The 118557-nt window shown below is 51.2% G+C and overlaps 7 protein-coding genes and 2 long non-coding RNA genes across 35 annotated transcripts; 4 read left to right on the forward strand and 5 right to left on the reverse strand.

The window, feature by feature from the left end:
- Positions 1-9857: 9857 nt before the first annotated feature.
- On the reverse strand, positions 9858-36627 carry LOC105417218 (cytoplasmic dynein 1 intermediate chain 1). Of its 9 annotated transcripts, none has more exons than XM_029844727.1 (19): positions 36308-36625; positions 35522-35642; positions 35287-35401; positions 34722-34809; positions 34597-34602; positions 34024-34065; positions 33212-33271; positions 32945-33060; positions 23014-23109; positions 21907-22078; positions 21284-21383; positions 21089-21214; positions 16633-16779; positions 15896-16009; positions 15673-15806; positions 15449-15593; positions 13024-13164; positions 11429-11554; positions 9858-10536 (listed from the first exon to the last, which is right to left on the reverse strand). In XM_029844727.1, the coding sequence occupies exons 2-19, from the start codon at positions 35627-35629 to the stop codon at positions 10426-10428; spliced, it is 1947 nt and encodes a 648-aa protein (XP_029700587.1). In that variant the 5' UTR covers positions 35630-35642; positions 36308-36625; the 3' UTR covers positions 9858-10425. The 9 variants fall into 9 exon arrangements, with proteins under 9 accessions (XP_029700587.1, XP_029700585.1, XP_029700584.1 ...); XM_029844725.1 differs by having other exon boundaries at positions 23014-23106; positions 35510-35642; XM_029844724.1 differs by having other exon boundaries at positions 35510-35642.
- Positions 36628-37248: 621 nt separating this feature from the next.
- On the forward strand, positions 37249-42065 carry pdk4 (pyruvate dehydrogenase kinase, isozyme 4). Of its 2 annotated transcripts, XM_029844734.1 has the most exons (12): positions 37249-37747; positions 38077-38218; positions 39112-39183; positions 39425-39609; positions 39742-39831; positions 39951-40028; positions 40108-40184; positions 40257-40355; positions 40425-40538; positions 40713-40826; positions 40897-41074; positions 41117-42065. In XM_029844734.1, exons 1-11 carry the CDS (start codon positions 37630-37632, stop codon positions 41038-41040), a joined length of 1233 nt encoding a protein of 410 aa, XP_029700594.1. In that variant the 5' UTR covers positions 37249-37629; the 3' UTR covers positions 41041-41074; positions 41117-42065. The 2 variants fall into 2 exon arrangements, with proteins under 2 accessions (XP_029700594.1, XP_003969368.1); XM_003969319.3 differs by having other exon boundaries at positions 37250-37747; positions 40897-42065.
- Positions 41372-44362, reverse strand: asb4 (ankyrin repeat and SOCS box containing 4). The gene is given in 7 exon segments (XM_003969318.3): positions 41372-42535; positions 42647-42760; positions 42830-43077; positions 43137-43379; positions 43456-43498; positions 43500-43756; positions 43991-44362. Coding segments are annotated over 7 exon segments (1419 nt in total). The 5' UTR covers positions 44316-44362; the 3' UTR covers positions 41372-42346.
- Positions 44363-45080: 718 nt separating this feature from the next.
- On the reverse strand, positions 45081-69459 carry ppp1r9a (protein phosphatase 1, regulatory subunit 9A). 8 transcript variants are annotated; one of them, XM_029844721.1, is made up of 21 exons: positions 69326-69459; positions 63757-65219; positions 57561-57693; positions 57112-57232; positions 55650-55754; positions 53820-53955; positions 52186-52338; positions 50919-50972; positions 50604-50833; positions 49947-50043; positions 49498-49615; positions 49196-49275; positions 48787-48850; positions 48647-48698; positions 48413-48463; positions 48289-48340; positions 48163-48207; positions 47318-47419; positions 47041-47064; positions 46649-46831; positions 45081-46569 (listed from the first exon to the last, which is right to left on the reverse strand). In XM_029844721.1, the coding sequence occupies exons 2-21, from the start codon at positions 65080-65082 to the stop codon at positions 46393-46395; spliced, it is 3303 nt and encodes a 1100-aa protein (XP_029700581.1). In that variant the 5' UTR covers positions 65083-65219; positions 69326-69459; the 3' UTR covers positions 45081-46392. The 8 variants fall into 8 exon arrangements, with proteins under 8 accessions (XP_029700581.1, XP_029700582.1, XP_011607794.2 ...); XM_029844722.1 differs by lacking the exon at positions 69326-69459 and adding an exon at positions 66269-66897 and having other exon boundaries at positions 52186-52335; XM_011609492.2 differs by lacking the exon at positions 69326-69459 and adding an exon at positions 66395-66895.
- Positions 67913-76284, forward strand: sgce (sarcoglycan, epsilon). 7 transcript variants are annotated; one of them, XR_003890195.1, is made up of 13 exons: positions 67913-68120; positions 68971-69069; positions 71110-71232; positions 71379-71536; positions 71721-71793; positions 71910-72108; positions 73397-73559; positions 73868-74082; positions 74406-74432; positions 74981-75169; positions 75503-75546; positions 75689-75875; positions 75956-76284. XR_003890195.1 is itself a non-coding variant. In XM_029844733.1 (13 exons), exons 1-13 carry the CDS (start codon positions 68084-68086, stop codon positions 76004-76006), a joined length of 1416 nt encoding a protein of 471 aa, XP_029700593.1. In that variant the 5' UTR covers positions 67913-68083; the 3' UTR covers positions 76007-76284. The 7 variants fall into 7 exon arrangements, 5 of the variants coding, with proteins under 5 accessions (XP_029700593.1, XP_011607789.2, XP_011607792.2 ...); XM_029844733.1 differs by having other exon boundaries at positions 75838-75875; XR_003890196.1 differs by having other exon boundaries at positions 67915-68120; positions 75503-75643; positions 75838-75875.
- Positions 76285-76331: 47 nt separating this feature from the next.
- On the reverse strand, positions 76332-83035 carry casd1 (CAS1 domain containing 1). Its single transcript, XM_011609485.2, has 18 exons — positions 82718-83035; positions 81714-81810; positions 81310-81430; positions 81037-81081; positions 80900-80962; positions 80737-80781; positions 80540-80663; positions 80240-80454; positions 79731-80150; positions 79569-79658; positions 79372-79491; positions 79143-79299; positions 78994-79073; positions 78781-78882; positions 78569-78709; positions 78171-78248; positions 77995-78087; positions 76332-77926 (listed from the first exon to the last, which is right to left on the reverse strand). Exons 1-18 carry the CDS (start codon positions 82848-82850, stop codon positions 77657-77659), a joined length of 2394 nt encoding a protein of 797 aa, XP_011607787.2. The 5' UTR covers positions 82851-83035; the 3' UTR covers positions 76332-77656.
- Positions 83036-84068: 1033 nt separating this feature from the next.
- Positions 84069-97876, reverse strand: col1a2 (collagen, type I, alpha 2). Of its 4 annotated transcripts, XM_011609483.2 has the most exons (50): positions 97537-97876; positions 96034-96038; positions 95076-95102; positions 94750-94833; positions 94416-94472; positions 94282-94326; positions 94136-94189; positions 93997-94050; positions 93859-93912; positions 93707-93760; positions 93583-93636; positions 93420-93464; positions 93233-93331; positions 93086-93139; positions 92897-92995; positions 92652-92696; positions 92353-92451; positions 92149-92202; positions 91950-92057; positions 91823-91876; positions 91636-91734; positions 91435-91488; positions 91248-91346; positions 91116-91169; positions 90979-91032; positions 90787-90840; positions 90663-90716; positions 90529-90573; positions 90339-90437; positions 90113-90220; positions 89965-90018; positions 89814-89867; positions 89180-89233; positions 89023-89076; positions 88794-88901; positions 88656-88709; positions 88397-88450; positions 88130-88291; positions 87908-88015; positions 87683-87790; positions 87510-87563; positions 87326-87433; positions 87182-87235; positions 86983-87090; positions 86799-86852; positions 86567-86674; positions 86194-86437; positions 85894-86078; positions 85558-85800; positions 84069-85465 (listed from the first exon to the last, which is right to left on the reverse strand). In XM_011609483.2, exons 1-50 carry the CDS (start codon positions 97604-97606, stop codon positions 85319-85321), a joined length of 4050 nt encoding a protein of 1349 aa, XP_011607785.1. In that variant the 5' UTR covers positions 97607-97876; the 3' UTR covers positions 84069-85318. The 4 variants fall into 4 exon arrangements, with proteins under 4 accessions (XP_011607785.1, XP_029700595.1, XP_029700596.1 ...); XM_029844735.1 differs by lacking the exon at positions 90339-90437; XM_029844736.1 differs by lacking the exon at positions 88130-88291.
- LOC115251676 (uncharacterized) lies at positions 95903-99853 on the forward strand. Its single transcript, XR_003890197.1, has 3 exons — positions 95903-95998; positions 96714-96835; positions 99630-99853. It is a non-coding gene; the product is annotated as an uncharacterized lncRNA (long non-coding RNA).
- A 601-nt stretch (positions 99854-100454) lies between these two features.
- On the forward strand, positions 100455-102108 carry LOC115251812 (uncharacterized). 2 transcript variants are annotated; one of them, XR_003890350.1, is made up of 4 exons: positions 100455-100564; positions 100645-100756; positions 101608-101733; positions 102004-102108. It is a non-coding gene; the product is annotated as an uncharacterized lncRNA (long non-coding RNA). The 2 variants fall into 2 exon arrangements; XR_003890349.1 differs by having other exon boundaries at positions 100466-100564; positions 100636-100756.
- The last annotated feature ends 16449 nt before the right edge of the window (positions 102109-118557 follow it).

A 118557-nucleotide genomic window follows, 5' to 3' on the forward strand; every position in this document is an offset into this window, starting at 1 on the left:
CAAGGGTACCAGCTCAAGCAGACTGACTGAGGATTTGGCAGGTCCCTGGATTTTATTCTGCATTTCCAGTTTCGGCCAGTTTGAATGACTCCAAACGCGTCAGGTGGAAGGAATCGTTTCACCCTGGCAGCTTTTCCTTCTCACATGCTCTTTCTAGAAGGTGTCGTCCCACCAGGTTGGGTGGCTGCGTTAATTACGCCTCCAAACAAGTCATTTGTTGGTGTTGTGATGCCGGCGAGCGCGGCGGCCTCTTACCGAGGCAGCGATGGAAGCCTGCAGACGCAGATCGGATGTAAAAAAGATGGTTTTTCCCCCCAGAAGGAGCCAGCCTTCGTCAGTCCTGCTCATTTTCAAAAGTTCATGGCAAAGTTCAGCCCCGAAAACTGTCCAAGTAACATCCCGTCACTTAATCCTGAAGAGCGTTCCGTGAGAGGAAAGACCGCCCCGACCGCCCTCTGACATGTGATTGATACCACAAACAAAGTCCCAAATCCAGAGAGCCTCCTTTGGAGACCTAACTTCAATTTGCGAATAACGTGTAAGTGCAAGACCAATTTGTAATAATAAATAAGAGGAAGGAGAATGAAGGGACATCCAGGCGGAGGAGTGGAGCTTTTTTCCTCATGGCGGAGCTGCCTAGCAGCTTCCAGCAGCACAATGGAGACTTGGCTAAGCTGTGCTGGAGCAAAGGGGCCCAGCACTGCACAGACGCCAGTCCCACCACAATGAGCCACTTTAGGCCCTTGTGGTCTGGCCTCGGGGGCTGGCCGCCAGCTAACTGGAGCTCTCCTCCATCTCTGGCTGTTTCTCTTCCATTTCCTCATTTCTCTCTCTCTCTCTCTCTCTCTCTGTGTTGTGTGCCTCTCTCTGTCTCTGCCGCCGTTTCCCTTTTCTCCGTTAGCGTTATTAAGTTTGAAAATGACGGTAAAACAGGCGGAAAGAGCTCGCCATGCAGCGCGGGGCTGTCGGGGAGGAGGGGCGTTCGCCCTGAGAGCCAGGCTTTTTGTGAGCGGCTCCCATCCTCCTGCGAGGAGTCGGGAGGCCGCCGCCCCCGCCGCCCCCGCGACAGGTACCTCAGGTGACTGGGGAGCGAGGTTAATGTTACTGACGCTGCTCTTGGCGACTAAACGTCTTCTGTTCTCATCGATCGTGTGACAGGAGACGAGCGACGCCGCTTTCTTGGAACCTGACAATCTCGTTGGTAACGGATGCCATTACCAACGTTAAACCCCCCCCCCTTTACTGCAACCTGCCACTAGAGGGCAGGCAGACACGTTACATGCTACATGTTTGCCAGCGAACTTGTCTTCACCCTCATCAGATCAGGGCTGATCACCGTGTAATCATGTGAAATCACACCTTTCATCCGGCACCACTTCGCTCTTTGGGCCCGACCTGTTGACCAACAGGTTTGCTTTTGGTTTGGTGGGGGGGGGTTGATAGTCATGCCCCATTGGCCCCCTGCATACCTTAATCCCCCCCCCACCCCACCCACCTTCCTGTTTCTGTGCCTACCTGCCCCCCTCCCTGTGGCGCCCTCATAAGAAAAGGGCGAGAGAGCCAGAGGACAATGGCCCCTCTATAGTGATGGTCGCTGCCTTGCTTTAAGGCCAGACCCCCCCCCCAACCCCCGTCCCTCTGTCCTGTCCCTCTCTCCTCCCTGTGCCATGGGAAAACCCATGAAAGGTGGATTCTTTTGTACCTGTGAGTGATCAGAAGACAGAGGGTGAAGGTTGGGGGGGGTAAAGGGCGGTTCCTGAACCTTGTGTTTGGCCTCAGACTCCCCACTGTTCCTCTGGTCCTCCCCCCTCCCCCCTTCCTTCATTCCTCCCTTCTCTTCCTCCTTCTATCCCAGGGGAGACAGCTTAATAAGGAGGTTCTGGTCCGCCGTCCCTTCTGGGTCTCTCTCTAATTAACGCCGTTGCCCTGGGTTGGGTTTTTTTTTGTGTCCACCTGACAGGCTGAAGACGCTTCCTGACGTTATCCCTGCTGACTTCCCACTTCTTGACTGTTGTCTTTTGGAACCGACCTCAATGACTTCATTTCCTGGTTTGGAGGGATTTGTTGTGATCTTTCCTGTTTCCTGGAATCAGGTCACAGGAAACGAGAATTAATCAGATCGCGCAGATAAAGATTTGAACCTTTGTAATCCGATTACATACTGTATCCTCGTTAAGGTAAAGTTCTGGTGAGGCGCCGAGTCATCGGGATCGCCGCTAAAGATGAGCGGCCAATTGGACCGATCAGAATCCAGTCAAATAAACATCTAATTCCAGCTTGGCAGGTTCTGCCGTGACGTTTCCCCATAAACTCGGGGAAAAAAACCCAAAGTCCAGCCAAAAGCCAGCGCCGAGTCCTCCCCCGGGGGTGAAGACGGAAAGAGCGGCCGCTCTTTTATGCTATTGCGTTCATCATCTTGTTTTTTAGGGGTCGCCGTGTTTGTGCGTTCGGGGTAGAAACACGGCGACGGTCCGGCAGCCACCTGTGGCATAAAACAGAGCCAGAACAAAGAAAGAGATAAGGAGGAGGAGCAGTTAGTGGGACAAGAAGAAGAAAGAAAGGAGAAAATCACGGGTTGGACGGAGGGCGGCGCGGCTTCACCTCCGCTGACCCGTCTCCCAGTCATTACCGTCAGACAGGGGACTTTTCACGGGAGGACAATGAGCGTCGCACGCGAGGCCACATAGTTTTGGGCCTGTGTCACGCCGCAGTCATGTCGCGCTCCTGCCGTGCACGCTCATGCAAACACAGACGTGGACGCACAGACGCGCACGTATGGGCTTCAAAGGTGCACGCATTCCAGGACCTGACGCGTGTGAGTCAGAGGCCTCAGAGACTGAGGTTAGCGCGTCTGTCTTATTGGGGTCACGTTGAAAGAGCGGCTGCCTGGAAGAGTGTGTGTGGGGGGGGGGGCATGAGTTTGATTGACAGCTCTGGGATCTCAAATGGAAGCTGGGATGCTTGAATTTCCCTGGGAAAGACAAAAGGCCATCGGGAATGGAACGTAGCACGTCAATGCTAGCTAATATCGCCTCTTTAGCTTCCTGGCTTGTACACATAGATTGTAACTATAAGCAATTTTAATGACATCATTCGTAACTCAACAGCAAACGACAGCAGGTGCTGCCCCCTACAGGTGTGGAGGTAGTATTGTATCCTAATGCATTTTTCGGTTTCTAAATGTGCGTGTGTGTTTTAAGTGTGTATGGCTACAGGCCTGTTTCTGTGTGTGTGTGTGTGTGTGTGTGTGTGTGTGCCTGCTGGCTGGGGAGGGGGCCACGCTTCATTCTGTTTATTTTTATCCAGCTCTGGGTTGTAATTGAGGTTTGTGTAAACTTTTGGTTGGTGTGTTTTATACAGCATCCATTTCTTCCTATTCTGGGAAGCAGTTTCTCTCTCTTCATCCCCCCCCAACACACACACGCACGCACAAACACACACACACACACACAAACAAACTCTTACCCGCACTCCACATCAGTCGATTTCATTAGTGACGTTTGAATATTGTATGGTTGGATGCATCCTAGTAGGAAGCCACATTGTGTGTGTGTGTGTGTGTTTTGCCTTCTTCATCTCACTATTTTCTAATGATAGGTCTTTCGCCACAGCTACTGGGTGTGGCACCCAAGAAAGCCATAAAGCTCACAGCGAGCCACCGTGTGTGTCTGTGTGTGTGTGTGTGTGTGCACCCTCGTGTGTGCACGTTCACACAGACACAAAACACGCAGAGATTTTCCTCTACTCTTCACACACACGGGGCATTTTAAAGCTGTCTGAGGACAGGGGTCAGCGTCAGGGGTCACACTTTCCTGATGGATCATGTGAAATCCAAAGTAGAGCCGCGTGCACACATGCACGGGTGCGTGCACGTGTGACAGCCAGGAGATCACGCAGGTGGACATAAACACACACATGCGCACGAGAAGGAAGGCTGACATCGTTACCTGCACCCCTCCCATTATAGGTTTGATCGCTGAGCTGTCACAGTCTCCCAGCTTACACACACACACACACACACACACACACACACACACACAGCATATGAAAGAAAGGCTTTCACTCAGGCCTCGTTTGATGCCGATGGCTAATGCAAAGTTTTTCAGGATCCACAACTCATTACCGCTCCAGAGAGCAACGCTGACCCGACGGGATTTGGCCACAGGAACACGCTTCCCGAATGTTTCAGCACGCCACATTTGCTGCGACTTTAATGCTTCCAGGGGGTTCTATTTTGGTTCCGAGGAGCGAAGCAACAACAGAAGCTCTAATGTGCTGGAGAGATGTTTGGCTCTGGCCGAAAGTTTCCTTTTTACTTTTTTAATGCCGCAAATAAATGGAGTGAGAGGCAGAAGCACAACAGAGGTGCGGGTGGTGTGTGTGTCTGTGTGTCTGTGTGTGTGTGTTGGGTGGGGGGGGGGGGGGGGGGGGGCGTGGACAGATGGGTTTTTCCTCTTTTCCGCTGTGAGCCGTCGTGACAGCTCCTTTCATGCTGGCCGAGGCCCCCAGTGTTAGTGCTGGCACTGCAGCCCGCCACTTTATCACACACACACACACACACACAGACGCGCATCACGTTTATATCATTTCGGCAGTGCAACAGTGTCGGCGCTCTGAGCTTAAATAAAGCCACCTCTTCTTCCCCGGATCAGCGGCGTGACGCTCCGGCGCAGCTTTGCCAGCTTCGAACCGTTATTTTGCACGGACGCCGCGCCCCATTGAGCGAGCTGGCGAGATGCTTATCCTGAAGTTCCCGGACTGTTTTAGGGTCTGCGCTGAGGAAAAAAAAAAAAAAAAAAAGAAGTGCTGACTGTGTCGCTGCAGACGGGGGTGGTTGGGGTGGGGGGGGGGTGTTTGCATGGCTCCATTATTCAGGCCTAATTTAGAGAGGTGGAACAGGCCGACCTGCACGTGCACGTGCAGCACGGCGGCGCTGACGCTCAGTGGAAAGTGCGATTGTTATTTATGAATAGCAGCTGATGTTTTGAGTGGGTGCAAATCGGCCGTTCGGCCATAAGCGAGCGGTTGTGGGGGAGCGGGGCCGCGCGGGGGTGCGGGCTCCTCCGGCCCCGCATCCAGGAGCTGTCATCCGCGCTCAAGGCGCCGCTCCTCCGAGGATCACCTTGCCTTGTAATTAGCTAGGGAATCGTGAGAGAGCCGCCGACGCTGCCACGCCATAATCACAACCTCTCCGGCCCCGGCCCCGGCCCCGGCCTCCGCCTTGGCCCCGCGCCCCTCTTGTTTTGACTGCTCCCCTCTTTTTGGCTATCCTCTCTCATTAGCTCTTAGATCTTGTCAGGGACAGCGAGGAGGTTTTTGTTTTTACCGAAGGAATCTGGCGTCAGGTGCCCAAACAGGGTCTGGACTAATCCCGAGTGTACCAACACCACCTTCTTCCCCTCCTTGTACAAACTCATTAGCATCCAATCATCAGCGAACGAGGCCCAGCCGTTGCTGTATTAGCCAGCCAGCAATTAGCACGGTCACATCCATAAAACAAGTCATAAAGAAGCTCCAGCTCCAGCCCAGCAGCTATTTTAGCCTCTTGTTCAGCCTCCCAGGGAAGCTGTTGCTTGCTGTACATCATCTCAGAAGTAGCCGCGCACACCTTCAATGGAGCTATTATAATCTCGCTCTCTCCTCCTTCCTGTTCTCCTGCTGCAGCGGCCCAAAATAAGGGACTTTTAGCCCTTAAATGCGGCCCGGCTCTTTCCCGAAAGGCGAGAGGCGACGCGCACAATCCTCCATTCATGGAGACTTGAATTAGGAAGTGGGGAAACAAGGAGCGAAACAACAACAAACAGATCGAGCCGTTTTCAAGACACAAATAGCACCATGGCAACCGATTGCTGTCTAATTGCAGTGTGCCGCTCCTTTTGCTTGTAGCGACAGTAACCACTGGCAACCGTAGCGCGAGCGAGACGGTATCAAAGGAGAGGGGAGAGATCGTTTTAGACAGCAGAACAGGAAGAAAATTAAAGAAATCCGTCACTGTGGGAACACGCTTCACTTCCAAGAAAGGTTAGAAAAAACGCCGTAATGGTTTCTGACTAGACACGCTCGGAGGTTTGTCTTCCCACAACCAGCCGGACCAGTTGGGACTCGCCGCGGCGTCACAAGTACAGGTTTGGGATCCGCACGCTCTCCTGCAGCGCAGCTCGTTCTGCCGCGTCAGCGCCCCCCACCTGCGCAGGTGAAGGTCCGTCATCGCTTCGCTCGGGTTCTGTGGCGTCCAGCCTCACTCTCGCCGTGGGCCGACGCCACGAGGAAGCTGCCTGAAAGAGACCGGAGCTCCTCACGTCCAGATTATATCAGATTTTTGTACAAATTCCATGGAACACACACACACACACACACACACACGAGCAGTGTATCCACTGGTTCTAACGAGCAAAGCTAACATGTCATTTTTCTTTAAACTCTGGAGCAACTCTAAATATTATGGACCATTGTTCAAACCCACGTCTCCAGGGGCCGATCTCTTCAGGAACAAGAAAAGGCACAATTAATCCTTAAAGATGTATTCACCTTTAAAGCCGTAATTGGTATTTTTCAGACGTGTGGGGCAAAAATTACGGCGCTGCGTTTGATCATATTAGCGTGCTCTGATATCAGATTATAGATGCTAGCATGGAAACAGGGATGTTTTCAGCCTTTTAGCCGACGCTGCCGTGACCTTTAACCCCAGGTGCTGCCAGATTACAGCAGATTACAGCAGATCAACAAACGCCGGCGGCTGCGGAGCCTCGGCGAGGCCGTGGCGGAGGAAGATTAATTAAACGACATCAATAAGAGCCTGGCAGGAGTGATTCTGCTTCATCTGGGAGCGCAATCAAGTGTGGAAATGTCAATCTCATACCTGCGGTTGTCATCATTAGCAAGTCAGATGATCACCGTGGGTGAACTTTATTTTCAGGAAGTTTTCTCGGACATTTCTGATAGTCTGATGATCACTATGGGATGCTGTGTGTGTGTGTGTGTGTGTGTGTCCACGAGAGAACGCGTGAGAGGAGGCGGCGGCGTTGGCATTGATGGAGGGGCGGCGAGGAGAGGGGGCGAGCTGCAGCCTGCTAAGCCCAGACCGGCTGGCTCCGGAGGGGCTGCACCTAGGCACAGAGATGCCTTTGTCGGGGTAATTATCCTGACGCTCACCCTCTGCTGGTGGAGCTGTCTGCTTTTTAGGGCGGCTAGAACGCCAGCGCCACCATTCATGGCCCCGGGGGCGGGGGGGGGAGATGTTTCAGGAGTTCCCTGCAGAAGGTCGTGCCAGCTCGTCTCTGGTCAGGTGTCTGGAGGTCTTGGGTTTGGGTTATCCAGACACCGGTGAGGAACACAGGCGGGAACTCTATAGGTTTGATGATGCAGACGGGTTTATCGGGACTGTCAGGGAGAAACGGGGGGGGGGGGGGGGGGGGCAGATGGGAGCACCAACATCAGGGGTTTAAGGTTTAGTCCACAACTTCCTGATCCTCTCACTTTATACAGATTTTTCTAAAGACTAAAATCCTCCCAGTGCTGACCAAAACACCCTAAATAAACCAAAAAAGATCATAACAGTCTGTGATTGCAGGTCCTTTTCCAAGTTTTCTAAATTGCCATGACAACGAGGCTTCTGATTGGACGCTTCTACCCACCTTTTTGGTGCCACTGAGCCACCGTCCAGAGAAGGGACAGCCGCGTGACCCCCCCCCTCCAGCAGAGCTGAAACCATCCGCTTCGGTCCTGAACGGATCCCAGACCTTCAGACCTGCAGGACGGGCAACAGAAGCGGCTCAGAGCGGCGGCGGGCGGCCTCCGACCGCAGGCTCCGCGGCGGTAGCTGCTAATTGGTGATTGGGGTCTGAGGTCTTGGAAGCACCTCAGATCTCAGCCAAAAGTGCCGCCGAGGGAAGTTCCCAGTCCAAATAATAACGCGCACGAGCGGCCGTGCGTCCCTGCAAGAGGACACAAGAGCGACTCGGGCTTATATTTACATTTTTGAGTGAATATTTTCATGAAACACTAACTGGAAGTCGATATGTTTGATGCAAAAAGCAGACGCAGGGGTAGAAAATCCCAGCTCCTGCCACCCTCCTCCTCCATTTTCTTGTCTGGTTTCACCACAGGACTCGCAGCCACTGCCCACAGACTCCAGGCCTCATGATCCCTGGATTATTTTCATTACTTTGACACATTTATCATCCTCCTCTGACGTATTTTTATCGGCATTTTATGGTCGGCTCAGGAAATTGAATTAAACGCTCGGTTAGCGGGCCATCGCAGGACTCCGGTTGTGAGAGGAACGCGGCTGCGCATCTCACACCAGATCAGACGCGGAGTTCTGGCGGAACCTCCAGGTTCTGCCGTGACCGGAAGTCTCCACATAAGACGGAAACATTTGGAACTTTCCTGTTTTCCTTTTGGGCCCCATCGGGGAGACGTTAGCGGAACATGCTAGTTGCTAAGATCTCGTTCGAAGGCATCGCAGACACTTCTTGTTTTTCTCAGACCTTCTAATATTTTGATTCGACGGTGTAATTTCTTCCTCTCCTCGTCTCTCCTCGGCTCGGCGCAGGTGGTCAGTCGCCGCCGGGCGCCGGTCTTCCACCTCGCCGCTGAGTTGATTAGGCTCGCTGAATAGCTCGTTTGGCCGCTACAAAAACCAAGAAGTCAGAGTAAATCATGGAGAGGGCAGTTGATGGTAATGACCGAGCCATCGATGATTGAGTCCATTCACGGCTGAAGTGGCTGCAGAGGGGGTCGCCGGCGCCGTCACCAGGGCGCAGTGTGCGCCGCTCTCATTACTGTCCATTGTCTGGCTCCTTTCTGACGGCTGTAAAGGAAGTGGAAGAGAGAGGAAAAGGAGAAAAAAGGTAAAGATTAAATAATGGCCTTGCTGGTGGTATGGATTGGTTGATGGTGGAGTGATAGGAACCGGACCCTGGACGTGTGTGTGTGTGTGTGTGTGTGTGTGTGTGTGGACCACACTTGTGTCAAGATGGTCGAGGTCCATGATGATGATGCTAAAAGGAACAAAGAACCCCAGAAGCCTCTCCATCTCCAAATCATCTCATTTGTTTGGGGCTCCTTCTTTACACACACACACACACACACACACACTCTCTCAAATCAAGCTAATGTGCCCATTTCACTAGGAGAACATGCAAACCCCACACGCTAACCTGGAGCCTTATTGCTATGACAACCGCGCTATTCCATTGTCGCTTGGCTTCCATTTGGAGGTAGAAACAAATACTTCCTCTTTTTTATCCCGGTTCTGGTCACAGGGAGATGCAGCCTGGCCTCTTCCCTCTGTTAAAAGCAGCAGAATGAACTTTTGGAGACACACAGTAGCTCCTCCTGATGCATTGGGGGGGGGAGTCGAGTCATTTCTATTTATTTATGACATTTTTTTGGCATCGGGAAATGAAAAACAGGTGAAGACGGTCCGGGACGAGCCGCAGAGGAGAGCAGACGGCTCCGGTTTATTAGCGACGCCCCTCAGGAACAATTCATTTTGTCTAAAGTTGTATAAAAACAGCCCTGGCAAGGAAATCAAAACGCTGCTTCTAATGAACAGATGTGCTCCACATGTGTCTCATGTGAACCAAAGACAGAACCGAGCGCACATCTGTGCTTCCAGAGGCTCGACACGTCCTCCCGATGCTTCCTGTCAGTTAGAGTTGGGTGAGATTATTAGATTATTATCAGAATCCGATCAGACGGTGCAGAAATCGAAGTCTCCTGTCAACAGAAAGGGGGCGCTGTTGCGCTGACGTCGCCATTAAATCTGACATTAATTCTGATTGTGTTGATTTAATGTTCCAGATTGACTCTTTTGACATGGTGCATAGAATCAGACACAGCGAGGCGGGTCGTTAATAATCCTCTGATATGGTTTAATAGCAAACACAGCAGGTTTAACAGTGACACTCGTTACAGCAGATAAAATCCAAACACGGCTTCTCTTCGGAACTAAAAGGTGGCCGAACTTTTATCAGATAATCCCGAAACAGTCAGCAGAGTGTCTCTAAAATACTCCAGGAATGTGTCGCATGCAAAAGAAGCACGACATAAAGTGAGATTTCAAACACGTGGGGAGTTTATGAAGCCTGCTGCTTCTTCTTCTGCTGCTTCTTCTGCTGCTGCTTCTTCTGCTGCTTCTTCTGCTGCTGCTTCTTCTTCTGCTGCTTCTTCTTCTTCTGCTGCTTCTTCTGCTGCTGCTTCTTCTTCTTCTTCATCACAGTAGTGCAAAGCATCATGACAGTAGACACACTCATAAGGCTCAAAGACGTCTTCAACACTGCAGGTTCACCAGTTTCACCACTTAAAACCACCAATAAATATAAAACAGCGGATTGGTGACGGAGACGGAGAAGCTTAAAGTGCGGCCTTGCTCGACCCGGCAGGAACGACACGTGATGGCCAAAGACCCGCGACCAGCTCCTACGGAGCCAGCTCCATAGGCCCCTCCTCCTCGCCGTCAGCCTGGTTGGCGCGGATCTCCATCAGGGTCCGGGCGAAGCGGCCCCAGTCGTCGGCGTGGGTCGCCGACAGCTGAAAGAAACGAGGCGCAGACGTCAGAGGAGGGAGACGCGTTCAGTCCTAATCCGAGCCTCAGACCTCCACGCTGTCATCTCTGAGCGCCACTGACCACCCAGGCTGCCTACAACTGTGCAGCATGTGTAGGAGCTAATTAAAGGCCTCCCGGGGGCCAGGCGGCCATTTTGAAGCCGCCATCCCTGCAGCCGCGGGGGGGGGGAGGCTCTGAAACACTTTTCCCCTGACGTATTTTGGGTAAAATAAAGCTTTTCTAACAATGGCTGCCATTTGTTTTCCAGTTTTAGCAACGAGGGGAGAGTTTCTGGTAACACACACACACACACACACACACACACACAGGCTCCTCCTGGGGTCATAAAACTGCTTCACTGATGACTCTTCGTTAGCATCCACCCTGCGCGGGGGCCACCGGCTCAGTCTAGCCTCTCTTCAACTTGCCACAAAACAAAAAAGATGTTAAATTTAGCGGCGCAGCTCGGTGAACCAGACCCGCGTGAGGCTCCTAACCAGAGCGCTCTGCACATGAGAGCGTGGAGGCATGAGAAGGACGGGCGGCTGTTATGTGGCGACGGCGGAGTCACGCGGAGGCCATTTTAGGAGAAGGGGGAGAGGATCAGATGCACCCAGGCCGAGCGGGGAGTTGAGCAAACATATGGGCTTAAAAGACCTGAACTGGTCGGCTGTGGTGGCTGCAGAGGTTTCACCACGAAAAAACACTCGATTCCCTGAACCGAGGACGCTTTAAACGCCGCTGGCGGCTGCTGGTGGATGTGAGCGATTCAAGCACGTCCCCTATCTACTCACAGCTGTGTTAGCGTTAGCGTTAGCGCTCTACCTTCTTTAGCTTAACGACAGGAAGTCCTCCTGTGCTGATGGTCAGTCATACCTCTCCTGTGTCGTAGATCCACACGCGTCCTTCCGAGTCCCCCACAGCTACTTCTTTACCCGCGGAAGACCAGCGGACCCTGTTGAGGGCGGAGGCGCCCTCTACGGTCACACTGGCAGTCGGTACCTGGTGAGGAAACCAAATGAGACCTTTACGTGGACGCTTGCTTAACAAAGCTGTTTTAAGATGGGAACCTGAATTCCAGAGCGGCTACAGAATATTATGTGTTTTGGAAAGAACAAAACGCCGCGTGAGCCCCTAATGAGGCACATAAACCTTTATATAACCTCCAATATATCCATAAAACCCACAACACCTCCGATCCGCCGCCTGCAGGCCAGAGCTCAGTTTATTCCCGTTATAGATGTTTATGTTTGACCTTTTCTTTAAGGCGCTGAATGATGAATGGGAGGAGTTTTTGGCATTACTTAAAGACCGAGCCCATCTTATTAAATGTGAAACATATCACAACAGCGGCAGCACGCGATCCATGGCTCGCTATATATGCGTACAGATGCTAGCCACAACAGCGTTGATGCTGGCCAACAGCACCTTCAATGGCCTCGAGGCATCAGCAGCGCTTCCATAAACCGCTCCTGTCATGTGGCAGCACTGACTGACACGTGTTGCCGGGGGAGACGGAAGCCTTGGCATCGTTTCGCCTCACGCACGTTTAAAGCGAGCGCTAACCGCCGTGGGCCCGCCATTAGCCTGCTAGCTTCCGCCGCTGCTGCTGAGTTCTCGTGGTTAGCCGGTGCATCTGCGCACGCAAGAAATGAGAACCAGGCGCGCCGCTCTGCTCCGGTGGCGTTGTTACGACCGTGTTTTTAATTTGATGGCAACAATGGAAGTCTGTTGCCATGAGATCCAGCGCGTATGAGGGAATGTGGGTGCACGCGTTCGCTACATCCGTTTGTGTGCAAATGTTTCTCGTAAAGCTCATTGTTAGCTCAGTCTGGCTAATGAACAGGTCCTCTGTTGGTCAACAAAAAAACAGGGCTGCTGTCGTGGGAACCACGGGAGCGTTGTCTTCTGGGCAGTAGAAGAAAACCTACATTTCAAAGAGATTTTTAAGCCTATTTTCTTTAAAGAATGACGACCGTCTAATCAGTTATTTGTCCTCAGCTGGTCGTATTTTCATCTCCAGCATGGGGTACTCGTCTGCGGGTTGGGCTTCTTTGCTTGTGGTCTCCTGCACATCTGCGTGCTTCAGTGAGGGAGCAGAGTGGGAGGGGTCCTGAGGTTGCCTCAACTTTGGACAGAGGCTGCAGGAATGTTGGCCATGGGATGTCACCGTCTGATTTAAAGCAAGTGCTGTAGGGAAACGCCTGCTAAGGAGTCCTGAAATCTGTGCGTGCAGGAGCTGTGGAGCATTTGGTGGTGGTGGGTGGTGGGGGGGGGGGTTTATAGAAGGCTTTTAGTGTTTGGGTGTAGTTTGGTCTGTGCCCTGGCAACCAGCCCTGAAGGCAACCAAAACATCATCTGCTCACAAAAGACTGCACAACATTGCTTAGTTAGCCGCTAACCGCCGCTAGCTGCCGTCAGAGCTCTGTCCAGTTTCTGTTGGACAGGGGCGGCGGACAACAAGCCCCCACCTCGGTGTCGTTGTTGAGGTTCCAGAGGTCCAGGCGGCCCATGCCGTCCACGGCGGCAAACATGGCGGGATGCACGGGCGACCACATGACGTCATAGACATAGTCGGCGTTGTCCTCGAAGGAGTACAGAGGCTTGTTGTGCTGGGAGGAAGAGAAAGCAGAGGGAAAGAGAGCAGGAGACAAGCAGAGAAGGGAGTAAAAAGGACAGAAGGAAGGAGGGAAGGGAGAAAGGGAGCGAGCGAGCGTCAGACAGAGCGGCGCTGCCTCAGCCTTGGGGCCTGTCTGGCTGTGGAGCCTAATTAAAAAGCCTCGCACATTCACACAGCGCCATAAAACCGCTGGGAGAGATGAAAGGGACCCCCCCACAAGGTGTACTGTAACCTCAACACAACAGCTGTCCCGTGGCGAGACCACGGAGGACGAGGTGCAGGACAGCGGACGGAGAACCCGGAGAGGGCGGCGGATTCTGGCCAGAACGCCGGCGGTGGGCGGGGCTTCAAGCGCACCAGGATGTAAAGAACCAAACGCCCCTCCCACTATTGTGTTTCCCTTTTGTTGATTTGATCAGATCACAAACTGCACCGAGGGTCACGGCTGTGTGTGTGTGTGTGTGTGTGTGTGTGTGATGGGCTGTTAGGATTCCAGAGGTTTACAAACTGCATTCCTGACAGGTAGGGGAGGGGGGAGGGGGGGCGGGGGGCGGAGAGGAGACAGGTTGGCTGGAGGAGTAAAGCCAAGAATGCAGCCACCTCTCCTCTCTTTGTCTCTCTCTCCTCCTCTCGCGTCTCTTCTTTCCCTCCATCACCTTTGCTCTCTCGCTCCGCCGCTCCCAGACGGACGGACGGACGGACGGACGGACGGGCGGACAGAGGCGGGTGCGGACAAACAAACAGCCAATTTCGGGCCCTGATTGAAGCATTTTCGCAGCCGTCTGAGGTGACAGCAGAGGTCATGTGACTCCATCAGCGCCGCCATTCCTGGTTTTCTTCCTTCTCTCTGTTATTTTGTAAACTTTGATGGGGTTTTTTTTCTGACAAATGGACACAGACGAGAAATTGTGGCTGCTTAAGCGACTTTTTTCAGGCCGTTTCCGTGACTAAAGTGCTGTTTTACCGTCCTCTGGCGTCTACCTGTGCTGAACAAGGCTCAAAGATCATCTCCACATCAGCTTTAATCCCTCTGGCGCCTCACGTGAAGCGGCTGCTTGTTATTATTCCGTGTGTGCGGAGACGCCGGTGAACAAGATGCAGCTTGAACGCCAGCCACTAAAAACATCACAGCAAACTATAAACCTGTTTACAAAATGCTGGTGAATTCCAAAATCAAATCCCACCTAAATGATCATCATTTCCCTGCTCCCACCCTGGCTGCATCTGCATCACCAGACATCCTGGGCAGCCCAAACACACCAGAATTACTCTCTCTCTCTCACACACACACACACACACACACACACACACACACACACACACACACTTGTAGCAGACAAAATTCTTCCGTTTAACCGCGTTAGGTAGGGAAACTGGGAGGATTTTCTCCGTTGCTCCTTGGACGCCGGTTTTGGGTCAAGAGTGCAACGCGTGTGTAAGTTATGCACACTCACGCACCTTCTCCCAACTGTGGCGACGTCTTCACACGCCGAGTGTTTCCACTCACCGCAGTGTTTGCAACGCCGAGTGTGAAAACATCGGTGGGAGAGTGTGTGTGTGTGTGTGTGTGTGTGTGTGTGTGAGGGCAAACGAGTGTGTGAGGAGAATCCGCAGCGTGTGTGTGTGTGTGATACAACGGCCGGGCTGAAAGCAAACCCCAGGGGGATTCTGGGTAAGCAAACGAGCTTGCGGTGCATGTAAGGCAACTCAGGTACCACCCCCCCCCCCACACACACACACACACACACACACACACACATTCCTGTGGTGTTCCACAAAGGATAGGGAATTCCCAAATCCTAAAAAATAACACGTTCTTCTGATGAAAACCCACTGAAATGTCACAGGACCGCGCGCACACACACACACGCACACGCACACACACACACACACAGGCCTTCGCTGCCGTCACAGTGTGAAAGTGAAACTGGATCCTGCATAAACCCGAGGACATTATGCCGCATACATTATGGATGTTCTTCCTGATCAATAGAGCTCTTCATCGCTGCTCACCCTTCCACAGCCTGACCTGTCAATCAAAGTTAGCATCGTGCTTTTAAACATCAGCCCTGCTCACCTTCATGGCTGCAGCTGGAGCTTTTATACAACTTTATCCATTTATTCTCAGATTTCCTCCAACATATATTTAAATATATGTTGAAAGGCTGAAGGCTGCCTTCAATGTCCACCAAATGTAGCACCAAGACAGGCTGATGTTAGCTCTCCACAGACCCCCCCCCCCCCCCCCCCCACACACACACACACACACACATTACCTTTGTGCTCCAGAGTTTGACGGTCCAGTCAAAAGAAGACGTGATGAAGAGGTGGGAGAAGTCGACGGTGCCGACGGCGCCGTGGCAGCTGATGCCTGTCACGGGCCCCTGGTGGCCCTCGAACATCTCACAGATGCCTGCTTTGCTGAGAGGGGGGGGAGGGCGTGCACAGTTCAGGACTGCGCCATTCACCAACCATCAGCATCTTAATGGTGCTGGCCAACCTGCCGTGCCTGGACGCGGTGTAGACCGTCCCCTCCTCGCTGCCCACCACGTAGTTGTTGACGTCTCCTGTGGGGAACGCCATGCACGTCACAGCGACGGGCTTGGATTTGTTGTACACCAGCTCCATGGTCTCCTACGCGCACGTGGGAATGAGGGAGCCGCTCGCGTTAGCTTTTCCATGCACAGACACGGAGAGGAGACCAGAGACGGGAGCGCTCCCACCTGAGGCTGAGAGAGCATGTCCAGGCTCCAGGAGCACATCCTGCCATCCGTGGACACGGTGATCAGGTTGTTGGCGTTCTGGGTGCCCACCACGTTGACGCAGTAAACCGGGTGCTGCACACACACACACACACACGCACACACACACACACACACACACACACACACACACTATTATCTCACAATACAACTCTATTCTGACCACAGCGGTTCACTCTATTAGCTAACACGTTCACCCAAGTAACTATTGCGTAACACATGTTATGAGGATTGAACCGGGCCTGGGAATGCGTGACATCATCACCGTGCGAGGAGACACCCCACGTGCCTGCGTGCAGCCTCAGACGTGCACAGCGTGTGAAACGTTACGTCATTACTGTGCAGTAATTGATCTGCGCAGCAGGCGGCACAAAGGGGGCCTCTCAGCCCCGGTGAGGACCGGCCCGGTACTGGAGCCGATGCCCACAGGTGCGGGTCTGCAGGTCTCTGGTGGGTTCGGGACGAGGCCCCCGTTGCTGCGCTGCCATTGGGAGGAAACCAACAACCGGACGGACCGAAAACGCCGCGTTCCTGTCGTTTTCTCGGAGCGTTATTCCAACCGGATCAGCACCTTGGAGAGCACCGCCGTCATGACAACGACATCATGTGTTCAGAACCATGAAAAGGTGAACGTCACGGACGCTACAGCCCTTCCTTTGCCTCCCCCCTCCCTCCCCGAGGAAGGGGACTGGTCTTACTGTGTGTGCAGCAGCGGAGAGGGGAGTCCTCTGGACAGGAGTCCGGCGGTGGCTGCGGTTGTCCCACAGGACAATCTGTCCCGAGTAGGTGCCCCCCACCACCAGGTTAGGGTGAAACCTGGCAAATCCCACAGACACTACAGGAGACTGAGAAGAGAGGAAACAGAGTCATGCACAGCAAAAGTGAAACCAGGAAGGTCCGTTTATGAAGGAGAACGCTGGAAAACTGGGAAGAAGAGGGACCAGTGAAGACGGGAGAAGCGATGGGACAAAGCTTGGAATTGTTTCACGTTCCGATATCAAAACCCCGGCAGCCACCGGAGCGCTCACCGCAGCCTGCCTCATGACGAGCGCACCCGTGAACCCCCCCCCCTCCCCCTCCCTCCCAAACGCCGCCTTTATTGAGTTTCGGTTCCTCCTCGTCCCATATGGGCTCCACGCACGCATCGGATGGCCTCCGCTGGCCCAGAACCGAGGAGCCTTCGGCGTTCCGGAGTTATAACGTCTGAGAGCAGTTGTGAATTGTTGTGAACTGACAAATTCTTACAGCTTTTGTGTTGTTTCATTCAGTAAATGACGCTGGAAAAAAGGGAATCATCCATTAATTAGACAAAACACATTTAAGACCGGATCAGAAGCCGCATCCAAAGATTAGAAATGTATCTGTCAGTGCTGTTGCACCACCGGGAGCTAAAAAAAGCATCTTCAGATGAATTTACTGCACTTAAAATGTTGCAAAATACTCAATCGAAGTCATTTTCCAAACATTCCCTGTTATGAAATGCGTTTCTCTCCACCACAGCTCCATGTGCAACGCAGCCGACTGAAAAAGAGGCCTGGAAAACAAACCAGAGGGAAAGAAAACACAGCTCACGCCTCCTCCGCTCCCTCCGACTGGGGAGTTCTGGCCTCCAGACGGCTCCACCGTCGCCTCAGATGTCACGACTCAAAATAAACTCAACTTTGGCGGCGGAAAAAACGGCAGCTTGGAGCCGCCGGAGAGGAGAGGCACGCTCTGAAAAGGTTGTGGAAGAACGTGGGCTTGTTTGTTGCTGCAAGAGCCGGAACGTCAGGGAATAATCCCGACGTTCCTAAACGACCGAGGCAACGTTTCAAATGTGGGGGCTGCAGACGTGACCCTGCTCAGGCAACCTTTAGCTGCTACTATACGGGCGGAGGACCTTTCCTGGACACCCACGTCCACGTGTCACCCCCAGTAAATCCTTCTGTCCTACATGAATAATAAGATCCAAATCCAACAGACTCTTATATATTGTCCCATAGCAACGCTAGAAGATGCTAACTGTTGCTCGGGTTAGTTTTATCCAGCCAAAACATCCACTCGACTGTTACCCAGAGAGGAAAATGGAGATGAGAGAGGTCTTCTCACCTCCCTGCAGCTCCTCTTCATGTCACGTGCACGCGCTTGGTGCACGAGCCCCCCCCCGTCTGTTTCAACGCCAGCGCGACAGCTCCTGCTACATCTGCATCTCCGACGGGTTCGGTGCGAGCGGGTCAGGCACCTGTCGGGCCACCTCCGGTGGAAAGGATGCAGACGGGTCGGGCATGTTGTCCACAGTCGGGTTCTGTTTCCTACCTGGGGCAACGTCTGCTGTGCGTACGCGTAAAGTATCATCTACAGTATCTCAAACGAGGCTCATGAGGCTAAGTGCTTCTGGCAGGCCCCATTATATTAATGGGAAGTGTTCTGGAGAGGATAATACACACATGGGAGGCTGTGATGAAAGATGGCACCCAGCGAGGGATTAGACCGGCTCGTAGGAATGACGGAGAGAAAGAGCCGAGGAAAGGTGACGCTCCCTCCTTTGTTCCCTCCTCTTCTGTCTCGTCCTTTCCTCGGGCATTAAACTGTTGCTCTGTGGGGCTCGAACCACCATTGGAGACGAGGGGGGGGCATCCCAGACAATCCACCCTGCCACATCCATCCCCGCTCCCCCCTTTTCCGTCTCTCCCCCCCTCACGTGTTTCTGCTCCCCGTTATCAGCTCCAGATGAGTCCGTCTTCCTTCTCCACCGCCATCCGCTCCTCCTCTCCACCGCTCCTCTCCAGTCGCTCGGCCCCCGCCTCTGCTCGTTTATGACACCCCACAGATGTTGTCACTCTGTGGCTTCTGGCACGGCCAGAACTTCAGTTTCAATTTCGCCAGGCAGCCAGTTCTGATGGAGCGGAATCACCAAGAACTGACAACGAGGCCTTTCTCCGCCTCCCCCCGTCCCTTTACTGCGAATACTCCGAAAGTTCTGAGCGGACAGAACAAACCCCCGTAGATGCTGAACTTAACTCATCCTTCCAGGGTTCCTCTGGCGTGTTTTAACCCCCACATTCAAAACCACTGACAGCTGAAGTGAATAACAATGGCCACCTCAGGATCCTGGCATTGACGTGGGTGTCATTCGATACGCACAGCCAACTCACTGTTATTGTTAGCCAAAACGCACATTTTCGTGGCGGGACCTCTTTTCCCAATGGTGTCCCGGTCCTGTTTACTCCAGAATGGTCTCCTCCTCATGTCCTGGACGTTACCACACGCGGGAGTAAAAGATACATCATCACTTCGTCCAATCCTTTGATAAACGGGTGCTTTTCCCAAACAGTCCTGAGCTCTTTCTGGAGCCGGGAAGTCATGCAGTAGCAGGGAGTAGGCCTCAGGAACTAGCCTCAACCCCCCCCTCACCCCACCCTCCTCTCACTTTACCTTTTCGAAGTGTGAAGGGCCTGTGGGGTCCAACACGAGGCAGAGAGACATTAATAAAACACCGACTGATTCCAATTAGATGTGACAGGAACAGGGGCGGGGGCTGTCACAGGGAGGTGTGCGGTTTGGGAATTTCAACAAAGGTTTCGAGTCAAACGCGCTCTTTAATGTGGCGTGACTTTGCCCAGGCGAGGGGGAAGGGGGGGTGGGGGGGGGGTGTGAGGTTACAGCATTAGACACTAACTGGGACACGATGGGTCCGTGTCATGAGACCCAACTGGTGTCAGAAAGCTGCAGCGTTCTTAAATACAGATCAGTTTAATCATCATTTCAAATTCTGAGGACTTTTAACAAAAACGTGCACAACCAGAACAGGAATATAGTGTCGTGACCTCACCAGACGCCCCTCTGAAACACGAATCCTTCAATAAGCCAGAGCCGTATACAATAACGCTCCCGCTGACCCAGACCTCAACCACAAAACTCAGCCCTCCAATATCAACCCTGCACACGCTCTTTTGTATCCTCCACACACACACACACACCGCATTCTTCACACATGCACAAAGTGCAGCACTCCCGATCCATCCGCCAGATGAGAGCTGCTTCTGTGGGCAACAAAAATGGTTCAAGTGCAGATAAAAGGTCTGCGGGGGCCTGCAAACAGTAGCAGTCCGCCTCAACCCTCGCGTGAGCGTGTGTGCACGAGCCACGTGCACAGTAAATATGGGGAGGATGGGAGGCAGGGGGTAAAAGTGGAGGCAGGAAGGTGAGCCCAATAGGGACCCGGCCATGTGGTTTTGGGGGGTTAAACTACAGAACATGCCTGCACATTAAGGGCCGACTGATCTGCTGATAAGCAGAGTCACGGCCCTGTTTGTAAAAAGCCTCCACAAAGAGGGAAAAACTGCTCTCTTTCATCCAGATTAGCAGATAAAATCATCTCCTTTCTCTCCCTTCTGACTCTGTCTTCTACTGCCGAGGCAGCGACGGCACTTTAAAGTCCCTCTCATGTTCCGGGCTCTTTTTAAAAATGCTGGCGTTTGTCTTTGCTTTTCATGCTCGGACCAGACCATCACCCACATGAGGAGGGGCGTGATGCTTTCTCTCCTGCTGCCTTTATTTCATCAGATCTCACTTCATCCCATGGAAACGGCTCGATCAAAAAACCCAAATCTCATCTGCCACTGCAGAGACGCTCCCCACATTCATCCCCACACACCTATCACGCTTCTTCTTTCGATGACATGACTCCGTTTGCACGTTTGCATCCATCCCAGGAGGCAATTTTCCCCATTCTGAAACATGTAAGACTTTAATTCTCAGATAAACGGCGCTGATGATGAAAAGCTGCTGAATAATGAGATGTACCAGTTGATACTCCAATTACAGGTGTGCCCTACTAAGATGTAAGACACATCTAAAAAAAAAAAAAACAGTTATGCAGACATCACACGCAGCACCGGTGGGTGGGCTAACATGTGGCAGCGCTGGATTAGGAAGTGGTAGGCCACATCATATTACTAGCAGCACGTCCCATGGGGGCCGTGAAGCCCTCACACCCAATCCTACCACCCCCCCTTCTCTCCCCTCCTGCCATTTTCCCCAGTGTCATTTCTTATTAGCGTCACAACATTCATTCCCATCAAACGTTGCTTGCGTTTAAATGAGCCTCTGCTATAATCCACTCACAGGGGCGGGGGTCAACCTGCTGCTTTTGTGCGTTGATATATCAAATACCTGACAATGAAAGATGTACTCTGGTGTGGCCTTCTTGAACTTGATGTTCCACACAAGGGCGACGCCGTCCGGCTCGTGAGGCGCGTCTTCGTTATTGTTGTAGGAGGCAACCAGCAGCTCGGGGTACTGAGCAGGAAGAGAAGATCAGGAGACGGCGCAGGGGAACAGCTGGGAACATACCAGCGCGTGCCTCACCTGAGGGGACCAGTCCAGGCAGGTGATCACGCGATGCTTGGACCAGTGCTCGTCATAGAAGAGTCTGCACAAAGCCAGGCGGGACCCGGAGCCCAAGTCTCTGGAAAAAAAGAGACAAAGTTGACTTTGAGTTTGGCTCAGTGGTGTCTGACACGTTGCCAGTGGTCAAACATCTTCCTGTTCTCACTGTCGTGTCTCTGGCCAGATGTGGGCAGATGGTAACAAGTGACGTTTCAATGCGATTGACATTTTAACGTTTTTAACAGTCAAACAATGAGGGGCAGGCAGAGCTGCAATACACCCCCAAAGGAAGGAAAAAACTGTGGATGTGAGGCAGTGAACAGTGGTTTTCAGAGGCCACGTCGGTCAAAGTTGACATTAACTGGTCAAAGCAGCGTTGTTCCATAATAGCAGAGCGGTTTACAGAAGCAGATTTGAGCTTATGGCTCTTAAAAGTTGAAACAACACTGCCATGACCTTCATCTGGGGGAACCTTTTGGGCAGAAAGAGACTGTTTCTTCAGCAGGAAGTCGCAGAGGAGCGGCCTGGAGTGACTCTGCGGCTACGGATCTCAGCCGGAGACACGCAAGTAAACACGTGTGCCCCCCCCCCCCACCGCTGACCCCTCTTTGTCCTCCAGGTCGCGGCCGCCGTAATCAAAAAAGATGTCGCCGTCTTCGGCCAGCGCTCGCTCCACCACGCGGATGCTGCAGTCGAGGAAGCTCTGGAACTCCGAGGAGTGCAGGATCTGCTGCCTCTCCTCCTCCGTCAGCTCCCGCAGCGCCCCAAAGCATCCTGGGAATTAGAGCTCACAGATTAGAGGACAAACTGTTGAAACCTATCTGATACTTTATCAACTGTCAGGTGGTGTCGGATGTTTTGAAGATACTAATCAACGTCCCCCTGCCTCCCGTCCTCCCCATATTAAAACAGGTCGTTAGCGTCCCTGACGGCATGAACTCTTCCTCCATATGGGCCGGGTCGTTACTTCATCTCTCCATCCCAGAAGCTCAGCCAGGACATCATAAAGTACAAACGCTCTCTAATGCATCGTCTCATAAAGGAACTTCATAAACGGGGGAAAACAAAGCCGTGCGTGCACGCCTCCCTTTGAACGTAATGGTCGCGCCGCACGCCGTCCTGTTTTTGAAGTCACTGTCCCCAGAGCAGCCGTGCAATTTTACACACTCGAGCGTGCACGGAGGGGCACGTATCAACCTTTACCCTGCCTCTCCGCTTTGATCCCTTTGTGTTTCTTACGAGTCAGAGGAGACCCAGTGGATCCAGTGGGAGAGATCAAAAGGCCAGCCCGTCTAATGGGCCCGGAGACTGACGAGCGTGTGTCTAAACGCACGCGCGTGACGGCTTCTGTCCGTGCGTGCGTGCGTGCGTGCGTTTGGGTCACGTTGGGTGCACACGGGGCGAATGTGGACGGGTGTGTTGGTCACATTGTGCGGCTCAGACCTTCTCCTCATAATCACACACAAACATGCCCTTTCATTTGGCTTCTCTTTGAAGTGTGGTCAGGAGGGGTCAAGTGACAGGTTTTTAATCAACGCCGACCCCGACATGCCTGATGGCTGATATGATGACCCCCCCCCCCCGCCAACCCCTCCATCTGATATGGCTGCAGCCTGGATGTAGTGTCACACACAAGTGAGTGTGTTTGGCCAACGGCATGAAAGAAGTCAGGAGGAGAGTGACGAGCAGAGGGGGTCCAGGGGTCCTACCTTCCTTAGTCTCCCTGCTGTCCTCGTCATCCTGCTGCTCCGACTCCAGACCCGGCTTGACCTGCGCCATCTCCTCATCCTCCTCTTCCTCTTCTACTGAAAGGAAGAAAAAGGAAAAAAGAAAGAGCATGCATGCTAATCAGCAGCTGTTCTAATTTTCCTTGACCTCCTGGCATGCCCCCCCCCATTGCCCCCCCCCCCATAACCCCCCCTTTTCTAGAATAATCTCTCCCAGACTTCCAGCAACACACCTGATGATGTGAAATCAGGCCAAATGCTTTAGCTTTGAGCACAGACTCCTGTTTATCTAGCTTTTATAAACACAATAAAGGCTGGAGAATCTCCATTAGTGCCGTCTGTGTCTGTTAAGGCTGCAAGAAAACAGGAAACCAACTCGTGCACGTTTCCAAGCCGCCGCCGCCGCCGCTCACATGGGCGCCATGTGTGGAGCTCTGTGCGCGTAAACCGCACAAGGACGCGCGTGCGTGCGCGTGGGCTCACGCGTAAAAAGCAGGAAATGTCACAGTTGTGTGTGCTGGCCTCTCTTTCTCTCACCTTTGACCCCGGAGAAAACGGCGGCGGCGAGCGTGTGTAGTCGGGGGATTCCCTTCAATCAGGCGCAGCAATTATCTCCCTCTCTCCAGGATTCAGGCTGTGTGGACTGTTTGTTGGTGGGGGCAACTTTGAAGACATACTACCACTGTAGGCACCTGTTTGTCAGCCCCCCCCCCCCAACAACAGGCCCCCGCGGGCCCCAGGGCTCTGTGTTGGTAACCCTCGTCAACCTCTCCTCCCCTTTTCTGCTGCTCCCTCCCTCCACAAGAAACACAAGACTGAGAGTGCGGGGGGGGGGGGCTCTTAGAGGACCTCTTAACACCCTGACACCGTGATCAGACACCTGTGGTCTGCCAACACACACACACAATCTGTCTTTTCATTCCTTCTCAAACACACACACTCGGGGCCCGCGCCTGCTGTGCCAGGGGTGGCGAGGGGTTAACTGGCGCAGGGTCAAGCTGACAACAGTCGCTCAGTCCAGGGGGAGGAAGTGACTTCATCACGCTTTTAGATGTCTCTCTCTCTCTCACACACACACACACACACACACACACACACACACAGTAGTGTGTTTAACTCAGCAGGATTATGGCCTGGGGCCCCGTTAAAACCCCGCTCAAGGACCACTCTGACACCAGATGAACTGCCTATTTATCACTCCCGTGAGCTTCAGATGGACACGGCTGAACACGAGGCCCGTGTTGATACCAACACGCCGCGAACACGCCGCGGAACAACCCCGCCGCCATCACTAGTACGGGTCATTCATGTCAGCGTATTAACTGGGAATATTTGGAGCGGGAGCCGAACAAACAAAGCCGAACTGAACTTTAGTTTTCCCGATTATGAGCCGTTTCTTCCTGTGTCAGTCATATGTGGTGATGAGGATCCCTCCGAGTCGCTGGTCAACAGCCAACTAATACCACTGACCCACTTAAGTGGATCAGACGGGCGGGCTGCCAAGACTCCCTGGACCCAAAGAAAACAGAAAGACAGGAGAACACAGGCTTGTTCCAGGGTCTCACTTCTTCTCTGGCGTTGAGGTTCTGAATGTTTCGCTCTGAAGCTGTGGCCATCCAGCAGAATCTGACCTTCTAAACCACATTCCCAGCAGGAGAGGGCCTGCCACGCATGCCTGCTGGATTCTGTTCCGTTCTGTTTTCCCGACCTCATAAGACCGGTCCGGGGGTTGGAATGTGCGGCGGCGGGATGGGAGGGGCGTGAGCGGGGGGGAAAGAGACCACATTGTGGAGCGGTCAGAGACTGTCAGCCCCGGGGGCCACGGGATTCTGGAGCAGCGGCGGCGTGATTCATGGCCTCGCTGAGAGGAGACAGACCCAGTCCTGCGTGAAGATCCTGCAGACGCAGCTGCCAGCAGCCGCGGATCAACGTCTCAGAACCCAAAATATCTGAGACGGATCCTTTGAGCTTCACCGATATATCCCTGCCTCTTTTCTAAAGCACTGAAACACAATTTCTGGCCTAGACGATACTTAAAAGTGGTTAGAAAACCAAACGAGGAAGGCAAAACCGGGGCGCCGCGGCGCTTTGAAGCCAGGCAATCTCGAAAGTGTCAGCCAGCTCTCCTGTAAGTAGCTGCACACTTTCTGGTTTCCATTTTATTCCAGTCATGGGATGTTTTCTACCTGCCGCTTAATACCGCTCCTGACAGCAGGACAACAAGTTAACTGGGATCCTCCCCCTGGAGATGGATGGGGGGGTCCACCTTGATGGAACTCCGCTTGGGGGCCCCCGTTCTGGCCGGCGACACACCTGAGGTAATGATATCCTCGGTAGCCCAAAGCCAGCCGCGTCTGACTGCCTCAATCTTCCCCCGGCTGCTCACTCATGCTGACTGGACCCGGTCAATTCCCCACAGCCCAGCGGGTCCACGGTGTGGAGACGCGCAGAAATGTGGAAGAACCTGTTTGTGAATGCGACGCGTTTGATGCGTGCGTGCACCCCTGAAAACCAAAAATATAACTGGCAAAAAAAGAAAAGAAAAAAAAATAGGCCCCGGTGCTGAGCTCGGTGTTATTCCACGCAATATCCCGGGAACGCACAGATCCACACCAGAGCAACCGTTTCTCCTCCTGCCAAGTTTCCTTGTCAGTTTCATTACAAAACTACATTCAGTCGGCGCAAAAACCTCATGTTGGTTTCATCATTCCATTTAGTTTGGATTTATAGGCGAAATATTGGACAGATATTTCACGGACAGATGCTCTTGTCTTATGGAATTCAGGATGGCCGCCCCTCTGGTACACATTAGCGTCGGTCGGACCGTAGAAACAATACGATTATATCATGTTCCTGTCTAAAATGAGGCTGTCGCGAAAGCAAAAACTGTCTGCTGTAATTTCCCGGACGCCGCGCTGACGACTTCCAAGCTGCTCGTTGTGATCGGGCAACAGATCGGCCGCCAACAAAGCTGCATCTACTGTGTGCTATCATGGGAGGCTAACAGGAACAGCATGCTGGGAGCCGCGGCAGCCACTGGCTCTCATTTATCTGAACAAATAAGCATTTCCAAAAGCTTTTATGATGTGTTACACAAAGCCGCTGTGTTTTAACCACCACGGCCACCGATTTTATGCATCTAAAGAAAATAGGCTTTTTAATATCTACAGAATAAGAAGAAGCTAGTTGGAACCATTTTGCTACTTAATACTAACAGTGTCCAGTTTGGGATAATAACGGACTTTCAGAGGGGTGAAACAGTTCACGTGAGAGGAACCAAGAAGGAGAAATCGTACCCTTAATGAAGGCCGGTGCACTGCTGAGAGCTCCATTAGCTTAAACATTGTGTATCATTTCACCGCGGGGAGCTCCGAGTGTGCGACCGTGCACTGCCGGCGCATAAAAGATGCACACAGCCTTCTGATGCCCCGTCAGCTGGGACATAAAGCACAATGGCACGATGTGTCACGGCAATAATACGCTAGCATGTGTTCTGTTTGGTCGGGATCAAAGCGTTAGCTAACCTTTTATTCTGAACACAATCCACAGTGAGGGCTCGTGCGCCGCGTGCTCGGGACATTTGGCACAGTTATCAAAGAGAACTCTGTGTGTGCGTGTGTTTGTCAGAGGCAACTGGGGCGCTGCGCACACCCCAAGTTGGTTTTGTTTCAGCGATAGCGGATCGGATGATTTCTAGATGATCGGGACAAACTGGGGCTGAGGGAGACCCATATGCAGAGCCTTATTAGAGTAGGACCACACACGTGCACACCCTTCCGTGCAGCTACAGGGAACGCACCAGGTCTTAAGGTGAAGAGGTAGAAGTCACTTAACAACGCTGATAAATCTGATTAGCATAAACCCTCGGAGCAGAAGAAGCACCACTGATAACAAAACTGATGCCTTATAAATCCAAATATGGTTGGATTTGCCCCATTAAAGGAGAAAGATCCAGATTTCTGCCACATGGAACGAAGCGCTGGGAGTGACAGCCGTATTTTTCACGGCTTTCTGCAGGCCAACACATGAACCAGGAGGCAAACGTCCTGTTAAAATAGCGAGGAGACTAAGCCAAACCTTTTCTAACATTTCAGGGGACCTCTGTGAGCGGGTCTGGACAGAAAATTGCCGGGTAGGAGCCAGCCGCGCAGTAAAGTCAGACAGATCCTTTGCAGGCAGGTGAGAGGGCGGTTCAACCCCGCCGAAGAATCTCACTCAACTCTATATGGGCCAGACGGACTGAGGAGAAAAGTACACCAGTGTGAGTCCACGGTCGCAATTTCGCACGCCTAAACTGCCCGACAACTTCACTCAGCATTGTGAGATTGACTGAAAACGCATTTGCCCCATGCGGAGGGGCAACTCTTTATCAAGGTAGAACACCATTAAAAAAAAAAGCACAGAAAATAAATCACGCGTTAATCACCCGCGCATTACCTGCCTTAAATTCACCTCAGCTCTTTGTTTGTTTTATTGGGGAATATTTAAAAATTCCTCGCGGTTCATCAAGTCGTGATTACCACAGTGGGGGTAAAGGCTTCATACCCGCGTGGTGGCAACACGGCCTGATGTAAACGCGCCAAGCTCCAACCTGCAGGGGGAGGGAGCTCCCAGCCCTCGGTAACGGCCCCCGGTCAGGTCTTCCGGGGTCGACGGGTGGAAGATTGGCCGCCATCTCCTTCCCTCTCTTACCCTGCCCCCTTTCTCTCTGTCCCACCTCCCCCCCTCGCTTTCAAACAGTGCCACAAGGCTTGGCCCCGACCCAGACCGACATCTTTATACCGAGCCATCATGCCACACTATACCATGCTCTGAACCCGGCCGCAAGGCCCTGATTAAAACCCATGACTTCAAACTTTCCAAACTGTCAAAATCCAGGAAAGATGGAGAAAGAGAGAGAGAGAATGTGTGCACAGTATTCACTAAAAACTGGAGGGGGGGGGGGGGGTGTCAAGCACTCTGACTTAGTTTTGAGCAAACAGTTAATAAACGGATAAACTTTTATTATCATTAAAATTGGCTGGCACGATTAAAAAGATGCACGTATTCAATTAAGATAAACTGCCATTTAATTAAAGAGACTTCTATCTAATCTATCTAATGCCGAGAGACGGCATTGTTAAACCAATTCCAGTGCATATTTCATTTGGAATCCACTACGATCCTCCACAAAAATCCGCTCCCAGTTTTGGTCGCGGGATCCCTCGGGTCTATGTACCAAGAGTGCCCCCTGCCGGCGCCGAGCGGAACAGCACGCCAGCGCTTCCAAATCCAGAGTTTCCACAATGAAAATACAGAATATAGAAGTAATGCAACACAAAAAATGCATCTTATTCTGAAATGGATCCTGTCAACTCTGGCGAAGTGCCGAATTTTAATCAGAAACAAAATCGGGAGATGACAATTATTAGACTTGACGATTAATTAACAGCAATTCTTTAGGTTTAAAGCAGCCAAACAGCACCATGGGAGAAGGAAAAGTTTAGAAAGAGCTCAAACCAAGCGGGTCGGCGGTGCTACCCTCTCAAGTGCAGATCCCTGGAGAGGCAAAGTGATCTCGGAGTACGTGAGAGAGACCACCCAGGCGAACGTCCGGGACCCGCTGGGCTGTTACACGCTTATAAAAGAAAATGCAACAAGAGGGAAGGGGGGAGCGCACGTGTCAAAAAGTCAAGTTCGACAAAATGCAAGCGGAAAAGGAGAACGCGTGAAACAAGAAGGCAGGGGCCGAACTGGAGCCGTCTCCCATCCCAGCACTCATCAGATGGCAAAGGTTATTTGGGATGAGGTGAGAATGCTGGAAGGGGGGGGGGGGGGCACAGCAGAGGCTTCCAGCCTGGTCATGCTGGAGAAAATTGCAATCATCTGTGCTCACCCGGAGTGATTTATGCCCTGGGAAACGGCGTTTGTTGCTCTAATATCACTCGTTTTTCTGGGGGTTCGGTGTCTGTGGTCATTCTGACAGAAGCCGCTTCGGAATTCTGGCGCAGGACCAGGAGTGAAGATGATGACAGGGAAGAAGAGTGGAGGGAGAGAGAGGGGGGAGAGAGGGAGAGAGGGAGGGAGAGAGAGGGGGGAGAGAGGGGGAGAGAGAGGGAGAGAGGGAGAGCGAGGGGGGAGAGAGGGAGAGAGAGAGGGAGAGAGGGATGGGGAGAGAGAGGGGAGGGGGGGAGAGAGAGAGGGGGGAGAGAGAGGGAGAGAGAGGGGGAGAGAGGGAGAGAGGGATGGTGAGAGGGAGAGAGAGAGGGGGGAGAGAGGGGGAGAGATGGGGAGAGAGGAAGAGGGAGAGAGGGATGGGGGAGAGAGAGGGGAGGGGGGGAGAGAGAGAGGGGGGAGAGAGAGGGAGAGAGAGGGGGGAGAGAGAGAGGGGGGGAGAGAGAGGGAGAGAGAGGGGGGGAGAGATGGGGAGAGGGAGGGGGAGAGAGGGGAGAGATGGGGAGAGAGGGAGGGAGGGAGAGAGGGAGGGGGAGAAATGGGGAGAGGGGGGAGAGATGGGGAGAGAGGGGGGGGGAGAGAGCAGGTCGGCCGGTCACGTGTCTGCAGGGTCCAGGCGTGGGGGGTCGGGGGGGTGGGGGGGGGGGGCTTTTTGTGTGAACACGTGCATCTATCTGCATCTGCTGCCAAATGTTGATTCAGGAAACAAAAAAATGCTATTTTTATTTTCATTTCATTCACCATCCTCTGGGTACTCACTGTGGTGATTCTTTATTTGCTTTTGAGTCTCTCACACACACACACCAACACACACACACACACACACACACACACACACACACACACACAGTCTGCTGTAGCTGCCTGCCTGGCTGGAGGAACAATGTAAGAGACAAACACTTCCATATGTTCCGACACACACCCACACCCACGCACACACACACTAACCACTGAAAACACACACTCATGCAACCACATTCCTCCTTCCAAGGCCTTGAAGACGGCGCATCGATGAGACGCGATGGCGTGGAGACAAACATTGGCCCATAAAAACACAACTTGGTGGGGAAGAAAACCCCATTTGATGGCATCACTTGGGAAAGAGTCGGATTAGAAATTCCCAGATTTCTGTGGTCTCTCTGCAGGTTAAACTGGTCACCGTGTGTGTGTGTGTGTGTGTGTGTGTGTGTGTGTGTGTGTGTGTCAGCGAGGGCGATGTTTCCGGGCGCAGGTCGACAGGCTCCGCCCACTTTAGCAGCAGAAGCTTCGGACTAAAATAAAAAGGAAAATCTGCCCGTGTGTTGGTCTCTACGCTGGAATACTGCGCGTGTCCGTGAACACATTAACAAACGTTCCGGGATCTCTTTTCAGATCGGAGCTTGGAAACGAGGTTTCCCTGGCAATTACGGCCCATTAGCGCTCCGCCAAACGTCAAAAGAAAGCTCCTTATAGCAGTAAATATATTTAAGGAGCAAATGACCGACCAGAACACGCTCAAGCCGCCCAGAGCCGGAATACTAATGGGCCGGAAAATACATTTCAAAATATGTGATGACGGGAGAGACGCAGTCACGTCCCAGTACTCCAGCACACACACACACACACACACACACACACACCTTGACCTTTTGACCCCCAACACTTCAGTACCTATGAACATTGATCTGATGATTAAGGAGCAACGTGGCCCCAGCGAGGAGCTGACCTGGACAGAATTCCACTTTCTCCAGAACCAGCGCGGCTTCCAACAGGTGAGCGGAGACAACAAACCCCCCCCCCCAGAGGACAAAGACGCAACCCCCCGACCGCCCGACACACTTTGTTTGACCTCGCTGGGCTAGGTCGCTCCTCCACGCCACATCAGGCCTGACTTTAATTCCCTGCTATGTTGTTGGACAAAGCGTCCGCGCGCGGCCACAAACGCCGCCATTCATACGCATCGGTCTGGCAGCAAATAGCTGGAGTCGACCGTGACCGGGGCTAATCCGATTGCCCGACACAATGGTCGCACACAACAGGCAGATCAGTGGGCAGCCAATGGGAGAAGGAGCGCGCACAGGAGAGCCACACATCATGATTACAGGGAGGCAATCGGCCACGGAAACGTAAAAACCAAAACAGTAACTGGGCTAAATGAGAGTCACACACACGCGGGCGCCTTAAAACACAAACGCTTGTGTTGAGGACGCACACAGTCGGATCTAATCCAATTTGACGGAGCTGGATTGGGTTTAAAGCGGCGGCCGGCCGGCCTGGGAAGATACCGGGGGGGGGGGGTGAGGAGGTCAGAAGTTCAGGAGCGGGGAAACAATCTCCGAGTATTTAACAGGATTACCGTGAGACGTTCATATGAGTTTAATATCACAATTAGCCAGCCACATGTCTCTAAAAAACACATCGTTTTAAAAAGTGACGTGAACTGGCCTGAACAAACGTGCAGCCAGAAGAGCAGGCAGATGCCCCCGTCAGCCCCCTTCCCCCCCCCCCACTCCAAAGCCAGGGCTCTCCGGGGACCCTGCGGGGTCACCGCCGCTCTGCTCTGGCCCCCAGATGTTACACAGCAGCACCAATTTGTTATGCTGAATATTTACTTCTGCTACTTTAGTCAAAACAGCGGTGCCGGAGCTGGGATTGTATGGATTTACTTAAACGTGTGGGGGCTTTTCATGAGCAGTGCGAGTCGGGGGGGGGGGGGGGAGCGTTTAGCTCTGCGGTGGAAGAGGCTGCTTTTAATTTTTCAGACACGCTGTAACGTAATGTAGTTGTAAATGTAAAGCTTATGTGATGCATTGGGACAGTTGGATGGAAATATGAGGATGAGGAGCGATGATGCCAAAAACGTTTCACTATCTGAGCCCAGTGTGTGTGTGTGTGTGTGTGTGTGTGTGAGGACCAAAACGTGCATTTCACTAGCAAAGTGAGGCCATTTTATCTGGTCCTCGCACCATCACAGGGCTGTTTTTGAGACTTTAGGCTGGGAAACAAATGAGGTCCTCACAATGATAGAAGAACAAGGGTGAGTGTGTGTTTGTGACCTTACGTATGTGTAAAAAATCAAAATAAAAAATGTTCTTTTGAGGGAGACGCCCTCTTTTAAATCAGTGTCAATCAGCCCAGCTAATCCAAGCATTAATGTAAAGTTTCTCCACACTACTGGTTATTTCCCCAGATTACAGTCATTGACTTAATCGTCTTACTTATGGGGACCGGCAGATGTTTGTTACACACTTATATGGACTCTGACACAGCCTGGAATTTGTCATGTAGCAAAAAATTTGCCAGACAAGATTCTAGTAATCAGCAGTGCGTGCACATATGTGCACCGGTGCCTGTGCACTTGTTGAATAAATGATCTATTCCTGGATCTGTCAAGGAAACAGGGGGGAGTTGAGGCGTGCCGTTTGGAAGCCGATCAGGACAGACATGTGTGCATGCGTGTGGTGTGCACGGTGGAGGAGGGCAGTGGAATCCACCCCAGACCCATCTATTATAATGACAGGAAGCAGGAAGTACAGCCCCTTCACAGTCACATGGCTGCCAGCTGTCTTGGCAACCAAAGGAGCTAAGATAGGGAAGATGATAATGTGTGTGTGTGTGTGTGTGTGTGTGTATTTGTGCATTCCTTCATGACTGACTGGTAAGTGTGCAGCTGAAGCTCGGCAGCACCGGCACCACTGTCGTCCGCCCATTTTAGCAGCGCTCGGACTCGCCGCCGCGGCTCCGTCCCCCCCAGTCGCGCCATATGGATGCGTTTAGTCGCTGGAGTCTGGCGCACGTGCGCACGACCGCTCGAGGAGACGTGCGCACGCCAGCAGGAAAACACACGCACACACGGAAACTTTTGTGTTTGGGCTAAACTTGATAAAGGAGATCGCTTTCTACTGATTCCTCAACATATTTAAGACGAAGAACGCACACACACACACACACACACACACATAAGATTTAACCTTGAAATGCCCGAGGACATTGAGCTCACCTTCAGACAGGTGGGCGTTGAGCGGCGTCTGCGTCTCCTTGCTGTAAGACACCATCTCTCTGGGGAGGAAGTCCACCTGTGTGATCTTGGAGGCTCCCAAACGCTGCATCCTGCGCCTGGAAAAGTGGGAATATCTGTTTAATCCCCAAATATGCGATCGGACACTGATCGCTGCCTCGGACAGCAACATCACTTCTCGCTATCAGTGCACTTATTTCGGTGCGTCTCCTTTTTTCCATCCCATAATGAACAAACGGGCAAACGTACCCCAGCTCAGAATCAGCCTGCAGCTGCAGCACAGAGGGGTCTGTGTCCCACTGAAGCGTCCTAATGGGGACGAGACAGAAAGGGGAGGACAAGAGAGGACACGGAGGGGTTCAAACCGTCCCATTATGACGGACGCACACACACCTACACACACACACACACACACACTCGGACCACTTATCTATAACGGGGGGGTTTCCATCAAAACGTCATGCAGGCCTCGTTAATGGAGGAGCGTTTCCATGAGTGGGGACGGCGTGGGAGGGCCAAACATTACGGACACGTTAGATTTCATTACACCTAAACCTCCTTCACCCGTTTGGATTCATTGAATCCGGTTGATCCGGTCAGATTGTTTCAAATGTAGCAGCCAGCAGAGCCCCCCCCCGCCCCCCCCCCCCGGGGTTCTGCAGCACCGTCACTTTCGGGTTCCATCCCTTGATGATACCTTTAAGGAGCGGCGAAGCCGTCAGGCCGCCACCTCGAGCCGCGCGGCGCCGCCTGAGAGTGGCGTGGCGTTTGTTTAGTCTGACAAGAGCGGTCGTTTCGCCGCCGCCGCCGCCGTGACAGACTGTCAACGGCGTGAAGGCTGACGGGACTCGCGGCCACCGACAGGGGGGGGGGGGGGGGGGGTGAGGAGACGGCGAGCGACCAGGGGAGAGAGCAACGGGACGGAGCAAATGGGGGAAATGTGGATCGTTGGAATCACAATAACAACACACTGCTGGGACGACTGACAACACTGAGCGGCCGTCGGTGATCACGGGGGGGTGCGGGGGGGGGGGTCCTGGGGGGGACATGAAAAGGCTTACCTTGAGATCTGCGCGTGGGACTGGTACTGAGAGAACCCTGACCTGAGAGGGGACACACACATACACAGCCACAAATGGAGAAGCTCAAAACAGCACAGCGTCGTCCAGGGTGGATTTGGAGGGGAAAAAGTCCCCGGCGTCGGCTCGTTAGCGGCTAAAACCCAATTACTGCGCTGAAAAGGGGCCTCGTGTGATTTCAGATCATTTACGGTGAAGCGATGATCACGTTCTTCAGCCCCAATTCCACCCCGGCTGAACTGGAACAGCACAAACGATCCCCGAGGGACATCAGCCGCTCGCCGACCTCTGCGTTAGCAAAGCGTTTGATGACCACTCGCCGGAAACGTTCGGGCAGAATTCGGCGACACACTCGCCTGGCGTGTGACTGGCACGTCGAAGCAGCGAAGAAAGCCTCTCGACAGGCCGCCGCCACAAATCTAAGATCGACGCCTATAATTTACGAGCTTTGATGTCAAAGTCCCCGACAGTGGTCATCAAAACACTGGATGCCATGACGACGGACCGATATCACATTTAGGCCTGCAGAAGGGGCGGCGGCTTCGTCGTCCTTACCTAAACCTGCCGTCAGGGTGGCAGGAAGAGAGAGGATATGAAACGCAGTCACCCAATAAGAACTTTGGTGTTTAGGACGCATTTGTTGCCCTCGGTAACGCTCACAGTGGGCGATGTCGGCCTACCTGCTCGCTGCCCCGCCATCAGCTGAATCCTGGCTCCCCGTCTCACTGGGCGTGCTCACTGATTTGGAGGGTGACACGGGGGTGGGCACTAGAGGATAACAGCAACTCTGATGAGACGCACGTTAAAGGGACTAATTACCCTCATTCTGCTGTTGCGCTTTGTGGCCGCTAGGGGGCGGTGTAACCCAAGCCTCGCAGCGCCACTTTAATTAAAATAATGTTACATTTTAAAATTTTAAACTTTTATGACACGACTATCATTATTTTTGAATGCAAAAGAATGATTGGAAAAACATGATATGCACCGAAATGTCAGTCATCAAATCGGAGCAAAAAGCCAGGGATCAGATTGGGTTTAAAAACACTTCATGCGTACATTGGAGGACCTATACAGGACAAATTCTCAGGTAATTACCGGTCTATTATCATTTTGTGCATGCCACACCTAACCGTCACTGTGGCTGCAATTTACGAGGCTCCGTGTAGCTTTTAACGAAGGAGAATTAGAAAGCTGAAAGGTGCTTCGCAGATGGATCAGAAGGATTTATCTGTCAGGATTAGCTACCTAGTGACGGCTCAGGTGAGATTCCAATACTCTGGAGCAGCGCCTCGGTTTCTCTGCGCTTGCGATCCAGGTCTGAATCCTCTGGGGTCGTCTCCCTCTTCTTCTGATTATCAGACTGCTCAAGACACACCATCAGACAAGGGTCAGCCTCCACACGGGCCACGTGCGTCAGGTCACGATGCCTAAAACACCACTGAAACACCTGTTGGGCGGCTGTACTCACGTTTTTCCTTACCTCTTTCTTCTTCCGCTCCTCCTCCTTCCTCTTTTTCTCCTCCCTGATCTGAGCCAGCCGCTGCTTTTTGCGCTCCAGCTCGGCCTTTAAGTCACTTTTGTCCGACATGATGCCCGCGTCACTTCGGGGAAAGAACAGAATCAAACAGGGAGTAGCCACTGAACGCCGGCATCAGCAGAGCCCCCTGCACGTGGTGCGAATGGAGCACTATTTAAGCTCAATTTTAAAAACATCATGGCTCCTCCAGTCATGTTTCAAGCCTCCAAAGGGTGTGGCAGGACCAGGGACTCCATAGCAGCTGTGGAGATCAGCTGAGATGGCTCCCACACAGGCGTGGAGGGGTTTTTTTGGAGCCAACCAGCCTTTGTCCCCATCACCTTTTAAACCAATTCTCATTGTAAGAGACACATCTGCTGCCTGCTGCCACTGGGCAGGCTCTTACTAAAAATACCAAACCTGATCAGTTTTGGGAGCATCTATTTATAGCTGCCTGCACCTTCAGCGATGACTCCCTGCTGAACACATCAGTGTCGCGCCCTTTAAACAATGTGGGGCATCTTTTTTTTAATCATACACAGCATTATAATGAATACGCATGAATTAATGAATACACGCATGACATGAGGGGACAACTTTTGGAAGCTAGCTGTTTAACTGAGGTCACTCCTGCATTAGCAGCTAGCTAAACACTCATTTCTCCACTTAGCCTGGCCTTGCCGTTAAATATGGTGACGAATTATCGTTACAGCGACCGCAAACAAGCCTTTTAGGACGAGGACATCTTACCCTCTGGCGCTGATATTTACGTATCAGCCGGCAAAGATGCTGTCTCACTGCTGCGCCCCGCAAAGGACCGGTGGGGGGGGGATGAGCCGAGGCCGCTCCGGCGCCACCGGATGGGCCGTTCAAACCTGCTCGGGTGGCTACTGACGACACCGGTCGCCAAACAGCATCTCAGCGGCGGATGACTCGGGTAAAAACAGGTGCACTGCACGCTGATGCATCGTAGACGGAGCGGGGCGATGATGCTGAGGAGGAGGAGGAGGAGGAGGAAGAGGAGGAGGAGGAGGAGAGGAAAATCCAACTTCCTCTGACGCTCCGTCATCACCTGATGGCTTCTGCAATGCTGCCACCTGCTGGACACGCGAGGAACTGCAACATTCCCCAGTACACGCCACTAAAGCGTAACATGCTGTTAATGCTCTTTAAAAGTATATAAACGTTTAATTTAAAAAACAAACAAACAAACAAACAAAGCAGTTGATTAAGTATAAACCTCCACCAAGTGATTAATTAAAGTACCTATTTATTAGAGAATCGTCATCATAATTTAACTTCAGTTTTACTTATGCTTCTATTTAGTTTAGATGCTTCCACTGTCGGAACCATGTTCTACTACATGTAGATGAGTGAAAGATGACCGCGACTCAACAAAGGCTCGACTGAAACCCTTTGTTATTGACAGAATTTACAAAAGAACAAGGTGTATGGTTTAAAAAAAGGGCATAGACGCCAGTGCTGTCGCTCTTAATTTAGCTGCATTGCATTTAACAATCAAGCCAACCAAGCAACACAAGTAGCCGTGATCCAAGATCGCGGAAATCATCCACAAATAGAAACACGTCAACACAAGTCAGCAAAATAAACCCAAGGGGAGACAATATGGGTAAAACAAGGCCAAAGCACGCAGACAGGAGGTCACGGGTTTTAATACTTTCAGGTATATTTATTATCACGACTTCGGTGGTGAGATTGGAGCAGAAGGAAGGATCAAATGCAACAATGAAAGGGTTTTTAAGTACAATAACAACATCAGGGGATCCGGGCTGCTCTCCTCCTCATCTCTGCTCTCCCATTGGTGGAGCGCCCCGTGGCCCCGCCCACCGCCGCCGACCAACAACAGCCGTCGTGGGCCGTCGCCGCACGTCGCTCGTGGCTGGATTTGAAGGACATCCAGCAATTTGCCCGAGATGGGCGCAAACTGCACGATTAAGACGCGCACACCTGAGAGGAACCTAAAAGAGGCGGCGCTGGGGAAATGCGACGAGGCTTAGCTTTAGCTTTAGCATTCGAGGCGCGAGGAGAGAGACGGGACCCTTCGGGGAAAAATGAAGTTCGGCCAGTTTCTGTGGAAAAACGCCTCCGTCCTCGGGATACCGAAACAGGTGGAGCGCTTCTCCAAGTTCTCCCCGTCCCCGCTGTCCATGAAGCAGTTCCTCGACTTTGGTGAGCATTCCGTCTTGTTCTCGTCGGGTCACGCGGCGCTGATAAAACTCGCGTGATTCTCTGAGACGCGACAGCTGTCGGTGCAGCAGGTCACCTGCACCCGATCCCCGGATCCCCCGATCCCCCCCGCATCCCACCCGCTGCAGCCCGGATCAATCGCATTTTCCCCTCGCGCATTCACACGCACGGCCCTGGACGGGCTGCGCGCACGCGTCCCTTCGGTCCGACTGAAACCTTTGCCTGTGTGTCCTGTCCTGTCCCGTCCTGTCCTGTCCTGTCCCGTCCTGTCCCGTCCCGTCCTGTCCCGTCCTGTCCCGTCCTATCCGCAGGATCAGCGAATGCCTGTGAGAAGACCTCGTTCGTGTTCCTGCGGCAGGAGCTTCCGGTCCGATTGGCCAACATCATGAAGGAAATCGATTTCCTCCCCGATAAGCTGCTTGGCACCCCCTCCCTGAAGCTGCTGACCAGCTGGTAGGATCGATCCGAGGGAAACTCGGAGCTAATAAAGCCTTTATTACTCACATGTCAACACACACATCATCAACAACAGTTGCCGTCCTTATATGGCTTCATTTAGTTCCCACAACGTGCACGTGGACCTGTTGTGTGTCGCGCCACATAGAGGGAACTGAAGCGTGCGTGCGTGTGACATGTTTGACCCCTGTGTGACCTTGGAGAGCCCCTCTTCTGAGATGGGACGCTTGTGTTAGGACGTGGTAATAACAATGTAACAACACCCCTGTGCTGCTGTTTATATTTGGCTGTGATCTTTCTGGAACGCCGCTCCGGGTCGCCGGAACGCTGCCGACAAAGAGCGGCGCGACACCCCGGGTGTCTCCTGGCGAGCTGGGATCTATTTTCAGACGTGTAAGAGGACTAGAGGGTTTTTCTCTAAGCCCAAGGTCAGACAGGGGTCAACGTGGACACGCAGCGTTGACCTTTCACCCACTGACGCCGCGGCCGCAGGAAACCTGTCAGCAAAAGACGGTTTCGGTTCTGGGCCGCCGGTGGAGGAGGGGAAAAGGCGGCTTTGGCCCCGGAGCCAGCTAATGGCTAACGCTAGCGTTGGTTTGGGTGGGGAGTGGGGACAGGATTCTTGTTTTGGAGTCACAGCTTCGTTCAAGCATCACACACACACACACACACACAGAGACACAGACACACACACACACACGCGTGTGCACATTCTTTCTGCTTGAAAGCTAGGAAAGAGAGAAGCGGTTAGCATTAGCAGCATTTAGCTTTGTTTAGCTGTAGAATAGAGGAGGAAGCACTCGTGCGGACTTTTAAAAAACCCCCCCCCCCCCCGTTTCTTTTTTCTGCCTCTTTTCCGTGTTTTTTGTGTCTCGTTTTCTTCCTCCCAGGTATTCGCAGAGTCTGTTGGACCTCGTGGAGTTTTTGGAAAAGGACCCAGATGACAAGGAGGTCCTGACGAGGTAATACCACCTGTGGGTGCGGGGAGAGTTCACCTGGCTGGGTCAGCACAGATTTAGAGCAAATCTGACATGAATCTGTTTAATTACTCATGAACAGCATCATTACATGCTAATAGCAGGTTTGATTACATGCTAATAGGTTTGCTTGACTGGGATTTCATCTATTTGATGCTAACTGTAGCATTTCAGGCACGTTAGCGTCTGTATCTGTGCTGATCCCCTCACACGTCTCTGCCCTCAGCTTCACCCAGGCGCTGGTGAACATCCGCAACCGGCACAACAACGTGGTGCCCACCATGGCCCAGGGCGTGCTGGAGTACAAGGAGGCCTTCGGCGTGGACCCCGTCACCAACCAGAACGTCCAGTACTTCCTGGACCGCTTCTACATGAGCCGCATCTCCATACGCATGCTCATGAACCAGCACAGTCAGTACAGTGGCGCTCGGAGACGCGCTGGTCCGCCCCAGAGCTGAGCGTTCACGTTAGCGTTAGCGTTAGCGTTAGCCGCGCGTGCTAAACCGCTCCGCTGTCTGAACCCGTTGCACTCTGTCCCCGTAGCGTTGATCTTCGAGGGCAGCGTCAACCCCGCCCATCCCAAACACATCGGCAGCATTGACCCCAGCTGTGACGTGGTGGAGGTGGTAAAAGGTAATGAGTGACCCGCTCCGTGCACGTATGGCTGCTGCACGTTATCTGACGGCGGCCTTTTACCATCAGCCGTATTTACAGCCTTGGGTGTCTTGTCCCCCCCCCCCCCCCCACTGCAGATGCCTACGAGACGTCCAAAATGCTGTGCGAGCAGTATTACCTGACCTCCCCCGACATGGAGATCACAGAAGTCAACTGTACGTCGTTGGGTAACGAGGGGGGGGGGGGGGGGGGACTCTCAACCAATCACATCTCAGAATCTTTTTCCCCTCACAGCCAAAAGCCCCAATCAGCCTTTAGACATCGTCTACGTGCCGTCTCACCTCTACCACATGCTGTTTGAGCTTTTCAAGGTACGCACCCCCTTTAGCACGCCGCCGCCCGGCGCCCGTGCTCACTCATTCAAACTGTGCATTCTTGGACAGAACGCCATGAGAGCCACCGTGGAGACGCACGAGACGAGCGCCACCCTGCCGCCGGTCAAAGTGCGCGTCTCCCTGGGCAGCGAGGACCTCACTATCAAGGTAGAGGAGGACCGGTTGCTCAAGCAGACCCAGAAAGGCCGGATCGATCATTAAATTCTCTATCCTCAGATGTCCGACAGGGGGGGAGGGGTTCCTCTGAGGAAGATCGAGCGCCTGTTCAGCTACATGTACTCCACCGCTCCCAGTCCAGTGCACGTTGACAACTCCCGCAATGCTCCTCTGGTGAGAGCAGGACTTTATTACACAGAGCAGACGGTTCAATACAGCATGTGTAAGCTAGCTGTGTTGATGTTAGCCTAACTTAGCTGAACGTTTTATGACAGGTGTCCCTCAAAATGAGGACTACATCGTTTGTTTTTCCAAAAGATTCTCCAAAGCTAATCTCCTCCTTTTCAGGCCGGGTTCGGTTATGGTCTTCCCATCTCCCGTCTGTACGCCAAGTACTTCCAGGGAGACCTGCAGCTCTACTCGATGGAGGGTTACGGCACCTCGGCTGTCATATACCTGAAGGTAGGCGAAGACGCGCAGGCGCGCAGCCGTGCGTGGCGGCGTGTGATAACGTCCGTGCCTCTCTGCGCAGGCCTTATCCTCAGAGTCGGTGGAGAGGCTCCCCGTCTTCAACAAGTCGGCGCTGCGACACTACCGGGCGTCCACGGAGGCCGACGACTGGTGCATGCCCAGTAAGGACCCCAGGAAGCTGGGGAAGAGTGAGAGGACACAGTGATGGTGGCGGGAGTGGGAGGAGGCCGAGGTTCCACGCGGGATCCACTCCTGCCGAGGCGGGATCCACTCCTGCCGAGGCGGGATCCACTCCCGTTGGGGCGGGAGAAGCTGCCGGAGCTGTGTGGGCCGGTGGTGCTGCGGGCGGTTCTGGGAGAGGTCGTCATTTCAAAGGCAAGCTTGTTGCTAGCTTGTTGTTAGCTTGTTGCTAGCTTGTTGCTAGCTTGTCTTGAGGCCTTTTTCCAAGAGTATTTATTTAACATCCTCACACTGGCGATCTGTGGTCCTCCCAGTCCAGCGCATGTTTCGAACCCATCACAGTTGGACACTCGTGCTCATAGACGTGCAACACGTGTGCATTTTATTGCTTTCATACAGTATTCAAGAGACAGCAATGGTAATAATCATCCAGGGAAATGGATTTTTTTTTACTTTGATGACATCACTGTAGTCACCTGATGCATTTGTACCTGTTCTGAATGTGAACAAAGATATAATCTTTTCTTTTTTAACCGCTTCCTACAACAATCTACCTATTGGTGCCTTAGTTTTCACTGCATGGAAGCTGATGTTCGTGTACGTTTGGAGGCATCGAGGCGCCTTTTTCGGGTGCAGAATGTGAACGTGTTGAAGAATCGGCACATTTAAAGAGTCCTCGTGTTTAAACTCATCTAATCACGGCTTTTGTGTTGTTGCTTTTGTGTTGTCGCATGCTCATGTTGCTCCGGAGGAGGCGACCGTGTGGGGGGAGCATTTAGAAGCAGCGATTAAATAGGAATAAAAGACAAATATTTCTCATAGTCCTCACAGACTCGTGCTTCTGTCCGACCGCCGGTGCTTCCTGGATGTATATATTTGCTTTATAGATTTTGGCAATGTTTGTTTTAAAGCTTGTTGCAACAGCAAACACAGCGGCGTGTTGACTGTGCACGCCGCCTGAGAGCAGCACCGCTAACAAGCTAAACTCTGCTCCTTTAGCCTCTGTTGGGCATTAAAACGATGGAAAAGCCCAATAAAATGAGACTGATACCATATCTATTGTCCTGTAATTTAGGAGTTACTGACAGACTTTTACGCCTAAAGGTGATAATAATAACAGCTGAATGAGGCTATTAACCATAATTAGCTAGTTACTGTAAATCCTGTGGCGTGTTTCTGCTAGCAAATCCTTCACGTGTGAGACGGCAGCACAAACGAGCGACAAGTGAGGTGAAAACAACCGAAAGAGGAGCCAAATGGCCCCAAAAGTCACTCGTAGAGGCAGAAGTAGCCTCTGCAGGAGGGGCTGAGATGTTGGCCCGGTTCCTCCATCAGTACAGGGTTCCCTCGGGGTCCAGTAGCAGATATCTCCTCATTAAAGGTGGCAGAGGCAGCCGGGCCACGCCGCTGTGACAGGCGGCGCCCAGGCGAGCCCGAATGGCGCACCGGGTCAGGTGGAGCAGGCTGCGAGGCGTGTGGGCGCAGACGGCGAACATGGACTCGTAAAAGGCTTCGTGGCGCTAGGGCGGCGAAGGAACGCAGCAGAGCAGCATCGTCATCGGCCGTGCTAACGCCGCGGCGCTAACAGTGCAGCTAACGTCTGCCACCTAGTGGAACTAGGAGGGAACTACCTTGTAGCAGTCGTCAGGAACGGCAACCTTCCACTTCCTGGTGGGCGTCAAGCGTTCGTAAGAGTTGACCAGGACCTCGAGGACTCCGGGGTAGTCGTGGCAGGACTGCAACACCTGCACAGAACACAGGTGAGGCCCCCCCGGGGGTTCCCAGCGCCTCGCTTTAGAGTGGGCGGGCGATACCTTGTGGAACTGTGGGGGGTAGATCCGCGCGGCGTTGTGGTTGAGCAGCAGCTGGAAGCAGAGTTCTGGAGTGGCGGCGGGCCGCACCCCCGTCACCTTCAGCAGGTACTGGATGGGGGCGCAGCCGTTGACGTCCATGGCCCGGGCGTCCGCCCCAGCCTCCAGGAGCATCTGCATGAGGACGTGGTCGCAGTTCCAGGAAGCTTTGTGCAGCGCCGTCTTGTGGTCCTCGTCCTGGAGGTTCGGATCTGGATGGGACGGGTAATCTTACAAACGGGGGCCCCGACTGGGCGGCGTGACAACGCACCTGCTCGGTGGTCCAACAGGAGGCGGCAGACCAGGTGGTGCTCCCGGCTGTAGGTCTGCTCTCTGGAGTCGAAGGCCCAGAAGGCGGCGGTCATCAGCGGGGTCTCCTGCAGGGAGTTGAGGGCGTCCACAGACGCCCCGTGGGCCAGGTAGAGGCCCGCCAGCTCTGGGATCCCAAATCTGGCGGCCGTGTGCAGCGGCGTGTCCTCGCTGGTGTTCTGACCGGGCACGTTCACGTTTAAACCTTCGCGAGGAAGGAAAAGATGATTCGTTTAGCTAATAAGCGGCGGCGTGCTAACCCCCCGGCGCCCCGCCCTGACCTTTGGCGATGAGCTGCTCGGCGCAGTCCACGGACCGGGCGGTGGACGCAGTAGTGCAGCGGCGTGTGGCCGCTGAGCGACAGGCTGTCGACCTTCGCCCCGTGAGCCAGCAGCACGGCGACGCAGTCGGCGTCGGACGTCTCGCAGGCGACGTGCAGCGGCGTCTTCCCGTTGGGCATCGAGTTCACGGCTGCGCCGGCCTCCAGGAGGAGCAGGGCCGTTTCCACGGCGCCGTACATCGCACACACGTGCACGGCCATGGCCCAGGACTTCTCCAGTTTGTAGCCTGGGAGCCAGTAACCTGGAGCAGATATGGTTAATTATGGGCTGTTGCTTTTATGCCTCGAATTAAGCCACCGTGCGGTTTATACCTGGTAATAGCTCCATCTAGCGGTGACCAGTGTAACTACACTGTCATTTTCTGTTTAATTTTACCGCCTTTTTCTGCACGTCACGTGAAAACATCCCTAGTAACCGACCTTAATAAGCCCAGATCCTAAAGAAAGCAGGAAGTGAGCTGTGTTTGTCTGTCTACCTTGTTTGTACGAGGCCAGAACCATGCTGGGGTCGTCCACCTCCATCACGGTATCGATGTCCAGTTTCCCCGTGTGCAAAATGCGCGTGACCTCCTGGGCGTTGTTGGCTCGCAGGGCGTCCAGGAACTGCTGCTTCAGCTGTTTGTCAGCTGCTCGTCTGGGCCGAAGCTCCTCCATCAACTCCCTGAAAGACGGGCCTGGATCCGCTAACCCAGCCGGCCCAGCCAGGAACCTTCTGAACGCGGCCCAGAGGAGCCCGGAAACCCAGGAACATGTGAACGGCACCGGGGCAGACATGGGAGAGAGCGGGCAACAACGGAGCATTTAGGGTGAATATAAATAGAAGGGAGAGGGGGAGGGGGCAGGGGGGGGGGGGTGACATGGTGACACCGGGACGGTGCTGCTGGGTCGGACTGAGGTTTACTGGGTCAGACTCTCTCAGCCCAAACAGGAATAACAAGCCAGAGCGTGAAATGGAAAAGTCCGGATTGCACAACTACAGATTCCAGCAGGGGGGGGGGGATGGGGGGGTCTGAAGGGGGGCCAAGACAGGCGGCTGCTCGCCCACACGTCCTGCACGTCTGAGGCAGGACAAACGTTTGTGTCCGAGGTCCAACGAGTGAACTCTGGTCCAGAGAGCGACCTCCCGGCCCAGGCCCGTCCCCCCCCCACCCCCCCCACCCCCCCACTGTTGTAACTGCGTGCCGCCCTTCCAGGACTATCCCACAGTGAGAGTTTCCCTCTCTTTGACCAGGCATCTGACCAAAAAGACGTTTTTCCTTCTGTGACCCGGAAGCTTCCACAAAAGAAACGAGGCCGTCTCCTTTAGTCTGTTGCTCTTTTTACTGTACATACAAAAGAATCAGAGTGGAGCGACCGGCTCGGCGGGGGGAGTATTCACACAGAGGATCGGGGGTTACAAAAGCCTTCATCACCATCATCATCATCATCTGGAGCAGCACTACGGTCACATATGGGTAAAACCACAAGCACAATGGGAAAATATCACTGCTTTAATCTGTCAATCTTTCATTTAACATCTTAACTAAATCATATTTTCATTAGGTTTTGGCAATAATGATACAATTCTGGGTAAAGGACTATATGAGCTGTTAATAATACTCCTATTATGTATAAGCGATCATCAGCAGTTGCTTCATTAAATACAGAAATAAATAATAATATTATTACTGTGGATTGGCTTGGAGGTATTTTTCAGGTTTACATGAACCAGACGGGGACGGAGACAGGAAAAGGTTCAGAGCTGCCTGGTGGTGTCACGGTGACTCTGGTGTCTCTATGAGGTGGTTTTGATAGAGAAAATGGAACAAAAAAACCCCTAAAACACTCATTTAAACCCGATCCAATCGAAATGTCCCGACTCTAACAAATAAATTACAAAGTTTCAAGTCATACTGGACTGATTTTGTGAGGAAAATCTACACTTTAGTGCGTCTATTAGGTGCGATTCATTAAATTAAACAAGAAAAAAGAACAATCAGTCTACTTTATGTGTTTTTTGACACTTTCACAAAAGCGGGTCGAGCTCAGAATAATTCTACTCTAAAGGCAGCAATGGGGTTTTTATTTTGTTATTAAGAGCGGATGGAAAAAGAAAGCAGGTCACAAGCGGAGTCGGAGCAACAGGATGCATCCCAGTTTCATTTAACTGTTTGGATATTTGTGGTGCGGAGTTGGAAAGATACAAATTTGCTGATTATCATGGACCTGAACTCCTCAGTCCAGTCAGTTACGGGGAGTCCGTGCTGTCAGTCTTATTACACGGATCGTTTGAGGAGCATTGGACACCCCAGTACACCCCAGTACACACCAGTACATCCCAGTACACAGGTTAAAAGTACAGTGATTGCACGTCCAGTGTTCTGTGGGTCCCTGCCAGTAAAACACGAGTTCCAGTGTTTCCGTCTAAATCAGCAGTATGGCGACACCCAGTGGCGGGACACGAGTACTGCCTCGTGTTTCCCACCATGCGGGTGTGACTCCTTCCGTGTCCAACATGTCCAACAAGTCCATCCAGTGGCACGGCAGATACATTTGCATCGTGTTGTAGGTAGCCTCTGTAGAGACTATGGAATGAGAAGACTGTAAATTTGAATTATATTAAAAAAAAATAACCCTGATTTACAGCAATAAACGAGGAAATGCTTGAATGCGTAAGAGAAGAAAAGGAAGAAATGAATGTGGGCAGCATCCGATTTTCCAAGTGCTAATTTTGGTTTTATCTGCTTGGTGAAAAAGTCGTTCGACAGTCTGCAACAGCTGCGACGCAGCACCTCTGAGAGCTGTTGGACGGCCGTGCGGGCGTTCCTCAGGGTTCGTTCTCGGGGCCCGTTGAGCTCGCTTGGAGTGGTGCTGCAGCCAAGAGTGAGCGGCTCCATCGTCACTCGTTGTCACTGCCCGCCGCTCTCTGCTCCTGCTCCGAGTCTCTCCTCCGTAGCTTCTCGCGCTGTTTCTCTAATTTTTCTTGCTTGCGCTTGGCCTTCTCCATCGAAACTTTAAGGTCTTTGATCTTTTTCTTGATCAGAGCCCGGTCCTGGGAGGAAGTGACTCCGAGCAGCTGAGGAACACAACACTTGATCAACTTTGAAATCTTAAGTGAACAAGGAATCCTGAAATTCTGGAGAGGCGGAGGTCACCTTGAGCTCAGGGCTCTCCAGCCGCAGCAGCCGTTCTCCGTTTATATTTTGGGCAGTGAATTCTGGGATGTGATGCTCCAGGTGGACGCCCACGAGCCAGCGAGCAACTTGCTGCGAGGTCCAGTCCCCGATGCTCAGGTTCTGCAGCAGATACTGCTTGGGGACCTGTCCCTCCTCCAGAATCTGAAAAATAGACACCAAGAGAACGTTCCCAAATGAACCTCCTGCTGAGCTATGGAGCGCACGAGGGATGCACGTGTGAGAGGAGCTGAATTTACTACGGATGCAGTTTGAGATGGAGACAAAGAAAAAGATGCAGAAGCGCCTCCAGGGACGGAAACAACCACAGCACACCGAACAAACACGGCCCGCATGCGTCCGACCCGTCTCACCTCATCGTCAATCATATCCAGACTCTTGGAGCGGCGGCGTAGAGAACAGCACGGAACAAAAGCGGGAAAAAAAACACGTCTTGTTAAGGAACAGACCGACAACACAGGCGTCCTTCCTGGAGACATCCTGATCATTGATATGATGGACAGAACTCCAATCATAAACATACGATCCGAACTCCTTTGATGAGATTTGGCATCCATCAGTAACACATGACTGACGGTGTGTGTGTGTGTGTGTGTGTGTGTGTGTGTGTGTGTGTGTGTGTGCGTCCACCTCGTCTGACGACAGCATGTGCGAGCGTCCTGCCGTCTTGGCCTCGCTCAGCTCCACGGAGCTGCCGCTGCTGCCGCTCACGTCGTCGGTCCCAGTCGGTCCCTGAGAATTGACGGACACTTTTGAGTCGGCTGCTTCTGGGACCCGATTCCGCCGATTACGGACGCGTTTTCTCTCCCGCCGCTCAACAACCGCGGAGATTTCAGCGGGAAGAGGACGAATTAGCATCCTCCGATCGAGACCGATGGGGGCGCGGACGGACGTCGATTATCTTTCATTAGAGGTTGTGATTGGCTGCCAGTTAGATTAGTGGTTAGACGTCAGGAAGCTGCACGTTAGTCATCTCCAACAATCCGCCTCCTCCTCTGCGTCCGATTACACGTTCGGCTCCTAAATGAGATGGCAATTTACCCTAAACTGGGTGGAATTTAGTGGTAAAAATGTCCCCAGCCGGAGCTGGAAGTGTAGGAAAGAGTTATCGGGTTCCCAGAGCTGCCTGGTGGGGGGATAAAAGACTCTCAGCGGAGCCCCGGGGGGGCGGGGATGGGACGGAATGCTAATAACTCCATCTCTTCTCTCAGTCCACAGCTGATTCACACATCATTAAAGTGCGCAGGATCACCGCCACCAAGGTTCATCGGCGTCCACCAAACGGTGCGAAAGCTTTAAGAACCGATTGATTTGAAGAGATTTTAAGGGATTCTTTAAACCCGCTAATCGATTTTCTTGCCATTCGAATGCCGCAGTGACTCCGGTGAATTACCTCAATTACCTCGGCTCGTTTTCATTCGAGTAGATTGTGATTTGAAGCGAAAGGATGAATAAATACGATGAAAATACGATACCAAATAATATGAATAGGAGAAGAAGTGGGGCCATGACAGAGGAGTCTGTTCGACACAGAGATCGGAGCAAACTGTCACACAACTCGTCAGTCATCGTGTGAGGGAACGCAAATAAAGGCAGCAAACCTCTCGCATCTTGGCCTTGAGCTTGTCGGGGCTGTCCGGTCGCTGGGCGGCGCTGCAACACAGACGGAGAGGCGTGACAGCGTCCCAGCGGAGCGCTGGGAAGAGCTGCCGGAGCCGCACTTACCTGTTCCCAGGTGAGGCTGCGGGATCCGTAGGTCTCCTGAGGGATGACGAGCTGAGCGGGTTAAAGGGGGCAGACAGGGAAAAGGGAAAAGTCCGTCTGTGCTTCGCAACAGGCAGTAGCTTAATTCCAAGCTTGATATTTTAGCATGAAAAAGGCAGTGTTTTATATTCTTGGACTTCAGTCGGCACCAAACACTCTATTGTCTGAACCATGTTCCAGGTCTGAGGGACTCACCGGGGCTCCGGAGCTTCTCTCGGCTCCTCCGGACCGTGAGAGGGGCACGGTGCTGCAGGAGAGGAAGAACATTTCTCATTAGCTCTGCTTCCAAATCAGAAGCAGCGCAACGGACGTCGAGGGGACGCGGATTCACTGACCGTGCGTCTGGGCTCCGGGGACGGGCGTTCGCACACGAGCGGGACTGTCGTGGCCCTCAAGCACCTGCAGGCAGACGGGAAAATGGCACATTGGGAGGAGGGAGTGAGAGCAGAGAGGAAGAGCCTCTGCTGAAGCCCCTTCCTCCCTCACACAGCCTGATTTCAGCCCTTTCTGGGGAGCCTTTGGCCCAGGAGCCGCCGGGCTGCCGTGACAGACCCGATTAGCCCCCGCCGAGCAGCACTCGCTAATTACTTCATTAAGGGACTGAAGTGGACTGGACGGCGGTTCAGAGGCACACGAAGGCATCTAAGACGTTAATATCTACGGCCCCCCGATGAGGAATAAAATGCATCCCTCCACATGAGACCTGCAGAACAGATGTTGCTGACTGGGAAAACGTCTACAAACCTCTCCCTCGGTGGAGCTGGCGCCGTCCGGGCCGGCACCCTGGGAGGGCCTATTTCTGCTGGGGGAGGCATTTTTCGGATCTAGAGTCAAAAGATAAGACATTTTAAAAAATATACCACTAAACCTGTGATCACGAGCACTTTGTATTATTCCAGACATCCATTCAATCTGTTAAATGCTGCTTATTCCTGATATGGTCACTAGGGGCGCTACAGCCTATCCCAGCAGTCACTGGGTCCCTTTTTTTTCCTGAAAATCTGAAGGATCCCGATATTCCAGTGCAGATCCCCCCCCCCACATACCTCTGTGGGGGATGTGCTGCTGAGCGTTCAGCCTCTCGGTGCTGTTGCTGTTGTTGTTATTGACCTGGATGCCGTTCTGCTTCATCAGCTGCGTCAGCTCCGACTCCAACGTGGCGATCTGAGGAGAGACGGCAACCGGTCGATGCTAATCCGACGGCCTTAAATGTTGCGTTAAAGCAAAGCGCGAGGAACGTGCATTGGCTGCATCGCGCGACGAGGAGCACGCCGTTTTCAAGCGTCCCTAAAACGAACCATTTCAAACAGGTCAAACATCAAAGGAACAAGTCAAATAGTTGAATCTATTGAGCTCCTTGCTTAATATCACAATCAAGACATCCAGACAGGAACTTAGTGTTCGTTATTGTTTCTAAACCCCTTTTTTCCTTTGACAGCTAACACGCTCACAGAACCACTGGAGCACAGGGGTGATCTCAGGAGATCCGCCTCACCCTGACTTGCAGTCCCTGGATCTCAGCCAGATGGGCCTTCTCAGCCTCCTCCAGCCGCCTCCTCTCCACGTCCTCCTTCTGGAGAAACTCCACCTCTCTGCAGGGACAGAGCAAGAAGAAAAAGCTCTCGTTCAAAGGCAGCGTCTCCAATCGGACGCTATCCCGCATTCATCTCATCTTGTTCAGCATTTAGCTTTCGCTGTGCTTTGCAGAGCTAATTAGAGCCAATTAGAGGCAGCAGTGATGGGACAGACCATCACTGAAAAGCTCTGCAGCCTTGGAGTGGAGACCTGCCTTTAATGGCTGCAGATAGCAGCTCAGAACAGAGGCATTCATGCTTTCGGCTCAATAAAAGGCTAAACGGATTGTGTTTGATTTGCAAATTATGTTTCATCTGCAGCTATTTATGAAATTATTCATACACTCCGTTTCTCTAGTTATCCTCTAGTCAAGGACCTGAGACGTGACGGAGAGCCGCGGGAAAAGTCGGAGAGTGGACCCGGAGATAAGAGGCTTACATTCTGTTCTCGAGGTTCTCGCAGGAATGATGAAATCTCTCCGCAAACAACAATGCATTCAGGGAACTCGACGCGTTGCCCAAATCCCTCGTTACTCAACCGCAGATTAGCATCGGCGCTACGTGCCGGGTCGACTCACTTCTGCTGGAAGTCTTTGATGAGTTTCTTGGCTTTGTTGTACTTCTTCTCCAGCGCCTGGTACTGCGCCTGCGCCTCCTTCAGGTGCTCGTTGACGGTGTGGCAGAGGGTCTGCGCTTCGATCCAGTAGCTCTCCAGCTTCAGCATCCTCTCCTTGTTCTCCTCGATGCTGGCCTTCAGCTGGGACTTCTCCTTCTCCCAGCGCTGCTTCTCCCTCTCCACAGACGCCAACTTAACAGGGATGAAGGCAGCGTTGTTAGAACAACGGGTAGAAGCGTTTAAAAAGACCTCCATGTCTCTGGTTCCACAGATTTACCTTGGTTTTGAGCTTCTGGATCTCGGCCTCAGTGACTGTGTGTTTGATCTGGAGCTGTTGAAAGAGAAAGAGAAGAGAAGAGATGAGAGGGTGGTCGGATCATCAAACGCATGGCTGCACAAGCTCTCCCGCTACTGTAGACAGAGAGTGGAGATGGAGACAGACCCCCCCCGAAAGCAGGGGAATGAAATAAATGTGCTCACCGGAAGGCCGGTCCCTTCTGATGAGGGGAGAAATGTGAAAAGTTAAAATGGAAGATGGAAAGTCGTGGAAATTTAGACGAGGAGTCATCTCGGGGCAACCTCGATAATGATGCGACAGTCATTGAAATGGAGTGAAAGAGAGAGAGACAGCGACAGGGAGAGAGAGAGAGGGAGAGAGGGAGAGAGAGGGAGAGAGGGATGAGGATACAGGAGCAAATGAGGGCTCGACTAAGCCAGGCAGAAAGTGAGAGAAGGGAAAAGGGGATGTGTGGAGCTGTGTCAACTGCTAGCATGAACAGTTCAAGCAATCTAAAAAAAGAAAAATCCCAAAATCGGTGCACAGTGGCTCCCCAAACGTGGCCCTTCAGGCAGAGTTAGTTAAATGAACTGCTACTTCCTGGTCCAACCCTGCCTCTCCGTCGTTTACTTCCCTGCTGTGAGCTCATTAACTCCGGCCGGCTCCCACGGGGGCAGCAGCAGGTGAGGTCGCAACTGCAACCGCTCTTTCAAGATGGAGGCGGCGCTCCGGAGAGAACAGAGCGACCGTGCACCGTCCGCCGCCAGGGATTTACGTTTTCGTCTCAACGCCCCAGCGGCGGCTGCCGTCGGGCTCAGGCTATTATGTTAAATGTGTCAAACAGTTATTGTGGCGGTCTATAAAAAGGCTCAAGGGTCGCGGCGCCCAATCAGCCCTACCAGCTCCTCGGCCCCCCTCAAAGCCGCTGATTTAATTTTCCACATTCTAGCTCTCGTTAGCTCACTGTTAGCGGCGACGGCGTGAAACAAAAAGGGCTTTCTATCCTCAGACGTTGAGGTTTAAAGGCAGGTTCAGCAGCAATGGGTAATTAATGTGTAATAAAACAGGCGCAGGTGTGACATCACGGCTGTGTTTGTGCTGCTAATCAGGAATTAGGGAGGGTAATCCATCTTTAGAAAAGGTAAGAAAAGCAGTGCTGCCGGACTCTTTTGTTCCTTTAACTGAATTATTATTGGCTATTTTTCCCGTGGGAGTATTAGTTTCTGGGGGTTTATTTTGAATCTCTGGATTTTCACATTAGTTTTACCTCTCTGAACTTTTGGTACAGTTTGGTGGCATCTAGCTCCGACGCGGACAAGATGTCCTCCGTCTCGGGTAGATCAAAGACCTCGATGCTTTTATCTCCACCGTCCGCCGCCGTCCCCGCGTCCTCCTCGTCGGTGGCGTACTCTCCGGTCTGCTGGAAGAGCAAAGTCAGCATTTTTTATTTTATTTTTTTTGGCAAATGTTCTTCAAACGTCAAACTAAATTAGCAAAACTGCAATAAATGTGCAGAAAACCGCCGACTCATGATGTTAGCCAAACCGCCTGTTTGTTAGCTTTGATGGATCGTCTGCGGGAACCAGATGTAATCTGCGCTGGCACAGTCAGCTGCTTCTAATAGGAAGTGAGCTCCTCTCATGTAACGCTCATTAATCAGAGTCAGGGTGCATCAGGGTCTACCTGCTGGACAGCGGGTCCGATTTTAGCCACTTCCTTCAGGCTTTCACTCGGGCCTGGTCCGTTTGCATGGACAGTCACATTTCTATCGCAGTCTCACCCGTTGCCATGGCACCAGCATCTCACAGTAACGTCCCGTTTGCCAGCAGCAGAATCCACCATGAAACGTACTGGCGGGCAGGCGGGCGCTAATTTGCATATGACACATGGAAACCCACACGTGCGACGGAATAAAGTGGGAGGGATGATTTCAGGAGAAAATTCTGGTCCACTATGGATCTCATATGGATTCAAGCAGGCATTGGAACAGAAGATCCATCACGTGCACTCTGAGCGTGCGTTGGGATAAATTACACGCTTTATTTTAATCTCAAACATATGGATACGGCATTAGCTCAGCTGATATGCATTATCTCAACAAAAGTCCTCACAAAGATAGAAGCACAAACACCAGTGTGTGTGTGTGTGTGTGTATTAGAATGTTGTAGAATTCTTGTGTTTATGGACCCAACTGACAGGGTGTCGGTCCAGACTACAAATCCGTCTCCAGCCGTTCTCCGGATTTCATTTACATCCCTACAACCGATCCAAGATATAAAATGAGCAGGGACCAGGAGGGACGTAAAGAAGTAAACGTTTGTCGCGGTGATAGTTGCGTAACAGCTCCCAGTTTCAGCTCTGGGAACCACAATGTGTGAGGCTGTGATTATGGGATGGTGTCCTGGTGACTTTCATAAGCATGAAGGCTCTGAATCCATCAGTCAGGAGACGAAATCTGTGTTTGAGTGTTTAAGTTAAATGGCTAGGTGAAGGTCTATACATAGTGTCTGTATATACACACACTCGCACACACACACACACACACACACACACACAGAATAAATTTGCAGGGCCATGAGCTCAGTGTCTGGTGGATTAAAGGTGCTGGGAGTAAGCAGAAGTGGGGGAAATGCTGAGTGATGCTTTCCAGGACTGAAGTTCATGTGGCATCCTCTTAGCGTGTGTGTGTGTGTGTGTGTGTGTGTGTGTGTGTGTGTGTGTGTGTGTGTGTGGAAGAGGGAGAGAGAGACTGTGTGCTGGGAGAACCTGCTGTCATTTAGATTTACAGCATTAAAAAGCTAAAACCTTCATGTCAATTGTCAGGAAACGGCTCCAAGCTTTTTTCCCTACATGCATCCCGACTCAGAAGAGTGTGTGTTGATAAAATGGTTCAGTCGTTACCTCGTCGTCGTCGGCGTCGTAGTGGGCGTACTGCTGCTCCAGCAGCTCGCGCTGTCTCCGCTCTTGCTCCAGGGTCTGCTGGATGAGCGCCGCCACCTCGCTCTGCTGACCCGGGCGCTCTCGACCAATCACGAACCTGCGATCACAAGCGATGTTTGAGTCCTGGGAACTTTGGCTGTTTTCGATTACCAAAGCCTTTTACTGAACGAGGCATTAATTAAAACCAAAAGCACAATTACAAGCCTCTGGTCACCGTGCAAAGGCTTATGGGAAATGTAGTAAAATGCTTGTTGGCCATTTTTACTTTGATATTAAGGGAAATGCAGAAGCATCTTCGTGTGTGTGTGTCATTTGATGCGTTCAGATGGCCTCCCGTCACGTGAACTCTGACAGCCAAAGGCGGTTTAAGCTGCGTTTCACTTCCATGTACAGAGACGAGCGAAGGGCAGGAGAGACAGCGAGAGAAGAAGGAGTTCATAGGAAAGCCGGGAACGCTTCGGTTAAGCTGAGCAGGGTAATGGACGGCGGGGAGGCCTGGGGAGCAGCTGACCTGGAAACATCCTTTCCGGTCACGCATGGGGAGCCACCCGGACTCCCGCCGTTGTGGGGCCGCCACACACCAGGCTGTCTGAGCTCTACAGCAGAGACCTGGTCTTGTTTACTCCAACTTTTAGGCCGTGGCTTTTAAAGTTAGCTAGGGAAAGCAGCCCAGGGACTTGAGGGACAACACACACAGATTTTTACGGACAGGAAAGCCTGCGTGACCGGTGCATGACCCTCTGAGGACACTGGTTTCACACACGCATGAGTTAAAGGGTCATTTACAGTAAGTACGAAGGCGTTCCAAAAACATATGAAAACATAACAGTGGGGAACCGACTGATATACATGTGGTGCACTAATGAGCATTTCCTCTCCTAAATCTGCTTGGTGCTTGTTGGAAAAGTGGGTCAAATTAGCAGCTAAAGGTCATTTAGAATCATTGGATGAGCTCAGTTTTGGAGGCTCTTTCCTCTACATTTTAGCTGAAAATGACGGCAGCCTTTCATTTATTCATCCGAGGGGGTGATTGCTAAATTTTAAGGGTTATCATGAGAAATCAACCAATATTTTTGAGGGTCCTCCTCCAGCTGATTTATTAATCTATTAATTAATCTATGACTTCTGACATATAAAAACTAAATTCCTCCCATTTTTACGTATATCTACAACAAAAAGGTCACTTCAGTGAAGCCACAGGACCAGGAGGCTCACCCCTGGATGATTTGCTGCAGGAATTCAGGGTTAAATTTAGCTAAAATGGCAAATATAGGCCAACTTGCCACAAAACCTCTGACGATCAGGGAGAGAGATGGAAGGAAGAGGAGTGAGTGGGTGAGATGTGATGAAGAAAGACTGAAATAGTGAACGAGCGCGGGGAGAGAGGACCGAAAATAGGTCTGTGCGACTTTGGCTGCATCCTGTCTCCAATACGCAGGATTTCAATCTCAAACACTTCCTGTGCATTTAGCAGCTCGAGAGCTGTCAAACGAAGCTGGATCCACCCGGTAAAAAAATGAGACCAATAAAAAAATGACAGATGAGCTATGGAAGCTTTTCATGGCAGCCTCACCTGCGGTGGCACATCCTGGTATGTGGAAAAGCCCCACTGTCAATATTAGTTGAGCAAACAGCATCTGGTCAGGTGACGGCCTGTTCTGGAGCGTTTGGGCGTGTTTTGTTTGGGCCTGGACGCACGTTTATCTTTCCACTGGTGAAGCTCAGGGAGCCAACCACAATAGGAAGGAGGAAATGTGGGTGTGTAGGTCCACAACTGGTCTGAGATCTTACCTGACCACCCCTGATGTGTTCCTGAGGACCGAGGCTGCAAAACTCTGGGTGACCCCCACCAGGCTGGTCCCGTCCACCTCCACGATCTGGTCGTTCACTTTGATCCTGGCCAATTGAAAGCGCCGTTAATCTCTTTGATTATTCAGAGATCGGTAACACCGACAATAGCGAAGCGGCCAGATGGGAGACAAACAAAACAGCTTATCGTTTCACATTAGTCGTCAAATTAGAGCGGCCGCCGACTCTCCCGTGGTCACAAATTTCCACCGCGATGGTTCCAGACTGTTGCGTAACAAAGAGGCAGAAGAGATGAGGCACAAAACAAACCAGGAGGGCTAACGAGGACACGGCAGACGTCCCCTGAGCCACAGAACAGCCAGAATTTCCTCTGCTCGGGACAGGCTGAAGGGTCCAAGAGCCCAGTCATTCATTTAATCCACTTCAAGTTAAATATTCAGTCAAGTGTGAGGCCAAAGTGTCGTTGGGTGCCTGTCTGCGGCTGTAGCGCTGGCGCTAATGCGGCCCTGATCCACACATCAGCCTGAGCAGTCGCCACAGAGCGATCTGGCTGTCACTCAGCAGCTCAGACGCTCTGCTAGCCTTCGTGGCATCTAATGCTTCCACTTGTGTTGTCGCATGCTGGCGGCTGACGGCCGGATGACACGCAGCTGCCGAGCAAAGACCACGGTAAAGGCAGGTGGCGGCGGAGGGACGAAGGTCGTCTCACGCCAACACACACAGAATGACCTAGAATCACCCGATCTAGGGGGTGTGGAAGACATTTTTTCAGATGGAGGCGGTGGAGGAGCCGATGGATGCATCTTCTGTCGTTCCAAATTTCTCAACAGTCTGGACTAAAGCAGGAAGCCAAGCGAGCTGATGAATCATCCCAACATACATGCTAGTAGAGAGGGGAGAAAGTGTGAGCAAGCTCTTAGCTAAATATCTGCATGCAAGCATCTGCCAATACTATATTAATCTGTTTTTGGGGAACCTGAGCTAAATAGATCGACTGCCAGGGAGAAGTGGCTAAGAAAAGGCCCCGTCGCCTGCTGGGGAGCTGTCATCTCCTCCTCCACTGGTGACTCTCACTGCTCTGTTCACGCTTTAGAATCCACCAGGACGCCCAACGCAACAGGCGCAGCACCCGTGCATCGGGGACAAACGACTGCGAAAGCATGAAAATATCGGTGACTCAAACTACCTTTGACGAATGGACGAAACCAGCAGATAGAAGCCGCTCAAAGCCGCTGACTCTGTCACATGACCCAGATATTCAGCGCTCGCCCGTGCGGGACTTCACGTTCCAGACGGTGCCTTCTAATCCGAACCCCTGCTGCTAAATCTGACAGGTGCATAGTGCGACTGGGCGCTTTTGTGGGTCTATAGGCTGCTGCCAACTCTGGCTACGGACCGGTTTATGATGGTCTCACTGGCGCTCGCTGGTGCGTGCTCTTCTCACCTGCCATCCCTCTCGGCAGCTCCACCCTCGATGACGGTCTTCACGAAAATACCCAGCTTCTCCAAGCCGGCGTCAGCGCCCACCCCCATCCCGATGATACTGATTCCCAGGCCGTCGTCATCTGGAGGGGAGTTAAAGACCGTTTATGAGTGTTTTATTGATGAGGACAGTTGCCGTCTTAACTTAAACTGTGAGCACTTCACACAAATGGAAATACGCCGGCTGGGAAATTCCCTTCCACAGTAGCGTCCATCCAGCCGGCATCAATTATTAAAAAGTCATGTTAAGTAACAGCGATCGGGAGAAGCTGTTCTGACGTTAGCTCACAGGAAAACCTCAAAAACAGATTAAAAATAAAGCCACTTTAGGTCGGATGTCATCTATAGTCTCAGTTACGGTAGTGAGCTTCCAGAATATAAATAATGACCGGACAGAACTGTCTTTCCTACCTTTCTCCAGCTCTACAGGGAAGAGCTCCAGCTTCTCCACCCGCTTTTCCAGCTCGTACTCTGCAGAGGAGGCAACAGGATCCACCTCTTCATTACGCCGGTCGTAGTCCTCGTTGGAGTAGGTGTTGAACACCTGGAAGGAGGAATGTGGGATTATTCCAAGTGGGAAACCCATCCTAAACCAGCAGATTCCTCATCTTTGTCCATCATAATATATAAGATGCTCTCATAGCAACCAGCTTCTCCACATTTATTGATGTTAGCTGCACAACATCAGCATGTAAAGAACTCCACAACAGTAGCTGCTCATCTGCCCATTATTTCACAGGGAACAGAACAGGGGCGTATTTTTGTGACGGCGCCTTTCTCTTCTCCTCTGATGTGTTTGCCTCTCCTCCACAGCAAGAGCCAGCTGTCACGTCCCATCTCGTCCCAGACGGGCGCTCGGCCCGCGCTGCACGCTGAAGAGGAAAAGGAGGATGTGGGGAAGAGGCACGCCGCGTTGCCGCACCGTCTGCAGGAAGCTGCAGGTGCTGATTTAAAGGCAGCTTCCATCACCAAATGCTGACACTGCTAGGGTGATACAACCCCCAGCCTGCTGCAGGAACACCCCAAACCCTGGCTGCTTCTCATCTTTATTAGCACCATCATAATCTACACGCTGTGCTGGTGGTTCCGAGCCTTCTGGGGCAGCGAGGTGGCGTGACGCTGCCAGGCCTTATCCTGTTGTCAGCGAGCCTGCGTGAGCGCCGTCCATGACCTGGCTGTCATCAATCATTCAGCGCAATCGGCCAGCGCGCATTATTAACACATGCGCGCCCTCGCACGCCTGTATGCTGTTTGTACTGTAAAGATAAAAAGGGAATGGATGAGCGGAAATGCAGCCTGCTGATGAAAACTAGCAGCAGCGCTCGCAGCGTCCTGAACGTCCCAGACGTGATGCTACTATCGGCAGGCAGCTCCGCCTCTAATGGCCCCTCTCGGTCACTGTGGGCTGTCTACAAACAACCAGCTCAGTAAGAGAGGAAGAGGGAGGGGGAGGTCATCAGGAGAAATGAGGGTGAATGCATCGCCATGAGGGAGAGCATATCTGGAGGGTGCAGCGATAAAAAAAAGATTCAAAAACTGGGCTGGAGACAGAGAACGCAGACTAAGAAAACGAGGTGGGAAGTGGTAATAAAGGGAGTGTGAGGATAAATGAAAAAGCAGGCACAGGGGAAATAAGAACAGAGACTAGAGAGTGTTTAGGCACGAGATGAAGGCAGCAAATGGCATCCTGCTTCTAAACAGCTCTATTAAGCTTCACACATTCACCCAAGGAGCAAAAGGTCACGTTCAACCAAAAATTAGAGCAACCGAAGGAGGAAGAGAGTGTGAAAAGAAGACAAGACTGAAATGTTAAAGTTAACCACTGTAGCCACTGGGCGGTGGAATAAACTGACCTCTCAGGCTCATCTTAATGGTTAGGATGTGACGTTTCTGAGTCATTTGCTTCTGATTATTTTACTTTTGGAATGTTTCAGGATAATAATTACACAGGAATAGTAGAGTGATGTTTCGTGTATTCACTCGGCTTTAGCTTGATGCAGGATCGGTGCCAGGAAAATGTCAGAGTTTTAAGATTCATATAAAAACATAAAGGGGATGTTCAGAGGGTTTAGAGTGTATGTATAAAATGGTAAACCAGGATTTGGAGCTCAAGCAGCTCTAAATCGACAGCATCTGCCAGTGTAAAGATGATAAACAGGGGTGTGATGATGAAAATCTCAAGGAGAATCACCCATCGTACTGCAATTCTATCGCCTCTGATCCAATCACACACACACACACACACACACACACACCTTCATCCAAGCTACGGCCTGGACGACGAACCCCTCCCAGAAAGCACGTTGTCTCTGGCAACCACAGATCAGAGTTCTTGCTGTCTGATCTCCAGCTCCTGCTGGTGGATGTCAGGGCTTTGGTTAGTGTGCTGTCATGGCGGACGCTGCTGCAGCCACTCCGCCTCCAACACCCTCAACATCGGACATGAAGGAAGCCGAGCCTTCCTCAGACCACCTCCGTGCTCCGAGTCGGCGAGCAAACGACAGCCTGTCTCGGTACTCTGCAGGTATCTTAGCGAGGAGTGAACATCCTGAACCCTCCGCGTTGGCACTACCATTGATTTAAACCACGATTTCAACCTTCACGTGCGCTTGAAAAGGAAATATTTGGAAAAGCTGCAGAGCAGGTTTTGCCTCATCAGTACCCCCCTCCATGTACAGAGAGCCTTCTTTTATAGTGTTTATAGCAAACCTCTGCTTCCTGAGGACCACAGGGGAGTGTGTAAAAGGATGGAATCTTATCTGGGGCAGAGTTTACATCTTAAAACTGTCTCTGGTTGGAGGGTGTCCCATCTTCTTGAGTCTTTTGTGTCGTCATCTTTTATTCCAGCTCTTGAAAAGAGGAACAGGAAATAAACACAGACGCAGAGGAGATGCTTGAAGGTACAAATGCAGAAGGGTTTGAATGAAAAGAGGAGGCCACAGCCACTGCGAGGAGGGAAAAGAGTCATGATTCATGGGACACGGCGGCAGACAGTGAGGCCACTGAAGGGTGAAACACGAGGAAAATAAGAAAAGGAGAGGCAGAATGGCACGGAGCGGCACGGTCCGCTCTGGGGTTGTGTGATTCCTTAACTCCACTGCTCATTGGCTGCTCTGCTGCGACGGCTCAGCAGTTTCCTTCCGGGGGGGGGGCAGGGGGGGGCTGACAGGTATGAGTTGGTGGTGATGGGGGACCAGAAAGACCAAAAAAAAAGCACCTTCTTGAAAGATTAGCGAGGACGCCTTCAATTCAGAGGGACATCTTCCGTCGCCATGACAGACGCTTTCTCTCACGCTGACTCCTGACGCCTGGGGAAACGCGGAGTCGGCGTTTCTTTTTTTAACCACGAACGGAGCCTCTTCCGCATTCAGAGCAGACGCGCACATTAGCCACCGTGGGCTTCGCACAAGGATAAACAGCATCTTCAAATGCCATTAAAATTTCATTTCAGACTTGTTTTTTCCCAGTTATCGGCTCAGGCGAAGACTCCGGCCCTGCAGCCGCCCAGTTTATTGCTCCCCTCCAGAAGGAAGTTGATGCCAATGCTGCTTGGTTCCTCAGCTCCTCCCGATAAACCAACTGTGGTCAACTGTGAGGGCAGAGAATAGTAAATGACAACTGAACGGCCGGAGACAATGCCCCGCTTTATTCCCTGCCTAGGTCACGTACAGTAACTGGGGGGGCTGGGATTAGAATTACCAACAACAACATGTTGCTTGTTATAGTGCTGATATGTTGATGCCCATTTGCTCCGCTCTGCTATACGGGATCACACTTGGGATCCATTTGAACGCGCAGCATAATGGTCAGCCTGTGTGATCCGGAACGGCTCTGCTGCAGCCAACTGCACGAACAGCGGCTGCATTTATGACAGAGAACCGTCCGTTGTGGATGACTTCATTAGCATTTATAGAATTCAAATTAATTATGCGCCTGACCCAATAAATGCCGGTTCACGGGGGTCGTCCATCTTCCTCAGCAACAGGCGGAACGTCGCCAGCAACACTCTCAATAATGCACTGAAACTCTCCCTAATGTGGTTGGATACGCAGGATGAGTGTGCAGTTATTGCGACGCAACAGTAAAAAAAAACCCCGCAGGGTCCGACTCATCTTTCCCGGATCATTACAAATGCATCCCCGGAGGGGATCAGGTGGCTCCGAAACAAGCAAACAAAAACACCGGCGCATTAATAATGGAGCGGCCGAGCTGCACGGCCCAGGGAATCCGTCCACAGAACACAATGCCGGAGCCATACGTGTCAGAGATAAGGCGGGGGCAACAATCCTCAGACCCCATTCGGATTCATTTCCTCTCACTAAAGAATTTTGAGTGATTGAAAAAACACAGACAAGGTTTGAGGGATTTTAATGAGTCTGGCTGTTGCCAATATTTCCCTTCCATCCCCCAAAAAGAGGCTTACGGAGAGGATCCAGCTGTAATTCGGAATTCAGCTGCTGATGTTGCTATTCCTGACCCAGAGTCAACTTTGTCATCCTTAACAGACTGGATAATTAGTCCAAATCCAGCGAATGAAGACACGAGAATCCAAAGCATTTGTGTTGAGAGAGCGCGCGTCAGGACTGCTTCCATAGTTTGAGTAATGTTGTTGAATATGTGCAATCAGCCCAGAAGGCGGACGGTCTTAAAGTAGAGCAATCCTTTCCATCAGAGGACATGGCGAGGAAGCAAAGATTCTGGCCCCGGGCCATCTCATTTCAGCCGGCGAAGCACTCTGCTGCGTTTGGGTCGGCTCCAGATAAGGATGATGGCCAAAGCATGCAGATGTTTACACTCTGGTTTATTCTGATGACAATCTCAAGTATGAATATGGATATATTAGAACACTGGCACATTTTTGTGGGCCTCAGCCTCACACAGGACAAGCGCATGTGTTGATATTTCGGGTCCAGGGGGCGCGGGGCAGGTGCCGATGTTACGCAATCCTTGTCAGGCGCACGGGGCACCTTTAAAAGGTGAGGCTCGTAATTCAGGCAGCTTATAAAAGGAGTGATTAATTCATTTAGCCGCTTGTTTACTGATCTGACTTGTTTCTGGGTGTCTTTAGCAAATAAGAATGTTATTAATTTTTTATCCACCAATATAATGGAGGAGCTGTCACTGATCCAGGAGCAGCGCTGATTATTTAGAGGCCATCTAATGGGCCACATCAGCACCATCCTGCACCTTGAGATCAAAGCACAGGCCCACGTCGTCACAAAGCATCAAAGCACGCTCTGGAAACAATCATCTAGGTGCTTGAAAGTGAAGGAGAACCCGAAAGCACGCTTGAAACCTGCAGCGTTCTGACTCTCCTCTGTAGGTCAGCGCCTGCAGGGGGGGGGGGGGGGGGGGGGGACTTTTCCCCGGGCAGTTCAACGCAGTCGCTCGTCAGCGAGGATGTTTGAGCTCAGCGTAAGAACGTGGACGAGATCTTTAACCTTAAACACAGAAGGGTGTGCTTTTGGAAATGAACTGAGCCTAAAAAGCCGGGACGAGGACACGATTCATCCACTTTATGCAAGGGGGGGGGGGCGGGATTTCTTCTTCTTCCATTTCCTCCGACAGCGGGGGTCACGCTGGACCCGTGCCGGGTCGAGGGCTGAGAAATAGCTTTGTCTCTTTCGCTACACGAACGAACAAAAGACAGAATCCCGCTTGTTCCTCGTGTGCTCAAAGGAGGGGCCCGCCTGAGGAGTGCGTTGGGGGGGGGGGCTTGTTTAATTGTGCTTGTGGGTCTGTGTAAAGGCTGTCGTGGGGGCAGTGCCTCTTGAATATTCCATATGATGAATGAGCGTCGGTCCTTTTCACAGACAACAGAAGCCTCAAAATGAGGGGCGAAAACAGAGCAGATTATTCCCGGGATGTTTGACCTAAATGGGACAGCAGGCGTGTTTATCTTCATTATAGTCCCCTTTTTTTTAACGTTTCATTAAAATGATGTTTCTAACAGACGTGATCAAAGATATGTGAAATTTGTTACAAAAGGTGAGCGGGGGGGGGGGGGGGGAGAAAAGATGGTGGAGGGCTTTGAAGGCGGGATGAGGCAACGCCGGAGTTTCTGTCAGGATCAGACATAATTGCTCCGGCTCTCGTCACACTGGGATCGATGCTAAACCTGCGGATAACTTCAAATGCCTGGATTCAGCTCACGGCTGATTGTTCCCGTCAGATTCCGCAAATTTTCACACTGAGAATATAAAGTCTGGGGCTGAGAAAGAAGGAAGAAGAAGAACATCATTTGGGGAAAAAGCAGGTGGGAAAGTAACAATTCTCACAATATCCCCCAAAGTCGGGAATGAAATGACTGACAAAAACGTGTGGGTGCAGAGCCTGGTGCGACTAACACGTGCGCAGATGCTCATGATTGCATCGATTTCCCAGGGGGCAGTGCTTTGACCCTGGAGCTCCGCCCCCAAACGAGCTAAGCTCCGGCCCGACCCTGCTAGCACTTAACCGCTGCAGACGGTATTTAAGGGTAGCAAATAAACGAGGCCGTAGTTCAGCGACGCTGCTCAGGCGTTAAAACCCTAAGCCAGTGTGTTTTATATTATGGGATGTGTGTGCAGAATGAGTGCTCCTGGTTTAATCATCACGACTGACTTACTGTAATGGGCGAAGCGCTGAAACGGATCTTCCTCTTTGGTGGAATATCCTCTTGTTTTTCTTGCGGCAGGCCGGGGATCTCCGTCACGTCGGAGCCCGGGTCGTACACGATGTCCTCGTCGTCCCCGTAGATGTCGTCCTCCGGATCCGTGCAGCTCTCCCCCCAGCCCTGGTAGCAGGCGTCCCCGTCGGCGTTAAAAACCACCCGCTCGTTCCCGGAGAATTCCTCCTCCGGCTCTTCCGCCGCTTCCTTCAGCGTCTCGTCCCGTCCCGCATCCTCGTCCTGACCTTCTCCTTCGGGTGTGGTTGGGGTGGGCAGCCGCTCGGGGGCTGGGTCATCTGTCGGTTCGGACGCTTTGGACCCCTCCTGGCCCTCGACATGCTTCCTCATTTCTGACGGCTTCTCCTCTTCCTCGCAGGAACCGTTGACCTGGCTTGTGTTGGCGCCGACCCCGGAGATATGGCTTTTATCGACCTTTTCGGCTTTGTCTCGGCTCTCCGCCTCTTTTGGTGCGAGTTTGAGCTCGGAATTCTCGGTTCCGGCGTTCGAGCTCAGAAAGTCCTCAGAAGAGGAGGATACGGGGAACTTCTTGTTCCTGTAGCTCCCGCGAACAGGAGACTGTCGCGAATCATCCTCGCTGAGGTCGGCGCCATGGCGGTGAGACCCGTCGGGGGAGTACAGGGCACGTCTGCTGGCCCCCCTGTAGGGCGCGCCTTGGTTGTGATGGTCGGCGTTTTCGAACACAGCGCTGAGTTGGCTCACGGTGGGCGAGGACGCCTCAGTCCTGGAGCAGAGCGAATCCAGGGAGTCCGTACTGCCTCGATTAGACCTCGCGCCTCGCCAGTCGTCTAGGTGCTCATGGGACCCTCTTTTATCACGTCCGTATGGAAAGACTGGAGACTGGGACTGGTCGCGCGAGTGCTGCTCAAACAGCTTCCTGGTTTCCGAGAACTTGGCTCCGGCGCCGCCGACCCTGTCGGATGAAGAGGAATGCTGCAGTTTTATCACGGATCCGTCGGCCCTGTTGATGAAGTTGTTGGGCTTGACCATCTTCTGCGGCGAGGACTCGTCGCTCCCCTTGGCCCTGGCAGAGCTGCTCTCTGAGCCCATCTGCATGAACATGTCCTTAATGCGGCTGACATGGCTGCCATATTGGCGCCCCCTCGGCTGCTTCACCCTTTCCAGGTCTTTGGGTTTGGAGTCTCCGTCGATCTGGGGTTGGTCGAAGGCCTTCTTGAGCGCTTGAAACTCAGCCCGGTAGGCGTTGCGGTGAGGGGAGGCGCTCCGGAGGCTGCTCCTCTCCCCCGAGGCCTCCATCTTCAGCATGATGATGTTTCCGGACTCAGTTGGGACATCAGCATCGCCCTGACCTCATTAGAATACGGAGGAGTCTACTGTGACCTACGCAGGGCCGATATAATCTGATCCAGTTGGTTTTAGAATTCCTTTAAGGCCATTCCGACCTGCAGGAAGACAGAGAGACCTTATGAAGACTCTGTTCAGGAAAAATGCACTAATTGAACTAGAGATGCATCAGCTGACGCTCAGCTTGTGAGCAAAAACAACCGGCGAGCTGAGGAGCCTTCTTAAGATTGCTGAAATGGACTCATCAGCAAATCAATATGGAGACAAACGCAGAATTACTATAACTCTTTGTTGCTGTGCGAAGAAACGCTGCTCGTCCTCCTCTTGTCTTCTTCTTTGTGGTGCCGGGTCAGCCCCCGGGGGTCACCCTCCCCACCTCCCTAAACCATCTGTGACATTAAGATGCCTCCTTTAAATGTCAGCAAACATCGAACCGCACATCCTCTACCAGACTGCACAGAGGAAAACCCCCTTGTATAAATGTTGCAGACGCCAACCCTAGAGGCACGAAAACAAGGTTTGCTGTTTAACCGGAAGTTACAATAACAGCGAGTTCTGACGCTCGGGCAGGGCGCTGAGGGTGAAACACAGCATACCTGCAGCCATTAACGCGTAATCGTGTTTGGAAGCGCATTCCGCGGAGAAATACACAGACACAATATGGCACATGAATATAGGACACAGGAAATCCGTTAATCTATGTTGTGCTGGAAACCCATATGGATATTATAGTATGGACGCGTCAGCGGCGGCTGATGCTGAAGCTTGCAGGTCCTGCTTCGGTCTCCTTTAGTCTGTTATAATCCTGACCAAAAATGCAACCAACAAAGAAGCAAAACCCGCCTCGATCACATCACCCGCAGGTAAACAAAGTTAAAGGCGAGAGGTGGAATTCGGGTGTCGGTGGGATCAGACGGACCGCCGCGCATCCGACGCACCGCGCACACCATGACAGCTCCGGGTCCTCCACCACCACCGCAAACACGCTGCCACCGGTAAACACGCACCCATCCCCATCCCACCCCGTTCACGTTTACGTCCAAGAAGGGCTGAAAAAGCAAATGAGGGATCCCGTCTTGTGGAGTGTTGAGCACAGACCGCAGCGGCGTCGCTCCAGCGGCAACAAAAACAAAAGAGTCAGACTTACATTCGTGGTTCCGCCTTCCAATTTGACGCGTTGCGACGCAACAGTAAAAATAAACCCATCAACTAATCCACGGGACGCGTCGGGGTGGAATTCGGATGCTCTTTTTATAATTAAAGGTCGAAAAACCTGTTATCCCCGGCTCGGGACGGAGGCTCGCCGCTCGGACGCTCTGGTGCCGCTACAACGCCATTGCAGGCGGCGGATGCTGCCGCTGCCGCTGCCGCTGCCGCTGCCGCCGCCAGACGCACCGGACGGATCGTCTCACTGACGGCTGCACCCTGGCTGCATTCGCCGGACCGATGTGCGCCCGCAGGGACGCGCAGTGCACAGCCGCATGGTGGAGCGGCAGCCGGGGGTTTTGTGAGTGCGGCGCCTCATGTGACAGGCGAGAGCTGAACCGCAGAAATGGTTCGGTCCGATAAGCTGCCGCGCAGAGGGGGATTCAGTCAACTGCAGTCTGGCGCAAGTGCCTGCGCGCTGGAACTTCACCCTGCTGCTGGGTTGTTTTGATCCTCGGGGTGGGTCAGCGTTGCGGTGAGCCGGAGCTTCTGAAAAACGAGGATCAGAATCTATAGTTCGGTTCCCGTTGAGCTCAATAACTCGTCCCAGTGCTGATCACGAGTGATACTGGAGGGGGTTTTAATGGGAAGTGGCGCTAAGGTAAAGTGTGCGGGATTTGGCGCCATCTAGCGGGGAAAGACGCAAACATCGGACGTCTGTATCGCTTCCTGCCCTGCTCTGCCATCTGGAGCTTTACCTCCCTTTGTCAAACAGGACCTAACATAATAGTTCATCATTTAAAACTTGCAACGTCTGTATAAATTGAACTTTTATCGTGATTTTCCCCCCTTCAACATCAAACCTCATGCTTATATCCGAGGCCATATATATAAATGAATATGCAGTGTTTGATTATGCAATCTTGTCAAACCACACCAGATAACGCGGTTTATTTGCGTGAAAAATTCTTTCCCCTCCAAATAGTCACATGGCCACAAGTTTTTGTCTCTGCCAGGGAAATTTCAGACCCCAATAAGACTGAATCAGAGACGATTCTCTTGTCTCCTGTCTTTGCTTTCCCCTGCGTCAGGAACCCTGGCGGCCATTTGCATGTAAATGCACTTAAAGTCGAGTGTCATGATCCATCCATACCCAGTCTAAACACTGGATGTGTGAAGATGTTGCTAAGCAACCTAAAAATAATCTTCAAGGCGACACAGGGAGGGCGAGAGAACACAACAGCACTACAGATGGTTGGCTGGTGCTTGTCTTGCGGAGAGGAAGCCCTAAATCCAATTTCCAATATTCCTTCCTGAAAACTGCCTGCAGGATCAAGGCAGAGACCCTTGTTGACGTCAAGACAAGAGGGGTGAATTTAAGGCCCCCCCAGGCCGTGAGCAGGTCTGCTCGAAGCCAATGGGGGTCAAACATGGCCATCTGTCTCCTGGCACTGTCTCCGCAGGGGACCTGGAAAGACAGGAGAGACTTCTCGCACGTGTATTCGCTCTCATCCAGCAATGACCTGTGACGTCATAAATCACCCTTATTTTTGCATCCAAACGCCCCCCCCCCCCTCGCAAACCCCCGCTCTTGTTGCTACTCTCTTGGGTGGAATTCTAATTGCACTTGCTTTTTTTAGGAGCCGACCGTCTTTTTCCATCCAGATGTGGAGCCAATGAGCAGCGGTGTGCAGCCGGGCGGGAGGAGGCGGAGGGAGGACTGCAGCAGGATGCTCCGGCGGACGCCTGTCAAACCCAGTCGCGACTAAAACCTCCTTTTCTCATGTAAATACCCGCGGGGAGAACCGACGGCACAATGTCCGCTGCTGCCGCCGCGGTGTGGCTCGGTACCGGTACGTATAAGCCGACCGCGGGAGAATGGGGACCGTTTCTGGAGCCGTTGTTAGCCTCGGTGGCTAGTTAGCCTAGCTAGCCAGTTAGCCTGCTGCCTGGAGGAATTCTGCTCATTTTTTCCATGAATAAAGGAGACTTGGGAGGGGAAAATGGCGAACAGGAGAAAGTTCTAGTCCTTATTTGGCCGAAATGCCAAATTAGATGAGGCGAAACACGTGATTTGTGATCCTTCACAGCTCCAGAAGTTAATTTTGGTGGGTTTTGTTGTTATTTTCTCTTCCACTTAAAAAGCCCCATTGATGCAGGCCCCTGGTTATAAATAGAACAGGTGTGTTATTAAAGCCTTATTAAGTGTTCAGCCTGAGTTAGTGAAGTATAAGGAGTATATATATTTAAGAAAAAAATCAATTTGTAAATCAGACACTTATTTTTTTAAATGCATTTTATGTAAAAAAAACAACCCATAATGTTAGTCACTATCTGTAATCCTGTCAGTCTGATTAAGGCTGTTTTTATCCAGGCATATTTAAAACTCTTACACATAACCACAGCTGGGTAAACCCAACAACCCTAAAATGCACCGCTGGCTGCAGCAGGTTCTAAAGAACCAGAACTGCAGATTTTCAAGCACGACGACATCTTGAGTGTCTGTGAGTTACTCACCACACGGGCCGGGCCCCGGGCTGGGCTGGGCTGGGCCACGGGCCGGGCCACAGGCCGGGCCATGGGCTGGGCTGGGCCACGGGCTGGGCTGGGCCCCTGATGGGGCGCGCCAGTAAAGACCCTCAACTGGTTAATCATTTTCCTTTTACACTTTGCTGTAATAATCATTATCCATTGATCCAATAGTTTACTTTGTGCATGCCTGTGGTGCTGCTTTACATGAGAGAAATGTCCACATGGAGCGATCCATGGGCTTGAAGCAGAGAACGCCCTTGTACAGAGATGGTGAGTGTGTGTGTGTGTGTGTGTGTGTGTGAGTGTGTGTAATGGGGCCATTCATGTGCTGTACCCTCCCCCGTCATAACAGTGACATTCTCAGCTGGTTCCCCATTAATAGCGGCGTCATTGTGTTGCTCTTTTTACAAGAATTTAAAGAATCTATCCCAAATAATGACAAACTAAACTCCTCTTCAGCGCACTAATTCACCTCGGATGACACAAATCTTCCCGACGAACGTGTAAAAATCAGGGTGGTGCTCACCGTTTCTCCACTACTGGACCAGGAAACTCTCTCCAAACGGTCTGGACCTGGTCGGAGGAGCCTTTACTTTCACTTCCAGGTCTGAGACGCATCAGTGGCGGCCCTTGTTGTCTGTGCTTCCCCTCCGAACACCAGAGAAGCACATGTGCTCCTCCTGACCCGGCCGACGTGCACGTGGAGCACAGATCTGCCTCGACAGAAGAGGACTCGGGCCTCCTGGCTGCTCCGGTTCTCCAGACCCCTCCAGTTGTTTGGCGTAACCGAGGAGTCGCGTTAGTCGGCTGAAGGTCAACGCACAGAGGCAGAACAAATCCAGTTATCCATTCGCACGGCCTCCGAGGCCGGTTCGCCTGACTTCAACGCTTTGATAGAGGATTCTCGGGTTCTTCCCCCCCGGAACTGAAGAATCCGGAGTGTTAAAAACAGGCGTTTCTTTCTGTCTGTCCTGCAGCTGCTGGCCACAGGCGACAGTTTCGCATTAACCTGTAATCGGTGATGTATTGTGTACAGTGTCGCACCTGCGATCCGCAGATCGCCTCAAGTCATCGGCGGAGGCGTCGCCGCTGTTCTGAGACCAGCCCGGGTTTTAGTCCTGGTCCGGATAAGTTCGACCCAAAGAGGTGGCGGCTAACGTCGCGCGGATTAGTGGTGCTCAGGTGGTCCCTGCTGTTTGTCCTTGGAAAGCGGTGTGAATAACACCTTTGGCTTCTCCTTTAGTGGCAGCAAAATGGTATTGATGGAGTCTTACTGCCACCTGTCCCGCTGGGACGGGGGGGGGGGCATATGGCTGCTCCGGGGCCTTTGTTTGTGGCTGCAGATGTAGCTCATTTTAAGACACATTAGGGAGCTTTTTTCTTTAAAGTTTGCATTTGCCAGCAGCTCGTCGGGGCTGTTAGATCGGAATAAGGCAATTTGGTCCTGCAGACAAAGGCTCCCTTTAATAATCTGCAGCTTACTGTCCCACCTAATCTTGTTTTAACCCTTTTATGCAGCCCTGCAAAAGACGAGGCTCCGGAATCGAAGATCCTGTGCTGACTTCCTCTTTCACGGCCTCAGATTAAAGTGCAAATCCAGATCCGCTGCTATCTCCAGCAAGGAATTCAGCTTTATTAAGAGTCAGGGGCTGGCCGTGCAGCTTTCAGCCTTTAGCCACCTTTGCTGGGGGTAAATTATAGGAAATTGGGATAGTTTAGCTGCATCGTGCGTGTGTCTGGGGGTGAGCTGGCGTTCCTTTTTCAGTCCGTAGCTCAGAACTTGTTTTTCTCTCTCCTAAACACTTTCAGTTCCCCCTCCTGTTCCTGTCCTCCATCTGTGTACACTCATTCTCCTGGGGTAATTGCAAAGAGGAGTGCACCGCCCTCCCACCGAGGGGGTGGGGGGGGGAGAAATCCAAGAAAGGGAGGTGCAGAAGGAGCCGGACACTTCCGCTCCTGCCTTTCCTAGTGTCCAGGTTCATTGAGCCCATTTTAAGACTAAATGTCTTTGAAATTGAGCAAATTTTAAAAAAAAGAATTACACAGGTCCTTCCAGTGTTGAGCAGAACTGGTGTGGGACGGGTTGGTCCAAAAGAAATCTCCATCCAAACTATCTAGTAGTGGAGTGTGTTGCTAAAAATGCCCGATTGATCCACATCTAAGATTCTCAGCGCTAACATGGGAATTCCCTTTAACGTGCTAACAGCGACTAGCATCGTGCCTTCGCTCGCTGCGCAGTGAATCGTGAGCAGAACCAGCACATTTGCTCGCACGGCTCATGTCTTTTTTCCTTCTAAATGTGCATTTCAGTGGTCACCATCTTGTCCAGATCACACGCGGACCGTAACGTCTACCCATCGGCCGGAGTGCTCTTTGTGCACGTGCTGGAGAGGGAGTACTTCAAGGGAGAGTTTCCTCCCTATCCTAAATCAGGTAAAACATTAAATTCACACTGTCTGCACGCCGCTGATGGCGTTGAAGCACTCCGTTTGAGTGTAGTGAGCAGTTTGCACAATGGCCTCGTCATCACTTTCAAATTGAGCTCGACTGAATCGGTTCTGAATCGGTTCTGCGCGTAGGCGACGCCAGCAATGACCCGATCACGTTCAACACCAACCTGATGGGCTACCCGGACAGGCCGGGCTGGCTGCGCTACATCCAGAGGACCCCCCACAGCGACGGCGTCCTGTACGGCTCCCCCATGGCTGAGCATGTGGGGAAGCCCACCGTCATAGAGGTAATGACGCCTCCACCTATACGAACAAATCCGCTGCCCAGATTCCGACATGTTGTCCCCCATAAGCTACTATAGGAATTCTTCTAAAGGCTTACAGCTGCGGCACGTGGGCCCCCGTGCGGCGTCTCAGACGGTTGCAGAGCTGCGCCGAGCTCGGCTTAAACTTTTCCCCCCTGTTTTGCAGATTACGGCCTATAACCGACGCACTTTTGAGACGGCGCGGCACAACCTGGTGATAAACATCATGGCTACGGAAGGTGAGGGGTGAAAACAGATCAGCAAAAGAGCGAACCCCACCCCCCCCCCAGATTTGACGCCGCCATCCTCACATCAGCGCTAATGTGCTAGCGATGACATCTGCTCCTCCCCGCAGAGTTCCCTCTGCCCTTCCAGGCCGAGTTCTACATCAAAAACATGAATGTGGAGGAGATGCTGGCCAGTGAGGTTCTGGGGGACTTCCTGGGGGCGGTGAAGAACGTGTGGCAGCCCGAGCGCCTCAATGCCATCAACATCACATCAGCCCTGGACCGCGGCGGCCGCGTGCCGCTGCCCATCAACGACCTGAAGGAAGGGTGAGGGCGGTTCTTGCTGCTGTGTAATGACGCGTAACACCGGCTGGAGGCTTCGGCGGGGATATTTTAGTGGCAAAACGACGGTGTTGATTTTGCTAAGATGTGTCCCCGACACTTAGCGTACACACTGGATCTAAAATAAAGGTCGGTTCATCTCATTCTATAGTGAACAAAGGTGTGTTGCTGTGCCGCCTTGTGCTGACAGCCTCATTTAAAGCAGAGTTCAGCTGTCAGGCGGGGCAAGATGGCTTCCCGACACCCATCTTCACATACGGTCTGTGCTCTGGACAGACGGCTGTCAATCACAGCTCAGCCCTTCCTGTCATTTACACTTAGAGGGTGAATTCGACCCGCCGCCGCCTCCGTACAACCACATGTGACCGTGACAGAGCTCAGCGGCACTTCCTAGTGTTATTGACAGATACATCAGGGAAGAAAAAGGCCCTGTGTGTGTGTGTGTGTGTGTGTGTGTGTGTGTGTGTGTGTGTGTGTGCGTGTGTGCGTGTGTGTGTGTGTGTGTGCGTGTGTGCGTGTGTGTGTGTGTGCGTGTGTGTGTGTGTGTGTGCGTGTGTGCGTGTGTGTGTGTGTGTGTGTGTGTGTGTGTGCGTGTGTGTGTGTGTTTCATGAGCTTTCTCTAGGAATGAAGGACGTGGGAAGTGTGAATTTGCTGGATGTTACATAAAGGCTGCACATTTCCATATCATCCCTTTTTTTCCTGATACTCTCATGACTCACAAACAAACACACATTCTTGTTCTCCTAACCTTGTCAGGACTTTCAGAATCCTAACACATTCTCCAGCCCCATCTGATCCCTCAAACAGATCTCTAGTATATTTGTACAGAATTTTGGACCCCAGTACAAAGAACACGCATTCTTTGATTTCTTCCTTCTGTCACATTCAAAAAGGAAGCAGTGACCATGGTTCCATTTCTATTTATTTTGGTTTAATCCCCTAAAATTAGCTAGTAATCTGTAATGGCCTCTGAGATTTCCTCTGTGCGTGTCCTTTTCTCTCAGTCTAACAGATTATTTGTATTTTCCACCCAACTGTTCTCATGCTGACGTTTTGCTCAACCGTGACCCGGGGGATCTGCGACTTGCTGCAAATTAGTCGAGTTCACGCGGCTGCCGGCGCTGACAGCCGCCCATTCTGAGGGGAATCGCCCACATGAGCTGCCACAAGTTGTACATCAAAGATTTATGCTGATGTCTTCAAAGATGAAAGCATCCGGGAGGCCGCTAACAAGCCCCGTTCTCCTCTGTTACCTTGTCTCACGCTCCGCAGGGTGTACGTGATGGTCGGCGCCGACGTTCCTTTCTCCTCCTGCCTGCGGGAAGTGGAAAGCCCACACAATCAGCTGCGGTGCAGCCAGGAGATGGAGCCCGTCATCAGCTGTGACAAGAAGTTCCGAGCTCAGTTCCACATCGATTGGTGTAAGATTTCCCTGGTGAGTGTCGACTTGTGGGAGGTCAAAGGCAGCTGCGGATGTTCGGGGCCCGTCAGGCTTGTAAACTCATGAACGGAGTCGCAGACTTTGAATGAAAGCTGTCATAATTAAACACATTCAGTACCGGAATCCACCTGTAATCAGCAAGATGAGCGCCAGTTAGGACAAAGGTAGACGATGTGTTCAGGGTCGGCGTGGAAAAATGATAACCAGAGCAGTGGAAATAAAATATGATGTGTTCAATCGCAGCTGCGAGAATATAAATAAAGTTTTGCTGTTTCCACAAAAAGAATTCTTGCTACCTTTAGGTTGACATCAACAAAGTGGTCCCGGTGTACGTGACCCGCCCTGAACCTGGCACCGGCATCCTGCCCGAGTTTGGAGAATACGACCCTCCGTCCGAGTCCATGAAGACCAGGGACTACTTCTCCGACTTCCTGGTCACGCTGGCCGTCCCGTCCGCCGTGGCGCTCGTCCTCTTCTTCGTGCTCGGCTACACCATGTGCTGCAGGCGCGAGGGGGTGTAAGTGCGCTCCGCCCGGTACCCGACGGCCCGACACACAGACCGTAACCTCAGCGACGAATTATGGGAGATGGCGATAGCGGGGGGTGTTTACAGTAGAGGGCAGCCATCTGGACTGGGTTTGCAGCTGCTCGTCACCATCCAGAGTCCATTCCACTCAAATCTGTATTCTTTTTTCAGTTATTTTCTCCACCACAGCACCAGTCAGCCATTGTTCTCCACCAGCCCTCAGTGTCCTCCATCCCATCAGTCCCTCACTTGTGTGCAGACGTCTGTTAAACTCTGTTAAACTATTTAATCCATCCATTTTGTTTTGCCTCTAGGGAAAAAAGAAACATGCACACACCAGAGTAAGTGTTTTACCTCTCCCCTGCTTTTATTTGGGCTGCTCCCTCCCTTCTCTCCGTCTTTGCTTTGCAGTTTCTTTCCCTCTACGCTGGTTCTGATGATACACCGGGTGCGTTTGCGCCGCGTCTGCGCGCCGGAACGGCGGCTTGCGTGTATCCGGCCGGAGTTTTGCAGAAGGGAGACGCACGAAAGGATATTAACATGAAAAAAATTAACAATGAGTAATTATTAGTTCCACATTTGAGTGGAAATTAAAGGTGCGTTCTGGCGCGCAGCGGCAAAACGGGGTGTATGATCGGGGCGACGCCTTCCTCATGCGTGTGTTGACATCATTCATCCAACGGGCTGCTCAAAAATTCAGTAACCAGATGTTGAAACGAGTTAAATTGGCGGCAACAAATGGCTTAAAAGGTGTTTTGGGTGCGGGGGTCGTTGAGGGTGGATGTATGTTTTGCTGTGCATGCAAGAATCGAGAGCTCACGCGGATGGTTTTGACCCAGTGTTGCATTCTGGGAGATTATTCTGAGGTCAGCTCCTCTCTCCTGTCCAGCATCCAACTGGTCCATCACAGCTCCATCCAGAAGTCCAGCAAAGAGCTGCGGAGCATGTCCAAGAACCGCGAGATCTCCTGGCCCCTCTCCACGTTGCCCGTCTTCAACCCGGTCAGCGGCGAGGTGGTGCCGCCCATCCACCCCGACAGCTACGAGACCACCAGCATGCCGCTCATGCAGACGCAGACGTGAGTTGCTATGGGGATTTTCTTTTTTTTTCCCCAGCAGGGACTCGATTTAAAAACTTTCAAGGCTTTTCAAGGCTGAATCAGTGCGTTAGCACGCAGACACATGACGCCGCCATTAATCTTCTTGTTCCCGTCCCTCTAACGCACCTCCTGCACAGCTAAGACCGCCGCTGCAGAAAGGGGGCCTTTAGAAAGTAGAACCACAGCTTAAGAGGTTCAAGCCGCCCCGTGACTTTACCTAACGGGCTCGAAGCCCGGGCGGCATGTTGTCACGTGACGCCGACGGCTGCGGCGCTTTCGCTGTTCCACTAACGTCACTGTGGATTATTCCAGGAATCTGCAAAACCAGATTACGATACCGCAGCAGCGACCATCAGGTTAGTGCTCGTTTGGCGCTCCGTTTGCTCTACGAACCCTCCTCTCACCCTCCTGTGAAGCATGCGCCAGCTTCATTGACCTTTCGTCCGAGCATGGGTGAGCTCCCACTCCTGCATGTGTGTGTTCTACATCTCACTCTAGGCCGTTCCGGTAGCTCCGCTCCTCCTGTGTGACTCACTACAGAGATGGTGTCGCTGTGCACCCTCTGATGCATGCGCGATGTTGGTGTGCGAGCGCCCTCTAGTGTCCGACACTAACCCGCCTCTCTCTCCGCCCCCCTGCTAACAAAGGAGATAATTATGTCATGTCAACCTTTCGGAGGCTGGAGGTAGGCACGGGGGGGTTAGAACTCATTCCTGTCTGGAGGTTTATTCATCTTAAGACTTCATTTTTCCATTTTTATTTTAGGTAAATGGTATTCCTGAGGAGAGGAAGGTGGCCGAAGCTCTCAATTTGTGACCAGCGGAAGCTGTCGGAGCTCTTCTGGTTTCACGTTATTGTCCATCTGTGCCAACATGCATGCTCCACAACAGCTTTTACCATCTAGACTAACACCTTAAGAGTGTGCGGGAAGCCCGTTTTAATACCGAGATTGAGATATTTAAGCGTCTGTAAGATGTTTTTGTATGTTTTTCATAAAGAACCACGTGGAGGAAAAAGGAGATTTACATTAAAACGCTTTAGTTGTCATGTGTTGTTAGTTTGTCACATGATAACAATAAATTCTTCTGAGTTTACCGTCTGCATTCCTGTTACGAGTCTCACGAAAAGAAACCAGACCAGATTTTATGAAGGTATTATTAATAACGTACTGAATAAAGGCATTTATAAATAACGACACATTTCACATTTTTAAGACATCACCAAAAATGTACAAGTTACATGTCTCAAAAAGGATCTGAACAGGGCTATAAATAGTTGCATTAATACAACCAAAAGTGATAATTAAGGCCTGAAATGATCACCAATGGTTCTCAGCTGTTGCTCAGTCAGATGTGGAGGGTTACGTTGAAATATGCTGTTTTTATGAGGACAAAAGAGGAACTCTCAGCTCCTGTGGGGTTCTTATATGTGCAGAAATCGATTCCACAGGGTTTGTTTCTTTTTTTTGGTACAACAGACATCACTCAACACTGTCCGGGTTATTCTGGCGCTCTCTGCCTTTTGTGGCTCACGCACGTAAAGGTCGTAGGTCACAGTCAAAGTGCTAATCTCTCCCAGACAACTGAAGAACACTGGCGTCTCCATTTCCTCCAACGCGCACACAGAAATGTCTCTCAGTCAGCGAGCTGGTGGAGGCGGGAGGTTGAAACATCCCAGAAAAGCTGGAGACCCAAAGGCGTGTCCAGAAGATCAACGGGAACTTTGGGTTCAGTCCTGCTGTACAGAGTGTGCAAGGTGGCGGACGTGGTTTCAAAAGAATTAACAGACTAAAAAACGCCGCTGAAGTGGCTCCGGTGGTGAATAACCAGCACTGGTTCCAAAGTCAGTCAATAAAAGTGAAGCTCCGCCCTCTGGCCGGGGCGGAACCGCGGCGCTTCCTTCACAAACAGCATTCGAAAGTACAAAACAAAGCCAGAACAACGTATAAAACTTAACTTAAATCCTTAAATACTGTACACGTCACATCGAATCTCAGCGCTACAGCGGGGAGGGGGGGGCACAACGCCTCTGAACAGGAGGCCAACAGTTCTGAGGTGACTCGCAGGAACATGGAGGGATCATCCAACATCTGAAGTGGAGACACCTCCAGCTGCTCGTGCCGTGTGGCCGTGGGGGGGTGGGGGTGGGATGGGGGGGGGGAGGTTCTGTACGCGACGAGCTCATGTTGGCTGGTTTGGTTCTGCAACCTTGAAATGAGATTCCAGTTCGTTTGAAACAATGTCGCGCGTGCGGAACTATTCTCTGCTCTTGTACTGATCCCAATGATGGAAAGCTTCAGTTCGGAGCAGCACCCCCCCCCCCCCCCCACCATTTTCTCTTCTTCTGTGTGCAACTTCCTGGGAACACTTGGAAAAAGCAGCAGCACAGCAGGTCACAGACAAACAGCGGGCCGCCTCTCGGCTCCAGTCAGCAGGATTTGGCCCCTCTGATCGGGTCTTGGGGGGGTTAGGTGCCGGGCGTGGGCTGCCCCCCCCTGGTCAGGAGCAACGCGACCAGGCTGAGGACGCCCATGGCGGCCAGTCTCTTCAGCAGGGCCATGCTGTCTTTGGGGATGATCACCTGGGCCAGGTCGTTGGTGATGAGGGAAATCTCATGAGCCACGCACACAAAAATAAAAGTGCTGACCAAGATGTTCAGGGAAGGGATTCCTGGGATCAGGACCAAAATTCCCTTGGTGTCGGCCGCCAACCAGATGTGGTACTGGCATATGAACAGCTGGGGGGGGGGACAGAGCAGTCAGAGTCAAGTGGGACCAAGCCTGACAGGAGACCAAGGACACTCACCTCCAAAGAGATCTTCCCAAACCAGGCAAAGAAGGAGCTGTAAACAGAGCGGACGTAGCCAGGAATGTTCCTGATGAGGACGAAGGACAGAATCTGTGGAGCGGCAGCAAAACCCAAGAGGTGATTCGCCACGTTTCTGCCGCCTTGTTCACAGAACAGAGCAGAAGAGTCTTTACCTGCACCACGGAGATGTACGGATGCATCTCGTTGCATTCCGTCTTATTTTTGCAGCTGCTGGCCCATATCGAATAAGTCTAAAGCACAGAAACGGGAGGACAACCAGGTTTTTTAGTGAAGGTGAAGGCTCCTGGGAGCTCACAAACAAGAACTTAATCCAGACCGTCACATGAGGCTTAGAAACTGTGTGTTTAGGGGCAATAAAGTCTTTTACACACTCCCCGTGTGACCACTCTCAGCTGCTCAAGCAGCCTTTGAGATACGGCAGCAGCTCCCAAGCCTCGTTCCTGTGGGACCACAACGTGTGTCCTGCTGCAGGGCCAATCCCAGCACTAAATAGTCCCCGGTACTAAAACACAGACGCATCACGGTGTGTTAGAGAAGCTGGAGGTCTTACTATAACAGAGACGACAGAGAGGAGGAGCAGCAGGCTGGAGATCCTGGTAGAGAAGAGGGCCTCTCCTTTGCTCTCCGACAGCACCTGACGCTTCTGAAGCACCAGGTAGATGAAGGCAAATAACATTCCGTGGATCACCGCCTGCGACGCAACACGGCACCGTTAGACCCGCCGGGGCGCTGGAGGGGGCCGGAAGGAGGAGAAATACTTACAAACCGGTCCAGCTTCCATCTGAACCACCACTCTCGGACGCTTCCGTTCCGCTCAAACAGCTTGGAGAAGGGCCACGCTGAGAAGATGCTCTCGAAGAAACTCTGGAACAGAGCGCCGGCGTGATTATTACGGGCCGAGCGCCTCAAACGGCGAGCGGGCGACGGAGCCCGGTCGAAAAACGCCGCGTCTAAATACCGTTTGAAGGCACCCACCTGTGAAAACGCAAAGAAGCAGATAAAGAGCAGGAGCCCCAGGAACTTCACCAACACCCCCATGTACCACACGCCACCACCTGGTGAGAGGAAGCCCAACATCAACCATCTACTCCAGAAGCGTCGCACCCGGACTAGATGACACCTACTGTTGGCCTTCTTCTGCAGGATCTGAGGCCACACGACCAACGTTCCATAGATGATGAAGAACCAGAAGGTCACTAATGGCACAAAGTAATAGAACTGGTAAGGCCGGTCCATGACCACGCACAGGACCAGGACCAGGAAGTTGAGACGGAACAGGACCTGGCGTGGAAACAAGACGCATGAAAGGACATCGTGGAGGGTCCTGATGAAGGCGGAGCCGGGGAAGCTCACCTGACACACTCGATACAGACTGAAGTCTCCTTTCAGCCAGAAGAAGGAGAAGTGCCCGTAGCCGGTCTGAAAGAGGTACGCCGCCACCAGCACCCGCACGTGCATGTACACGGGAAGAAACTGAGGAACAGACGGGAACGATGAAACCTTCTCCCCCTCACAGGCGCCGCCGACGTGGGCGTGCGAGGAGGACTCACCACGCTGGCTCCAGATATGTGGTAGATGAGGATGACCAGCTGCATCCAGCCCTTCCACTCATCCGTCTGCTCCCGGTTCAGGAGCTTGGTCTGAGGAAAGCAGAGCCGGTCCTTCCCGTTATTCCCAGATTCCCCTTCCCACGCTCCATCCAACCATCTCACCTCCTTGCTGTTTTCACTGTAGAAGAACCCCAGGATGAGGATGTAGATGAGCGGGATGAAAAAGGTGGAGTGGCTGTAGAACTTCTGCTCCTTCATGAACACGTCCGCCCTGTCGCAGAGGTAGAAATACGCCATGATGACGCCCATCCTGCAGAGCGCCTGGAACGCCGCCTTTGGACCCGGCGGGACAGCTGCGGTGGCCGGCTTCTTCTCTTCCAGGCTCTCCACGTCTGGGGGCACGGGCCGCCGGTGGTGGCTGCTGCCCAGGAGGTGGAGGAGCAGGAAAACCAGGGCGGAGAAGAAGAAGCAGCAGGCCGAGAGCTTCTGGAGGCGGTTCGGGGGGGGGGACGTCTGGCAGCAGGAGCCGTCGATGGGCTTCAGCAGCTTATTGCACACGGAGTTCATCAGCACCGCGGCTCCCTGGGACGGAGGCGACAAGGAGACACGCTGTTGCCGTAGCGACCGACGCGCGACAGCGCTCAAGGACACGTCTGGAATCATCTCCCTACCACGCTCCTGGTGCTCTCCGGCAGGTGTAGGCCGTCGTCCGACTGGGCGATGGTTGCCATGGCGGCCTGGCGCGTTGCAGCCAGCAGCTTGACCCTGGACCCGCCGTCGGCCGGCCCGGGCTTCAGAACCTCCACCGCGGCCTCGTTGTACAGCTCCAGCTGTTGATTGGTGATCATCTTCCTGCTGTCACTCAGGGCCTCCTCGTTCACCGGGTCTGCAGCCAGAGCGAGAGAGAAACCCCTCACATGCTTCCCGTCGCTCCGAACGTTCCCCCTGCTTCAGGAGCGAGGCGCTCTCACCTTGCAGAACCCAGTAGACCTCTCCGTGCTGGGCCAGCTGCTCCAGGTGCGCGGCCATGGCCGTCAGGTTGGCCCGGTACTGCTGCAGAGCCTCGCTGCTGCCGCTGTGCAGCTTGATGGACCACTGTGGCGAACGGATTAACGGGTGAGCTCAGAACAGGACGCGCAGCTAGCTAAACACTCATTATGCAGCTTACTGCGGCAGCTGCAAGGACCACAACATCTGGCTTTGGAGACGTCTCCTGCAACAACAGGAGGCACAATCACAAACCCAAAGCCCCTCAAAGCACAAACTGGACCGTTTCAGCTTGATTTCACCCTCTTTTAAAGCCCCTCGGAGGACACAGGTCCTCTACTCACTTGGGTCCATGACACCAAGCGTTCTTTCATGGAATTATTTGCCTCCGGATGCCACAGGAAGTCCTTCAAAAGACATTCGTTAATCAAAAGTTTGCCTGAGAAGTGACGGGGAACCTCCCGTTTCACAGAGAGCTCACCACATTGACAGAGGAACCCGGGTCTTCAAAGGAAATGTCTTCATGCTTCACACGTTCCATCAGGACAGACAGAGAAAATCAGTTATTTACCTCCGTTTGCTAGTTAATCACCTGCCTATCTGTAGCGCTTGCTAATGCTACATTTATGCGCGGAGACACGCTTGCATTCCAAAAACGCCGCCACGGAGCACTTAGCATTCCGTCCTCTCTTTCCAGGTGGGAGCTTTTAATCCCAAAGACACTTTAAATAATTCATTTTTTCCCCATAATCACCTTGTTTCCATCTTCTCTCCGCTCAGGGTCAAGAATTTTGATGAAGGAGTAAAACAGCTGCCTTATCCTCGAATCCCCAAGAAAGGCCACCCTCTTTCCAGCGAGGCAGCTTTTGGCTTCACTGTCAGACAAAAACGAGGGTGATGAGACGGAATTAGCGGCCAGCAGCCTCCCGGCGTTCATCATTTTTAGGATGTAATAGAAAACGGTATTATTACAGTCTAACATTTCAACGATATCCTTCCAGCCTGCTGCAGGAATCCCAACAATTCCCCTTACCGTATTTTCACAACCATAAGGCGCACCGTCGATTTTTTTAGAAAATTCTAGGCTTTTAGGTGCGCCTTATAGTCGTGAAAATACGGTATTTTGATGCTAACTGTCGGCGGCTTCATGCTACTCACGTGCTTTTGTACTTGTGCATCATGCAGCCATAAGGCTGCCACACGTTCTCCCCCAGGTAACGTCCTCTGGACAGCAGCCATTCACACGAATCGCTCCCTGAAGGCAGCACACGAACAAAAAGCATCAGTACGTTTAAAAACACAGCCCTTTTATTTCACTGTGCACGCGAGTGGCAGGAACCTGCCGCCTCTATAGTGCCCCCGTCTATTCACCCCATGCTGTAAAAAGACTCACACAATGCAGAGCCCTGCTAGGGGCCATCGGCCCTTCGACTCAACCATAAATCTCTCCAGCTATTCATTAGAGTGGCAAATGAATAGAGCCATCTGCCACTGAATCAACCCATGCACGCAGGCTGGGAGACGTGGACGTGCACCGTGCTGTCATCTCCAGCCAAGGCAGCTGCTCCCACATTCATCTGACCTCCCGTACAGGGTCGACTGGAAGGGGGGGGGGGTCGAGGTGCGCTGAGGTGCTCCAACATTGACATTAAGGGCCACTGAGATGTGGCTTTAGAATTAGTGCGTCTGCAGCAGTTTGGATGTAAACTGACGATCGTGCAGCTGGAAACACGCAGGAATCAGAGATACAAAAGCACCGCTGTCCCCAAATCACAGGCGGTGGTCGCGTCTCCAGGGAGACTGTCCTCGTCCCAATTACAGTTTTGCTCCAGCAAGTAGCAAGATGAGGTAACGCACGACCCGTAATCAAGCGCGTCCTGACAGGCGCATGTAAACACGGCTAAATGCGACGTTAGCTCGGTGCGGCTAAGCCAGGAAACCGAGGCTGATCTGCGGCCAACATCTACGAAATCCCCGCCGCTCCTCACCATCCACACACTGTCCAAAAACAGCCACATGCGAGACCAAAACAGTGGGGGACAATAAGACTGCGGCGATCCGCAGGCAAGGTTAGCGTATCGGGGTAGTAGCAGACAGCTAGCTAGCGTTAGCATTAGCTGGGTCCTACTGGCTTTATTTTAACACAAATAAAGGCCACTTACCTCCATAATAGCGAGAAACCGTGTGGGAGACCAGCAACACAACAACGAGGGCCAGCGATATCAGCTTGGCATTTTTAATGGTGAAATAATGATTTATCTCGCGTTTGCCCAGGCTGTAGGCCAGGACCGCCATCTTTGCTCCTCCATGACAACAAGCGCCCGAGCAGTGAGCAGACTGGCGGCAGCGGCGGCTCCGTCCGCCGTCTGGGGCGGCAGCAGACGCCGCCTCCGCCGCATCACCGCCGAGTCACGCCCGGTGCACGAGCACCGCGGCGCGGATTCAAACTCGCATCCCGACGAAGGGCCCGTTTAAAAGTGGCACCGAACTTCAGCAACTAAACTCGGTAAAAAAAAAAGAAAAAAAAGTTGGTGTAAAACTGTTGTTTTCAACTTTTTCAGTCAAAAACAGGCAAAGTTTAAATGCTTGCTCTGGAATAAGCAGTTATGGAAGGTAATTAATATTGAATTATTATTTTATTTTATTTTTAAGAAAAAAAGGATCATATTCCCCTTTTTGACAATGTGGGTGCACTTACAATTAATCACCGGCAGGTGTCAGTAAAGTCTGTAATTAGGTATTTTGTGTTTAAATGGAAAATCAACACAGGACTTGTGTGTCGAATTTTACAGACGTTACAGAAACGCGGTTCGTGCACCAATTGGCCTAAACAACTCTCTTTTCAACTTCTCCCAACAAACTACTGTGAAATAAATCTGAACTTAAATGCCTCAGCAGCACACTGCCTTAAAAAAAAATCCCTGTCTTGCGACTTTACGAGCCTTTTTAAGCTGTGGTCGCGTCAGACAGGTTGGAAATCTTCTGGTCAGGATGGCTTCGAGAGAAGAGATAAAGAAGATGATGCCAGCATTGGAGTAGAAGTTGAACTTTTTAAGCGTAATAAACAGAAACACCGTGAAGGCGGTCACATTGCAGCCATTTTACTGCAAAGCAAAACGCACAGTCTTGTGTTCGCAGCCCGTTGTTTAGCATCAAATGTGGGGAGTTCATGCATGATATAGCGGGGGGGGGGGGGGGGGGGGACTCGGCATGTTGTTTTTTTCCATTTTATCTGTAGTATTTTATTATTATTATTAGTTTGGCGAAGCCTCAGGATGTCGAGGGGGCGTCAGGCTGCCCCCTTGTGGTTGTTGTAAGACTTGCAGGCGATCAGCTGGCAAGGCCATCACGCATAATTAGATCACCGCAATAAAAAAAAAAGCATTTTCCGCTGCCTCAACACACCCGTGTCGCTATGTAGGGACTCTTCCTCACTTTAGCAATACGGTCCCGTGTCGGCTGCTGTTCATGTTGGTTTGCATGCGTCACTGTGCAATTCGAGCCTTGATCCAAATCACAGAAATTTATTTGGATGCAAAAGCTGGATTATAAAGAAGAGCAACATCAGAGGATGCATATTTACAAAGAAACAATGCACTTTTTAGTAATCACACATTGGCATGGACAGTGTCAACAGAAATTTACTGTACATTGAAAATGGATGTACATTGGAAAATAAATCCTAAACTGGGGGCCGCTAGTGAGACTACAGATGTGCTTCCACCGTAGGAAGGTGTTGCCAAAGTAGGACCGAAATACAGTGACCGACCCTGCACCTTCAGTGGTGACTTTAAAGCATGAAAGCACTTTACTGAGTAGTGTGTTTTGGAACATTGGACATGCTTTATTTCAGAACTTTTCACAATTTATTTAAACATCTCACATATACAAAATAGGTACAATAGTCTTTGTGGTGCCATTTTTTGAGAGAGAGAGAGAGAGAGGCCGCCTAAAAACCGTTTGGAATTGGATGAAATGTGTGCCGTCAGTATGAACACTGAGTGGGATTTTTAGATTTCTGAAGCCTGAACAAAACAAAACAAAACAAAACCAAAAAAAAAAAAAAATCCTAGACAAGATTTTTTTTTAAAAAATAATAAAAGAACAAAAAGAAGTGAAACAAAACCAAAAGAACAGACATCAGATTTAGGACCATTCCACATGCTTAGGGTGGGAAACATCACGGGACCAAAGCAAGACTTCTCAAAGGTCAATACAAAGTAATACAGTAACAAGTGGTTTGTTCCACAGCTGCGTATTAGCACCATCTCTGCTTCAATCAGTGAGCACCTTTCCAGACAGGACAGAGTAACTGAAGCATTTGGAAGTCTGAACATCTCTGTTGTGGACCCAGCTTTTGGTAATAGTATTTTCTTTAGGTACAGGCATGAGGTAGTTTAAACCTTTTTTTCATGGAAATTGTGGTTTTAAACCTCCTCTTTGGAAGATATACAAAGACCACAAGGTGATGCGTACTTTCAGCGTTTTTATTACACTTCTTTTATTTTTTACAAAACGATGACATGATGTCCCACAACAAGGTGTTTTCCCGCGTCCCTTTGGGCTGCTGTATTAATTTGCATTGCACAAACGCTCCGATCAGTCCGTTCAGTCCGCTCAGATAGTTGCCCATCTTAAGCAAGTGGATGTGCAGAGAGAAATCAGCATTTGGTATTAAAAACACAACACAGAAAGAAGGGCAGAGATTTTGATTTTTTTTCGTTTGTTCTCTCTTTTTTGGTGTTAATTTATCATGAGTCTATCTATTTGAAACAGACTGGGCCAATGTCCAAACCAAACTCCTGCTCAGCTCCACCAATGTCCAAAGGTGCAATGTCGAGGACGGGCAGGCGAGATGGTTTATTTGTTCTGTACTCGATCACTGTCTTGCTCCATTCGCCAGTGTGTCTCTGCGGGGGCGAGAAAAGAGAGAAGGTGTCAGTTTCTGGTGCCGGCGAACGTCGGCTCGGCCGCGTGGTGGATCCTAGGAGGAGCTACTCACAGTGCAGCCATCCTCCAGCACGGAGAAGGTGAAGCGGCTGTTGCCCTCGGCCCTCAGCTCCACGTCGTTGGAGCCCTGGAGCACCACTGCCTTCTTCATGTCGCCAGTCTCACCATCCATGTAAGCGACGCTGTTCTTGCAGTGGTAGGTGATGTTCTGGCTGGCCTGGTTGGACAGCAGGCGCATGAAGGCCAGCTGGGTGGCCATGCTCTGTGGGCTGAGGGTCTCATCGTTGTAGGTGAACTGCATCCACACAGAGAGGGGGGGTTGGGGTTAGGCAACGCTAACAGAAAAAAGGGTCATTGTTCTGGTGTGTGGGGGGGTGAAAAGGCTCACCTCGGTGCCACCGTTGATGGTCTCTCCGAACCAGACGTGCTTCTTGGCCATGGTGCTTCTGAACCAGTTCTTCTTGGCGATGCTCTCAGGGTGGGCATAGATGCAGGTCTCGCGGGTGGTGAAGTCGCAGAAGACCTTGATGGCGTCGTTCATGCAGCCCTGGTTGGGGTCGATCCAGTAGAATCCTACCAGGAGAAGCAGGAAAAAAACCCCATCAAAGTGGTGCACGGCGGATATTTCATGTAGTCGTCACGGCCCGCCACAAGCTGAGGATGAAACACGGCCCTGATTGGAGCTTACCGCTGGTCCACTCGGGGTGGCTGAGCTTGATGTCACGGCAGGTGCGGGCGGGGTTCTTCCTGGATCCCTCGGGGGTGAGCAGGTTGTCGATCTGAGTGTTGAGGGACTTGATGGTGGCATCAACCTCGTAGTCCTTGGCTCTCAGAGCAGGCTGATCAGCTCTGTACTCATCGTATCCAGAAAGGTCATATCCGCCACCGGAAGCACCGGGAGGTCCAGGGGGACCGGGAAGACCAGGGGGACCCTAGTTTACCAGAGGAAGGATTGATTTGGATTTGGTTCCTCAGATTCACATGGTCAGTGGATTTTAATCACATTTGCAAAAAGAACATACAAAAACGTATGTTTAGCGTATTAAGACAGAAGGGCTTACAGAAGGTCCGACGTATCCAGGGGGTCCACGAGAACCAGGAGCACCCGCAGTACCATGGCCTCCAGCTCTACCATCCTTACCAGGGGGTCCATGGGGTCCAGCAGGTCCCTGAGGAGGAAATCGTCACTTAAAGTACATGTGTCTTAGATTATCCTGCATTTAAAGTCGTCGGTAACTTGTGTGTTAGCTGCATTTGGAACTTGATGATAGTAGTGAGAAGCTTTTTACTCACTCTGGGTCCAGCAGGTCCATTTGCTCCAGCAGGTCCAGAGTCACCAGGGGGTCCCTGTTAGCGGACAAATTGTATTGCTGTATTATTAAATCTCTTTACAAAACATCCTGACACATCCCAGCAGATGCCCATGTAGCTGCATGTCTACATATTTCCATAGTTGTGACGGTGCGCTCTGACTTACAGAAGGTCCGGTCATTCCCTGGAGACCAGGGTGTCCACGCAGTCCCTTCATGCCTCTCTCTCCCTTGTCTCCAGCAACTCCCTTCTCTCCGCGGATTCCAGCGGGGCCCTACAACACACAGGCACCCCGAGTCCATAAATTGCTGCAGCAGGTCTGAGATGATAATGGCTGTTTTATTTCTCTGCCTTGTGGTACTCACAGCGGCACCTCTGGCTCCAGCAGCTCCGGCGGAACCAGTGGGACCTCCTGGGCCCTAAAAATGATAAAATAATTGATTTAAGGAAGTGGAAAATGCCTAAAGTCAAGTGGCATCAACTCGGAAGAAGCTACAGTCTGTACTCACAGCCTCTCCACGGTTTCCAGGTCTACCAGCAGCTCCAGAGGGTCCGGAGGCACCGGGAGCTCCAGAGACTCCTGTGACACCAGAAGGTCCGGGCTCACCACGGTCTCCCTAGTTGCAGGTCAGGGATCAGTGTGCGGTACAAATGTGAGTTCTGTTAATAACCAGGATAGAGAAACAGTCTTACCTTGAATCCAGGAGATCCAGGACGACCAGGAGGTCCATCGTTACCGGGGCTACCCTATAGGGGTATAACGATAACAGGTTTGAGATGCATCTATTCGGTTGGAATGAGATTGTTTATATACTATATTTTCTAGACTATTGAGGGGCGATTGTGATTGGCCTTGTAGGCCTTACCTCACGGCCAGCCTCTCCCTGGGGTCCGGTCATACCAGGCATACCAATGTTTCCAGCTAGTCCACGAGCTCCAGCGGGTCCAACAGGTCCGTCACTGCCAGGAGCTCCCTGGAGAGTGTAGAGAAACTCACTGGGTCAAGAACAATTTAAAAGAGCCGCAGAAGCAGCCTGTTCTAGGTGTGAATGACCCTTTTAAGGTGAACAAATGTAATAAACTGCACTTACCAAAACACCAAGAGGACCAGGGGAACCACGATCTCCTCTGGCACCAGGCAGACCAATCATTCCCTGGAATCCCAGAGGACCACCAGTTCCAGGAGCACCAGGAGGACCCTAAACAACCACAGGATGCATGTCAGTGGACTGAGGTTAGACAACTTTGCATCTATATTACTACAATGCTTAAATATAAACTATAAAGTTGCTATTATATCCAAATAGACTTACAGCGGGACCGGGGTCTCCACTGGATCCCTTCTCTCCAGCTGGGCCGGGTTGTCCAATCATGCCAGACTCTCCAGGGGCACCAGTGGGACCAGGGTCTCCACGGGGTCCACGAGGACCATCTTTACCAGTGGGACCAGCAGCGCCAGGGGGTCCAACAATACCCTGAGAAGGCAAGATTGAGTAGAAGTGAGTTCCTTCTGCGGTTCCTCCAGTGAGGATTTGTACCGTAGGTGTGCTCTTAAGGGAACATGGAGGACTAATACTCACAGCGGGACCAGCACCACCAACTCTGCCAGCAGCACCAGGGAAACCAGTCAGACCCTAAAACACACAATCACAATAGTGGGATTTTAGAGTAACGCTTGTGCATTTTCACAGTGTTTCCTGAAGGATTTCCTTATTTGTTTTCTCTATTTCTTATTATCAGTGTTACAATGTGGGTTTGAATAGAACAGGTTCTATAGAGGTTTAGGTTGACCGAAGGGTGCAGGTGTGATTGGAGTGTAGGCAGCTTTTTACTACTCACAGGGGGACCGTTGTCTCCACGAGGACCACCAGGTCCACCAACACCAGCGGGACCCTAATAGGCAGGAAAAACAGCGACTGTTTCAAACGACGAGCCACATGTCATGATTTCAAGTCCAGAGTGGTGAATGGTACTAACAGCGGGTCCAGACTGTCCAGCGGGTCCAGCAGGTCCAGAGGGACCAACTTCTCCCTTTCCACCACCGGGTCCACGCTCGCCTCTTGCTCCGGTCTGGCCATCAGAGCCCTGCAGAAGAACAACAGTGCTGTATGTGCAGGAACTTTACGTCTTTCCATCAGGCGTCTGCGGTATTGCTCATCTGCAGCTCGGAGAATATACAGTATCCGAGAAATATTGGATAACTTACAGGGGGTCCAGCAAATCCAGGAGGTCCAGTAGGTCCAACCTCTCCGCGCTCACCCTGTGAACAGATAGCACTTGGTCAGTTTGCTTATTCATACTGGCCAAAAACGCCTATAATGTTTTACTGATACATGTGATCAGGTGGGTTTGGAGAGCCTTACCGAGGCTCCACGAGGTCCAGCAGGTCCAGAAGGTCCGAAGGAACCGGACTCACCCTGTGACATAGAGCAAAGGTTGCTTGATTAGTTTAGCATTGCTCCAAATATATTTTTAAAATACAGTGACAGGCGATACTAAAGTATTCATGATCCCTAATTTTTTCCAAAAACAGTATGAAATGGATCCGAACGTTCGACTTTTTGTTGGTATAAATTGTACTTTGCTAATATGATCAGAACCATGATGCTAATTTCCCTTTTCTCCAGTCGTTGTTGTAATATCGGACATCTACCATCAGGTGGCAGCAGCGAGGTTCTAACTTGTGCCGACGCTGACCCAGAAATCGAAGACCTCATGTAAATTATTTTCAACAGATGTTTATCCAAAACTGTGGCAGAGAATAGTTTGTATTTTGGACACTGGCTTTGTTTCTAAATCTTTCTTTCTGTCTTTCTTACTTTCTTCCTTTTGATGATTGGTCACTGTCAGCCATGTTGAATTGTTCTCACGGTAGCCATTTTCAGGCAGTAAATAACTTATTACTATAATAACTTATAGTAAATAACAGCCAGACCGTTAAGAGTTTCTCCTGTTATCACTTTTCTGGTAAAGGATAACAGTTCTTAAATTGCTCACCTTATCACCGTTGGCTCCAGTTGGTCCAGGAGGTCCAGCAGGTCCAGGGAGACCCTAGACAGAGGAGGGGGAGATTATGCTGGTTGTTCCACCTAGTTTAGAGAATAACTGGGTCCAAATGCCTCAGTAATATCAAGAACTTCAAACTTACACGGGCACCATCTCTGCCAGCGTTACCATCGGGTCCTTTGTGTCCAGCCTCACCCTTTGGGAGGATGGAGAGAGGAAAGTCAGACAGGGAAGAATCTTGACTAAACCCAAGGGGGAAATGATACAGGCTCTTAGTTTTTAGAGCTTACCTTCTCTCCCTTGACTCCAGGGCCACCAACAGCTCCACGCTCACCAGGCATGCCGCTAGGTCCCTGATGTCCAGGACCACCTGGAACTCCAGCAAGACCGGGCTCTCCCTGGATGCATATTGAATATAGCAATGTTGATTCTGACCCAATGTTCATATGTTCCCAGTCTTATTTCAGCTGGGCAAAGCCATATGAGAATTCAAAAGAACAATTTAGTGCAACTAACCTTGCCACCATCAGCTCCGGGGGCTCCAGCTGGTCCACGGACTCCCATTGGACCCTGAGCTCCAGCAGCTCCAGCACCACCGGGGTTACCACGCTCTCCCTATATTGACAAAGAAAGTCAAGGTCTTTGGCTGATCCGGTTTATGCAGTATCGGACAATATGAGTTGCTAGACAGAGCAGGTGGTTCTACCTTGCCACCAGCAGGTCCGGAAGGACCCTGGTCTCCTGGGATACCCTGTGGAAACACACATGGTGCGTTAGACGTGCATTGCTTGTCCTGACGCCGATGAATGTGTTTGAACATGCATCTCAAGAGACACTCACTCTGTCTCCGGGCTTTCCACCCTCTCCAACAGATCCAGCAGGACCGGGTTGACCCTATAAAGGAGAACCACCACATTAAAATGTCACTGATTTACTGGAAAAAACAGAGTGAGGTGATCCAAACCTGGAAGCCAGTAGCTCCAGAGGGACCCTGTTCTCCCTTCTCACCAGGACCACCCTGTCGGCAAAAAGGAGGAAGTTATTATCAAAAACATCACACCGAGGACTCCAGACATCAGAAATGTGTGTCTCTATCAGAAAAAGGTAGAAAAACACAAGTTAGCGCGGCTAAGTTGTTGCTAATAAGAGCACTTACAGCGGGTCCAACAGCACCAGTGGCTCCATTGTTGCCATCAGGTCCAGGGGCTCCCTACACGCAGGAGGAATAAAGGATTTAGATCTCGGAATGTTCTCTTTGTGTCCTGCAGTTGTGCGTTATTATGTGTGACTTACTCTCAGTCCAGTGGGGCCAGTGGCTCCCTTGTCTCCAGGCTTACCAGGCTCACCCTGATGGAGTAGATCAAGGATCAGTTACTCAAGGTTCATGATCAAGTCCATGTCCTTTTTCTGCTCTTTCCCACTTACAGCAACTCCCTTGGGTCCAGGGAAGCCAATGTTTCCGGGCTGGCCTCTAGGTCCAGTTGGGCCGGGAGGTCCGGTGCGGCCATCTTGTCCAGCAGCTCCCTAAAGGAGAAACCGGGTAGAAGGAGTTGTTAGCAACATTAGCTGCTGTGAATATTTGGATTCTGAAGAATGTTTCTCAATTACTTACAGCGGGTCCCTCTTTTCCTGGGGGTCCAGAGTTTCCAGGGCTTCCGGGGAGACCCTGTGGAATAATAAGTCGGCCATTAGAATGTGTTCTGACCTTGTTCTAGAACTACTAACTTGCATGATGAGCCCTGTAAAAGCTTGGGTCAGAAATTGTTCAATCTGCTGTTTTCCTAAAAACAAGCGCATGCGGTAAAAGACTCACCCTGGCACCAGCAGGACCAGGCTCACCATTGCGGCCAGCATCTCCAGGGGGTCCGCGAGGTCCAGCTGCACCAGTGGCGCCACGGGCACCGGGCATACCCTAAGAGACGTGGTGAAGATTCAGAGTTAGTGCCGGGCCACGTTTCATCTCATCCATCACTGCTGAGCAACACTTTTGGACAACTTACAACTGGGCCAGCTCTTCCATCGCCACCAGGCATGCCACGGCTGCCAGGACCACCCTAGTGGAGAAACATCGGTTATAGGGGGGCGATCAAATGACCCTAGGAACTGGACTGTTACATTGGTACTCACTCTGGCTCCACGGAGACCAGCAGGTCCACTAGCGCCAGGCTCACCACCGGGTCCTCTCTTTCCTTCCTCACCCTGAGAACCAGGAGGTCCAGGAGGTCCAGCGTTACCCTGAAGAAGGCAATGGAAGAGACAAGGATCATCTCCATAGTCATTTTTGGTTATTAAATGAGCAAACGGCTACATCGGGTCATCAACTTACAGGCTCTCCCTTGCCACCGGCATCTCCCTTAATACCCTGAACACCAGGATCTCCCTAAAACGGGTCAAAAAGAGAACATATCAAGGATCAGTTATGGAAAATCCCAAGATTGATCATTTAATTCTCTCTTGACATGGTGATGTCTCCACTGGGAAGACACCAGCATGTTTTTAAGAGTTGAATCTGGTGTCTTTGTGTACTTACAGCAAGGCCTCTTTGTCCTACAGCACCCTGAGGGCCCTGAGGTCCAGGTCCTCCTCTCGGTCCGGGGAAACCAGGAGCTCCAGCAATACCAGGAGTACCCTAAAGAGAACCAATGGTGCTTTTGATTTGTTTGAATTTAATGTCTGTGTGTATCTATGTCAGTAAGTAATTGCTTGAAAAAATCTAGAACCAGAATAACTAATTAGCATAAAATAGCATTAGCATAGGCTAATAGAATTGTGTGTGACCCTGTGACTTCTGACCTACATTTGTGCTAATTATCTCTGTGGCATACTTACAGCAGCTCCCTTGGCTCCGTTCAGACCATTAGCACCAGGGTTACCCTGAGGGGAACCACAAAGTAAGAATATTAAAGAATCCCTTTGAATCCAACTTTATGTAGCTGAACAAAATTTAAATTTGGAGAAGTGAACAGCTGGGGCAGACACACGATTATCAGACATGTTACACGGTATATAAATAACGTAGTCGTCATAATTGTGTTAGCATAATGTTTAAGGCAAGATAACTTAAAACTACTCACAGCGGGACCAACGGGGCCAACGGCACCATTGGGACCAGGCTCTCCTCTTGGACCCTGTGCTCCACTGGGTCCATTAGCTCCAGCGGGTCCAACCTCTCCCTGTAAATTGATATTAGTGATATATTGATTACTTTTTCACTAAATGTTGACAAGAAATGCAGTAAAACCAGGTAATGCCAGCACCCTTACCTTGGGGCCAGGGCCACCAGGGAAACCTGGGGGACCAGAAGCACCAGCGGGACCCTGCGCAGACGGGTGCACGTGTTGTTTATTTAGGTCAGTGACACAAATTCAGCAGCTGATTGTACGTCTGTTACTAGGCCATCCAGTACTCACAGCAGCACCAGCGGGTCCAACATTGCCATCAGCACCACGAGCACCAGGGGCGCCAGCAGGACCAGCACGACCTCTCTCACCGGATGAGCCACGAGCTCCCTAAAGACAGACCCAAGGAACACACAGGTGAGGAAACCTGTTCGAAGAAGAGTGAGTGAAGACGGAAGGGAGTGACAGTGGGACTCACAGCCTGTCCAGGACTTCCAGCAGCTCCACGGGCACCAGTCTCACCCTAGAGGGGACACCGGAGGTGAGCTTTTGTGGCCGATGAGCAATTACGATGCCAAAACATCAGAATCTCGGAGCAAGCTTGGAATTTCTCTGAGGGTTGAGGAAGGTGGACGACTTACCTTGAGGCCAGCACCGCCGGACTCTCCTTTGCGACCATCCAGACCAGGGTAACCCTGGATACAGAGAGCAATTAGCCACCCAACTGAGGCACAACAGTCAGCAAGGGAAAAGGCCAACACTCACTCTGTGTCCCTTCATTCCGGGAAGTCCAGGGGTTCCGGGGAATCCACGAGCACCCTGCATTAGAAAACAAGAAGAGATGTGGCTTAGAAACACCTCAGATTGACAGTTTTCTGCCTGTCTTCGCCGTCCATGTTTTGGAGGAAACCTCTCACCTGGGGTCCAGGGGTACCTCTGTCTCCGGGCTTGCCAGGTCTGCCATTGTTACCCTGTGGATCAGCAAAACAGGATTTACCTTCTGGCCTTCAAAGTCCAGATGCAATGTTGTCATAGTAATGCAAATTTGAACCTACGTCCTCTCCAGATTTGCCAGGGGGTCCAGGGGGGCCACGGGGACCAAGGGGGCCCTTGAGACAAAACAGTCAAGTCGTCAAAGTTGGCATCACACAGAGAGGCAAGACATGATTTCAGTAAGTAGGAGAGTCTTCTTACGCTCTGTCCAGGCTCTCCGGGCTCACCGGGGTGTCCGGTGTGTCCCTGGGGTCCCTGTCCAAGGACAAGATGAACACGTTCAGATTATGGGTGTGTGGAACGGTGCATTTGTGATCTCAGTGATGCCGCAGCGTGTGTGAACTTACAGGAGGTCCGGGAGGTCCAGGAGGTCCTCGGGGACCCATTAAACCCTGGAAATCAGAACCACATCAAATAATCAGGCGCTCAATGCCAAAATAGATGAGAGAGGGTTTGAAAGGAGAAGGAAACGGGCACCAACCATGGGTCCAGGGCCAGGATCAGGAGCTTTTACACCATCATACTGAGCAGCAAAGTTCTGTCAGACAGAAGACGGTGTCAGTGCTTAGTACCGTGACTCAGATGCCGGGTTTAAAACGCCGTGGCTATGCTTCAAAGCAGCCTAACGCTTTAGTTTCTTTGTTATCAGATGTTCATTTCGCTATTTTAATTGGGTTTTAAAGGAAAAGGTCAAAGGTGAAGATGTTTTGCAGCCAGATGTGATCGGGTCCGGCTGCAGCGTCACTTTCGGACCATTTATGATGTAAACACTAACAAGAGGCGCCAACAAGAGACAGACTTGACAGTCAACTTACTCCTCCAAGACCAGGGGGACCAGGGGGGCCGGCGGGTCCAGGGAGTCCAGGTTTGCCATCTTTTCCATCTGGGCCGGGTGGACCCTGTAAGAAAAGATGATGAAAGATCAAATGATTGAATTCAGTTGTTTTTCGGGAGCTCGGGCATCAAACATCAAACATCGAGTTTGCATTATTTTGTACGGTCCTGATGGCAACGTCTCATAATCAAAGGGGCGTGGCCTCTTCAGAGGTTAAGAGGTCAACGATCCCGCTACCAGAGATCTATTGGACCTGTGGTCGACAAAAGTGCTGTTTTTAAGTAGAGGCGGCGGGTTGGCACTTACCCTGTCACCTCGAGGTCCTTTGAGACCCTGCGGACAAAAACAAACTCAGTCAGGCCACAGGAACCTCACAGCAGGCGCCGCTTCAGCAACACCACAAGCACCCAACACCTGCCGCTGCTTCTACTCCCACCGAACGTCACCCAGGACTCAGCCGCAGATGTGGAATGTGTTCCAGCATCTGCTGAACCTCGACATCAATAAAATGTGTTTGCAGATAACCTGGGTCCGATAAAAGATGCTGAGTGGAAGCTAAGCTGCCGTGTCTGTCATAACGTGCTAATAAATAAATGTGAGGTTCGTTTATTCTCTCCTTCCAGGGCACCGCTGTTCCCCCGGGGGGAGCTCGGTGGCAGCAGCTTATTTAGAAATTAAAAGTGCAGCTAAACATGCAAGCTAATTCCACAAGAGAGTTGTGCAGGATCATGAGGCATTTCAGTGACTTACAGAGGCTAAAGGATTGATCACAGTGTAGCATCCTGAACCGGGTCAGTTCTGACAACCACATCATAGGTGTGAACTGCACTTTTGAGATGCTAACGCTAAGCTAATCAATAGTGGTGGTGGTGGGGGGTAAAACTTATGGCTGCTCTGAGATCAATATGTGTAACTCCATGCATGGCTCTCAGGTAGATTACAAACTGACCCAGAGCCAGTTGTTAGGAGCAACCCTCCCTCTACTCCTCTCAACAGTCCTGTAGAAAGGACCCTTTGTACCAGGCCCCTGGGGTCCCTGAGAGCCGCAGGTTTTAGCTTTCACTGACACAGACTTCAGTCAATAGGACCCTCGCCTATCCGGGGACTGGAAGGGAGGAAAACTGCACCAGCAGCTGAGCACAGGCACAGAAATTCCTGAAACCTCTCCCACTAGTGAAGCGAGAACTCTGGAACACGTTGCATCATTTGGAAGACACAAGAGAGCAAAGGTAATGACTTTACGGTCTCATGCATGCGTACTAACCGCGTCTGTGGCATCGCAGCGATGAGCAGCAGGAAGTGTGTGTGTGGGGGGGGGGGGGGAGACAAGAGGGGATATTTCATTAGAACATGGCAAGTACAGAGCAAAAACATGGCAAAAACATGTCATTTCCCCCCATCGCTACTCATTTCATGGTGTCAACCTCTTTCCTGTTTCAAATCCTTTCAGCTGTGAAAAATGAAGGTCGAAATGAAGGCTGACCGGGACTCGCTCCCAGAACCTTCTATGCGATGTAGAAAATGGACTTTTCTGCGTTCTGACTGCGTCAGCTGTGTTCTGGCTCTGGCTGCACAGCTACACACGACTGCCTCGACTTTGACGCGTTTGCCAACCCTCTAAATAATGACGTTAAAATGATTGATTCGTGCCCGTTGATCTTACCGGGGTGCAAACGTGGCGTCTAAGCGTGCATCCCGAGGGCCGGCTCAGCACCAGCAGCTGCTGACGAGCCTGAACAGGTAGATTTGAACCCCTGGGACAGGAATAATTCCTTCACCACTGCATGACGTGTGTGTATATGACTCTGTGGATGACGACTGTAGATTGATTTTCTCCTGCGGTCCTTAAAGTGTTCGTTCAGGGAGGTTAAACTGAGATATTTACTGTGAGAATTTGTGTTGTTTATCTAATGATTGTGTCCTTCTTACTCGTCTCTTTTGCAGCTTGGTATCAGTTATACTGGACCATCTGGTCCCTGGCCCAGTTTGGTCCGGCTCGGACCGCCCCATCATCGCTAACTTAACGTGTGTAAGCCACAAGGCGGCGCCCTCGGACACCCATCAGAGTACGTTTCTTTAACATTTTGATTCAATCTGACACTTAAAAAGAGTCTCACTAAAGTGTGTGATTCAATCCCTGTAAGTGAATATCAAAATTTCATATATTGGCTTCGACAACGGAAAAGTACTAAAATAACTAAAGAACAAATTAAACGCGCTGTTTTGTTTGAATAACATACTGTACGTAAAAAGGATCCGTTAATTAATAAAAGGAGAATTTAAGAGTTCAAAGGAGAATTCAAATGTGTCAAGTAGTCGTGTGCAGCTATGGCCACCAGGGGGAGACACTTGCAGCCTTCAGTAAAGCTCATCACATCTGGATGGAACAATGTGTACAACGCCCCAATAACTTTTCCATCCCGCGTCTGAGCAAAAGTTGCATTTATCGTTTTTAAACAGACGCGCATGCATTAAAGGTTATGGAAAACACACCAGGGCGTCTAATTTAAGGCTTTCGCTCACAGCAACAGAACTTTTTCTTTAGACAAGAGTGAAATAAGAAAGAGACTAATCGAACTATGATAATCGAATCCTTGAAGAAAAACGAATAATCCTCTGCATGAGCTCAATCCAGTTTAATGTCTTCAGGTCGACCTTCACGTAAGTTCCCCCAAAAAAAACCAAGCGCAAAGATCCTGAAGCAGTCGGACCGCGAAAAAAAAAAGATCCATCACAGAGAAAAAAAAGAGCAGATAATCAAACTTACATTGACATGACGCTAGGTATGAAGTTACTGCAAGCAGCAACAGAATCCGGGTATCCACAAAGCTGAGCATGTCTAAGCAGACATGCAGACTCCTTGTGCTGCTAAGCCCTTGTTTTTAAACCAACTTCAGGAAGGCATACAGTTGTGGTGACACGAGTAACTCCAAACTTAGCAGAAACCTGCTGCCGTGATGCTAGAATAATAAAGTTCTATCAGGCCTATATATATGGCAGGAGGGTCCCGGGTCTGCGTGTCAAAAGTCAGCCCACCGGCCAATGAGAGAAGAGAAACCCAATCTGACTCCCATCCCTCTCCAGCTCAGGCTCAGTCATGTGGTGCTGCATCTCCCTGCCTCCTCTCCACCAGGCGCCTTTTGGCAAGGCACTGGCCATGATGACGAGTGCAACGTTTTAATTAGATCCATTCTTTTTGAGGACGTGGACAGCGCCGGGGTTTAAAAGGGAGAATAAGGCCTTGGTTTTTTTCTCCTCCTGTTCGGGCTGCAGTGAAACACGGTGCTCGGTGCGGAGACGCATCACACCGCCGCCGTGTGCGCGCTTTGGGCTGATGCGTGAAGGGCGCCCGCGGTGCCCGACATCAGCGGGCAGCATTTGGCACCGAAAACGCTGCAGTTTCCGGATTTAATAGTGGGGAAATGCTTCCATAAAGATCACATTTAAACATGAAGATGTTGATGAACTACTGGAATCTGGCTGTAGTTTGCGTTCGATGCGAACTTTACGCACGGCTGCATTTTTTTTCTTTCTGCTTTCATCAGGAACCTCCGTGCAAAATTTATAACCATTATTATTTTTACCCCCGAAACCCAAGTTCAAATCACACATTTATGACACCCAAGTTTACAAACGATGTGTTCACATAAGATTGTTACAGGAAAAGGCAAAAAAGAAAGAAAACACCTTTAATTCCAACAGTAACGAGTAGAATGTAGGATTCACCTACAACTCACACCTGAGATCTAGTGTGGGGGAGAAATTCACCCCCCCCCCCCCCTCACCCCCCTCTCTCTATCAGCCCGCATGACCAGACATGTCATATGTAACACACAGCGTGGCCAACACACCCACTGTCCATTCCAGTTACAAAAGCTTCAAATGTTGCCAGGGTGCTTTTTTATTTGTTATTTATTGGTGATGGTGAGCCCGTTCAAACCTTAAAACAATATAAAAGTGATAAAATCCCTTCTTTATCTGATCAATCATATGAGAAATTCAGCCCAATCTTAATACGTGGAAGATTCTGATGGTTTTTTTTTTTGGTGAATGGCTTCAAGTCTGTGATCTAAAGTTCTATTCTGCTCCAGTTCAGTCAGAAAACAGCAGCGAGGCGACATCAGTGTTCTCCCCCTGCACTCACAGTCCGACTCCCCCTCCTCCACCCAAAAAGGAGAAAGAATAGTTGGACACTCCCAACGAGTTCACCTCCGCTCTCCCCCGAGTCCAACCAGCGAAAGACTGAGAAAGAAACGAGGGAGGGGAGGGGCGGCTGGAGGGAAATGTGTTTTAAAGATGGCAGAGCTCCCACTCGCCGCACAGCTCCGTTCTCATGTTTGCGGACGAGCTGACGTCCTCGGAGAGGAAGGACAGGCGGCCGTGTGGAAATCAAAGATGGCTGCAAGGCTCCACATCATCAAACCCGACTGCATTCCACAGATCCAACGTTTCAAAATCGCCGTCCGCATTTGCTCGTCTACGTTTGCGTTCAAATTCTCTTTTAGGAAAGTAAAAATGGAATAAAGGCCGGTTGAGAGGCATTGTGGGTAATCTTTGTGAGCCCAGCAGTAAACCCCAGGATTTCTCTCAAGAATGTGAAGGTCTGCTGTGGGTCAGAGAGGTTTATCACTTGAACCAGACAGCTAGTTTAGTTTAGTTCCAGATGCATCTGCTGCAGCGTTGAACCAGGCTCAACACCTCCGAATAAATACACAAGCACAATTAGGGGAGTTTTGGATTTTATACATAAGTAATGTGCTTTTTTTTACAGGCATTGATCCAGATTGGGAACTTCTCCTCTGCTGTGAGCACTTCAGATGCTCTCAGATGATCCAACTTCTCCTCTGCTGTCTCCCACAGCACTGCCAGCTGGGCCTGCAGACGGATCCCTCCAGATGTGCTGCGCTCCCATTGGCCGGCCAACCAGTTCCACCGCCGCTCTCCGTCACCGTTTCATATTTCCTCTCTGATGCAGACGCTGCAAAGGATTGTGGGTGGGGAGGAGGGCGTGTCCACCCGTCAGTCAGCTGGTGAGAGGAGAGTCAGCGAGATTAGATGGGATGGTGTGTTCTGTGCCGTAACACCTCCGCACCAGATCACGTCTGATCTTCCTGCATCGTCGTGGAGGAAGATCACACGTAGCATTTGGTCTGAGGCGAGCGTGAAGAAAATGGCTGCCACGAGAGATCCTACAGAATACAAATGTTCTGTCCTGGAATGTCCAGTGGATCCAGTCTCAATAATAGTTTCAAAACCTGGTAAAATGTAAAAGATATTTTAAACAAGTGGCATATAGTGCTTCTGAAATCTCTAATGGGAGCATTAAAAGCTCCATCAGCCTGAGGAATGATGCTAAACACACATATTATCTCCTATTTTCTGCTTCATGCTTCTTCACCTCAACTTTCAGGCAGCTTTTTGCAGCTGATGATGTTCAGGCAACACTGCCACTGACCCCAGGTCAACATAACATCAGCTCAAGTGGCTCCAACCACACAAAGGTTGTTAGTTTGATCTCCGCTGCTGCTGCGACTCTAGTACCGAACCCCAAAGAAGCTCCTGAAGCAGCGAATTGGGTTTCATTTTTGGTTTTCTTGACCACTGTTTCCCTTGCAGGGCCGTGGGGAGGCTCATGGAGCCTATTCCAGCTGGTGGCCCATCCAGGGGTGTTCCAGCAGGGCCCTAAGTGAACATCTGGGGGTTCGCTACATTGTTCAAGGGTACCTCGGCAGTGCTCTGAAGAACTTTTGCCTGCTTGAACCCAGAACCCTTCTAGGTTCTATCAGGAAATGCAGGTTAGCCTCATAAATAAGTATCAGTACTAATATTCGTGGCCCTTGTGTTTGATGAGATGACTTTCATTGAGCCCCGGCAGGTGAGACGAGAGCAGGAGTACAAGGAGAAGACCAGATGTAAGGAGAGACGCAGGACGCAGACGGCCAGAGACAACTGAGGTTTTCTAATTACAGCCTCTGTGAAGAAAAATGGTGAGAAAAGAAAGTAGGAAAGTGAGCTTCACCCAGGAAGGGAATAAAATATCTATCTATCCTGGAGGCTGAAACCGGGTGGAAAATGGTGGACTGACTTAAAGAATTCCGCTCTCCCGTTGGCCCGACAGGCCTGAGCATATATCAACGAGCTCCGCTTTTCTTCCTGGAGCACCCAGGAAGGAAGCAAGGAGGGAGGGAATGGGGAAAAAAAGACAGGCGTCAAGAGTTTTAGGTGTTCCAACAGCGGTTTGGGATGCGCCGTGTCTTTTCTCTTCCCCCTTCTTTCAGTTTGCCACATCTACAGCTATTTCCACTGGACTATCAGGACCATTCGGAGCGTCTGCTCCAGGGAGGCGGGGCTACCGGAGCCTGGACTTGGTGGAGATGCAGGGCAGGAGTAGGGGGGGAGGTGTAGGGAAGACTATAAATATATGTCAAGAGACACGAGCAAGCCCGCTGGAGAAGTTGAGTCAGTGGAACGCTGCAGTTAACAGTCAAGAAAAAGGGAAAAACACCGTCTTTGTCTTGTCTTGGGTCGGCGTTTCATTGGGGTCTCAAACTGCAGCCTTTTTCTCATTGAAGCGATGTGAAAGTTGCAAAAAAGTAGAAAGTATGAAAATCAATGTAGGGAGGTTCCCTTGGCCGGGACTAACCCGTGGTTACATTTGCCTGTGTGTCCACATGACTCACAGTCTGGTCTGCAAACGCATAATAAACGTGACAGAAATATCCCTACACAATGTCCCAGAGTCCACGCGAGGAAGCTAATTGCTACATAGAGCCCGGCTGTGGTTTCGGAAGGGGGAAAAAAAGTCCATACGTGAAGGTTTTCTTCTTCTTTTCCAAAGGCTGCATAAATATGCAAAGGAGAGGGATCATAAAGAAGGACGAGAGCTTCCTGAGGCCGAAGCCAAAAACGACCTGCGGTGCTAAGACAAAGGAGCAAGTTTGCTACATGATTTGTCTGCAAAGAGGTTAGCTCATTAGCATTAGCCTTCAAGGTTTCACTTGACTGGAAATATTGGGCCTTGAACCTGCAACCCTCAGTCACAGCCACATTGCACCCCCCAAAATGTGCACATGTAAATTAAGGGTTAAACAGTAAGAATCACTAAATTTACAAACACATTATACATAAACAAGGATAAACATCTAGATTATACATTCCTGCTCGTTTCTCTTGGTTCCTTTTTGCATCTTTATTTGTCGGCATCCGTTACAATCAAGATTGTTTTTTTTCACAGAGTCCTGGGTCCTGACGCCCCAACAAGCAACAGTGGCCAGGAAAAACTCCCCAAGAGAAAAAACTGCACAAGAGAATGAGTTGATGACATCATCACACAATGCATGTGAATGATCTCTACCTATTCTCTCCTCTACCTGTCTCCCCCCCCTCTCTCTCTCTCTACCCAGCCCCCCATCAGCAGAAGGGTCCCCCTACATGAGCCTGGTCCTGCTCAAGGTTTCTTCTTGTTAAAGGGGAGATTTTCCCTTGAGGGTCAGATCCTGGGATTCTGTACAGCTTTATTTATGAAGATGCTGTATGAATCAAGCTTGATTGATTAATCACTGACCTAGAAAGGAGGAAAGAATCATTTGTATCCCTGATCTTGATCTTTATTCTGGTCTAGATCCTGATTCAGATCCTGATTTTGGTCCTAATCTTGATTCTAATCTTGATGTGTTTTGTGGACTAGGAGAAGGCATTCGACCGTGTCCCTCGGGGGGTCCTGTGGGGGGTCCTCCGAGAGTATGGGGTGTCGGGCCCCCTGATACGGGCCGTCCGCTCCCTGTACGATCGGTGCCAGAGTTTGGTCCGCATTGCTGGCAGTAAGTCGAACTCGTTTCCGGTGAGGGTTGGTCTCCGCCAGGGCTGCCCTTTGTCACCGATTCTGTTCATAATTTTTATGGACAGAATTTCTAGGTGCAGTCATGGTGTTGAGGGGGTCCGGTTTGGTGACCTCACGATCGGGTCTCTGCTCTTTGCAGATGATGTGGTCCCGTTGGCGTCATCGGCCCGTGACCTCCAACTATCACTGGATCGGTTCGCCGCCGCATGTGAAGCGGCTGGGATGAGAATCGGCACCTCCAAATCCGAGGCCATGGTTCTCAACCGGAAAAAGGTGGAGTGCCTTCTCCGGGTCAAGGAGGAGATCCTGCCCCAAGTGGAGGAGTTCAAGTACCTCGGGGTCTTGTTCACGAGTGAGGGAAGCATGGAGCGGGAGGTCAACAGGCGGATCGGTGCGGCGTCCGCAGTAATGTGGACTCTGCACCGGTCCGTAGTGGTGAAGATTTACTCTCGATTTACCGGTCGATCTTCGTTCCTACCCTCACCTATGGTCATGAGCTTTGGGTAATGACCGAAAGAACAAGATCACGGGTACAAGCGGCTGAAATGAGCTTCCTCCGTAGGGTGGCTGGGCTCTCCCTTAGAGATAGGGTGAGAAGCTCTGCCATCCGGGAGGAGCTCGGAGTAGAGCCGCTGCTCCTCCGCGTTGAGAGGAGCCAGATGGGGTGGCTTGGGCATCTAGTTAGGATGCCCCCTGGACGCCTCCCTGGTGAGGTGTTCAGGGCATGTCCCTCCGGTAGGAGGCCCCCGGGAAGACCCAGGACACGTTGGGGAGACAATGTCTCTCGACTGGTCTGGGAACGCCTGGGGATCCCTTGCGGATGAGCTGGAAGAAGTAGCTGGGGAGAGGGAAGTCTGGGCCTCTCTGCTTAGGCTGCTGCCCCCACGACCCGACCCCGGATAAGTGGTAGAGGATGGATGGATCTTGATTCTGGTCTTGATTGTCCTGATGCTGATCCTGAACCTTATTATGGTCCTAAAGCTGAGCCTGATCATGATGCTGATTCTTGTCTTGAGTCCAATCCTGACTCTGATCCTGATTCAGATACTGAATTGATTCTGAACCTGATATTCATTCTCATTCTAATCCTGATTCAGATCCTGATCCAGATCCTGATCCAGATCCAGATCCTGGTCCTGGTCCTGGTCCTGGTCCTGGTCCTGGTCCTGGTCATCATCTTGGTCCTGGTCCTGACCCTGATCCTGGTCCTGGCGCTGGCCCTGGTCCAATTCTGATCCTTATCCAAGTCCTGGTCCTGGTCCTGGTCCTGATCCTGATCCTGATCCTGATCCTGGCCCTGGCCCTGGTCCTGGTCCTGGTCCTGGCCCTGGCCCTGGCCCTGGTCCTGGTCCTGGTCCTGATCCTGATCCTGATCCTGATCCTGATCCTGGTCCTGGCCCTGGCCCTGGTCCTGGTCCTGGTCCTCTGCAGGTATGGAGCATTTTAAAACTTAGTGGTATTTTAAGTTTGGTGACCCTGTTACACTTGATATTGGAATGAATTTCCCTGAGTTGAGGGACGTGCACTGATGTAAACGCCCTGGTGCCTCTGCTGGACAACATTTTCAAAATAAGAGTAAAACTGAAAAGACAAAGAGGAGCACGTAAAAAACCTCGAAGAGCAGAAAAAAGAAATGAAGCAGATAGAAAAATACAGAGAAATACAGAATCAGTGGGAGGTTTGATGCAAAAGCCGGTCACATTTTGAGGTAATTCAGTCCTGGGTCACATGTTTTATCAAAGTTTTCTCCACTATCATCATCAAAGACCCTGGGTTCCTCCAGATCTAAAGTGTTTCACAGCTCCCCCAACAGCTCCCCCATGGTGGAGTTCCATCGGGATAAAAGTAGCTGTTTTCATCGTTTATTTCATCGGCTCACCTGACCTTCATGCTGAAGATCAAAACTGGAGATTGTTCCACAGGTTCCCGGGTCAAAATGGTGTTACATTTATTCAAAGCTTCACAGTTGGTCCATTTTTTTAAAACAAAATCTGGAATCACTAAATGCCTGATAAAACCTGAGGATATATATATTTTGTTTGTGGCTATTTAGCCAACTATTAATGGCTTCCTGTTTCCAAGCAGATAAAACTCTCATTTAGGGCCAGGATGAAATCACGTTTTCCACAAATTGGAGCGTGAATACACACTCTTGACATGAAGTTGCATCGTGGCTTTATTACAAAGCAGTTACATTATTGTGATTTCCTGACATTGGCGGGGCTGAAACGATCCTTTCTGAGCCTGCGGGATCTTCTGAAACCTGCCTGCTGTTTTTACGATCAGCACGTTCTGGCCGTTAAAGAGTTAAGCTGAGCTCAGTGGTGGTGAGCAGAGGGGAGAGAGCTGAAATCTTTTCCATATTACAGCACAAATGAGGAACACATTTAAGTGAGTTCAGCTGTCTGGAGTCTCTCTCTCTCTCTGTGTGTGTCTCTGTCTCTCTCCCACCAGTTAGAGGCACAGCAGTATATCATCACACATCTGGGGAGAGCAGAGAAAAGAGAGACGACACCATCTAACTGTGCACCATCTCTGCAGTAAACGATGGAGGCAAGACAAATGAACGATTGGCTCGTTTGCCTTTACAGTAAAACCCCGGGTGCCTTTTCTGAGGTGTGAAATGGAGACGTTAAAGTTTGCGCTGACGCCAATAAGGTTCTCGTTCCGGAACCCAAAAAGCCACCGGGCCAAACTGCAGCATTAATATGAACACAAATGGAAAAGGGAGACGTCTCCACCCAGCCTGCAGTGACTCCTCCTCCGCTTCAGTTTGATTTCGGTATGAGCACCCAGATGGGAGGACTCGCACAGCTCTTTTTTCTTTTTTCTTTTTTTCCAGTATGGAAAGTCTTGTTTCTGTTCAGTCCACATACCACAATAATACTGCTTCCATGACTTCACCCACCTAACTCCTCTCTGTAGACGAGGAGGACAAGAAGCATTTTCGCTTCAGTGTTTTGGGCACAAAATGAGAATGATGAGTGGCAAACAGGAATTAGAGGTGAGGTCAAAGTTTGGCTTGAGGAGTCCACATATGCCCCCCATGCCTGACCTCAGCCCCTCCTGGTCGAGGAAGAGGAAGCGTCTCAGTGAACCCCACCAAGAAACCTCTGGGTTTTCTCTAATTGTCCCACTATTATGACTTGTAACCGTGTAGTAGTTAATCAGTGGGAACCCGAAATCCACCCAGAAATGGTTGTTTCCCTCTGTAATACCTGAACCTAAGAGGTTCTAAGGCTGTCTGGGATGAAGACTTTGGTTTTTCTGCAGCCTCAGAGGCTTTTACAAGAAACAAAAAGCTAAAGCAGAGCCTGATTGGCCACCGTCGCTTTATGGCTGCAGTCAGTCGGAGGTAAAATGACTCCCCCAGACCTCCTCCTCCTCCTCGCAAGAATGGTTTCACAGATGGGAAGGAAGAAAACATCTTGTGAAGTCCGCCGAGGCTGAGGGGCTTGACTTTCAGCTCAGAAACCAGAATAAAGTCAGTTTTCATGAAGGAAATGTTGTCACGTTAAACAACACACTGTTATTAGGAATCAGCGTTTAGCTATCTGACAACTGGTCAATAACTGATTTAAATTCACAGTTTTATGGCAACTAATGTGTGTTTTTTTTCCCTTTTATGATAACAAAGCATTTCAAAATCTGTCTAAAACTGCTCAGAAAGGAGGAAGAAGAATTGTTTGGTAGAAAAGATCATTTTAATCATCTTAATCGGCCACATTGTTGTATAAAAAAGAGTGTCCTGAACTTTAAAATATGTTTGTTTCACCACAAATACTTCATTGATTTACAACCAGGGCAGAGACGAGCTAACAGGAAGTGTGTGTCTGCTCTGGTCACCAGCACCTGAACCGTCGGCCACCTGCCGCCAGTCAAACCTCCACCTGCCACATAAACCACCTGCGGAGCCTTGCTGAGCACCTGTGGCCCCGGGGACGAGGACGGACGACCCACCTGCGGCCAACTGGTACAGACCTGATAGCTTTAACTCAGTTTGTCTACGTCTGTGTTCGGTTGTTGTCTTTGTTCTTTTATTCGACTGCTTTGATTTTTTTTTTTTTATGGTTCTTGACCAGCCTGTGCTTCTTCTTGCCATCATTACTGGCTGATTTCACTCAGTGTCCCTGTCAGTCCTGAGGTGGGTTCTGCCTCTCTGGGTCTGGGAACACTGGAATCCTTCCTCTCTTCACTCTGCTGCTGGGTCATTGTTTCCACCCGCTGCTCCAGAGGGAGGAAGGGCCCGATGCAGACAGGGAGCTGCAGCTACCAATGGAGGATGTCTCCTATCTGTGGCAGTGAAGGCAATCTGGGTTCATATGTCACGGACGTGCACGTGCACGCGCATGTGTGTGTGTGGGCCTTTGCACATCAGAACAGAAAACAAGGTTGAATCAGTGATGGAACTGCTAGTGTCGGTGTGACCATATCACATAGTAAGTTTATTAAAGGATATTAGGATAAAAGGGTAGTAGAGGAAGCAGAGTTACCCCAGTTGGTCAAAGTGGGAGGAGCCTCAACAACAGGGCGAAGCTGGGTTGGAGGTGAGGGAATAAAGGTCAGCCCCATAATGAGCAATAAGGAATGGGCTTGAACAGGCTGGTCTGAACACACACACACACACACACACACGCACGTGCACACAGAGTTTCACAGGCTCCACATCATCACTTTTCCTCTTCCTCCTCCTTCTGCGCCTCTTCCACTCCTCTTTTCTTCTGTGCCTGTAGCGCAGCCTGTCTGTATCCACCACGCTTTTGGATTTCAGTCCAAATGTCAGGCTTTGGAGTCCAGAGAAAACACACTACAGGGCCAAAGAGAAAACAGGGCGAGAGAGAGAGAGAGAACATTAGACTGCAGCGAGGAGCCATTTTCTCTGACCTGCCGAAGCACTGTGGCTTGATATTCCCAAAGCCTTTTTATTCCGAATTTCCCCTAAATCAGAACTTCCGAGCCAAGTTGAAGCAGCACTGGTACCAGTACCGACCCTTCACTGGTGCTGAATGTTAAAGAGCTCCAGTGGTTTTACTGATGCAGGTTAGTGTGTGCAAATGACAGCCGAGCCTGTTAAATCTGGCAAATCAGGACAACATGTCGCTCAGGGACAAAGCTTTGCAAATGTGCAGCACTCCCTCTTCTGTCCTGCTGCTGGGAACGCCGGCCGGTCCTCTCAGACCTCAGACGGTGGAGCATGTAGAGTAGAACGTGAGGCAAAGCGGTGCAGGGCATGATGGGTAAAAGGACGCTGTCATTTCAACAGTGGGAGCCGGAGCGCCCGCCATAAAATACCTGAGCAGATGATTTAAAGATAAGACGGTGTCATCCGTGTCACCTCAGGCCTCCCCCACCACCACCAGCAGCTCCACCACCACCACCAGCAGCAGCAGCTCCACCATCAGCAGCAGCTCCACCACCAGCAGCTCCACCACCAGCAGCTCCACCACCACCAGCAGCTCCACCACCAGCAGCTCCACCACCACCACCACCAGCAGCTCCACCACCACCAGCAGCTCCACCACCACCAGCAGCTCCACCACCAGCAGCAGCTCCACCACCAGCAGCTCCACCACCACCAGCAGCTCCACCACCACCAGCAGCTCCACCACCAGCAGCTCCACCACCAGCAGCTCCACCACCACCACCAGCAGCAGCAGCTCCACCATCAGCAGCAGCTCCACCACCAGCAGCTCCACCACCACCAGCAGCTCCACCACCACCAGCAGCTCCACCACCAGCAGCTCCACCACCACCACCACCAGCAGCTCCACCACCACCACCAGCAGCTCCACCACCACCACCACCAGCAGCTCCACCACCACCACCAGCAGCTCCACCACCACCACCAGCAGCTCCACCACCACCAGCAGCTCCACCACCACCACCAGCAGCTCCACCACCAGCAGCAGCTCCACCACCAGCAGCAGCTCCACCACCACCACCAGCAGCTCCACCACCACCACCAGCAGCTCCACCACCACCAGCAGCTCCAACCCCTTTGTCCTTTCCCTCCCTGCTAATAAAGCTTTTCCAGCAGAAACCAGCGCAGCAGGAGCAGTGGCGCTGATTGACTCAGTAATTACTGAAGTTGCTCAGGTTGCTCCAGAGCTACAGGAACTTGTGGCTCAGCTGGAGACGCTTTATGTTTCCTGTATATGTTGCTTTACATAGAACCAACGTCTGCTGTAAGTTGTAAGATGAGAAAACAGTTGTGTGCATTTTTACCTGATAAGAGGTGTGTGTGTGTGTGTGTGTGTGTGTGTGTGTGCGTGTGTGTGTGTGTGTGTGTGTGTGTGTGTGTGAGAGTGAGAGACCCTGCTGCTGTGTATCTGCCTCACCTGGAGCACATTAGTCTGTGACGGGGCAGAGAGACGGGCACATGCCCCCTAACCGACTTTCCCGCATTGATGATGACATCATCACCACCAGTTTCGGTTGTAACCGGACCTTCAAGGTCCAGAGCCTGACGGCCCGTTGGGCAGAACAGCGCTGCTGCCGTGTTTCAGTGTTAAACTCCTCGGCTCCTCCTCTGGCTGATGGCTGAGATTCCATTTGAGAATTACAGATGTTTTTTTCAGTTCTCTCTCCCTCTCTGTCTCTCTTTGTCTCTCTCTCCCTGTTAACTCCTCATTGGAAAATCACCATCATCCTGTCGCTAATGTTAGTTTTTTACATTCTTCAAACCCGTCTTTAATTCCAAATCCATATATTTTTCTTTTGTTTAACCCCACTCTGCTTATTACTGGACAGTTGACATTAGTGACAATACTCTGTTTACATATGTGGACGGGTCGGGGGTGGCCGCTGGGGGAGAGCGAGCGAGGGAGGGAGGGAAAAAAGGCTCGGAGAGGTTGAGGGAAGAGTGAGAGAGCGGTTTTAAGAAATAAGTGGGGGGTTGGGGGTAGTTTAGGGGAGAGCAGGCAGCCCATGACATAGCTAAAGCATGAGTGCATGCCTGTTGGCCAACATCCACCGTGAGAGTTCTGCATCTCGTTAAACTCCACAGCCTCTCGCCCCCCCAACTCCGACTTTTTCAGCATAATCTCACTTTCTCCCCGCTGCTACTCTTCTCTCATTTAAATCTTTTATTCCTCTTTCCCCATGATTGCTCTTTTTTTTGCTTTTTGATCCATATATGGAGACAGATGTGAACAGATGTGTGTGTGTGTGTGGGGGGGGGGGGGCACGTTAAGACTTATTTTACGACTCGAGTTTAGACATTTTGGTGTCAAGGTGAAAACAACACGCAAACATCTGAATATTTACAGTTCTGAAAAACTAGAATATCAATGATTAATTAGATCTGGACCTTTTCTAACTCTTGAACTTGAATATTCTAGTGTGATTGAGCTGAAGACACAAACAAACCTGCGGTTTAAATCCCGTTTGTGACCTACTGACATGCAGATTCCTGCAGATTTCTGCGGATTCCTGCAGATTTCTGCGGATTCCTGCAGATTCCTGCAGATTTCTGCGGATTCCTGCAGATTCCTGCAGATTCCTGCGGATTCCTGCAGATTCCTGCCACCAATTCATGCTAATGTGTTTGATCTTGCAGCCACGATTCCTCTGCTCCTGCACTGACCCTCAAAACAGAACAGCTGGGCACTGACTTTATAACCTCAGTAAAGGCTAATGGATGACACCGCGTGCTGAGACATCGAGGTGGTCCCGACGTGCACGGAGCCCGAGCCATTCCACAGTTTACAGGGGGCAGTGGGACAAGTGTGAGCACGTCACAGAGCTGGAGGAGCTGAAATCAGGTCGCTTCATTTCAGCTTCTTTGGGTTTTGCAGACATGAGACTGACTTTTAGGCCATCCTCCTTTCTGTTTTATTTTAAGCATTTTATGCTGTTACATTTTTCCCTTTAATCTACACACATACGCATACACAGACACACACACACACACACACATGCTAGCTTCAGGGTGTGTCCTCTTTTCACTCTATCCCTGCAGCCAGTAATAATGACAGGGAGGAGACTGGCTTTAAAAAAAAAAAATCTTTTCTTTTCCTTTTCTTCATCCTGCTGCCTTCAGTCCCCCCCCCCCCCCCCCTTTTTTTTTTCGGGGCAGCTCAAAAACTTCACGATAACCAGAAAATTCTTCCACGTGTTCACTGCTGGGTTGGGATGGAGGAGGGGAGGAGAATACAGTGTGTCTGGTTTTCCTTCCAGTTCTCTTTCAAATGTCTTTGCTTCCCTTTTGAAATATTCAGTCTATTTTGGGGGGGGGGTTGCTGATTTGTCTAACAATACGTGAGGACGTTTTGGAAGGTCCTCACAACTTCCAGCTTCCTGTTTAAGGGTAAAGACATGGCTTTAAGGTTGATCTTAGAATTGGTAAAAGAAAAGGATGAAGGTTAGGCATTAATGGAGGCTGGAGTAGGTGGCTTCAGGCTAGCTGAAAGACAATGGATAAATAATAAATAAGATCCAGGGTTAGGGAAAGAGTGGAGGATAGTGGCTAGGCTCAGGAATAGCACGGGCAAGGGTGGGCTTAGGAAAAGGACTGAGGTTAAAGAAGGTCAAAAGGAGTGATTAAAAAGGTTAAAGAGTGAAGGGTGATGGTTTTAGAGTGAGAAATGAATTAATTTATCATCACTGAGTAATTAGATAATTACTCCATGATGATCTTAGAGTTTAGGTTAAGGTCAGGGAAAGCGTGGGGTTAGTTGTGGGGGTTAGTTGTGAGGGGTTAATTGTGAGGGGTTAGCTGTGAGGGGTTAGCTGTGAGGGGTTAGTTGTGAGGGGTTAGTTGTGTTGTGGTCAGGAGCTGGGGACTGCCCTGTCTATGAAGGTCCTCACAAGGATAGAAGTAAAAGGATGTGTGGTTCTCACAACTCTAATGTTTGAGGGTGTTAGGTCTTAACTCCAGGATGACTCTAGCTGATCACGAAGCAGATGAAAACTCCCATTCAGAGCTGCTCTCAGACACAAGCCTCCACATTAGGAACGCACAAAGATCGAACGATTTAAATCTGTCATTTTTTCTAACTTCTGCTACACATTCAGCCGCCTCAAATAAACCCTATCAGCTGGAAAATCAGATATTATCTTCTTAACTCATCAACCACACAACGCAAAGAAAGAGTGATCAACCATGACAAATGTCCAAACGATGCAGTCTAATGTAGTTGCTTCTCTTTCCTGGGATTTTAGTGGCGGTGAGGGACACCGGGAGGTGAAATAGTTTATAAAAATCAAAGCCTGGCGCCTTTGAAGTGGAACTGCCTTCATCGGGAGGATCATCAATAATCAGAAAGATGCTCTGGGCTCTATTTTCATCTTATTATGATTAAAAAGCAAAAGAAAGAACTTCGAAGCTGACGTGGCTTCTTTAAAAACCTCTATCTGGAAATAATGGCTCCCCATTCTGGAGCAAAACCAGATAGTGACAACGAAGAAAGTGTTGGGCTTTGATCTTCTACATCACGACCGATCAAAGACAGGTTTCGTGTCCAAACAGGCGTCTGCAGAAATCAGCAGCCAGTTTTATTCTCCCTCGTCTGTGGATAAACCCACGTTGGTGGAGGTTAAACTGGGCCTGTCAATCCTCAACCAGACTGACATTACAGATGTGTTGGGACTCGTTATTTGCTATGTGAAATATGACCCCCGTTCTCTCCCTGGGGAGGGGGGGGGGGGTTGACCTCCCCCCCACGCCATGTTTCCTCTGGGATCTGAACATTTTGGTGTAAAAAGGTCTGAAATTTTACCGATAAATGATCAGTTTCCTCCTTTATTCACCTCATTCATAATGTGATTACAGAACTCTGAAGTCCTGGTGTGTGTGTGTGCGTGTGTGTGTGCACGCGCGTGTGTGTGTGTGTGATGTCCTGGTTGTAGTTCTTTTTGACTGAGCAGTGAGGATAATTCAGGTGTGATTGTTTCCAGGTATGATTCCACTCCCAGGGTTCCTGGTGGTGGTGGTGGTGGTGGGGGGGGGGGGGGGGGGGGGGGGGGGGGGGGCACGTTGCTGTTTTCTTAGCCCGTGTTTGACAGGACGACCACACTGTGCAGGGTTGGGGGTGTTTTCTTGAACTGCTCCCCTGAGGGGACACTCTGCTCCGAATTTTCCTGATACTGGCTCCGCACACACGTTCCTTCAGCCCTTTAATGTATCTTAGTTTAGTGTAACAACACACATCCTCAACCTGACGTGACTGTGGTGGTTTGAATGGTGGGAGCAGCTTTGAACCATTAAAATCATTGAAAAAAAAACTGGTTTCCAGCTCCTAAAAACCACGGATGCACTGGTTTTGTAAGGGAGACGCATGCTGATCGGTTCCCTCGGGCCTGCAGATGACGTGGCTGCGCGGGTCAGAACTCTGAGACAGTCGACTTGTGGCTCAAACCAGCTTCTAAAAGAGAACTCGAAAAAAAAAAGTTAATGACAAGGCCCAGCGGCCAACGAGTGTCGAGCACTGGCGGCGTCGGGTTGTGTTTCCCTGCCTGGAGAGGAGAGCTTAGGGAGGGACGACAATAAACTTTATCAGCTCTCACATTACCCCCCCCTTCCTTCTTTTACCCTCCTAAACTTGAAGGATCTCTCATTTGTGACTGTTTTCTTGGTTTTGTGCGTCTTCTCGCCGTTTAGTTTCATTCCAGAGCAGATGTGTTTCTTCTCTGGATCTCCCCCTGTGCCGGCCCCCATGATTCATTTTCCACAGGCATCTTTAAAGTACCAAACCCTTCCCCCTCCCCCACCTTCCCTCCCTCTCTCTCTCTCCTTTCCCTGAGCTCAGACTCCCACTGCTGGATCGTTTGTGCCTCTGGTGGAACCAAAAACTCGACAGCAGGAAGGAATGAAGCTGGTGTGGAGGCTCTGAAAGGCTCAGATGATCCTCACTCTCCTCCCCTGACAGTGACTGCGTGTGGGGGGGGGAGACGACCTGCCCAGGTGTTGTTGTAGGTGGATCCACTGGTTGACACCCTCAGGGAAGTAAACACACCTCCAGAACGAGGTGATGAAGTAGGAGGAGGACTTTTCTTTTTATGGGCTGCTTACTTTCACTCACGGGGTGAAGAAAAAGGTGGTGCCCTCCTCCTCCTCTACCCCCCATCCCCCCGCTGCATATTCCCACCCTTCCCAGCCAGACCAACCATGAGGGTAACGATTCCGCTTTGTGATTGGTGGATTTCCATTCAGAGCTCCTGTAATATCATCACGTGGATGCTAACTTATATACAGCTGTCGCCCTCCCGGCCGCAGGGCAGAAATAAGCCCCGCCTCCTTCACTGTGTTGGATTTTAAAATAGTTTAAAAGTGGGGACGTGCGTTGGATGACAGGACTGCAGCGATGGCGAGAAAAGATGATCTAAATATGACAGATTTAAGATGACTTCTGATGAAACGATCAGGTTTTGATTGCAGCTGGTCGCTCTAGTCAGACACCTGGGAGGTCGTTTTAGTGACTTTACAGGTCACTTTTGTTCAGTCGGCGTATTGTTGTTGTCATGAATCAGTAATAATGGTGATAGAGGTTAATAAAGAGGTTAATAAAGAGGTTAATAATAAGGTTTATAATGAGGTTTATAATGCGCAGCAGGTGCACACACCTGTAAGTTTCATGAAGTGAGTGTGAAGGTGTGCGAGCTGTACCTGGTCTTTACGGGCACGTGGACTGTGATTGCACGGTGAGAGAATCCCCAGCAGCCATGAAGTGGAAAATTGAGTGGTGGGGCCAAAGTGGGCGAAGGCAACAATTACCTGTCTGCCTGTTCTTTAATACCACGGTGGGTGAAACCTTCAAACCAGACTTTTTTCAGCTCCCCTGTAATGAAGCAGGAATAAAAGGCCCCTCAGACTCTGAGAAGGTCTTTCTGTTGGGAAAACCTCGGCCCGTTCTTGTGAGGGTAAACAGGAAGTTCCTCTTTATTTGGGCGGTTGATTATTGTGATAAAGTCTGAGCTGGGCAGAGACACCAGGATGAGGAATCAGCAGCGATTGGACGGCGACCTGTGTCACGCCGTGGTTGATTCCATATTACTGCCAGCAAATCCAGTGAAATCTAAATTCCACGCTGCAAAAGTCCCCTTTAGTCAACCTGGAGACGGCCGAGTTCGAGAGGTAATTGCTGTTTGGTTAGGGCAAACTTCTGACTGGTTAACGCTCCTCATCCTCAGCTGAACTCCAATGGTCTGGTCTTTGGAAACCTCCTGCCACGTTGTCTCGGTGCTGCTCCCCTTCTCCCCTCCCTGTCTCTCCCTCTGTCTTCTCTCCAGGCTCTTCCTCATTCCCTCTCACTTTTTACGCTTTGATTTTTTCACGTCTTTGACCAGGGTTTAGCTCTATTTTTGCCACTCTGTCGTTCTGGGGTCAGTCCAGTTCGAGGGCCTCCTGCCGGTGCCCTCTGGCGACCAGCTTGGCGACCACAGAGCGGAGCAGGGAGGACTTGGCGCTGTGCTGCTGGTCTTTGCTTCCTCATTCTCGTCTCAGAGCTGCATTTGGCACATCGGCAGTGTGTTGCACCTGAACATTAACATGGCTGAACGCTCAAAACGACAAGAGCCAGACTTTACGATACGTTTGCAGCTCTGAGAAGCCGCCGACCTGCTGACTCGTCGTGCGTTGCTTCGCTTTCCCTTTGACTGAACCATCTGGAAGTGGAGACGCTTTGAATCTGAGCTTTGATCATCTTCTGTTGTTCACCTATCACATAATCCCAGTTTTCAAGGCCTATAAGATGAAGGGGACCAACATCTGGACCTCTGGTGCCGTTCTTTCTAAACCGGCTCTTAGCTTTGCTTGACACTTTACAGTTTACAGCACAAAGCAAACCAATGAGTGTGTTTCAGACCTCTCTTACTGTGTCAGGGCTGCTTTTTTAAATGGATGTTTACTATTAAAGGAGAGATCCTGGATAAAACCATCCATGAAAGAGTGACGGTGCAGCTTCATTCAGACCAGAATAGGTAATCAGACAGTGAGCTGGACCCCCCCCCCCCCCCCCCCCCCCCCCCCCTCTCTCTTATCCTGCCTGCCCGTTTCTGTTGCTTTGAGGCAAAGACTTCCTGATGTTCTCCAGCCTCAGAAAACATTGTTTTGTTTCTGTCATGAGTGAGGCAGCAGCATCCTCTTCTGGTTAAAAGGCTCAGCAAACAAGGCACAAGACCCTCCCTTTCTCCCTTGCTCCCTTTCTCCCTTCCTCCCACGCTTCCTCCCCCTCTGCGCTGCATTTCTTTACTTCCTTCTGCAGTTTCTTCCGTCTTCACAGTTCAGAAACACAACTCTACCGTGTGCAGTTACACACCAGCGCAAACACAGATGTTTGTGGGATATTCACGTCTCCATCAGGGAACAAATCCTCAAAGCAGCTCTTCACTCAGAGCCTCTTTGTCCGCTGGGGGGCGCTACTGCACCACATAGACGGTTCTGGAAGAACAAACGCAACGTTAATTTGGTTCCAATGCTTCATGATTCATCTGAATGATGCTAATTTCACGGTTTTGGGCTAATCTGTGAGTCTCTCTAGTTGAAGTGGGGATTGAGTGCCTTGCTCACAGACCAGGGATCAGCCACCTCTTTGATACAGAGAGCTCGTGTGTGTTGTGCATGATATTGAGAGTCCTGTCAATGGAGTTAAGTTAAAAACGATGGTGGAGTTTCCTGATCTGCTGGTTATGGCTCTGCAGACCGAGCACCAGCTCAAGCGACTTCTCTGTGTTGAGCGACTCCAAATGATCATGATCAAATGAAACCCAAACCTTCCGGCTGACAGAGAACTAAACTAAGATGAAGAGCGTTAACTGCCAGTGTGCCCTCCATCCTACTGCAGCGTACCAGCGGTGGCCCTCGGGCCTCAGGTTGCCAAACGCTTTTCATGAAGCGGGGATAAAATGTTAAAATTACCGTGACTCTGGGGGCCAAACAGAAAAGGGAGATAGATTCTAAATGAAACCTGATGGGATTTTGGATGAAATCTCTGTCTCTGTAGATAAGCAGTCAATCAAGCTGCAGGAGGAAGGTTCTGAGTTCTACCTGCGGTGGTGCGCCGCTCCGATGATGCGAGATGACAAATAGGTCACCGCAACTTCCCGATGACTGAGCGACCTGTCAGTCCGGATTTAAATATCCGAACACCCAAATCAAACATGACACGATTTGAAATGAATCACGTTTTGCATGCGGCGAAACATCACTGTGTGTGCTGCAGTTAGGGCTCGAGCGGAGGATAACCAACCACATCGAGAGTGAAAGCATAAACGGGAAGCTAATTCAAAGACTTAATCAAGCTTCCGTCATGGCTCAACGTTTGTTCCTTCCTTTTTGCAACATCATCATGTTGAAAATTCTGTTGAAAATTCTTTTGGCCAAACCTTTATTTTGAAATTCAGCCCATCCTCGCTAAACGTCAGAGTGCTTACTTGGAAACACGCATCACCCAGAATGAAAGTCCAAATTGTGGACGTCAGAAAAGGGCGTCATTGCTTGATACCGAGGAATCTGGACAAACTCTGGTGGTGGCGGTGGGGGGGGGGGGGGGGGGGGGGCGATCATCCGAGGGAAAACTTTGTCTTTAGGGACTCTAACACCCCTGTCCTGTTTGTCTTTCCTCCTTCTGCTCGGTTGTTTACCAAAGATCCTCTCCTGTCACTCAGGAGTCATCAAGAGAGTCAACAATCAGCATATATTAGCATTGTTAATGCTCTCAGAGGCAGCGGCCATACATAAAGATTAGCCTGAATTATCTGTCGGAGCTTCCCAGACAAGCTTAAGTAAAGAGAAAGGCAGAGATCAGCAGACTGGAGACAGATGGGCCGCTGCCGTCACACAGCCGTGCGTATGCTAATTAGCTTTGTTCGCCCAGATATGCCCCTGAGTGAAAATAAAATATTTAGAGGATCTAAAGATTTAATTTCAGCTGTTGGTTAATGGCAGCTCAGAGCATCTTTTGGCTAAATAACCATCAGGGGAACGGCTCCGTTGCCCAATTTGGAGGTAATTTACTGTCTGCTATGGAAGTCGTTTCACACGTGTTGTATCACACCTGTTTGATCAGCCTGATTGGTTTAAAGTGTCGGCCTATTCACTAATTGACACGAGTTGATTAGAGATGATCAGACGTGACCGCTCCGTGTTCTCGCCGCAGCGTGGGGTTGGGAAACAGGCTGCGCGCATAAGCATGTTTTCTGACAAGAGAACATCGTGAGTTATTGTCACAGGCTGGAGAAAATGGGACGGAAATCAGCGTCCAGGTCCCAACTGTGTCTGACTGGTGCCGGTCTCCTCTGATCGGTGATGGTCTGTCAACGGGACGTTGGGTTGGTCATAAATCCTTCTGAGTTGCGTCCCTGTTTGGTTGTGTTCCTCTTGTTGGAGGAAAGTGAGGCCCAACTGGGATAACCACGCCCTTCAAGCCATTTCCTGATGTGGTTCTTTTCCGTCCACCTCCTCCTGTGCAGTTGACCTTTCTCAAGCTGAAAAAACTTCACACTTTTGGCTGTTTCAATAAAAGATCCCTGAGATCTTCCCACAAGTGATCACTGGAGGCACACGACGATTAGAGACACTCACAGCAGATTTCCACCCTCTCAGTCCCTCTTTACCTCTCTGGTTGTGCCTTCTTTTACTGTCATATTGATTTTTTTTTTTCACGTTTCCCGCCGCAGCTAGCATGAGTAAATATAGCCTCTCGCTCCTGCTGCTGTTCTGCAAAGACAAGGGCAGCGCTGCGGATACAGTAGCTCCGCTTCTGTGGAATTGAGCCTCGGCTCCATTGTGTTCTAATGTTATCATCAACCTCATTATGGCTCCTCTGACCAGAGCGTCACCTCCGCTTCACCTCCTCTTCCTTCTATTTTTAAAGGTAAAGCTCCACGTCGAAGGCTGTTGTGCTTGAACGCACCATGAGGAAAAAAAAGCCACAACAACCTTGGGATGGAATCAGAGGTCGTTCGCATTTCCGGCGTTGCTGAAACCAGAGAGGGGAGGGAAAAAAGTGC

The sequence above is a fragment of the Takifugu rubripes genome, chromosome 12 (assembly GCF_901000725.2).
Source record: "Takifugu rubripes chromosome 12, fTakRub1.2, whole genome shotgun sequence".
NCBI lineage: Eukaryota > Metazoa > Chordata > Actinopteri > Tetraodontiformes > Tetraodontidae > Takifugu > Takifugu rubripes.

Coding starts and splice junctions, on each gene's coding strand:
- pdk4 (XM_029844734.1), top strand. CDS start 37,630: ATGAAGTTCGGCCAGTTTCTGTGGAAAAACGCCTCCGTCCTCGGGATA. Junction 37,748..38,076: donor GAAGCAGTTCCTCGACTTTG/GTGAGCATTCCG, acceptor TCCTATCCGCAG/GATCAGCGAATGCCTGTGAG. Junction 39,184..39,424: donor GACAAGGAGGTCCTGACGAG/GTAATACCACCT, acceptor CTCTGCCCTCAG/CTTCACCCAGGCGCTGGTGA.
- sgce (XM_029844733.1), top strand. CDS start 68,084: ATGTCCGCTGCTGCCGCCGCGGTGTGGCTCGGTACCG. Junction 75,170..75,502: donor CCGCTCATGCAGACGCAGAC/GTGAGTTGCTAT, acceptor GGATTATTCCAG/GAATCTGCAAAACCAGATTA. Junction 75,876..75,955: donor CAACCTTTCGGAGGCTGGAG/GTAGGCACGGGG, acceptor TTTTTATTTTAG/GTAAATGGTATTCCTGAGGA.
- LOC105417218 (XM_029844724.1), bottom strand. CDS start 35,629: ATGTCGGACAAAAGTGACTTAAAGGCCGAGCTGGAGCGCAAAAAGCAG. Junction 35,402..35,509: donor AGAAAGAGGTAAGGAAAAAC/GTGAGTACAGCC, acceptor TGTCTTGAGCAG/TCTGATAATCAGAAGAAGAG. Junction 16,780..21,088: donor AGTACATCTTTCATTGTCAG/GTATTTGATATA, acceptor CTCTCTTCTCAG/TCTCCTGTAGTGTCTGTGGG.
- ppp1r9a (XM_029844721.1), bottom strand. CDS start 65,082: ATGCTGAAGATGGAGGCCTCGGGGGAGAGGAGCAGCCTCCGGAGCGCC. Junction 47,420..48,162: donor TCTCCTATTCATATTATTTG/GTATCGTATTTT, acceptor GTCAATTCTCAG/GGACCGACTGGGACCGACGA. Junction 46,570..46,648: donor TGGAGAGCCCTGAGCTCAAG/GTGACCTCCGCC, acceptor TGTGTTCCTCAG/CTGCTCGGAGTCACTTCCTC.
- col1a2 (XM_011609483.2), bottom strand. CDS start 97,606: ATGCTCAGCTTTGTGGATACCCGGATTCTGTTGCTGCTTGCAGTAACT. Junction 94,327..94,415: donor ATCCTGGCCCTGGACCCATG/GTTGGTGCCCGT, acceptor TCTGATTTCCAG/GGTTTAATGGGTCCCCGAGG. Junction 90,841..90,978: donor CTGGTGCTGTTGGACCCGCT/GTAAGTGCTCTT, acceptor TTTTGCCGACAG/GGTGGTCCTGGTGAGAAGGG.
- casd1 (XM_011609485.2), bottom strand. CDS start 82,850: ATGGCGGTCCTGGCCTACAGCCTGGGCAAACGCGAGATAAATCATTAT. Junction 80,664..80,736: donor TGGTCCTTGCAGCTGCCGCA/GTAAGCTGCATA, acceptor CGTTCGCCACAG/TGGTCCATCAAGCTGCACAG. Junction 79,074..79,142: donor CCTGCAGAAGAAGGCCAACA/GTAGGTGTCATC, acceptor TCCTCTCACCAG/GTGGTGGCGTGTGGTACATG.